This window comes from Boleophthalmus pectinirostris, unplaced genomic scaffold (genome assembly GCF_026225935.1).
Source record: "Boleophthalmus pectinirostris isolate CB_2022bp ecotype Guang Dong unplaced genomic scaffold, ASM2622593v1 HiC_scaffold_23, whole genome shotgun sequence".
Classification (NCBI taxonomy): Eukaryota; Metazoa; Chordata; class Actinopteri; order Gobiiformes; family Gobiidae; genus Boleophthalmus; species Boleophthalmus pectinirostris.
This window is the reverse complement of record NW_026571207.1, coordinates 21,171,016-21,315,194: the sequence shown is the minus strand read 5'-3', so window position 1 is coordinate 21,315,194 and position 144,179 is coordinate 21,171,016. Positions and strand designations below refer to the sequence as shown.

At 39.3% G+C, this 144,179-nt stretch overlaps 1 protein-coding gene across 2 annotated transcripts; it reads left to right on the top strand.

Annotated features, from left to right (window-relative positions):
- Positions 1-29,259: 29,259 nt before the first annotated feature.
- On the top strand, positions 29,260-128,603 carry gria3b (glutamate receptor, ionotropic, AMPA 3b). 2 transcript variants are annotated; one of them, XM_055159368.1, is made up of 16 exons: positions 29,260-29,385; positions 29,790-29,948; positions 62,360-62,599; positions 86,106-86,293; positions 99,499-99,552; positions 100,322-100,483; positions 101,578-101,745; positions 102,110-102,214; positions 104,679-104,783; positions 106,375-106,581; positions 109,009-109,382; positions 109,989-110,187; positions 120,365-120,612; positions 121,308-121,422; positions 125,953-126,200; positions 127,176-128,603. In XM_055159368.1, the coding sequence occupies exons 1-15, from the start codon at positions 29,307-29,309 to the stop codon at positions 126,196-126,198; spliced, it is 2,649 nt and encodes an 882-aa protein (XP_055015343.1). In that variant the 5' UTR covers positions 29,260-29,306; the 3' UTR covers positions 126,199-126,200; positions 127,176-128,603. The 2 variants fall into 2 exon arrangements, with proteins under 2 accessions (XP_055015343.1, XP_055015344.1); XM_055159369.1 differs by lacking the exons at positions 125,953-126,200; positions 127,176-128,603 and adding an exon at positions 124,606-124,724.
- The last annotated feature ends 15,576 nt before the right edge of the window (positions 128,604-144,179 follow it).

Genomic DNA, 144,179 nt, shown 5'->3' with positions numbered 1-144,179 from the left:
GCCTGCACCATCAAAAACTCCGTAATGACAGGGCCTTCATTAAAGCTTTGCAAAAAAGTTACAGCATTTTTCAAATCTGTGTATACTTTCATTTTCTAATTTGGCATTAGAGAAAACATGACATGCTATTTATTACCTGCGGTCAAAACACAAAATGAGTGGAATTTGAAATAACCCAAGCTTAAAACAATCTCCGCCTCAAGCCAGATGCCCTAACATACCCTTCGCCATGGGAGTAAAGAGTTTATATTTTGGGAAGCAAGAATCCACAACAGTGTTCACACTACCCCTGTCTAATCATTCAGAATGTTATGTTAATAGTTGTCTTTCCACAGAATAAAAAAAATTAAACTGGATGAAGAGGGGTGTAACGATATTCAAGTCTCTCAATACAATATCGTCACGGTATGAACCTCACAGTACAATATTTATTGTGATATCTTGGGAAAGCTCATGATACGGTGGGGAGGCTCACGATTAGGGATGCAACAATATCCAAATATCTCTGTATGATATTTTCACGATATACATCTCACAGTTTGATATTTATTGCGATATCTTGTGGAGGCGAACAAAACTGTTAATATGCTACTTTTTCCTCTTAAAATGCCTTGACAAGACTTAATCCAAAGAACTAATACTTAAAAGTGCTTAGAACTGTTATTTCTTCATGTAGTCTGCACTGAAATGGAGCAAAGGATCATGGTCTATGTAGTTCCCTCTGTCTTGTTTTAGCTATTGCTGCATCATAACTCTTAATTTAAGCAAAGAAACTTGTGATTCAACATATTGTGATGGTATCGATATTACTGTGAGAACTTAGACAACATGATATCAAGATATTTTAGTTACTGTTACATCCCTATGAATAAAATAAAATATTAAACCAAAAAGATTCTTCTTTTAAGCCAGTTACTAACACACACACTTTTATTATGCTGCCATACTTTGTGGGTTGGCATTACATTTGTATTCATTGTATTCATTTCCAGGAGACAAATTCTAACCATAGCTAATTACTGCTTGCCTATTCTTAACCTAAACCCTAACCTTAAAATAAATTAACCCATATCTTAAACCATGGGGCTGATTTAATATTGAAGCATTACCTCGAGTGACAGATGTCAAGCCCCACAATTATGAATATTTGCGCACATATGCTTTGTAGATAAAAGAAATTAATTTGTTCTTAATAATGTTGATCCTATTTAAATACACTGTGTCACATTTTTCCCTGCCCATATTGCATTATTTTCGGATCTACATTGTTTCCTCGTCAAAATCATCCCTGGAATCTCACAATTTTGTGTAAAACAGGACCTTTAAATACTGTATGTCTATATAGTAATCTATAATAGTCTAGTCCAGTCTAAATTATTTGCGTTGATCAACATAAAATATGTAAATGGAAAGGTGATGTGCTATGTGTAAATCGGGTCAGTATGTCATTTTGTCTAGTGTTCTTACCTATCAAAAGCAGAAATATAAAAAGGTACATATTGGGTTTGCCATTCAGAATTTGATGAAAGACTGCAAATCTAAAAATCATCTCTGGCGCACAGACCGCCGCGTTCATTTGTTACCAGACTAAGACCCGAAAAATCACCATTAATTCCAATAACAGCTCAAAATGATCTTTCACCTGCGCAACAATACCAACGTTATCTCCTCAGAAAGCTCCGAGTCCCCAAGTCTTAATGGTTCTACCTCCAAAGAGCGACCGAGGTGTTGGGGTGTCAGGTGGTGCGCCCTCAGACACCTGTATCTGACGATGAGAGCGGGTTCACGCGGTGCACACGGTGGCAAGGCACAGGCTCTGATGAGGGAAGCAGCAGGGCCCACACACGCTCTGCCCCGTCACCATGGAGCGCCGTATTAAAGTCTCATTTAGCACAAAAGACATTCAGGTGCGCTGTTAGTCACACTGCAGCGCCGGAGAACGGTGTCACACGAGATGAGCGGCTCTGTCTTCGCTTTAATCAGTGTTCAGCTTTCAGAATATGACTGGAGATTTGAGCAGAATAGAGCTTTTTGTGTTGTTTTATTTGGGTGTTTTAGCTATTATGTAAAGTGAGACATTGCAGGTGAGTAACAAAAAAACATGTAGTGTAAAAAATGTTACATATTAGATAAAAACATATCTGGAATTGTGTTTTGTATCATTTGTGTCATTCACACATGTTTATCACACAAACCCTGCTTATTTTGTTCTTCTTTTAAACGGAAAACACTGTTCTACGTTATGAAGGTGGTTTTGAGCTTTGGAGATGCAGACAGACTAATAATAAAGGATTATTCAAACGTGTGTATAAAACAAAACACAACTCCAGGTATGTTTTGATGAGCTAACAATATTATAGAATACATTTTGTGTACTAATAAAGCATTAATGCAAAATCTTGTTGGGCAGAAAATTGAAAAGTGTTGTGTATGAAGGTGCTACTTCTTCTCAAAATGAATTTTGAGATGATGGCATGGCATTTGCAAGTTACAACGTTCTATGGGGTAGATTTACTAAAATAATGAAACATCCTTGGCTCAATTTTGCTTTTTCCACATGAAAGCTTATATGTTGAGAGAGCAAACCATCTCACCTTAAATTGTTTTTTTGTTTTCAGCACAAATAGTAAAAGCAGAAGCAGCCATTGACTCTAGCGGACTTGTTTTCTCTGACACGCAAAGACATATTGAATACAATTATGTTAAAACGTCTAGACTTTGAACAATTGTATGTGCAGCTACGTTCATAATTCACAAGCATCGTGGCGTGTCTTAACTGCAATACCATTTGAATTCCCTGGAGATCACAGACGTGCTCCTCTTCTTTAAACATGTGCCTTCAAACTGATGCTAACCTCATTCTTGTTCCTCTGGAGTCCTATAGTGTATGTTTCTGTGCTCATTGTTTGTACATGCTCGGGGCTTTTTAACACCATAAACAACTACTAATGATGTCTAGATACCATGTTCTCTGTTTGCAGCATGAACCAACCAAAGACAAATTAATAAAAGAATGAAAACTTATAGGCAACTTTGGAGTGTACTTTTTGGCTGTTATCTTTCTGTGCAGGCTCAAGGCTGCTAGTACTTTTTTGTGTTGAATATTAAACTACTGATAATTACAAAGAAAGTTTTAGTGGTCCTGTTTTATTATGGAAGGAATGAAACTTCACAAAACATTTGGTTGTGCAAGATAAACAAGAACAATAGTCACTGAACAATCCCAAATGAAACTAGGCCTAAGCAGGAAAACTCCACAAGGTTTCAGGCATTATTATTGGTGGAACATACTGCTTGGAAGCCATGATGTGCTGTTTCCTCCTAGGCCTACACACATCTTAAAGGTGCATTGTGTAACTTTTCCGGTGGAGGGTCTGTCAAATGCTTTTCTCCATGGAGACGTCATTCCTTTATCTGGAATGTTTCACACTATGATATTGTAGCAGTGCGGATTATACACCCCATGTGCGTCGCCTATAAAAGGGACACTGCCTTGGTTGTTCAGCCCCTCCACCTACCGCTTACCCCTGACGTCAAACGGCGTTGAGGTGTCAGGCATGGTGTGGCCGAGAGACAAGGCTCACATGGGAGACGATAAGGCACACTCAGCCCCCGTTTAATTAGGTGTTATGCCCCGGCGGCTATGTAGGAGTGCTGTGGGCATCGTATTGGGTGACTGATCGGCCGCCTGTCTGTCCATCTTAACTGCATTGTGCTAGGGTTAATATGGGTGTTGTTTTCAGTGAACTCAGCATGGGATTCTGGCTCATGTGTGTGATGAGCAGCATGAGATGGTGGACCTGTGAAACGCCAGGTTCTGCGCAACCATCGGTTTTGTCTGTAGCCCCGTGGTATATATGGGTTAGTGGACTAGTCTAACCAAAATTATGCAAATTATGCTGGCACTTCTAGGGCTTTGACAGTGACAAGCCTCCCCCTTTTTAATAATAAATTAAGATATTTTGTAATGTATGTCTCTGTCATTGTAAGCTAGATGAACCTGTGCTTGCCTTGTATTGCGGGATAAATCTTGTCTTGTTTTATCCACGTGGCATTGTTGTTAAATTCTAAAATACACTAATAATCATCCAGCGTTATAGTGCCCTCTCTCATCCAGACACAGTATTAAACCTTTCTATCTTCACGGAGACCAAACCAGACCAAGTTACAAGACAGATCTGTGAAGAGGCAACCTCACTCAGAGTCAGAATACTTGTTTTTCTATGTATTTTTGAACTAGAAAAAACACATGTAATTAAATAAATATAAGGTGGAACTATTTAATGTCATACTGTGGAACATGCCAAGCAGAGCAATGACAAATCTGTAAGAACAAGCAGGTAAGCACCCTCATTCAAAAAGTGAATATATATATATATATATATATATATATATATATATATATATATATATATATATATATATATATATAGTGCACCTTTCGATCCATGAGTAACTTCAACATATCTGAAGAATGTGCATTATGTGGGAGATGCTATTTTCAGAAAAATAAAATATATACTGTTCTTGATACTGAATGTTGCCAGTGAGCTGCCCTTTTAAGATTTATATCATTTCTTTCATCAATGGAAACGACCAGGTTTTAAAACAAAACATCTGACAATGTTCACACAGAGATTATGTACAAATGCCCAGCTGCTTGTCATAATAAAACTGGAAGTACTTGGTGTAATAATTTTGATTGCTTCAAATGTACCAACAAATTGCAAATGTTCTTTTGGGGAAATGTAAACTTGCTGCGAATCCCTGTGCAGCTGTTTGTGGTCTATGAGCAAAGCCCTTTTTATAGAGTATGAAACCTTCTTGGAGATGTCGTTTCGTCTAAAATGTTCCACAGAATGCCATATAACTTAACAGTCTCCATGGAGACAAGCAAGTGACAGCACCAAACCAATTATTCAGCAACAAGCTTTTAATCACACTGTGGAACATTCCAGGCAAAGCAATAACATTTTCATGAGACATCCAGATGACAGATCCTCCATCAGAATACTACATAGTGAAACTTTAAGACAGAAAATAAATCATTGACATGGATGTTTGTTCTTTGCAGCTCCAAACAGCAAATATTGGACACAATATCTTTGTAGCACACGCAAAGCTAACAGGCATGGCAGGTGAAGAGAATGGTTCCACAAACTTGTATTTTTGAAGTGTAAATGACAAGACAAGATTTTGAAGAGCACTGTATTGCTGGAGGGTGAGGTACTGTGAAGGTGGCACTTCTGCAGAAACTCTCTCCTTCATGTTCATGCAAAACAAATGCACTTTCATGGAGATGGAAAAAACAAAGTGCAAATTCTTTGTTCTGAACTGAACCTTTTGTTTGGTTTCCCAAAGTGATGTTTCACTGTTTACATGCCTCCAACTTCTGCATTTAATTATAAGAAGGATGTTCTGTTGCTGCTACAAAATAATCAACTTTATTTGAAAAGAGGTTGGAACATTATGTCTAATCTTTCTAACACTCACAAGACATCATCTTGTTAAAAGTGCACTCTGTTACCTTTCTAATGTACTGTCTCTCACCTGCCTGTTTCCATGGAGATATTATTGCTTATTTCATATAGAGGTGTTTTTATTGCACCAAAATACCTTCACCTCTCCACAGATCTGACTTGACCTGGTGGCATCATCTGTTTAATATGTGGAGCACTCCAGGTTATGCAACAACATCTCCATGGAAACAAGCTGGTGGCAGACCCATCACCAGAAAATTTACATAGTACTTACTCTTACCTTAAAAATGTTTTTCAATAAGAAGTAAAAGTACTCTGCAGTCTTGTTCCACAAAGTCTTGTTTATCTATACATTCTACATTGAAAAATTGGTCAGATGGATCTGATGAAGTTGTTTTAGGGCTAACGTAGGAAAACTTTTGCAACTGTTGGGCATGGTTCATATAAGTCCAAATCTAATCCACTACAGCTTAAATCCATTCACAAATCGATGGTTCAGACACTTTTGACAATTTCACAGCACAGTCAATGTTTACTTGAGAATGTTTACTTCAATTATGCAAATGCAGATACTCCAGTCTTTTTGCAACACTAGTACATTCACAGCGCGTGACTTCTCATTGATTAAAATGACTGTATCAAAGTCTCATTGATGCGTACTACAAACAAAATAGGATATTGTTGTCATAAAAATGGGTTTAGTTGCTTTGAATGAAATATAAGATGAAAGGCAATCTTATTATTTAGTGGTTGCGCTGCTGATGATTAAATGCAGTCACAAAAGAAAAAGCTATAACATGAAATGCATGAGGATCTTATTTCTTCACAGCCTTAGGAACTGACCTATGACCTCTGCAGGTGAACCTATGGGTAAAAATATTACCAGTGGGTTTGGCCAGAGCTATTGATTTTAGAATAATGCTAATTATAGTCCTAAATTTTTGGGACAAATCTTCATATCCAAAGCCATCAGCGCTCTGTGGAACTTCTATTTGTGCAAAAGAGGGGGATGGATGGGTCTGCGTCACTGGGGAAGTGCTACTTTGATGCATACAGCTGCTCCATACGGTCGGTAGGCTTTGGGCAGTTTTTCAAAAGCTCTTGTGCGGGTTGGGTCACTGAAGCCTGGCAACCCTGTAATGTGCAGAACTCATTTGCACTGATATCTCTGTATTTAACTGTTGAAAAGGGTGAATGACGTAAAAACTGTTCTGGAAATTACAGAAGCTGTAAGAATGGACAAGTCAACTGAAATGTCTCCAAAAAAAATAAAAAAATAATAATGTTTTTTCATCAAATTTTCAATATTTTTTTAAATACAATGTTTATATTTTAGTTTTCTGCAAATATATTTAAGTTTAATGTGTGTACTTCAAACTGGGGTGGAGCAAAAATAATATGTAGTAATAGACTTGGTGTCAGAACAAAAAATCCCTGGTATCCCTTTCCTACTCAGGAATTCTGGAATAAATGCATGTTATTAAATACATGTCACATCATCTCCTTATTCTATTATTCTAAAAGAACTGTTATAGTATTAAAGCATTTTTGGTGTTGATTTTCATTGAGTTATGTTAATACATGGTGTCATTATTCTGGGACGTGACTTTTCAAATAACGATAGAAAGTTGAAAATCTGTTTCAGTTCTTTCCCCGCTACTTTTCTCACTTCTCACCTGACACTCGAACAGGAAAGATGCATTTCAAGAGCTCAGAGCAACTTTACGGAAAACCTCTACAGACCAATGCTGTATAAACACTGCACTCTCAGAGCAGATACACAGCTAAATACTCCAATTTACCTGAAGAAGGCTGCTATGCAAAACTACTGCATGTCTACAGCCAGTGGCATCTCCAGCAATGCCCTGACTCAGGTTTGACAAACGATTTATGTAAAACTAATTATGCAAACAGTGATAAGACTTGTGTAACTATTTTTCATGGTTTGTAAGTGAAATAATCAGCAATGAAGCAAATGTATGTACAAAGCAACCATTATTTAGCATTTGGATTGCAGAAAAAATGACCTCAACTGCTTAGCATATTCAGCACAGTTAGTTAGTGATCATTTAAACTAAATAAGTGTAGATGCTCGTGCAAATTGTTTTTCTGAATCAAACATGAGTATTAAATCATGCTAGTTCAAAGTTTTATGGTTTTTAAAAAATACATACACAGTAAAGCCAGGATTTCACTTTTCAAAGTAGCTTCGTTCAGCTTTTCCAAACAGTGAGGCTATTCAATCAAATCACTTTTACCAGTCAAAAATGTTGATGAAAATAACAGAAACAGTAAGAAAACTTATTTAAGTCAGTTATTATCAGTAAGACATTTACATGTACGTACACACATCCAACTGCAGTTTATTGTTAGCTTCATCTGCTCCTAAAAATACATTAACCAAACAAAATTTTAATGCATTCTGTATTATATTTTGTGTCACTAATGAGCAAATGTGATTTTTGAGGGGGAATAGTGATACAGTGAATATAGATTTCTGTAACTGATCCATCATTTGTGTTACAGGTGAATGATATGACAACAAAGCACCACTTGCCCTTTGGTTTCTGGTCAGGAGTATGGCCCTGTCCACAAGAGGATCTTTTCTATCACCATAAAAGTGGATGAACTATTTCTGTGTGGGTTAGGCCCACACCAAAAAACTGGCTAAAGTCACAGCAGCAGCCAACATCCTAGAGCTTCTGAAGGAAATGTGCCTGGGTCTTCAAAACAATCAGGCCAATGCAGAAAATAAGAGAAGCAAGAAACAGCCGGACCTTAAACTTAATGAGTACCTGTCTGAAGTGAAGTGGTGCAGGCCAATGGATGGAGTTGGTCGGAGTATGTGCTGCTGGACTCCAGGCTCCCCTTTGTGTTATTTGTTAAATATTTTGATTTCATTTATATTTCAGGTGAACCATGTTTATGAGGAGCAGGTGGAGGAAGAGGACCTGATACAGAACCAGACTTTGAGTTCAGATCCTGAAACATGTCTGGATCAGGATCAGGACATGTGCAGATCTCCAGATGTCCTCATAGAGAAGATTGTCAAATACCTTGATTAGGCCTCAGTCCTGGGCAAGGCAGATCCTGTCCTGAACTCGATCAGTTTGTCTGAGATCCTCCTCCAGACTGGATCAGAGGAGCATTGTCTTTGTGAGACGCCAAAGCAGACAGTGGTCCAAAGACCAAAGTCAAACAACTGAGATGGATAAAACAACCTCAAGGTAAAATCAGCACAATACTTGTCATTACCTTAGAAACATAACTAATAATGGGTTAATTAATTCATTACTCATGCAAAAAAAAATTCTCAGAGTAAGTTCAATGAGCCAGCATTCACTTTTGGTTCAGTTGTCACACTTTCCCTGAACCAGAATCTAAAAAAGAGGTTATTTCTGAAAACAGCCCTGTTGAGGCCTGTGTCCCTGATGGTCCACCTGAAGTCCTCAAAGAGACTGAGGTGTTACATCTGAGTGAGGACATGATGACCCCAGGATCTGTCCAGGACCACATCTCTGAACAGGACCAGGACATCTGCAAAACCGTTACAGAGTGCAAAACTGCACCCTCTACTCATCAGCTCAACACCACTGAACACTCCACTGGACCAGAGCTCTCAGTCCAGTATGAGGTGGATGCTGTCTCAGACCTGCTCAGTCAGTCTGAGATCCTTCTCAAGAGCCAGACTGGATCAGAGGAGCAGGGTCTGTTTGAGTCCCAAGACCAAGAAACTGATCAAAAGACAGAGATCCACCAAATCACTGACATGAGTGCTGACATTGCCAGGTAAAAAGACTTAATCTTTGTTTTCATTCAGATTTGTGTGTGACTTTCATCACCAGTGCTATCTGAATATAAATGGTATTGCAGTAATAATAAAGTGATGTATTTATGCCTTACAGGCAAAAAGAGTCCACCAGTCCTCCTCAGATCCTGGATGCACTTCCTGTAGCCTGCTTTCTCATCAGAGCTCTGGTCTGAAAACTAGTTCAATAGTCCGTCTTCAAACTAGAAGACCAGGAAGAGGTGGTCAGGTTGCTGCTGGAGAAGACCAAAAAGAAGATTGTCAACCAGGACATCCCAATGTCTATCAAAAACATGAGTGTTGTGGGTAAAGCTGCAGCCAAACACCTCCTGAAGGACTGTAAACTCCAAGGAGCAAGGGCACAGCTGAGCGCAGAGGACAAGGATTTCTAGGAGGCCATGGTGAAACATCTGAACAATCATCTGACCAACTTCCTGTTTGGTTCAAAGAAGAAGCAACTCTCTTGGCTCTTTGCGGTTGTGGGCAAATTTCTTCTGTGCCCAATGAACTTATCCATTGTATTGCAAATAAAGCATAAAAAAACATTATAGTTTTTGTTTTCATTTACGTAGGACAGATGCAAATAATGAGTCTGTTGAGTCTTCTGTAACAAGATTAATTGTTATGATATTGGAGAGTTCACCAACTCATGCCAATCTACTTTGACAGGCTCACAGATCTTTTGGATTGCTCCGCTGTTGGCACACTTTGACCAGTGGCTGCAGGTGCTGGGGTTTAGGTATTGAGGATTCAGATCAGAGAGAGTCCTTTTAGGTTTAGTGGCTTACTTCCAACTTGTTTTAGTCGTAGGATCTGGCAACCCAACGACTGAGGCTCCTGCTGCTTTTTTACACGATATGACAGCATAAACAACATAGCCATCATGTGTTAACAATAATTTGTTTGCTATTATAAGAATACTATCAGTAAAATAAACATTTGATTTAATTGTGAAGGACACAGATACATGTGTGTCTCCATGTTTATTAAATTTTAAACAAACAAAAAAATATATACTTTCTCTTTAACATGCTGTACCAAATGTGTCAATTTTAAAGGAAAATACTAAAAACAACTTAATGTTTTTTGATCTTATCACTGATTTTAATCATAATTACAAGAAAATTGGACTTTAATGAAATGTAACTGATTACACGGAGATAATATGAGTGTGATTTTAAAAGAACAAGTCTAGTCTTGACCAATTACTCCAGATGTCTGATCCTGTGCTCAATTGTGACTGTTGAGTTCAGCTATTTCCTCCACTTAACTGTGAGGGCCCAGAGTTCTCCTCGGGGCAGTTGTGGTACTCCTCCTGCCTCCATGATTCTCTGTGTGCTGCTGTTGTTTGTGCTGTCCCTGACACCAGCACTTTTCCAGGAAATGAACCCAAACAAGGACACATAAGTCCAGCCCTGTGCTCGGAATTCTCAACCAGTTCACAGCGCTTGTTCGATGTCACATAAACAGAGGAAAAACTTGCCCCAAAACCCTTTATTGTACTTTTATTACCAGAATGTGGCATATTGGGCATGTCACAATGAAATTTCAAAGTGTAATTTATTGCAACAAAAACAGATAAATGTTAATATTGAAGACCATTTCACGCTACAACAACAAGCCTAACGTCTGATAATCCCACTAAAACTGCTGCTAAGTGAAACATGATATATCGTAAAGAAAATAGGATCTGTAATAAATAAATAACATACTTGTTATCATAAATGCAACTGAATACCAAGTCTCATTTAATATCGAATGCTAAACTGATTTGGGCCTGGTTGGTACTTGAATGTAAGGCTGTTAGGAATGTCACAGTGAGGTTGCCATTGCTCTAATGGAAAATATTGCTGTGTCCTTAGGCAAGACATTTCACTCACATTGCCTAGAATATGTGTGTGTGAGTGATTGGTCACATTCAGATGGGTCTATGGCACAGGTGTAATGTAAAGTGCTTTGGGTGTTTTGAAAGGCATTATATGCACTGATCCTCATTATATGAGTCATACATATGTAAATTATTTGTTCCGCTACAGCTCAGATGTTACCGTAGTACAAGAAACAGTCCCACTAGTGCAAATAAAAGGTATATATATATATATATATATATATATATATATATATATATATATATATATATATATATATATATTTTTTTTTTTCAAATTTCTCATTTATTCAATGAAACGTAAATAGTAATGATTATAACAGGTCTCTATAGTTTCTCTTTCTTTAGAGTAATCCTTAAAGGTTGTATAGAGGATTTTCCAAGGAACGAGAAATCCAGCGACTGTTTGTCCTTTTTCAAATGTTGCGCATGCGTGAAACCACCCCCCTCCCCTACAGCTCCCTACGTAGAAACGCCTCCTCCCGCCTCCTCCTTACGCCAGAAACAGGTTTGTTTACAGCCGGTGCGCTGCACATGACTTGTAAACAACTAACTACAGTGTTGGTTAGGCAAGGCGGAGAAGTGAGGAGCGGGGGAGTGGGTGTGCGGACATTTCGTGCGCGGACGAGAAGTGAGGAGCAGGGAGAAGAGCGGAGCAGGGAGAGAGGAGAGAGAGGGGAGCGGTGCGCGGAGATTCCGTGCCCGGAGAAGTGAGGAGCAGGGGGAAGAGCGGAACGGGCAGCGGGGACAGGAGCAGGAAAGGGGTGCAGAGAAGGTTGCGCGAAGATTCAGTGCGAATGAACTAGCTACAACACGCAGCAGCAATCGGACTCTTTCTTTGCCTTGAAAATTACGTAGGATATCCCTTTCGTGTCCTGAAAAACGTTTGTCTAGCTCTTGGAAATAAAGTACGTTTTCATAATAAGCAGAAGTGACCTGTCCAGGAGTAATTTGGCGACCAATGCGTCAGTCTTTAGACCCTGCGTCTGCTTCAGTCGCGCCATCGCTGGAATGAATCTCCAAGAATCACCTTAGTTTGGCTTCGCTGCTTTTCCCCTTGTCTTCTTCTTTCAGCGACCTCAAAAACGGACTTTCTTTTGCGGCTAACTGCTCCTGGATTCTTGTCTGCCATTGCAACAAACTTTGTGCTAACTGCGAGGAAGATATAGGTAAAAAAAAGCCGCTAAGAACTGTTGCGTTGGTGGAGTAAACAGCGTCTGTGCGGCTTGCGTCTGTGGACTGCGTGACAGGCGTACGTAAACCACGTAACGGCAGCGCGCAGGCAAGTCAGTTACGCTAGAAACGTAGGGAGATTGATTGACAGCCTGTCAGCTAACAGATAATGAGGCAGTGTCGTTATCTATTGGCAAATGTTTAGCTGGCCCCACCACGTCCAGAGTTGATGCCTTTTTATTCTCTTTTTTTTGGTCATCATAATTACAAGGCTACTGCACCTCTATAATGCTATCATTGACAATTTGAAACAAAAAAAAATCCTCCATACAACCTTTAAAAGGACCTGAGTGACGGATGATTCTTAAATCTGTGCTATACAAACAATAATAGAGTCAATTTGCTGGTAGACTGACCTTTGACCCCGTGCCCTTCATGCCGGTCAGTTTTGCGTGAGTCGTTCTGGGCGTCACTGGGTTGACAGTGTCACTCTGTATAAGCGCTGGGCTGTGCTTTGCCTCTCCTGAAAGCTACACATCTTAACCTACAGTGTAACAGCTCCTATCAAAAGGGACCTAGATACTGATCCATCCACACATTTCTCTTTTGTCAGGGTGAGAAAAGCAGCTCTGTGGTTATGAGAGATGTGTAAAGAAGCAATTCATAGGTTTCAGCGTGTGCTTAGAGGTGATAAACACACTTTTTTACCTTGGCTTTTAATTCAGTGTAGACCAGATCATCTCATGTTGTATGTATTAGCCTTAGTTTCTATTTGTATTATACACATGGTACAGCACTTTGGTCACCACCTGAGGTTGTTTTAATTGTACCTTTTAACTGTAAGTTTTAGCTATAGACAAGATATTTTGTTTGCACCATTTCAATCAAAATGCTTCACAATTTGTGCCTGTTCCAAACACGAATAAATAAAAAGAGTTGCCATAGTGAGACCATCTGCTATAAAATAAATATGCAGAAAGAAAGGATGCCATGGTTAATATTTTAACTGCATTTCTATGTATTTTCTGTATTTATCTTTTACTAAAGAAATAGGACTCAGAGCTCATGATTTATTTGGTATTGTGTGAGCCATGTAAGCGGATAAATAGGGGTTAGGAATTGAATGTAATGTTATTTTTTCCATAGAACATGCCTCTTGAACTCCTCAGTGTGGGAGTATTTGAAAGCGAGGTTATGTAAGCACTGTGACATACTGAGGTAATAAAGAAAAGAATGTTCAAATCGGCCGATGTTAAAAAGAACCATATAACTGCAATTATTACGTCTGTTTGTGTTGCCACTGACTTGCTGGTAAGTGTTATAGAAGGCATAAAAATAATACAGAGTGCATTTAATAAATATGCACACATCTTTGTTGATTGAGCAGCAATGCCTTGTGAATGTGAATAGCAAGGATACCAGTATACAAGGTGAGGGATGCATTGTCTCATGGAAATGATATTGCTTTGTCTGGAATGTTCCACAGTATTGCATTAAATGTATCATGTGCATGTATTCTATTTATAGGCTATATATAAATGGACATAGCTAATGCCTTAGCCGCCACATTCCAAATAGGAAGCGAGCATGGGCGCGCTTCTGCCTCCAAATCATGTTCTCTCTCCATAAATGCTGCTCCTCATTTTGATCTTAAAATGTTCATATTAACCCGCTCTACATGATCCTGGTGTTTTGTTTTCTCTATTTTAACGTGGAACTCGGCTCCAGATTTGCCTCTATAACTGCTGGCTTTGGTCTTTAGACAGTCTTGATTGTGATGATTCTACTGCAGAAGTTTACATTGTCTACAGAGAACACAGAAAAACTGAGGGCAAATTCTTGTTGTGCGTGGGGTTGCATCTCCATAAATCTGACCTGTAACGTCATGCTTCATGCAGATAGATACATGGAACATATAGCTATAGAATTAACATCTCCATGGAGACAAGGAAGAGGCAGATCCTTCAACCATAAAATTATAGAGTAGATCATTAAGAAATATCAAAAGGGGAGTTTGGAACACCATGGTTACTTATCATACTTATGTATTCTACATATTCATTTAAGTCATTTATGTATTGTGATTTTTCCCATATGTTTCAGCCAACTATTACTAACAAATTGAAAATTAGTTTCTTGTACTCTTTCTCTGATGTAGTTCATAATATTTGAATGCATATTATTTTAGATGATTACCTGAAGCATGTTTTATTAATGCAGTTTTCCTCCACTTTGCCTTCTTATCCAAACAATTGTGAGATACATCTTCTTTGTGATTAGCTGATTTTCTCCCCTTACCCTCTTCTTCTAAAAGGAAATTATTTAATTAGCTTGCCCTTTCCACAGTGCTTAACCTTTGGAAATGTCAGGTGAAGGTTTTTAAAATAAGTGTGTGCCGTATTTTTGGAACGTTTCTTCTCTTAAACTGCTTATGATGACCTATAGAAGTGTTAAAGGGAGAGCTGGCAGTGATGGATCTAACACTCAGTACAATCTGTCATATTTTACAGTCACATCTTTTAAACTTCCAATCGGTCCGTGCAATGTAAGATATTGTGTAAAGGGCCCATATTACTCTGCTTTTTTGTTTGTTTTGAATCTATGTTATAACGCTGCTTCTTCATTGAAGCATATCTGGAGTTGTGTTTTGTTTCATTCACACATGTTTAACACACAAACCCTGCATATTTAGGGTGAGTTTTGGGTTCATCTCTCAAACTGAAAATGTCATGTTGTAATACAGGAAATGCTCCACTGTGTTTTTAAACTCTATACACCTTCACTACTAGAAGGATATTTGGGATAATTTCAGCACTAGAATTGAAATCTCTACTGAACAGTGGGCAAAAGGTTAACTGTGGAACAGTGAAATAGAGCATTTTGAGCTTTGGAGATGTAGACAGAGTAATAATTACGGGTTACTTAAACATGTTTGAATGAAACAAAACACAACTCCAGCTACGTTTTCATCATAACATGGCTAAAAGCTCATAAGACTCAATTTTGAATAATATTGGACCTTTAATTTTTATAGGATTTTAATTTTTGGAAGAAATGTGAATTTGAGCCTTAAGTTGCTGGACCTAAGCTTGACTATTCCCGCAAGTGACAGGCTGTTTGTTCCCTAGGCCAGATCAATCCCAGTCCATCTCCTTTAGATTTCCTCCACCTCTGTTGTCAACACTGGAGCTGTCTTTAGTAATCATCAGCTTTCATGTCACATAAATGAGCAGGTTTATTGCGGGTGTTGCAGCGGCACCACCACTGGTCAATATAGATTGAAATAAATAAGAGCCATTTTGTGAGGACAAATGTACATGCAGAGTGAATGTGGCTTCTGTCGCTGGAGATTGGATCAGGCTGTTGACACATCTGGTGCACTTCACCTCTTTAGAAGAAAAAAACAGACAAATGTGAAAGTTTAATGACTCTAAGAGGAATATGGTGTTCAGGAAAAGTAATGGCTGAAAGTGAATGCTTGTCAGAGGAAATGCCACAAGCAAATGAGTTGAATTTAGCTAAACTGATAAATGCTTTCAAATTTAAGATGAACCAAACGAACTGGCCGTATGGAGTAGGGCTGTGCAAAAATATTGAAATATCGATATATCATGATACTAAATTTGGTGATAGAGTAGATAGAGTAGAATATAGTGGGAGGCTGTATCGATATATCATCAAGATCATCAATATGGTATCTTTTAGCATTTTTTGTGACCGAACGGCATTGGTGTTGCTTATTATGTAGTAATACACTTGGCATATTTACGGTTTTAATGATTAAAATAGATGTATTTCATATTAACTTTGCACAGATAGTGGTTTAACAAAGAAATGCTGTTGCTAAAATGTGTTTGGTTCTTAAAAAATAACATATCACAGAATATCATGTGCAATATATCCGGTATTACATATAAAGCCATATTGTGATAATATCGTATAACTGAATTGTGAGGAACCCTGTCTTCCCCACCCCTACTATGAAGGGGCTTGTGGGTAAAATGGTTACGGTGGACTTTAGGGCCATATATAAGGAAAGTCTGAATAGTTGTCAGGTGTATTCTCTAGGTTCCACATACAGCAGCATTGGTAAATAATGCACTGTGCATCTGCAGCATGACTTTATGTATAATTCACTGCAGTGAGACAGCCTGGTGCCATTCACTGGAAATGGGATCAGCATCTACAACTTACTGTCACTTCTATTCATATTTTAAAATTACTGTCAACATTTCTTATTGTGTACGCTCATAAGTAATAAGCAGAGGAGGTCTTTAAAATGATCTAGTATTTTAAGATCTTGAAAAATAACTGGAAAAACTCTATGCTATCATTAATAGTTGAGTGGCTTCGACCAGGAAGTTATATTTTTGTTTTTTAGTTTTGTTTTTATAGCTATTGCACTACAGTGGATTGCGTTTCAAATGGGAAAAATGTAAAGAGTAAATAAGTCTGTGCACATTTTTAAACACCGTTTTTAAATTAACTTTTCAATTGATCACTTGGACAGTAGCAATGACCAAAATATTGGATGTTTTTAATGTTTTGACATGGGAAGGCAGAGTATGTTTTTTGATAATAATGCATTTTTCCACAGGCCTTTCTGTATTGTACAGTTTGGACATTTTCTAATATAATTATAGCTGTGACTGCTGGAGCCCCCTGAGCTCCATGCACCTCAGCCTGCCGTGGCTGACAGCTCTCTCCGTGACAATATGGAAATCTGCCTCAGAAGCAGCACATTTACATTACACTCCATATTCCAAGGTGATGTTCCTGGGTGATTTGTATTATAAAAATGCTTGGATCTCATTGTCTTGCAGGTGCGCCTCCCGGTCCTGGCCTTGTCAAGATCTTGTCAGTATCCTATGAGAAAGACTGCAGTGGGAGAATGAGCTCCGACTGTAAGCAAAACACTCTTTATTTCAGCATGCACAGCTAAAGCACACTATTAGGCATTCTACTAAGTATTGCATTATCTTAATTGGGGTTTTATTTGTCAAATGAATGCACAGAAAAAGCTGACGTGACATAATGCTGCAAATCCCATTCTGTATTGATTGACAGGGAGAGATTCAGCCTCTCCGTGTGATGGCTTCCTGCACTATTAGAGCACATTGGCATCCTATTTGCATTGGAAAGTGAGGCCATTTTACTGGGAGTAATTAGTTAAGCTCCCCTGACTTTGGAAATTTAATTGCAGGTAGAGCAGAACTGGCTAACAATGGACCAGCTCAAGCACTGCACACAGAGAGGGGCAACAAACAGCAAGAGACACATCGTACCAACTGGTGACATTCACCAGCTAAAACACAAGCGGACCTGGTGATTCTTTGATCCATTTTAGACATACAATATTCATACAGCGAGCTACTAAATGTTTTATTCTAACCGCAGAGATGTGCGGTGCATTATTGAGCATGCTACAATGTTTATCATTAATCATGTGCTGTTGACTTAAAGCCGTATCTTTGGGGTTTCTGACCTTGGAGGCTGTCACACTGCACTGTACGTCACCAGTCAAATTGAAAGACATTAGCTTAATGGCATGCAGCTAAATATCCATTACACTGATGTAGGCTCCAAGGTAAATATTTGTCTTGATAGCAGTGTTTGAAAAGGACATGTAAAAGGAAATGTTCCATATCGTTTCATGTAAATTTGATCTCAATTTTAAAGATGCACTGTGTAACTTTTCTGATGGAGGGCAGCCACCTGCTTGTCTCCATAGACATGTTTGCGCTTTGCATCGAATGTTCCACAGTATGGCATTAAACTTTAAAGGTGCACTTTATAACTTCTAAGCTGGAGGGTTTGCTTTTTTCTTGTCTCCATGGAGATGTTATTTCTTTGCTTGGAATGTTCCAGGGAATTAAACATGTTTCCCTTGCACCTTACAACATGAATTCTTACCATGTGCAGGCTTGCTTCTCCATAGATCTGACCATTAACTTGTCTCCACGGTGATTACCAAGTTTATTTCCATACTTTGGAATAATCAAGGAAAAACAGTAATATTTCCATGGAGACAAGCAGGTAGGAGACCCTCCACCTGAAAAGTTCCACAGTGCACCTTTAAAATTAAGCACTAAAACTGTGGAGAAGCGTCCTCAGCTCATGATAACAATCCATGTTTTCAGGTTTGTTTGTTTGTTGCAATAAAGACACCTGTAATGGGATAGATGCAAGGATCAGTTTATGGTTCATCCAAAACCGTGGAATATTCCAACAAAACAATAACACCACCATGAAAACAAGCAGGAGAACCACAAGAAAAGTGACATACTGAATCTTCCCAGAAAAATTTAGCAGATAAAAACTCTAGGAGCCAAAACAAGCATAAACTAGGACTATAATTAGAAGTAATCCAAACCAGGATCAAGCAGACAAATCCAGGTATATTTCAGTATGATGGGCACAAGATGTCATTAAGCAACACATGAAGATCTAGTCTCTGTATTGGTTTGGTTGGTTTGGCTTTGGTTGATGGAGAAAACAAAACTACTTAATGTGACAGTCCACAATGGTGTCTTTTTGCAGTGAGGTCAACCGCTATTAATTACAATACATGTTTTTCCTTTACAATGCCTCTATCTCTTCAAACACACTAATAAGCAAGGAATCAATCAACGACACACGATCCATACAGGACATAGGCAATTATTTCAGAGGATCACTGACTGCTGATGCTGTTTTGCCTCACCTTCCCATTAGCCACCAGTTTGTTTTCCTCTCAATTAGGCACGCAGGCTGAGCAGAGAGCAGCTCCTGTTACTGGGTACATGGGCAGCAGATCCATGGGGGAGGGAGGAGACAGGAGCTGGTATAGTGTTGATGTTCTGCTACTGATAGTGTGGACATTTGCTTTGGTGAGATTCTGTCTTATTTATTTATCCACCAAAAACTCCAGCCTTTGTCAGTCATTTTCAAATAGTCAGTTATGTACGAATTCAAGAGCCTAGGGTGAAGCCCGAAGCCTGAAGATCTTTCCTTCACCACTTGAGAAAATATTACTTTTGCCAAACCAAAGCCATGAAAGATATTTCTTACACAGGATCACCAAAATAAAGCCCAAACAGGCCAACCCAGTCCAAAGCCAGTTAAACCACAACAAGTAGGTACATAGACTAGGTCTTAAAGGTGCAATGTATTATTGGTGGAGGGTCTGACTTCTGCTTGTTTACTTGAAAGTGTTTTTGGTTTGTCTGGAATATTCCAAAGTATGGCATTAAACACATGGGAAATGGTCACATGGATATAGCACTTTTCTACTCCTAAGGGACTCTAAGCGAACACTCACCCAGTCACATGCACATTCACACACCAGTGTACACAGACACTGAGGCCGAGGGGGTTAAGTGTCTTGCCCAAGGACACAATGGCAGTATTCATCCGTGGACGACCCATTAACCTTTGGGTCAGTGAATCTGACCGCTCTACTATCAACAATGTTATATGTCAGAAGCGGGATTCGAACCACTGACCTTCGAAACAGAGGATGAACACTCAACACAACTGAGCTCATCTATCCGTATGGAGACTTTACAGGTCAGAGTCGTGAGGAAGCAATACCACTCCACACCACTAAGAAGTCATGTTTTTGAAGGTATTTTTGAGCAATATAAATGCTATAAACTATAATGAATAAATTGATCCTGATCCTGTAGAAAAGCTACATTAGTGCACCTTAAATAGGGGTTTGATGAGATGAGTTTAGATAAAGGGTCCATTAACTTACATTTATTCATCATAAGATCACATTTTTGAACATCTAATTATGAGTTTTAACCAGGAGATTGAACCCACAACCTGCATTTTGAGAGAGTATGTATCCTATTTTATCACCAATGCTATGCTCTACATTAAAGTCCTATTTGTACTTTTCATATATTGAAATGCTGTTTATTGTATTTTTTGTTATTTCAAGCGAGGTTGGCAGCATCTGATAATTGTCACTAAATCAATAGCTCTTTTTCTGTCAGCTTCTCCATTCCATGACCTCTGCCCCCTGTACTGTGCAGTGACAGACAGGTTTCACAGCTCAGTGCTCTTCACCATTTACAAAGTGTTTGGGACCACCAGAAAGAGTATAGGGGCCTGTCAGTCCCTGTGGCTACAAATTTACTCCATACTTGTGTTTGCAGAGTTGATTTAAGCATTTCTGTTTTAGCATATCCACAATTATGCATATTCTTGGCATATTTCGCCCCCTGTTGAGCCTTATATTGGTCCAGCAGATATTTGCGTGTGCTTTTGGGTGCAGTGGGGCAGTGGGAGTGGGGAGGTGGGTGGGGGGGGGGGGGGGGCACATGTGGTGAAGATGTCCTCCTGTCTTCTTCGCTGCTCTGATGCTGCTGTGCTGTGTGGAGCCTGGAGCCATAGACTGAAGTGTGTCAGCCCTGCACAGCTGATAACACTGCCTCTGTCACACTTGGGCCAAAGAGCATTTGTGTAGCATCGCATTGAGGGCTTCTGATGCTACACACACACACATGCAAGCACACACGCATTTAAATAAAGGAAGTGCCCAATGTACGCTTTTCTCCATGTGTGTCAACTGTCAGGACATTTATCCAACCTTGTGATGTATTCCATTCTTCTGCTAATGCTGTAGGCCTTCACTTCATCCTTCTATATGCAGTGAAGGAACAAAGAACCATACAGCATGGTTCAATAAATAAAAAGCCCACATTATTTTTACATTAAAACGCACAAAAGATGCAGGCGTGTCAGAATCGGATGTGGATTATCTTAATGAGGCCCATATTATGCTATTTTCTGATCCTATAATGTCATTTCCTCAGCAAAAACATACCTGGAGTTGTGTTTTGTTTCATTCACACAAGGTTCACACACAAACCCTGCATATTTAGGCTGTGTTCTCAAACAGAAAACACTCTGTTCCACCTTTGTGATGTCATGTGGTAGTACAGGAAGTGGTCCACTGTGTTTTTAAACTCCATACATCTTCACTAGGCTCATTTGGATAATTTCAGCCTGGAAACTGACAATCTCTACTTAACTAAAGGTAAAAGGGGCTGTTAACATCAAACTACCACTTCGTGACATCACAAGGTGGAACAGAGCATTTTGAGCATTGGAGATGTAGACAGAGAATAAAACAAAACATAATTCCAGGTGTGTTTTGGTTGAGGTAACAACATTCTAACATGGCTTAAAGTTCACAAAAATGTATTTTCTTTAATACAGGACCTTTCAAACTGACAAAAACATACATTTTAATCAAATAAAATAACTGACTCTTAAAGATGCACAATAAGACTTTTATAACATAAACTACTACACTTATACTAACTAATCTGGAATTTCCACAATATGGCTTTACAGTCCATGGAGACCAGCAGCTGATGCCACCAGGCCAAGATACAGGCCAGATCTGTGAGAGATGTGGCTATGTATTTTCTCACCAGAAAAGTTACACAGTCTACTTTTTCAAAGTAGAAATTTATTTTGACCTTAGTCTGTCTTTCTTCTTTTTTTCTTCAACAATTTTTAACTTGAATTCACAGCACTCGGCACAAAACTATGTTATTAGCAATGCTGACACAGAAACTTGCAGAAAATGGGTGTGTTTTGACTGAGCACTGGCTAACTGTTTTTATTTTGCAGCTTTTGGGGTCTTTGAATAAAAAATAGAGAAGTGTCTATGGTTGTACACGCTGTAATGTGTTATATTTCGATTCTAAAATGACTTTTTTTTCTCAGCCTTATTTTTTTCCTCACCCTTAGTTTATCTAATCCCGACATTGCATTTCCCTTTCTTACATCCCTCCTCTCCACTTGACACATGGGCCATCCTGCACCCCTTTATTCTGGTGCTGTTAACTAAAGCTGGTGGTGACAATGCTCCGTGCACTGTGTTTACTGGGCTTATTTTGTTGTTTCTTTTACATGTGAGCTCCGCTGTGGTACAATGGTGAGTGCTCCTGCGTATCCTCAGGCCATTGCCTTCCCACAGTTCCCTTTCATGGCGAGAGGCGCTGGCAGAATAAAGAAGACCTCCTCGAGTGTGCAGTCTCTTATCAGAGTCCAACATCTGGCCAAGACTGACAGGCCTTGAAAAGCTCTCCAAATATCATTGAGTTTGAGCGGCATAATGCTTGTTTAACCGCAGCTTTTGTACAATACTAATTCACCCCCCACTTCATTATATGTTTTTCACTGCGGACGCCATTTCTGTGATTACACAATTTTGTCCCTCAGCAGGAAGGAGACATGATGGCACTTAAACAGAAAAAGAAAAAAGGCTCGGTACAACTGTAGCATCGGTAAACAAAAGTTCAGGTTTGCAAATATTTTTTTAAATATAATAGAACGTAGTGGTTGGTTTCCTTTTTCATCCACTAAAATCTCCACGCACTGTGTCTGGTTCTGAAGAAAAGGTTTCTGGCAAAAGATTTAGTGTGGCAACCCCATGTAAGTAGTTAAATGTTCAACAACAAGGACAAAGCACAAATTAGCATTTCAAGTCTAAAATGTCATGATTTTGACATAGTTGTTTACTTTATGTCAACTACAAAATTACCACATGTCAAGGCTAGAAGAAGTGATTTTCTTTAGTAAATAATACAATATGGGATTTGAAAAACATCAAATTTTTTGATTTTTATTATTCATTCCTTACTCTCAACAACTTTTTTTATAATTACGGATGGGGAAGGAGAATAAACAAAATTTCTGTGAAGAATTATGATAAAAATGGCTGTTTTAGGCAGAAAAACGAAATAGCCTTTAATCCACATTTGCTAAAGCATAGTGTTAGCCAAATGGGAGCCATCATTGTAGCTTGAACACGTATTAGCCTTGATGCATTGCAGCGCGTTAAATTGAAGCTCGAGGGTAATCTGCCTCAGATTTAAGAAATGATGGAAACACCTGGATGAGAAGAAGTGAATCGCCGCATACCAAATCACCCACAGCAGATGTGTCATTTCCAGCCACGTCCTTGTTTCATTGTGACACAAGCACAACGGGCAAATCAATTCTATTTAGTTGTCTTCAGAATTATAGCATCATTTCCGTATGAGTGTGCTTTTCCCCTGGTCTCAAACTTATTATTTCATAACCTAAAGCCAAAATCTGCTGCTGTGTCATTGGGAGTTTGTAATGAGCTGCTGATTGAGTGGCTATACATTTCTGGCTAAATCACACCGCTTCAGATGCCAACGTACGTGCCTATACTATAGTTCAGTTATTTGTGTTTATTTATTTATTTAGCCATGTTATGAGGTCACAGTATTTCACTATCCATGAGCTTTAACCAGTCTTGTCACCTTGAAGTCATGTTTTATAATAAATACATTATCAGCAGACAAGGTAAAAATGAGTCTAAAACGAGCATTTCCATTGGTGGAAATTACATCATGTTGATCTATAAAATGGGTATTGGGTATTCATGTGAAATCTCCGGTGCTATGCAGATGCTGTTGTTGTATTGATTGCGTGCAGCTTAGAGCTGTTTCCCTGTCTCTTCATAAAGGCCAAATCCCCCTGTACAGCTGTGATGAGTCCCACTGTTCACCTTCAGGAGGATGCGCACTGCTGTGTCCATCCCTTACCACACACTTGGAGACAGCATCTGCTTCCTTTCACCTGACAAAGAGTGGCATCACAGGAGTCTGCAGCACGCCAAGGTCCAAAGCCAACTGCAAAAACCTCCAATGATTACTATAAAATAATGGGCTACATGCTAGCTAAGATTTCAATCTTTATTCTCCATGACTTATTCCCGCCGAACAGAGAAACGTTTCTTTCAAAGTTTTTTTGTTTTGTTTTTGTTTGTTTGTTTTGTTTGTTGTTGTTGTTGTTTTTTTTTACCTCATTCCACTGCAGTGCAAACAAAATTCCATCAATAATCAGTTTAATTTAGCATTGCTTATCTGCACATATTCTTGATCCTGACAGTCTACCCTTAACCCTGTTAGGCACATTATCATACAGCTACTTTATTGGGTGCACAGTCTGTTTCCAAACTGAGATGCCATCAAGCCCATACTACAGCATATGTTTCTGATTCTCATTCAAAAGAACATGAATAAATCCAAAACATGTGTACCTAACAGTGGATCTCAGTGGCTGTTTGCAGAAGAGGGCAGGGGCAGATGAATAATTTGTGCTGGTGAGTGTTGCACTGCTCTGAGGTATAAGGCAGTGAATCATCACAAGATAAAACGGCAACATCTTTTCATCTCCTTTGCGCCGCTTCATATTACGAACAAGAGCTACACTCGCACAAATAGTTTCAATCTAAAAGCCATATCATAGAGGACTATTTGTTTTCATATAGATCATATCTTGGATTTTGTACACTGGTGCGTAAATTGAATTCGTGCAAAAGGTGGCGGAGAGATAATGCAGCACTAGAATGTTCCAATTACAAATTCATTTAGCATCACACCAGTTAATATCAATTATATCAAGGTCTTATCTTAACAGCAGCTCTGCTTGTGGCTACTCAGTGATTTCTTCCACTCGAAATCTGATTTAAAATTATGCACAATTAACACAGTTTACACAGAGCTCTGTAAATCGCCTCTATGCTGGCACAAGCTTCCGAATGTGAATTAAAAACAGGATGCAACAGTTTCCAAATCTCGTAAACGCGGGTTTATTTCACAATCTGGTGGAGAATTTTGCCAGTTTATGTAAAAGAATAAGCCATGTTGAATAAAAAGGCAGCAATGCATAACACAAGACTATTACAGGACGCAAATACTGGACATGAGAGCATTTTGGATGGGCTTTGGTCCATAGCACTTGACAAAGTTACAGCTAAACCATATATCTGCAATTAGTGTAGTTACTGAGCATTAACGTTGAGACAAAAATCTGTACACACAATTCACAGGGGACCTTCCTCTCTTAAGATGAAACCTTTATTATTAGATCAACAACATGATTTAAAGTTTTGATATGGTTTCAATATATCAGAACTTTAAATCCTGTCCTATATTAAACAAAGCTGACAGATTTTAGCCATGTTAGAATGTTGTTACCTATTAGTCTCCAAAACTCAAAATGCTTTGATAAAAACTTGAGTCATGAAGCAGTGATTTTCAAGTTAACAGCAACCTTTAACCTTTTGTTCAGTAATAACTGACAAATCTTAGGCTGAAATTATCCAAATGATTCTAGTGAAGTTGCATGGAGTTAAAAACACAGTGGAAGACTTCCTGTGTTACCACATGACATCACAAAGTGGAACAGCAACTGTTCACTAGCGATCTTCCTCAGAGTGGTCACGTGATGTTGCTGTGACGTGTCCGGTCAGCTGATTTGCACAGGTTTTGGCGCTGTCTTCCTATCAGTGGAGGAAGGATGACAGCGCCATCTGCAGTCCCACTTCCTCAGGACAGTATCCCAGGTGTGTGAGAGTAAAAAAGCCCTCTTGTCCCAGTTTATAGTCCCGTGAGCATGTTTCCATATTTCGAATTGCCTCCAGCGATGGTGTTTATTGTCCTCTGTTCCAGTGATGTTTGCTCCATCTCAGTCCATAATGTGGTTCTCTCTTTTACAGTGGTCAGAGATGGTAGATTGGGGCTGTTCCTGTTCTACTTTGTGTTTTGTTACTTGTGTGCATGCCTTCGCTGTTTACTTCTCGCATTCAGTCCTATGTTCCTTTTTTCATGCACTGAACACCCTCCTTCTTTCTCCAGTGTATGTTTTATTGCAAGACATGCAGGGTATTTCGTATATGAAATTACATTTATGCTCCGGTCCTATTTTGTCTTTTGGGTGGACGAGTAATTGTCTGTGTTCTCTGTACGGTTTCACTGGTGTGTTGATATTGTCTTTCCTCATTGCCCTCTGCACTTTTTCTGTCTTCACCGGTAGGAGGACAGCGCCCAAACCTGTATAAATCAGCTGACCGGACACATCACAGCAACATCACGTGACGACTCTGAGGAAGACCGCTAGTGAGCAGTTGAAATGATCAGGTATGAAAAAAAAATTCTTAGTGTGAAAAAAGAACCTAATAACATAAAATTATCGGCAGACCAAATGAACCTCATTGGTCTATGCAGGATGTATGTTTAAACATGTGTGAATGAAACAAAACACAACTTCAGGTACGTTTTTAATGAGGAAACAACATTATAGATCAAAAAATTGTGTAATATGGGCACTTTAAAGTTAGCAACTGAACTGAAATTAATGTAAGACAGTGTTCCCAATAACCATGGAAATTCAACAAACTGCAGCGTGGAATGTTATGTATATGTGGTGGCGAGAACGCTTAAGCTGCACACAGACTTCCTCAGGTCATAGTTTAACACTGGTTATGATCACTTGAGCCACCGAGGGTCACACAAATGATGTCAGGTTATTCCCGAACAGAAGCTATGGTGGGCTGAAAAATCAATGTGATGTCATCCCACAGGCCTCCCTCGGGACTCTGTGAACGGCGATATGGGAATCCACTCTGACCCTTTTGGAAAGAAACACCCAGCTCCGAATCAGGTCATACCACACATTTAATCGACATGGGCTATCTGCAGTCTCAAACAAGCCTACAAACCTTTGAACGATTTGGGAAAAATATCTAGTAGCGATTTTTCTGATGAGAACTATAATCACGATCAGATTTTCGACTGATAGTTTAATAGTTGGATTCTGTTCAAAGTTCACATCTTAAAGGTAATGCACAAAATATGACTAGTGAGCTTTAGGTAATGTTTCATGTTGTTACCTCATCAAAAACATACCTGGAGTTCACACATGTTTGAGTAATCCTGCATTATAATTCTGTCTATATCTCCACAGCTCAAAATGTTCTGTTCCACCTGGTGATGTCATGAAGTGGTATTTTTCAAGTTAATCTTTACAGTTGTCTTGAAGAGATTGGCGATTCCCAATGACACATGAAGGCGTATGGACTTTAAAAACATAGTGAAGCATTTCCAGTATTACCACATGCAGGGTTTGTGTGTTAAACATGTGTGAATGAAACAAAACACAACTCCAGTTATATTTATGATGAGGAAACAGCATTATTATAAGAACTGACTAAAAGACTGAAATATGAAAATACTAATACACTATAATATTACAAGAATCACATTTCAGAACATGCTCATTCACAGATCTAAAGTACAGGGTTAGGAGTTTTATGCAAAATAAGACAGGATATTTTGTTGTTTGTGGAGAAAATTATGGTACTTCTAAAACTGCAGTGATTAATCTTGCAGCCCTACTCTCACGGCGTTGCCAGTGGACATTTAAAAGGCTGGAAACATGCAATAAAATGACCACAGGGCACAATCTTCATCTCCACAGCAAAGACAATCCGTGTGCAATGTAGTATCAATAGCCGAAGCCTTAGCCATTTGCAGCGCAATTAAAAACTCAATTTTCAAAGAGCTTTGCCGAGGGTGATAAATGGGCCAGTAATCCCTTAATTGTTCAGTGTGAGTCAGAATCACAGTATAGACGACAGATCCGCGCTACAGCAGAAACAAATAAAGTAAATACAACAGCATGAGGTCTTTATCAACTCTCTCTGATTGTCTGGCCAGGACATGCTGAGGTTTAAGTGGTGCTCATGGCTATGTCCAATTTTATGACCAGCTTGATAATATTGTTCATAATGTGCATAGCGCAGATTTTATCAGTAGGTCTAACCAAGTGACAAGGCAGTTTCAAAAGAGGAGACAAATACAAAAGGTTTGTCTGTATTTGTTTGTGTCAAAAATAAAATGGTAGGCCAGGCTATCGGCAGAATCATTTTTTATTCAATTTAAACTACACAACAGTAGTTCAGTTACCAAGTGTTTATATACTGATTCGAAGGTTCACGGTTCAAATCCAGCTCTCGACATAAACATCACTGGGAGAGCGGTCAGATCCACTGACCCATAGGTTTGCAATGCAATTCCAGCTCCCACAGATGAATGCTGTTGTTATGTCCTTGAGCAAGACACTTAACCCACCTCGCATCCAGTGTTTGTGTACAGTGGTGTATGAATGTGAACTTGATGTAAAGTGCTTTGAGAGCCTTGGAGGTGGAAATGTGACCATTTACCAAACATTTATAATAACTGCAGCAGATTGGGATTTTGATTACAATCATAACCATTTTATACCCTTGGACAAGACTTATGCATTAAATTTGGGACTGCACCATAGTACTGATGCACTGCAATATTCCACCAAATAAATGCTTTACGTACGCTTTGATTTCACTGTCTAGTTTCTTTATAACCTAATAGAATAACTGAACATTAATTGATGCTTTCGAATTATCCCAAACTGGTTTTGCTTGTACAATAACAGGGGAAAGCACCATTGTAGCTGCACCAGTGACAATGATGCAGAGATTTTCGGAGTTCGGTCAATTATCAAACTTTGTGGACCGTGCTGCGAGATGAGCGAGCTCACTTCTCACTGTCTGCCCCCGACATACGCAGCAGCAGCAGCAGATGCCGCAGCTGTTAGTGTCCGGGCCATTCACAATCATTGGCCACCTGAGATTGCAGTGCTTCCTATCGATCCCTTCCCCACATAGGCTAATATTGACAGGCGGGGCGTGCACGGTCGTCTACGCTTTCAGTAAAACGTAACATGTAACGCAGCGGAGTGTGTGGCTTTTTAATTTAACGTCAGATCAAGTTTGACCAACGCTGTCTTGGCGCGACGGGTCCAATCGGAGTTCAGATCGGCTTTCTCCCCTCCACCCTCTACCCCTCGCTCCCTCTCTCTCTCGCCCCACTCTCTCGCTGGATCTTTAGTTGCACAAGAAGAAGAAAAAAAAAAAACGCTTTGCAGCTGGTCGCCTCTTGAATGAACGTAATTGGTGCGCGGTGAGTCTCTGTGTTAGGACCATCATCTTCCTCTTGTATCCGCTGGACTGCCACGGCGCTCTCCATCCCCTCTACAGAACATATGAATGTGCACACACGGACCGCTTTGAGGAGTTGAACAGGCAGCTCGGACGAAAATGGCACAGCGCGCGGTTTTGTTTCTACTGTGGCTCGTGGACGGATCCCTCGCCGGCTTCCCCAATCAGATTAATATCGGTAAGTGTTCATGTGTGCTTCAGTGGTGAGTGCGTATGATGTTTTCAAAGTGGTGCATATCAGGAGACACTCTGGATTCTGTGTTGTGAATGTGCGTAAAAATGAACTTTAGGGGAAAAAATGAATTGCATGATTTCTGCAGTTCTGTTTCAACGGGTAAGTCATATTCCATTAGTGATTTAGGTGTTTTTATGTCTAGTTTCTTGTATCAGTAGAAGACGGGCAGCTCGACAAGAGTTAAGACAGAGACAGGCGCGCTATCCAACTGCTCTCCAACTGATGCAACGCCGCGCATGCAGTGGCCTCAACACACTTAAACCTATTCCTCGATCAGGCATCAGAGTGCAGTCCTTACGACAGACTAGACTCCTAATCTAATCTCTAACCTGTGTCTCTTTTCAAAGGGGGACTCTTTATGCGCACCACGGTCCAGGAGCACAGCGCGTTCAGGTTCGCTGTCCAACTCTACAACACAAACCAAAACACCACTGAAAAGCCTTTCCACCTCAACTACAACGTTGACAACCTCGAGTCGTCCAACAGCTTTTCGGTCACCCATGCGTGTAAGTCTGCCTTCTATTTCAGCCCTGTCCACTCTCCTCCTCCTCCTGCTGCTGCTTCTGTCCAGGCAGAATTATTTATGTTCAACTTAAATGGACCTTATTTGTCAGCCGAACATCTCAATTCACTCACAGTATTACATCATTGCTTTTACTTGGCCACCTCTTATAATTACGTATTCTGTATATTCAATAATTAATATGCAATTGTCAGTGTGTTGTTCCATTTTAACTATTTATTTGGCATAGCTGATGTAGTGCAGTTGTTAAATGGTGAGATTTTGCTGATTTGAGCAGCTGAAAACACGGACTGGAGAGAATGGTACATGGGTTCACACTTGCTTTGCCTGGTTTGGTCCTGGTTTGATGAGTCCTGCTACAGACTTGGGTTGGTCGTTTTTTAGTTCTGATTTAGTTCTGATCCAATGGTCCAATTCTGGTTTAGTCACAGTCACACGTGAACGCAGTGATACAATAGAAATGATCACAGCATGAAATCATATGAACACTGTTTGTAATCACTGTTAGCGCCACGTATACAATACTAATATGTACCATCGAGCCAGTCATTATAGCTTTTACATCAGCATAATTATTTGATATAGGTTCATTTAAAATGGAGAATTGGATGGATACAATGTCTCATTCAAAGTTTCCTTGGTAACATGATGTGTACATACATGGCTTGCAAAGAAAATACAGCCAATTAACATTGTGTCAAGGACTCACTGTGTTCTGCACTATAGAAGGAATTTGAATGGAAGCAGTGGAAAGGAACTTCCCTTAATTTGAATTGAGAGAATGGACCAAGAAGATACTAATTGCTATGCTTTCCTCTTGAGTACATATTCTTATGCAGATGAAGTAGTACTATTAATAAATATAAAGAGCAAATCCAGTAATGTCCAAGATAAGGTGTATCATTGGGCCAGTCCCCAGTTTGGATAAATGTAGAGGATTGTGCCAAGGATGCCCAATATGAAACCAGTGTGATCAGATCTGCTGCAATCAAGTCAATTAAGTATTAGTTAAGTGAATATTATCAGGGCGATAGTGACTCAGTGGATTAAGTGTTCATCAAATCTTGTGGACGGCTGGATGGTTCTGTGACGGAGAAAAAACTGTCAAGTAGGTCCAACGTTTAACTGGTGTAACAGGAGAGAATGTGCTCTGAAAGTCTACTGAAAAAAAGTCATTTGTGGGCTGCTCCAAAAAAGAAGAGCATAAAGTAGTTATTTCTGTTGTAGCTGATGCATGTACTTGAAGTATTGGTTTAAAGAAGGCCAAAGAGAGAGAAAAAAAAAAAATCATGAATTATTATTATACTTGATGTTACAACATTTAAATGCTTACTGCATTTCAGATTCACAATTTTGGGAAAAATATGGGAAAAATATCAAAATTTTCTGACAAGTTTTGCAAGATTTGCTACACATGTTTGAAAATGGGATTCAGTGAGTGCACACTGAACTCCAAATAGAAACATGAAGTGAACTAATACAAGAAACTCATGCATTTCAGAACATGTTTGTAGTGGTCGAGCTCACAAGAGTCCTCTGTAAAATTAATATTTAGTTGTTTACAGTGGACCTTGTATTACTTAAATAATTGTAGCCAAAACTCAAATGGTGGTTTCAATTTGATTGCGATATATGGTGCAGTTCTGGTAATACTCTATCCTAAGGTATTACCATAGATCTACTCAGGCATGTTGTGTGCCCCAAAGCAGAAAAATAAGTTGTGAATTTTTTCATTTATTGTACCCTTTTATTTGTCTCCACAGTGGACTTGGGAGACACATATTATGTCTTTAGTGCCTTGTCTGTTAACCCCGTGTGTGGTGCTCGTAATGACCCCGATGACGCGCCGTGCCCTAGCATCCTTTCTCCTCTTTTCTCCCTGGTTGCCGAGCGTCTCCCCAGCATTGCAGAGTCAGCTCATTAGCACCCAGCCCTCATAGCACCTCACCAGGGCTGTCATTGGGTGAAAGGGGAGAGAGGGAGAGAGAGAAAAAAAATCTATAACTCCCCGGCCGACGCCAGCAAATGAGTGGAGCCCCGGACCTGCAGAAAAAGAGGGGAGGGAGGTGGAGCTTCATATCTCCGTCAACAGACTAAAGCATCCGCAAGAAACAATAAGCAAATGAGAGAATAAATAATAGATAGCACGGTGCAATTTCACGCATGTTGAAGAGTTAGGGAAGCATATAGGGAGCAAAAAGCTAGATATCAAAATCTAATTAATTTCTGGAGCAGGTTTAAAGAGAGAGGATAAGGGGGTCCTGTGGGAGCCGTGGCCCTGTTAGGTAGGTCATGTCTTTTTTATACTGTACTTGTCATTTGCTTTGAAGAATATTTGTGAATATAAATTAAAACTGGCAACACATATATATGGGTTTCAGAGTAATTCAAATGAGCTCTGTTGTCATAGCAATTAACAATCCAAATTCATTAGTACTGAAAAGTAGTACTGAAACTAGGTCCTCATTTGAGTATTGATACAAAAGCAACATTCACAGGACAGAAATGAACCTTTCCTGAATAGTTTCAGAATGATCTTTAGCTGTATCAGAACAAGTATAAGAGCACACAGACTAGTACACACCCATGGACCTCTATGAAACATACCTGGATGACTGGGATTACACAGATATAAGGCCACATGGTAATATAAAAGAATGCACTATTTAATGTTAAAAATGTTATTTAATTGCTTAAAGGGTCTATATTGTACAATTTTCTGATCCGTGTTATAATGTTTCATCATCAAAAACATAGTTGGAGTTCTGTTTTGATTCATTCACATGTGTTTAACACACAAACCCTGGATATTTAGGCTGAGTTCTTCTCTAAAACTGAAAACACTGTTCAACCTTGTGATGTCATGTGATAATACAGAAAGTGCTCAACAGTGTTTTGAAACTCCATACACCATCACTGGAATAATTTTGATCATTTCAGCCCTGAAATTGACAATCTCTACTAAACAAAAGGTAAAATGTAGCTGCAAACTTCAAAACTACTACTACATGACATCACAAGGTGCAACATTTTGAGCTCTGGAGATGTAGACTGACTAAAGACTAAAGAGTTACTCAAACATGTGTGAATGAAATAAGGCACAACTGTGGGCATGTTTTTGAGGAGGTAACAGCTTTCTAACATGCTTTAAAGCTCAAAGAGTCAATTTTGTGTAATATAGGGCTTTAAATATACTGAGTACTGAGTCAGTTCCTTAGTAGCTAAATCAAGTTTGAAATTTTATTATCATGACAACACTACTTTCTGCAACAACTAGTCTTAGTGTTCTCCCTGAGCTCCAGCTGCTAATCTCAGCATCTCTGTGTTTGCTTGGAGGAAACTAAAGAGCACAATAATAATATTGTTGGGAGGATGAATCATATTTTATTTTGCCACTGCCTATTTATAAACAGCAGTTCTCGTGCAGTTGGCATCTTGGTTTGTTTTGAGGTGATTGTGTCAAGGCCAGACGCTGCATACTGCTCTCAACAGTCGACGTGCAGCTCACTTAGTTCATACTGAGGAGATGCCTATTAAGGAAGACTGGCGGACAAATGGCCTTGCAGGTTGGGGCCAATGATGTATTATTAGAATTCAGGATGCTTTCTAGTCCAAGCAGTAGGCACAAAAGTTTCTTTGTTTGATAATCCAAATCAAACTGGGGCTAAATTGATAAAAATAGAATTCATTGGACCTTATATAACGTGCCAGGTGCTGAATACAATATTTGACTGTTTCATGAATCTCATTTCAATTTGAAGCCAAGAACATGTCTCAAGATAGTACAGACAAGATGACTCTAAGCCAGAAAAGTTTGACTGTTGTTTCATTGTTCATTATTTGGCAACATTTCAGTAGGTTCAGAAGAGAAGAAAAGGCATATTAGATGGAATTCGTATTGTTTAGAAATGTAAATAAAGGTTTTATATTCTTTTAACCAACATTAACATAGCCTATGGCCCTGAGTTGACCAGAGGTGTTTTTGGTTTCCATTAGCAATCGACTAATATGTTTTTTTTCATGGCCACTATCGATACCGATTGTTTGGAATCCAGAGAAACTGATGGCCAACACACTTGACGTATTTTTTCAGTATTTTTGGGCTGATATGTATGGCCAATTTGGATTTTCTCCCCCAAATTATATCATTTTCACCACAAACCCATAACAGAGCTGTAGTTATGTTTTCAGCAGTTATATATTTGCATTAACATGATCAAATAAAGGTTTATGGGTAGCTTTAGGCAGAAGGTCACCTAAAACAAAATATTGCCCTGTGCTGGAGATTTAAGGCCGATAGCTGATACGTTATCCAAATATGAAGTCCAATATCAGCCCGATATATCAGTCTATCTCTAGTTTCCATGTAGTCTTCCTTTTCACACCTGATTTATTGTTTAGCCCCTATTTTGAAGACTCAATCTCATTTAATATTTCACATATTTTCTAAGACCTTCTATGTAATTGGTTTTGGATGTGCCACAAGCTTATTTGGCTGATCAAGATTAACTCGCTGGCCTCAAAAAGTAATTAAGACATTTCCTCCCTAACTTTTTCCTTATAAACTAATATTCACTCACATTTCGCTGCCAAAGTCCTCAGTGTGACTCACCAGGATCACTCCTCCTCATTCTCTGTGCATCCTTTACAGCGCAGGGCTATGCATACAGCCAGCTAGACAATTTTCTCTCAAGGTTATTTACTTAGACAGTATGAAGAACGTGTAGCTAAAATGAATGGGGCAACTATTTCTTTTCAAGTCAGGATTAAAAAGCATTTTATGATTAATTGAATTAGTGACCGGCAGCCAAACAATGCCCAGCTCCACCTCGCGGCTTCGACTTTGCAGCGCGCCTTGGCGGTCTCAGCGCTTTGAAGTGACATCAGAAATAGAGAAAAGGCTAATTACAGGCGCTAGGTCCGTAATAGCTGTGGGAGCTTGAAGTCAGGTACACTGAGAGAGAGGAGGGCACAACATGGTTCAAAGCAACTCCTGGCAGTTTGAAGAAAGCACAGAAAGCCAAGCAGACAGTGTTAATGTTCGTGATGGTTCCACTCGGCCAACTTAATGACACCTCCATCCCCTTTCCTTTGACTTTACCTCTCGTCTGATTTTCCCTTCAGCTGCGGCAAGAGAGAAATCAAGCGCTCCCATTTTGTCACAGTACTTATTAGATTACTCGCCATGATACCAGTTAGAGGCAAAGTTTGGGTCTTCTAGAATAAATAATATACTAGATTACAGTTTGAGGAAATGGATTATGCAAATAAGTACAATTACAGTGATACATTCCAGTGAGGTCGTCAAAAGTATTGAAAATCAGATATTATTAGATACTAAATAACATAACATAAATAACTAAATAGCAGGACAAAATGTGAAGGGAAAGGAAACGGTACATATTACACCCTTTTCTGATCTGTGTTATAATGTTGTTTCCTCACCAAAAACATACCTGGAGTTTTGTTGTTTTTTTTTCACATGCTTTTAACACACAAACCCTGCATATTAGAGTTTTTTTCTAACTGAAAACACTCACTTTGGTAATACAAGAGGTGCTTCACTGTGTTTTTAATCTCCACAGACCTTTACTAGAATCATTTGGTTAATTTCAGATCTGGAATTGCCAGTATCTGCTGAACTAAAGGTAAAAGGTCACTTTTAATTTGAAAACTACTGCTTCATGACATCACAAGGTGGAACAGAGCATTTTGAGTTTTGGAGATGTAGACAGACTAGTAATAAAGGGTTAGTCAAACATGTGTGAATTTTTTAAATACAATATAGGACTTTATTAAGGTAACACAAAAAAATATATATTTTCTGTTTATTTTTTGAATTCATGTATTGAAATAGGTACTGAGTATTGAGCCTAGTCCTTTTTGTTACTATTGTGATAACTAAATTACATTATAATTTCACTACCTGATGGGGCATTCAGGGTATTGGAGGACTTTCATATTATTTCATTTGGTTTCACTGACATTCAGATGGCACCTTTTTATTCTCCTTTTACCTGCAGCAAAGGGAAAAATATCAAGTATCTCATTTTGGCTAAGCTCACCGTCCTATTTATTAGATCACTTGCCTTGATACCAGTTAAAGGAGAATTTTGCAATGCTTGGCTTTTGAATCTGCTCTCAGTAGTCGTCATCCCTCATTCTGTCATTAAGCTAATGGCGTGTGTCCCCGCTGCCAGGCTTTTTTACATGTGCCTGCCCCTCTTTTATTGAATTCTCCAGGTCCTTTTAAAAGCTTTGGCACTACTTCCTTGCTGGATCTGGCCTCCACTGCTGTAGCCACTGAACAGGAAACTCTTCATTTGAGAGCAAAGGGAAGCAGGATAAAACAGAAGACGCTGTGATTGCATTTGTCATTTTAGATGCAGGACAGGGAGGACAGGCCAGCAGAGGGGAGAATAATCAGGGGTGACGGTGAGCTGCAGTCAGCGGACACGGAGAGGAGCCTGTTAACTGTGTTTTATGGAAAAGCCAGTCAACCCATAGGAAGCAGTTATGGAGGCCGTCCCTGTAAGCCCATCGCATTTGTAATGGAGAGCACAGATCTTTATTTGTGTGCACTGTTTTATTTATAGAATCAAGTCTTGCTTGAGTATAATTTTTAGTGATGTGTAACTCGATACCAAAGCATAGACCTGTCATGTTAATTATTGACTTATCCTTCATCATATGTTAGCTGGAACAATAGATTTTGGGTGTCAGTATTTATTGTGTGCACATTTTCTTTTCACTACTGGGATATTTTTGGTTACTTTTTGACTCTATGATGAGATTTGAGCTGTGGAAGGTAGAATTCTATGACACATAACAGATGCAAAATAAGTACTAAAATGTTTCATTCTGCTGTTTATTTATTGCCGTTTGTGTGCGTGTGTTTTTTTTTTTAAAACAATATTATATATTTAGAATCATTTTTGTGATATACATCTTGGATTATTGTATATATCATGCCTCAAAATGTGTTTTTGTGACAGGTCTACCAAAGCATCTATACTGGATACTCTATCTGGAAGCCTAATGTCAGCATAATTTTACCTCTATCTGGTGAAAAATGTATTTTTTAAAATTTCAGTATACAGAAATAATGTATAGAAATCATTGACTAATCAAACAAAAAAAAATCCCTGACTAGTTTCCAATGTGGTTAGAGCTTGAATAATGTAAATATAATACTTTTTATTGAATAGATATGCTGGGTATTTCTGGTATTTTACTTTTCAGAATGAGATCATAGTTAGCTTTCTTTCACGGAGTTGTAACCCAAGCGCTATAGTCCAGACTCCAAAGTCGTTCTGACTGAGGGCCCTTTCTCACACGACAGGCTGAAGTGCCAATGACATATTCACAGGGCAGATGGCGTCTCCAGATCCCTGCATATTGTGTTGCTGCTTTTGGCTGTTGTTCTGAGCCGAATGTTGTGGAATAGAGTGGTTTGTATTTGAATCACAGAGACAAACAGAGCAGATGCTACGGTCAAGGGGCTCCTCAGGTGATTGTAGTATCACCACTTCTCTTCTTCTGTCCTGCAGCCTGTAACTCGGCCTGAAAGGTGTGACCACAAGGACGCAGCAGTGGAAAATGGACAACGAAAAACATAGATCTAAAAATAAGAATGCAATGAGTGTGAAAAATGGTCTGCAGATTGTGTTATAAACCTTTGTAATGGTTGTTATCACTTTTGCCATGGCTGCACAATATGTTGAAATCAAATCAAAATCATTACTTGTTTTGGCACAGTTAGGCCTGTCACGATGTTTACTATCTTACTATCTTATTTACTTATTATCCAATACTGTTCAGTAAAATGGAACAATATATTTTTGAGCTTTAACTGTATTTGCCCAATGGCGAGAGTTTGCGTATGTTTGTATAATATAAGGTTTGACTATTTGCTTCATTCTGCTATTTATTTGTTGCAGCTCATGCCACGTGATCATTTAAAAATGGTTTACAATGATTATTTTGCATTGTATTGTTATTGTATCAGTGACATAAAGCTCTTTCAATATTATCATTTATTGCAGTATATTTCTGTAACAATATATCGTGATTCAAATTTTGTTATAGTCTAGGTTATAATTTGTTTTGTGTAATAGAAAGTCCACTATAAACAACAAAATTTTCTCTCTTGGGAAAAAAAGGTTTACCCTGATGTTTAAACCTTTACAATGTGTTGTGAAATGCGGAGTTCATATTTCGGTATTCTTTCACAAATTATTGCTCACGGACATGTCATAATTGCAATACTTGTCAGAATAATCACTTCTTTTTTGTTTTTTTCAAACTGAAGCAGCCCTAATTCATGCCTTAATAGATTTTCCATTGTTGTTGTGTTTAATAGTGTATAATTAGCGTTATCTAACCTGAATTAACCGCTGTAAGAGTTGTAAAGTTTGTATTTAGTGAGTGTAGCACGGTGAAAGTGCTATTCGTTAGAGTGGAGATTGATGGCGTCATGGATGGTGGGTTTGTTCTGGGGCAGTCTCTCAGTCCAGATGTTGAGAAGCACAGATGGAGGGTGTTTATGGCTGCACTGCCTTATATACATATACATATGAGTGTGTGCACACAGTGGAAGCACGCAGACACTGCCATCTGACTGAGGGATTACTGACATATGCCTTCACATATAGACAGCTCTCTGCAGTATGTGTATGTGTGCAGGCTTGTGATAGAGAGGGTTTGAAACTGTAAATGTTACTATAAATTAAATAATTACTCATTGCTTCCACAGGAAATTCAGAATGGTCAAAATAGATAGTAATGCAGTTGTATTTCAGGATTTTCAAAAGCATGACTAGGTCTTTCACTATAATTACGACTTATTGTTCAGTACATGACAGATGGAACAGTAATTTTGGGGCATCAATATTTATCAGGAGTGCTTTTTTCTTTGCACTAGTGGGAATTTTTGCCCATTTTGTCAGAAATATCACACAATTTTAGCGGTAGAAGGTTGAATCATGAAGTAAAACTATACAATCTACTACAATTACTAAATTGTTGCATTCTGCTGTTTATGTATTGCAGCTCATTTTTTTGTTAACAAATTTGTACAATTAGAACAACAACAATAGTTGTTTGTGACTAATTCTGCTTTATGGCTTTCTTTCAGTATTATCGTTTACCGGTAATATTTTCTTCAGCAATATATTGTCCTTCAAAATGTATTATTGTGACAGGCCTATGTATTAATTTTATATTCATTGTAATCACTGTTTAATATGTATGTAACAATGTAAGAATAACCGAAATATCTTAATATCATATCATCAAAAGTCCCACAATAATATCGTGGGCTGTCACAATAGATAGAATCGCAAGTTCCTTTGCTTAAATGCATGGTTTTATAGTAGCAACAGCTTATGAACATCAGGAACTACATATCCCATGATTCATTTCAGAGCAGACAACATGTAGAGATATGTTTTTTACTTGAATTCTTGGGATTATAACGGTAATAATTCACACCAAAATCGTGTCAAGGTATTTTAAAAGTAAAAAAAAATGTCTGATCTACAGTTATATTAGCCTCTTTATAATATCGCAATAAATATCGTACCGTGAGATGCATATCACGATAATATCGTACCGTGAGATTTGGATCCCTACTGTTTAATATTTATTTCTACTACCCAATAAACACAAATGCTTTTAGAGGTGTGTCTTTTAAAACTCAAAGCAGGGGCAAACGGTCGCAATATTGACATCATTTTTTCAACCTTATAAAAATCTGCACTCAAAAAATGTACTGAATGGGATAAATGCTGATCCCGCAGGATGTATGGTCTCTAAGTAAGAGGAACATCACGCTGGAGCTGGAGGTCCACTGTAGTGTGAAATGATTGCCTTGAAGGTCAGGTGCATGGGGAATAAGTTGATCTGTAAACCACAGCAAACAAGAACACTGTAAAACTGGACATGGATGCTGCTTAGTTAGCTGCTATTATGCTCACATTATGCAAAGCTTTTCATCCTACAAAAATATAAAAGGCTGAGAGACTGCAAAGGGCTAATCTCTGAAGGGTAACTGTTTTTGACCTAATTTGCTGTCCATCCTCTGGACATGTTCCTGTTCCAAAAACCCTGCAGGAAAACCATAATAATATTCATACTGGCCCTAAAAATTCATTCCAGATTCAACACAATTAATTTTTAATCAGAATATTCTCAGAGCGGCGCAGACCTGATAAGAAGTGCTGCTGTTTAAGCCTTGATTTTTTTCTTTCTCCCAGGAATCAATGACGCTGGCAGATGTTGTTTGATAGAAGAACAGCTTTCTGCCCACATTGCCTTCAAAATCTCCCTATATCTTTCACATACACTGGGCACTTGGCCATTGCAGCCACATGGAGCATAAGTATAGCGCACAGCCCGGAGCCATATTTTTAACTATAAGAAACGTAAATCTTCACTCGCATCGTAAATCCAAGCCTCAACATTTTTCTATTTTTTTTCTCGCGCTTGACAGTTATCAATCTGCGCTCTGTGTCAGACCTGCAGAGGCGATTGTTAGTTGAATTTCCTATTGATTTCCGTTATCTTCCATCTCTTTTTCAAGGCGTGTGATGAATTGTGGGGTTGAACTGACAATGATTATAGATGGTTTATCAAGATGCTATGAGGATATTGCTCTTTTGCCCATAGCTGTATTTCATTCAAACTCAACTTTATTTGGTCTTATGTAACATTTTTTGGCCAGAAAAGACACTGGCTCTATTTCACAGTGGAGTAATAGTGCCCAAATATGGACTCAAGCGGTAAAGTATTTCCTACTTCACTTCTATCACCTGTCTGTTGCTGTCAGCCAATCACCGCCAGCTACCTTTGTTTCTCAACCGATCGCCTCTCAAGTATTCACACAATATAGTGCATTATTTTCCGTTATCCTGGTGTTTCAGGCAACCTTATTACCACCACAGCGGCAGAAGCATCTCTCCCCACCTCGTCTAGTCACAGTGACACATTTTGAAGGTATATTTCTACAGAGAAATATTGTGATAAACGATAATGCTGAAACTAATTTATGGCACAATAACCCCAAAACAGGATTATCCCCAAAAGACTGTAACTGCAGTAAAATGAATAGCAGAATGAAACACTTTAGCAGTTATTTTGTATTTGTTATGAGTCATAGAAGTTATTTATTCAACCCTGTACAGCTCACATCTTATTGTAGAACAGAAAAATAACAAAAAATACCCCACCAGCCCCACTAGTACAAAAAAAAGGACCCAAAAGGACCCTTAAAAAAGATTGTTCCATCTATCATACTGTATATTGAACAACAAGCTGATAGAGTATAATATTTATTTAATATTTATCATGACAGGCCTAGCTTCAGCCTCGCCATCTTCACTACTTCATTGGCATTAGAAAGGCTTTGGATAGGTATTTTCCAAAAAACAAAATAATTCTACCATATTCCTACACATATGTAACAAAACTCAGTAAGGTACACTTTGTACCTCATCTCATTTTCTGTACCAGTTCCAAAAAAAATAAATACTACCTCAATAGTGCAGTAAATCAAGCTGCTTAGAAAAAATATATATACAAAAATCCCAGAATCTCTTTCATTCTTCAGTACTGACCCATAGACTCATTGATGTAAGGCGAAGATACTGGTCCCTTCATGGACAGACATGATCCAACATGACAAGCTATCAGCACGCCACACATCTGGTCACCACTGTTCAAATAATAGGGTTTCCGAACTATACGTCAACAGTGACAGGGCAAGTCTGCGCCCTCTTATTGAAGATGATATCTGCCGTGCGTTGTGATGGAGGAGAGACTGACTGGCCTTATAAAAGTCAGAGCTATAGGAGATAGAGAGGGAGATGCATTAAACATGTGCTCTGTGCATTTGGGTTTATGATAAGAACATACCTAGTTCTATGGAGGAGAAATAAGACAGATATAATATTGTATATCCTTATTTGGAAGATTACCTAGCAAGTTTCATTTATTTTGAGTGTTAATAAGCCTTTTGCTACCATTTAATTGTTTTTATCAAAGAGAAAATTGCATTATTCTAATTTTTCATGTTTCCAATTTTTATATATATCCTACCTATAGTATTAGTGACTGACTATAATGTCTTGTTATTTGTAAATTACTGCCTGTTTCTTTAGTCCAAACGAATACTGAATACCGACAGATGAGGCTATAATGTGCTATAAGGAATGAAAGGCAACATGATAAGAAAAACACAGCCCAGTCAGAGGAATAGGGGCCATGTCCTATTGTAAACTATTCATCTCAGGTGGATCAGGGAGGCATGCTCTGGCTGACGGCTGATTTCCATTTTGTTTTCTGAATGAGCAAAACCCTTCAAGCAGAGTGGGCTTCAGGAGATTATTTTTTCATATCAAAATGTCATTTACCCTTATGCTCCTTTCCAAAAAAGGAATAAACATGCAAGCTAAAGAGAAGAGAAGAAGAGATATACCTCTTTTTTAACACTGGGTAAAAATGTCAAACATCGCAGTCAGCATTTTTGAGCCCCGCTCTGTCTTTCTCATGTCTATCTCTCTGGTTCTTTATTAAATTTAATCTGCTGCACAAGCCCATTACAGCGCTGTCCCTGCAGCCATTGCAGTCACACTCAGCCTTTGGCCATTCGCTCGACTGGCCTACAATAGCCACAATCAGTGGATCAGTAATCCCCCACTTGAATCGTCACGGCTCAGCCTGGTCTGAAGCTGCTGCCATCATCTGGCTCCACTGGACACCTGGCTGCAATGTGCTAAGCAAAGTTTGGCATGGAAAAGAATATACAAATTCTGACCATATTTATTCCTCCGTTTTTTATTACAATTAAACTCTGTTAAGTTGATTATACAACTGTAAACTTTTAGTCATTGGTGTCTTAGTTGACTAAATTAGAATTATGTGACTAATTGTTATTATTATTGGGATTATAAATAGAAATGCATGATTTGGCTTTTTCAGTTCCGATACCGATACCGAATTTAAGTATCTGATTAGATCAACGATATCAATGATACCAGCGCAGGGACTAAAAATATCATTTTCAATTAAACAAAAATAAAATGTGACAAAACTGGTCCAAATTTGTTTTGTAGCTGTTATTTACCCATTAAGTAACTGCAGAACAACTACAACCAGTAATTATTACATCAATTTATATGTCCAACCAGGAGATCGGCTGAACCGATATTGGGAAGCCAATATCCCATCTAGCAAATTTTTCAGTGTCACCGCTGATATTAGATGGGATTGGTGCATTCCTGATTATAAGGATTTATAAGTACAACAGCAGAAGGCAGGGAGAGTTAGCAAATTATTTTCCCATTTTACATCTGAAGATGCCCTTTGCTAGTGCTACTATTTCTGTTTATGTATAGTTGTTTTTGCAGAAACTCTGTGAGCTTGTGGTCTGTGTGCACTTTGGGGCAGATCATAAAGAAACTTAATAGATTTGAAAACTTGCCAGCTCCTCACTACCCGCACTAATGCACAGGACATGTCTTTAGTCCACCAAGAATTACTTAAGTCCAGAGAAGCCCTAGAATTATGTCAGATACATTACTGTTGGCAAACTTTCCCAGCATATTCAGAAATGGGACAACTTAGACTGCCTTGAACCCTTTGTGGCTGTATTTTCATTTTGGCTGTTTGGCTGGCTACTATTCTGGCTTCTCAGATGTTTCATGGTGTTGCATTATGTCTTAACAGTTTGAAGAAAATCTTGAGACTGTGTCAGGGATCACCATGTCCCCAAATATTGTCTGACAGAGCTGTGGTCCTTTGAGCTGGTCGTCCTGTGGACTGGAGCAGATTGATGTGAGCGTTTTTGTGTCTGGAGCGGAGCTGTGTCAAGAATTGTGTGTGTTTGTGTGTATATGTGTGTATGTGTGTGTGTGTGTGTACCAAACAGGCCTCCATCACAACTGATCTCTTCTGACAGTTCACAGTCGCCGGGCCACTGGAGCATCATAACCTTGTAAAACTAGTGTATGGCCACTGTAGCATGTGCAAGATGAAGGAGGAGAAGAAAAACTGATTAACACATACTCTTCATGTAAATAAAACAGATGATGTCATTAACTGTGCTGTTACTAGTATGCTCAGCTTATGTGGAGACCGGTCATATTTATTGACTGTTAATAAAGCTGTCAAAACGTGTGATTAAAATATACTGAATAACCAAACAACTCACAAACTGTCAGTCAATGTGTGATGCTAAATGAGCATGGAAGACTGTAGTGTTGAGTTAACACGCTAGAAGATTTCTTGAGGATGCAGTTGGATTTATGAGTCAGTAATTCACCAAAACCTAGCTTACTCCTCTGTTTTAGTTTTATTAAAAGTCATCTCCCTCACAAAATACTGACAAGATTACACCATTAGAGCTGACCTTCAAATTTAGGTGTAGTTTAATAATGTGCTGTGTGTTTGCCACTTTTATGAGCAGTGCCCATGTACTTTTTCTGAACAGAACATTTCTGCTGTTGCATTAGTCCTTCATAAGAGCTTCTCTCAAAACCTTTAGCAGCGCCTCCACTCTTCACACCCAGAGAAGATCCTTGTCGTTTGTAATCGTGTGCTTGGCTCATTTGCCTCATTTATGTTATTGATTTTATGTACATTTAAATGCATGCGGGGGTCTGGAGAAGATAGACTTATACCCAAAGGTTTAGAGTCTAGACAAAGCAGTCCTATGTAGGGCTGGGCAATACGGTGATAAACATCGAATCGTGATCTCATTCCTGCGTGATGATATGCATTCATTAATTTTCTTTTAAATGCAGCTCTGGGCTCAAACAAAGACACTTTTCTCCACCCATTCCTCCTATTGATCAGACTCTGCAATGCTCTGAGTGAGTAACAGATGTATTTAACCAATGGCAATAAAGCATGAACTGTCAGAAGAAGCAGATGACTTCAGTTACCTCTTTAGCAATATGGAGATACTTAATGGATGACATGAATTCTGATCAAATCGAAATTGTGGTCTTTCTCCAAGGAAATCATGATATTAGTTGTTTATGTAGTATATCTTCCACCCCTACTCCTATGTATGCACTGTAGAGCACACACTTACTTGATACAAATCTATTGAGCGATGGTTGGTGATCATCAGTGTAAACTCTGAGCTGTTCTCTGTAAATGTCCAAATGGCACAGTTCGATGTTAATATCAGTTCAGTGCTCTTCCACAACATACATCTCGGAAACTTGGTGCTCCCTGTGCCCATGAGTGAGAATTAAGTGAACATGATGTGCTCACTCAGCCATGGGTCTCCTCTGTTTTTTCCCTTCAACGGTTAATTCGTTGTTGTGCTAATGCCGCCGTCGTGCGCCTCTTGCCATTTCACACATGGCTACGTCAGAAACCTTGTGGGCGGCTGCTCCGAGGCGGTGGTCCGTTCCTCTGTGTGTGTCCATGCATGACCGTGATGATGAAATATTGAAGAGTTCTATTATCAACCGATGGCTAACCCCCCACTGCTGCTCCTGTCCCTTAATTTTGTTTTATTTTTTTAATCTTTCTGGTGTGGTTTTCCTTTTGAGGCAGCGTGCCGAGCAGATCAGGGAACCTCATCTGGAGCCATGACAGAGCAAATCCATCGCAGCTGCAGAATGAAAAGGCGTTTTTTGGAGAGAATCCACAGAAAAAGGCCTCAATGGGAAGCAGACTCTCAGTTGCCAGTGCCCTTTCGCAGTTTTGACAGTGCTGCAATTTGTTAAAAGAGGAGTTCACTGGCTTAGCGCTTGTAAGTGAGAGGAGAATCTAAAGATGGAGAGATGCAGTGACCACAGGCTATGTTTGGTGATTAACGGGAAGTGGTTTGGAGGTGGCAGAAGCAGTTTTTCTTATTCATGTTTTTCACCTTGGTTTTGAAATGAAAAATATTTAAGAAATGCGGAATGATGAGAGAAACAAAATGGTTGAGATACAGAAATTTAAGTATCTGCCCATACCCAATATTGAATAGTGCAGATAACAAAATTTATGTCTTTTAAACTAAAATAAAATAAGACAAAACTGATCTAACTGTGTTATGCAGATGTAATTTATCCCTCAAGTAACCACAGACGTGTTTGTGGAAATAAAAACTCAAACATTATGAGACTTTCTGGGAAGAGTATACGGCCAGTAAATAGTCTTATTACTTTATCAATTTATATGTCCAACCAAGATGTCAGCTGAACCAATATTTGGAAGCCAGTATCTGATTTATTTAATTTTTCAGTATTGGAACACCGGTATCGAACCGGTGCATCCCTAACATAGACGTTAAACAAATAGTAATAGCAGATCTAACCCTTATTTTTGAAGGCCAAGTAGAAGTCCTATCAAAGTCAATGCCAATGTCGTTGTATTTCTTTCTTTGCGGGAGACATTTTGTTCCAGTCCATTGTGGTGCTGACTGCTGCAGTCGCCTCTGTTTAAGTCCCATCCCTAAGCTCTAAGTGGATAGACTCAAGGCCCTTTATGCATAAAGAAGCTTAAGTTCTAAAACTGCTCTCAAATGGACAAAGTTTGTGCAAAAGTCAGTGCAAATTCCACCCTCAATTTCAGGCAGTTTGTCTCAAGAAGAAAAATGTCTAGAATAAACCACAAGAATTAATAAATGGGATTTTGGTTAAAAGCTGATTTTCACGGTAAAAGTGTTGCTGTTACATTGAAGAATTGGGAAAAGTCAAATGCAGCCTTTAAAGAAAGAAGGTGGTTCAAAATGATTATAGTATGAAAAAAATATGACCTCAAATCTTTGTTACTGATAGTTGATCCACTGTTGGAAAGGCATAAAATGTGTCCCTTTATTTACGAAAGAAAGTCCCATATCTCAAGGCTAAAATAATGTTAGAAATAGCAATTGCTGCCTCAAGATCTTAGAATGTTCTGGTCTGTGTTGCTGTGGGTTACCAGCGTCTGAAAATATTGTGTGAAGATGTATAACGTGCAAGATTAAATTTTCTATTAAAAACTAACAGCAAGGCAAAAGATACCCACAGGACACTTAAGAAAAATAAATGACCACCAGGTATCGCGATCTGGTGAACAGCATGTGACAGAGGCCTGCAAACATAAGGGAGAGAGGAACAGGTGACAGTGGAATAAAGTGAAGCATATGCCCATCGCCAGAGGATCACAAAAACAACAGTGCTTGCTGTTTAACGTTTTAACTTTTTAAGTAAGAGTTAACAATATCTATTTCTTATTTATTTATTTTTTTTGTGTTTTACTTTATTCCGATTAACATATCCAGTATTTTAACAGTGCAACAAAAATGTGTTAAAATTCTTGGTTGAGGTTCAAGTCCTGCACAAAACTGAATTGATCAAGACATTAACCACAAATGGGAAGAAATATCATTTTCTACCCTTATTTAGAAGATTACACTAAACCTTTATGCATTTTAAATTAGCTCTTTATTTTGTCCCATTTAATAGTTTAATTATAGAAAAGATACTCAATATTCAAATATTTAAAATACATTTATAGACAAATTTTAAAAACACTTGTAGATTACTGTATTTACCTTATTTTGTTCCAATTCTGCTATTCTCAAACTTTGCATTGCAACACTGAAATTTCCACATTGTGGGACAAATCAAGGTCCTCGTCTCTGCTTTTGAAGGGCAACTATTGGGTTTATTGAAGAGTATATACGATTACAGCCAGCAGCTCACGCCTCATGTGTCCCTCCATCTCCACTGCATTATTATTCAGTGCCTTCTCCACAAGGCCGCTAATAAGATGAAAAGTGCCGCTAGAGCCTACATATTTAACCATAACCCCGATCACAGCTGAGGAGGAGGAGGAGGAGAGGAAAATCCAGAAGTGATGTATTCAAGGTTAAAGAGCCAGAGCCATCTCCTGTCCTCATTGACTTATTCTTTCTATTATTCTTCCTCCCAAAGTCAAAGCTGTTTGTACAGAAATGTTATCACTGTAATCAAGAATTGTAATCCCCTTTCTCGACTGGGAGGAGATTCTGCAGTTTGGCCATATGATATGAAATGTGACGTGTAATTTGATGAGCGTCCCTCGGGGAGCACTGGGTTTAGTTTGAGGAAATGGGTTGGCGATGGTGAAGAGTCATCCCTGTTGGTCGTATAAGGGGAGATACAGAAGAGGTTCCAAAATAAGCCTAAAGCACATAAACAGCCAGTCATGCAATATTATGGTGAGTAGTGGCAACCAGACTAACTTGTCATCTTAAGTTATGTCAACAACAAGTAGAAATAAGATTATAGCATATTTTAAAACTGATTTAATCTTGGTTTTGAGTCAGTGTCAAAACCACCAAAACAGCATATTTGGTTGATAACAGAATTTAGAACTTTTTTCTGCTTTTGTAAGAAAAATAAAGACGGAAACAAAGGATGACCTGAGCAGTTGTGAAAAATTTTATACAAAACAAGTCCATTGTAGAAAGTATTACCTGTTATGCCATCACACATCCAGTAAGTCGAAAGCAATCGGTTTAGATACATCTTTCTAAAGAGTTCTTTAATCTTTTTGATGGGTAAAGTCTCGCTTTCCTTTGAGGCGTCTATCATAAAGTGCTCCAGGAGTTTCCCTGTGATTTGGTGAGGTGCGTGTGCGATGTGGAGCAGTTGGAGATGAAGGCAGTGTCTGTGAGCTTTTCTGACAGGAGCCGTCTCTCAGTCTGTGCTGTGACACACTGAACTCTGCTCTGGCCCTTTAGCTGCTGTCCATACACCCCTGTCCCCTTGCCCCTCCAATACTCAAGCATTCAGGCCCAAGCTTGTGTTTAAGGAGATGTGTCAGAGAGGGCATCAGGTATAAAACATAGTAGAAATGTTTGGCGTATCTGCTATTGGCCTTAAATCTCGATATTTTCTTTTAGTCAATCTGCTGCCTCGAAAATACACCCAAAGCTTCACAGCTCTAATATGAAGAGATAGTTGCACAAAATGTGACTACACAGCTCTCTTAGAGGTTTGTGGTTAAAAGGGGCTTGGGGGGAGTTTGAAGTCAGTTTAAATGACAATTTCAGCAAAATCACCCTAATCACCATCATCATAATTTTTAAATACTGGCAGAGCTTATCAGCCATCAGTTGCTTATTCTATACAATCAGTATCAGCAACCCATATTGGTCAATGTATAAAACATAGGTCGATCAAACATAAACCTCACTGCATATTGACCTTATTCTCCCATATATCACCCATTTTTCCCTCTAAATGCTGCTAAACCAGACTTCTTTGTGGCGGCACTTCCAGTTAAGTGGGAATCCTGTTTATTTCAGTAGAGAACTTAAGAAAAGTAGCTTGATTTTTGTGAAATGTTCAGAGTTCATGTGCACAAACAAGTCAATAGTTCACTGTTTCTTTGGGAGGCTTTAAAATGGCTTTGTAGTCTGTATAAAACTTATCTGCTGTCAAGATTGACAGCCCCATGCAAAATAACACAACCCGAATGATGATGGTGGCGCCCACGGCAACTTCTAGAGTAAGGTGAATAGGGTACTGGATGACTTGTGGAGTGACAGTGAAGGGAACTGACTTAATTTTTTATATTACAGACCCTGCCTATTACAGACATGTCTTGCAAAAGCAGCTGTTAATGTCAAAACTATGGCTTGTCTGCATCTAATTGTTAAGTTTTTTTAACATATGATTTTATCAAATGCAAACCTAGACATAGTGCTGATGTGCAATGCAGTGATACAGAAAATCCACTTTGCCCCATAATTGTTCGGAAGACAAGGGTTGTAATATTTTAAAAATGTAGAAATTGATTTGGACCACAACATTTTAGAATTAACAAAAGTAGAAGACATGTATCAGTGTTGTCTGATTGCAGCCATAAAGTACTTTCCATTTTTTTTAAATATTCTTACATGTATATTTGAGGTGACTTGAATTGAGCAGTATGAACAGCAGTACCTTTGAGGTGTCTATCAGTGAGAGGCAAACCTTGTCCAAATGATGTATTCCTTTAAACTTCTCTTGCAAAGCTTTCATTCAGTTGCAGTAGTTGCTCCCTGGTTGCAGCATATTGGCGTTCCCTCTCTGGTCCATTGTCCTTCTACGTTTCAGTGTCTCCACAGTCCACACCCGTCTTTATCGGCCATGTTCCTCTCTCTCTCTCTCTCTCTCTCTCTCTCTCTCTCTCTCTCTCTCTCTCTCTCTCTCTCTCTCTCTCTCTCTCTCTCTCTTTTGCTCTCTTTCTTTTTCTCTCAGCCTATCTCCCTCTCTCTCCATATTCACTGCAGAGACGAGCTCAGGCCTTGCACTGCTGATTGGGAGGATTAGTGGCGTGTGAGGGACTTTGTCACCAGCTTTCTGGGAAATCCAATTACAGAATATCATAAGCCTTACATGTTTCATACTCGGATGAATCCCCCTTAAAATGCACACAGCCATAGTGGAAGGGTCAATGTGTTTAGGAGATTTTCCTTCGGAGCTGGTCACACGCTGTCAAGGTGAGGACAGGGGATTTTGGTTTGACGGATAACACACGGACAATAATTGGTCAAGGTTTTGGGGACTGTTGAAAAGCTTTGGAGAATACATGGGAAGAAGCAGGAGTACTTCATGGACGCTGTTTGACCAAACTACAATATCAAATAGGCCTGTCACGATAGTTACTATATAGTTCAATATATAATAGATGGAGCAATTATTTTGCTAATAAAATGTATTCTTTCTTTCTTTGTACTAATGGATAAATTTTTCTTATTTTCTGTGATAAAATTTGAGACATAAAGGGTTGAATAAATATTCATTGAGTCATTATAGATGCAAATGAAATATTAATGTGTTTAATTGTTCTATTTATTTATTACAGTCAGTGATTTTTTTTTTTTTTATATTTATTATACATATATAATATTTTTGGGGGATAATCCTGCTATTGTGCTATTGTTAAGCGCCATTCTTTAGTTTCAGTATTATCATTTAGGTTTACAAGTTTAGAGTAGGGCTTTTTGGGCAGAGGTAAAATAACTATACATCAAGTTACTTTTACAAAAATGAATAGGGTCTTGTTTTAAATCCATGTATTTCTTTTTGTACAGTAAATACACACTTTTTAACCCTCTTAAAAACATGCCTTAGACTTTATATTAGCTCTCCTCTGGTCTCCACTTGCACCTCACATTGGACATGAGTTTGTCGCAGATGGGCTGGTTATGCATGACATATTTTTCTCAACAGTGTTCTCGAGGTGAACTGGGGTTTCTGTCCCTTATCAGCTTCCATACTTTAATTGTATCTGTCTCAGAGAAAAGCAGTAGGGAAATTTCTACACTGGATACTATCACAGTGATTTCCCCACAGCGCAGGGTCCAATATCACAACTTCGTTATCAAAAATTCTGATATCTTCATGGTGAGATTTGAACAGCATTCTCGTTCAAGGCCACTTCTGGTCTGGCTCTGTATGGTGATTTTCAGCGGGCAAACATCAGGGCACTTCCATAATAATGAAGTAGCATACGCTCAGGTCCTGGGGGGCATAGTCTGACCCCACCTCTGTTCAGTGTTCAAACACACAGTGATGGCTGGGGACCTTGAAGGTGACACATAAGTCAGAGAGGAGTGGAGAGTGGAGCAGGGCCTGTGGGGATTGCAGCCTCTGTCACGGGTACAGGGCTGTATCACTGAGATGTGCTGAAGACAGAAAACATGATCAGAAAAAAAAATCAAACAGAATGGATAATGAAGAGAGAGAGAGCATGTGGCCGCTGTGGTCTACGGGTCACTTTCTCATCTGTTCTCTTCTATACATAGCAATTTGTTACAGCTAAAGTATGGTCGTGACAGGCATTCATAACTCAAGAACAAAGGGAGCCTATGGAAAGAACATTTTCCACAGATATGTAAATGTATACAGTGTCAAGTCGCTTCATATTTATCCACTAGAAAATAAATGTGACACAGACCTCAAGACAATGTGTGAGTTTACTGAGGTAAACTGTGTACAGTATTGTCTTCCATTGTCAGTTTGCCCAGAATTTTACTGCTCAGAGAAAATGAATACCAGGAGTTTTTTGTATATCCCAGTGAGAAAAATTATTCAAGAACTGCAGAGTCTCGGTTCGATTCCAGTCATGGCTGTGCTAGGGAAACACTTGCCTGCTTACAACATTAGTAAGATATCAATAAGTTCAGTAACAATATCTCTAAAGGTCAGTATTTCCTGTTACTGTAATGTGGCTCACTGCTCTTAAAAAAGAGGATTTGGGGCTATTGATGGATAGGTAAATTTCAATGGTGTACTCTTGTTAACTTACTAAATCACAAAAATAGATTGTTTACATTTTGTCACCACAATATTTATATAAAACGACATGTAAAATTAACAGATCCATTGACTATATTTATTCTCTGCCCTATTTTTTCATAGCAAGCTTTCATTTTACGTGAACCTTCTTCTTTTTTTTTTTTTAATAAAAGTTTCAGATTGAGTGGAAAAGTCTAACTCACTATTCCTCTAGTAGGGATGGGGCATATTCTGCACACTTGTCAGCAGAGCACTCACAGATGCATACTAAAGAGTACAGTTCTGGAGTACTGGACAGTGCAGTTAATCTCCTCTGAGGGAACTCCACAGCACCCAGCCTCAATGATGGAGGGTCCCGCGGCCACACTGCTTATTCCCATCATCCATCACACACACACACACACAAGCAGAGCACTACGCACAACTCACTCACCAGTGCTCAAACTATTCACTCACATATGTGCAAAGTCTTCTCCACCAAGTCTACAGGCTACAGTCAAGTCTACACTACTCGTCAAAATGCATAGTACAAATAATCAAAACTAAAACACTAATTTTAACAAGTTTCAATACAGAAACAATACATAAATATGACAACACTGAACCTGAATAGTTGTAGAATGGTCTTGATCAATATAAGAGCTACAAGAGCGTATTGTAATATTTAAGAAACTGAAATTATTTTCAAGTATCAAAATCAGTATCGACCCTTTAAATATTATAATTATGACATTTCTAATCTTGATCCTATAATTGCCCATAGTGAATTCAAGTGCTTGCCTTTCTTTATATGACATCAACATCCAGTGGCCATGGTTGTTAATGACATACTGCATAAAGATTTTTAAATTACACAATAATTGGAAGACACGATCAATTATTCAGCATACATCTTTTGATTGCAACCATCCACTGACCAAACACCCAAACAATAAACAGCCAAACAAAATATTTTAAGAGGAGCTCTTGTGTAAATGTTTTATGAGACCACTCTATGCCAGTTAAACACGGTTTTGCCATCCGCATTAACAGTTCTGAAGCCCTTCACGTCTCAATATGACAGGAGCTGATGCAATCCCTGTGGGGCACTTAGGAGCTATCTGGTAGTGACAGTCTCTCCCCTCTCAGGAGCGGGACAGGCCGGATGTGGGACTGGTGTGTGGGAGTGTGAGAGGAGGGGGGAGAACCAGCGGGGAGCAGGGACCAGGACTGAAGAGGGACAGGGGGACATGTGGAGATGGTTTGGTACAGTAAGGGTGTAAGGGGGAGATGGAAAAACGATATGGAAGCTCTGAAGAGATCACATCGTCATTGCCTTTTACTGTGTAAGACCTTGGGCTGCCAGAGACTTTAAATCACTTTTTTCACCCTTAATATATACTTACACAAATAACATTTTCTCGACTGTTTAAGCTGCATTAACCAACTCTTTTTCTCATGAGTAAATGCTGCTTTAGCTACATGGTTAAAAAACAAAAAACCTTTGTGCTATACACTGTTTTCATCTGATTCTAAAACAGTTTATCTATTGCAAAAAAGAGCCATTGCATTAGAGTTGGATTTTTTAATATCGTCATACCGTCCCCTAATAATACCGTGATAGACGGTATTAACGCCTGTCCACATATCTGCGTTAAATTTTCTGCATTGAAATTGAATTCAGACGATTTTAATTGGCCAACAAGCTTCATGTCTTTCTCCCTCCTCTCTCTCCCCTCCGCTCACACACACCTGTCTGCATTTCACTCTGCTTTTTTTTCCTTTTCACCTATTTTAATTTGAATAGAATTAAAACAATATTCACAGTAGAATAACATTTTGCAACCTATAGCCTTAGAAGAAGTAAGATATATCCCCTTCAAACATGAAAAGTCATTTTATTCAATCATTCTCCAAAAAAACAATACATTTCTAATATTAAAAATTATGACACAGATCAGAAAATAAAAACAAGACCCACTCTGTACAGGATGGTGCTTTCTGTTTTGTATTATGGAACCATTGAAAACACTGTTATGATTTATATATAAAATGAAGTGGTGGTCAATGGTGCAAATTCATCTTTAAAAGTAAAAGCATTTTTTTCAGCTGCACATTTTCCTGTAGTGTAGAGGTACTGGATCTCCTCATGTGCATTAATCTGGTCTTGCAGTTGCATGTCTTTCTTCTGGAGTGAATAATTGAGTTTTTTCAACTCCAAGTCTTTTTCTCGGTCGATTCTCTCCTGAGGCCTAAGCTTGAGTTCCAAAGAATTGCTTATTTAGACCTGATCTGCAAGTTTGGCCCTTGTCCACTCCAACAGTTAGTACCCTGACCAGAGCGTTCTCCTCCAGAGGTGGAAGTATGTAGACCAGGGGTGGAAGTACCTGGTCAAAAATGAGTACTTATCCATGACACACAAGTTCTAATAGTTAGAATCTATCCACGACCTGAGTCCAGCTCCACGTGGTCCACATTGCTCCATACGTCCTGTACAGTGCTCCAAGTCCCATTGTTAAAAAGTCATATTCTTTTTTTTTTTTTTTGCAAACAGCACTGTTTGTGTCCCAACAGTTGTTTTAACAGGCAGAAAAAGCCATACACTCTACCACCGTGATTATGATTTCAGGTGTGCTCCATAACTCCTCAAAATAAAAGAAAGCTATTTTAACAGCAATATAGAGGTTTAATATCTATCAAATGGCTAAAGTAAATTATTGGTTGCAGTATTAAATTTAAACTTTTTACATTTCAGAGGGGATTTTTATTTTTTTTTATAGACCATATTGAAGGTGACACAGTCACACTTTTATACCACATTATCATGTTATGGGATGAGAGCTGTTTGGCTGTTTAAGGGCAGCCTACTCTCCTTCAGACCTCATCATTATTTTAGGGAATACAGAAAAAATATGATATTATAAAAATAACTACAACTTCATTCACATTTGAACAACCCATGATAATCTGATCATTGCCATCTAAGAGGTTATATCTGTCAGTCAGTCTGTTAGTGAAAAATGGTGGAATTTTGGTGACAGTTTCTTGAAAGACTTTAGTTAAATTGCAAATGTACTGTGACAGAGAGCTCAAATACCTCAAGTGCATAACGGTGTTTTTCCTTTAATACATATTTGATTATTATTAGCCCACCATGCCCGCAGGCTGATCCACGCTCTGAACTAGCATTCCAGGCCAGCCATCTCAAGTGATGCATCAGAAATGTAACATCCCCGTAGCAGCGCTGAGTGTCCTGATTATAGGAGGGAATGAGGGCGGCGAGGCTGTGTGTTTGACCAGTGAAGTGCAGAACGATGCATGGTTCCCTGCAGCAGCCAGAAGAAGAGAGGAGAGAGAGGGAGGGGAAGGGGGGCGAGCTGCGGCAGAGGAGAGAGGAAAAAAAAAAAATCGAAGAGAAAATGAGATTGGGGGAAGACGCAGAGAAAGAGTAAAGCAGCATTATCTTATGGTTGGATAAAGCTAAGTTACGCCAAATGACAAGTGGAAAAGCTTGTGTATGGGGACATATTAGCTTAAATGAAAGACACTGTTTAAGTAACTGGCTTAAATCAAAGTAGAAAATAATACTGCAGTCATTGATAAATAATATCTCAGTATTTAGATCTTTCAAGAGTAAAGGATGAACATTTATATAAAAATATCATGACTGAAAATCTTGTTAGCAAAGAAATGATTTAATCCAGATTTATGTACTAGCATTTTAAAAGATATTAAAGACAACATGTAATAAAATTAAGTGAAAATGCAGGGACAGGGCTGACATGAACACATGTAGTGTTGTCAAGATAATTGAAATTCAAACTTGTTTTAAAGGCTTGATATTGAAACCTATTTTGATGCCACACTGATGATTAAAACACTACTATTTTTAGACAGCAGAATGTAATTTTCAACACATATTAATTGTATTATTATTATTATTATTATTATTATTATTATATGTATTTTTATCCCAAAATCTTATTACGTTCAGATATAGATAAAGAGACTAAACCTATTTAAAAATGCAAAATGGTCAAATTTTTATTGAACATTTTTCCACGTTCAAGGCACGCAAAACGTTAAGGAACCACTCGCCCGTTCACACACACATTCATACATCAGTGTACACAGACACTCGGGGCGAGGTGTCTTGCCCAAGGACACAATAATAACATTTATCTGTGGGAGTTGTAATCGCTCCACCAACCTCTGTAGGTAGGTGGATCTGACGGCTCAACCAATGATGTTTATGTTGAGAAGGAGATTCGACCTGTCAGCCTTTGGATCAGTGGACAAACGCTTTACCAACTGAATTACTATCGCCTATATTTATTCATTTTTATTTCAGTACCAACACTTCAAAAGAGTATCCAGGTTTGATAATTATTAGTTTTATTTTGTTTCTTTGGGGGGTTTGCAACCCTTTACAAATACAAAAACTAAATATAAATACTAAATAAAAGGAATATTAAATCTCAGAAGTGTGAAACTATTTCACAAAAAAAAAAAAAAAAAAGTACAAATCTTACAGAATTTACCCTTATGCTCTCAATACTTCAACTTAACTTCATCTGCAATTTTAGAAGGTGAACCCCATTGGGAAAGTGCCCCCGCCGTTCCACTTGTAAGAAATACCCTTTAAACCACTAGAAGACAGAAATGAGAGAATTTCGTGGCATTATGTCCTGACTTTCTTCTTGGGGCCGATATTTTCTGAGACGTTAACATTCTCCTGGACTGGGGTGTTATTTAATTACACTGAGGCCAAGGCAGGGTCACTTTATCCTCGCCTATTCTCTCCCTCGACTCTCCTGGTGCACTTTCGACCAAGTCCAAGCTACAATCTTCACTTCACTGATGGAGCGGACCGATATTATGGGGAAACAGTTTGAGAGGGGAGGAGAGAGGCACTCAGGTGGAGAGAGGGAGAGGGGGAAGAGAGAGAGGATGAGAGAGAGATGGAAAGAGAGTGGTGCCTGCGTGCTTGGAGAGGGTGCATGCTTTAGGGGATGACCAGATGGCCGAGGCAAAAGACAAGCAACAAAAGGAGAGGTCAAATAAAGTGGTGAGGACAGAAGTGAGGAGGGGGAGAGGAAGTACCATGGATCTCAGCAGGACAAAAGTACTATTACAGCATTGGATAGAACAATATTCTCAGTATCAGATAAGGATAAATATAATTAGTATTTTCTCATTAAAGGTTCTATATTATGCAAAATTGACTCTTGTGAGCTTTTAGCCAACTTATAATGCTTTTACCTCCTCAAAAACATCCCGAGAGTTGTGTTTTGTTTCATTCGCGAATGTTTTAGTAATCATGCATTATTAGGCTGTTCCACCTTGTGATGTCATGCAGTGGTAGTTTTCAAATTAACAGCTGCCTTTTAAATTTAGAGTTATGCAATTCCAGGGCTGAAGTCATCCAAATGATTATAATGAAGATGTATGGAGATTAAAAACACAGTGGAATACTTCCTGTATAACCACATGACATCACAAGAAGAAGTCAGCCTAAATATGCAGGATTCGTGCGTTAAACATGTGTATAAGTATATTTTTAATGAAGAAACAGTATAACATAGATCAGAAAATAGTATGAATAAATTAAAAATGAAAATTTTGGTTGATATAAAATGAGCTCCCACTGAACATCAAACTGGCTGACTCACTTCTGTTTTTCATTCTCCTCTTAAAACTCAAATTTACAACTTGAATTTGTGTACAGCAATTTGGTGGACTGTGTGGTTTCAAAGTGCTCTATAAATAAAGTTGGATTGGAGTAATTGGAATATGAGGAGGAAATATTTTTTTCTAAATCTATATTTTATGCCCACCCCTAAAACAAATAAGATATGTAGAGATTTGTGAAAGATAAGGGGTTAGGAAGCAGCATAAGTATCTCATGTAATCTATTTTTATGACACTGTTGCTAGATTATATTGTTGCTATGCTATGCTTTTGTCACTTTAACAACTTGGTTTGTTTAATGGGGTTCTCAGCCAAATAGCTGATTATTGGTTCATTGCAGGGTGAGCACCTGAGGCCTCCTAAAGTTCAAATGACATGAGTGGAGAAGATTGTGTATAGGGAAATATTAGCTCAAATAGAAGATGCTGCTATAACTGGTTTACAAAGAGGAATACTGCAGTCATTGTTAAATAATATCTCAGTATTTAGATTTAGGATATAAGGATGAACCCTTTTTATAAAAATGTAATGAGTGAAAATCTCATTCAAAGAAATGATTCAATTCAGTTTTATGTATGTGCATTTTATAAGATATTAAAAAGAAAACATAATAAAATGAATTCAATTTAGAAAGGGGTTCCAACAGCCAAACAGCTGATCCCGGTTCATTGCAGGGTGAGCACCTGAGGCCTCCTAAAGTTCAAAATGTGCTATTGCATCTAAATGTACCAGAGTAAACAGCCGGAGAAGCAGAGCTGGCTCATATCATGTGGCTGCACTGTTGCTGCTGTGATATTGCTGACCAGGGGAAAGTGGTCATGGTAATTAGGTGTGTGAAAACAGTGGCGTTCTGCATGCTACGGCTTATGGCACTCACATTGAAAATCAATAAGACGGCTTCAAAAGTCTCACACTGAGCTCTCTGGAGGAGTATTCATGATGCTTTAACACATAGGACTGGATACAGCAGGCCTATTTACGAAAACATGCCGAGAGGGAGCGTAAAAATCACAGGGCGTAGAGGTCACAACAAAGATTTATCAGTTATCACACTTGACAAAACAATTACAGCAGAACAATAAAGCACACTACATTAAGCACAAGTTAGTTATAAACACATCTATCTTGTTTTCTTGCTGACTGGAACACAATGATTTAAGAAACTTCAAGTCTGTCTATAAAACATTATATGGAAATTCGGATCAGCAAGAATGAAAAGCATCAAATAAAGAAATTTGGTACAGTGCTGTATTTCCCACTTGGACATTTCAAACTTGATCTTGATATGTAGAATGTATAAAAATACTTTATGTTTGAATACCGATTTTGATTTCACTATAGTAAAAAATATTTCTGTCACAATAACAAATTTTGAACTATGATACATTGGTGACGATAAATGATAATCTAATAAAACTGATTTATGCCACTCACAGAATAAACCTAAAGCAATGATTTCCCTCAAAAGAACTATTCTATTTGTACAGTATTGTTAATGAACTGTTAATAAGTGAAACAATTAGTGAGTCATAATCAAGTTTTGTATTCAACCTCAAAGCTCAATCACAGAACAGAAAAATGACACATAAAAGCAATAGTACAATGAAAAAGTACCGACAATAAATATTAACTCCCATAAATAATTGTTTCATCTATCACTTAATGAACAATAAGTCGATATATTAATTATTGCTACAGGCCTAGTATATTAAAAAATACATAAATTTAGGCATGGATAAAGACCATAGTAAAACCACATTCAGGAAAATGTTGTGTTCTGTTTGTTTCTTTATACAGTATTGATACTTATTCAAAGGAGTATCTAGTTTTGATACTAGTTTTTAGCATGTATTAGTAACTGAGTATCTGAATATTACAGCTCTCCCTATCATTATGCAAACTCACAATAAAAGTCTCTAATTTCATTTCTCAAAGGGTCAGTCTGGGATAACTTCAGTCCCGGGTCAAAGTTCACAGTACCGACACATCTGCTGCTCATAGAGGGTCTTATCTCTGAACCTCCCTGGAGTTTTCCTTACAGCCTTGAAGCCACCCACTCATCTCGCGTCCCTCTCCTCGCAGTTACTGCAGTGACACTGGACCGGGGCAGAAACTGATGACAGAAGAGGGCCAGTCTCTTTCTGCAGTTCAAAGAAGCACAAGGCAGCCGAGCACAGACAAAGAAGGTGCCAGTTGGGGTGACCTTACGGATAGGTTTTGTGTCAGCAGTAGTGGCCCAAATTAAGAGTGGATAGAAAAAAATGTCTCCTTGTGCCACTAGGAGTCCTACAGCTCGGGTTGTATTCAGTGCTGAAGATTGCAGCTCTCACCCTGCAGTAGCGGAGCACAATAGCACTGTCTACTTGTTGATTCACTTATCTGAGTTCCATAAGTGCATTTGTGTGTGTGTGTGTTTGTGCGTGTGGATGTGAACTCAGAAAGGAGGTGTATCCCAGGGTAAAAGTGGCCTGTATGGGAGCAGATAGGGCAGGCATACTGTTAAATAACAGAGCTAATCCCACAGTACAGGTGGGTCTCTAATTCACCGGCTTCAGGAGACATTTCCGAGACTTGTATATTATATTACTTTTAATATAATATTCTGAAAATTAAAGGTGCACAATGTCTACCAACCTGTCGCTTGTCTCTATTAAGATGGTACTGTCTTGATTATATGTTTGTTTGCCTGATCAGCTTGTCCCTCTACAAACTGTTTGAATCCAGAAGGGTCTAGAATCAACCATAGAGCATGAAAAACCTCTGTCCTAACTTGAGACAGTCCAACCACAGCCGCTAATTTGTAGCACGGGGCTCTCAAATGCTGGAGATACCTCCTCTTGAAAATTCTTGTAACCTTCAGGACAAAGAGATAAATAATCTGCACTGTTTCTCAGTCCTTTATGTTGCTTTTTCTGCTTTTTTATGTGCAAGCAACCATGTTTGTTTTTGATGTGAATGGAGTCTCTCTGGTTAATTGGTTAATCCTCTTGTGAACCATGTCCTCTGAAATCAGGGAGCATACAGCTTGTATCACAAACTTTACTTGTGTTTGTAAAGTTTTTTCTAAACGTGTGGCTTTGTCTGGTAATGTGTTTGGAACAATAAAAATGTCTTTGATTGTTATGAGTCAGGTCAGGTTAATGCATACTGTGCAACATTCTGAAATTGCCCTATTATGGAAAAAATAGGTTCTTATTCTAGGTAAATCAATCACATGGAGACAAGCAGGCAACCTTAATAATAATAATAGTAATAATATTAATAATGCATCAGTTTTATATAGTGCTTTTGTGGACGCTTTACACAGCATTATTGATTCACGCCGTACCCAGAGGTTAAAAGCTGCTACTGTAGCCACAGCTGCCCTGGGGCAGATGGACGGAAGCAATGCCATCAATCTGCGCCATCGCCCCCTCCGAATCACATCTCCATGGAGACAAGCAGGCAGGCTCTTCACCAGAAAAGTTACATAGTGCACCTTCAAAGTCAGTACAGAGTCCATCTGTTCAATACACAGATGTGGAAAAGATGAGCTTTGGGGCATATGTAATAGTAAAAGGTTTATCGCAGCAGTGGTAGTGGGTATAACAAGGGAGACAGAGTCTTCATGTTAAAGGTAGCGGGCCAAGTCTGTGTAGCTCTTATACTCAATCAGGCCCTAATACAAGTATCACACAGTGTTTACAGGTGCTTGATTAAACCAGAGGAGCCCCGAGAGTCACTCAGGGAAAGAGTGGGGACCAAACCACAGCTGTTATACAGAGCACCATTTATACTGTTTTATTTGGGGGCACAAGGCAAACGTGTCCTCAGATGCAGAATTGCTGTTTTACTAAATTGTAATAATTCTTGATAATTGTGAAGTTTGTATGATCAAAATGTAGTTGTGGCTTCTCTTTAATGATTGCATCTCTATTGAATGTAGTTCATTACAATTAGACAGCATTTGTTGAAAGATAATGAGACATCGATAACAACTGACAATTTGAGTCACGCTGTGGTGAGAGTACTCATCTGCAACATTATTCTTAAAATCCAGCATCGGATTTCTCAATTTTTGTCTAAATTTTAACTTAATTTGATGAATCAGTTGATGAACAAGCTTTTATGAGTTGGTAGTGAAATGTGTATTTCTGCACTGTAGAAAGATGCAATGATAGATCCGAATAACAAATCTAAATGTGAAGTTTGTCAAGTCTCCCACTTAACTCCAAGCACTAAATATAAAATCATTGGCTTTAACTTCATTGTCATCTTACAACCTGTGCGGATCACTGGAGCATTTGCTCACATTATTCCCATCCATTAGAAGCCACCTTAGTGTATAATTGCCCATTATGAGTGGGTCAAACGCCTTCATCGATTGGCTGCTCTCCAAAGGCAGGGGCCTTCATATAGGTACATGTATCTGCTGACCGTTATCCCCTCACTCATATCTCCTCTTGTCTTTGTGCTGTCTGTGCAGTTTGCTCCCAGTTCTCACGTGGAGTCTACGCCATCTTCGGATTTTACGATAAGAAGTCCATGAACACACTGACGTCGTTCTGTGGAGCTCTGCACACCTCCTTCGTCACACCCAGTTACCCCACAGACAACGAGGTGCAGTTTGTCATCCAGATGAGACCTGCTCTGCGCGGGGCCGTGCTCAGCCTGCTGTCCCACTACAAGTGGCAGAAGTTTGTCTACCTCTATGACACGGACAGAGGTGGGTGCACCAAGAGACTCTGTAGTCTGTAGGAACAGTGATGGTAGTAGGAAACTTTTATTGAGCTATTTTGTTTTATTGGCTGCTTGGCAGTCTGTGGCAAAGTGCAATGCAGTTTTCAAAGGCAAAATCTCCTGACTCCTGTATTCATGAAAAAGTAAACAGTTGTTTCTAAATGGCATCATTCAAGACCCAATAAAATGATCAACTTGAGTTAATATGTTTCTCCAAGTCAAAGATTTTGTCTGTGTAAAGAGATGTGCTGTGTACATGGTAAAATGATAATCCAGTGGCTCATGACACTGGTAATAACATGTAAAGAAAAAGCATGTTTTCTGATCACTAGCACTTCGTCACCTCTCAGTGCTGTGTGTCTGCTCGTCTCGTGGTAATGGCGGTGTTGATGCGCTCATCTGTCATCTGTAATGAGCTGTGCCACAACTGTTTCCTACACAAATACCAGACTCCATCTCCACTACTAGACTGCATATTACAGGCCACGGCATCAAAGAAATCACGCTCCCACATTACTGCGCCAATTTGACTATGCAGCAGGTTTAATGCAGCTCACCACATGTAATACAACCTGTCACCATTCTCAAGTGCTCATTTTATGGGATTTGTAACGTCAAAAAGGAAAATTAGCTCATTATCTTTCAATGGAATAATGATGGCCTCCTCCTCCTCCCACCCAAACTTCAATTTATTCAAACAGCATGTGGACAGGAGATGAGGTAGGCTATTGTGTGGCAGACAAAATCATATGGTTTATTTGCATGTATTTTTTTATTTTCTATGATATTAGCAAAGACAACAAGTGTAAAAAAAAAAAGTTAAGTAAAAGTCTATTTCCCAACAGGGACAATAAAGTATAATAAGTGTACCTTAACCTTAAATGTCTGCTCCTTAACCAACAATTAGACTAGAATAAAAGCATATATTTTCATTATGGATGTTTTTACTGCACCTACAGCTTGAAGAACAAAGCATCCTTCCTGTGAGTGAGCTTGCATCTCCACAAACCTGCTTGTTGTTATGGAAATGGTATTGCTTTAAATAAAATGTTCCAACATATAGCATAAAACAGATCTCTCTATGGAGAATGTTTTGAACTTGCCATTTCCAGGTACACAAGTTACATGCTGCCACCAGAATCATTATCCTTATCCCAATCGATGATAATAATGATAATAGATCCGAGTTGGGCGCATATTATCAATCAAAACAGGCAACAAGCAATAGATGAATGTACTGTACCGTGTTGTGTATTGGCTACAATTCCCAACCAGAGTGACAGTGCCACACAGGGGTGTCTTGAGCGCTTCTATTTGCGGTGTTTATTTGCTCATTATAGAAAGGTCCTGACCCACTACACAGGCTTTAGGCTACATGTCTCCCCCCCTCCCCCAGAGCTCCTCTTTTCGCAGGCACAGTGTGGAGAGTGCTTTTAGCCCTGTGTCTTGGGGACTTGAGGAGCCTGCAGGGTCCAGAGCCCAGGGCCCTAATCCTCGCTACAGCCTCAAGATAATGTGTGGTTAATTAGGGTCACTCTGGCTGGAACACTCATTGCATCTTCCCCTGTGGATGCTAGCAACCCACTCGTCCTTCAGCACAAGCTAGCACAGCACTAGCCCGGTGTCTTTCTGTTTCCTCTTGTGTCTGGCAAGTGTCTGGAGCAGAGGTGGATGTAACAGCGGGGGCGATGCTAAAGTGCTAGAAATATCCAAACAGAATAGGCGTTTGTGAAGTAAACATCTACTGCTCTGGGAGACAATAAGAAAGGATTTATTCTCACATCCGTATCTCTTGTCTGGTAAAATTTAAAGGTCCTGCATTACACAAAATGGATTTTTGTGATCTTTAAGCCATGATAGAATGTTACTATCCTCTCAAAAACATACCCAGACTTATGTAATGATTCATTCACAGTTGTTTGAGTAATCCTTTATTATTCATCAGTCTACATCTCCAAAGCTCAAAATGCTCTCTTCCACCTTGTGATGTCATGCCGTGATAGTTTTCAAGTTAACAGTTACGTTTAACATTTAGTACAGTAGAGACTGTCATTTTTAGAGCTGAAATCATCCAAATGATTCTAGTGAAGGTGTCTGGAATTTAAAAACACAGTGGAGCACTTCCTGTATTATCACAAGACATCACAAGGTGGAACAGAGTGTTATCTGTTTGAGAGAGAAACTCATCCTAAATATGCAGGGTTTGTGTGTTAAACATGTGTGAATGAAACAAACATTATAACAGGAAACAACATTGTAACATAGTTCAAAAACTAGAATAATATAGGCCCTTTAAGCAAACCGCAGAAGAGTATCAAGTGTGGCCATGGCTGTCCTCTACATGTCCTTTGTTTATCCATGCTTGGGACTGAAGCCATTGTTCATTCTTTTATGCCAAATGTTTTAAATTGTTGATATTACAGCAGAGACTTGTGAAAAAAGTGGTGTTAAATTAAAGTAAAAAAGTGGAAGTAGTATACTCTTTAGTGACATGGGGTTACATCAGGAAGGCAGAGAATGTGAGCACGTTTGCCAAATCCCAAACGCAGAGAACGGAAAGTTACCCATGTTAAAATTGTTGGAAAAAAGATTTGCTACTTTATTTCCTACAAATAAATTTTTTCTCCAAACATTGCAACTGCATTTTTCATCCATAAGTAATCTATGTCCTTAAGTAAACTGTGCCACTTTTTTTTTTTTTTTTTTTTATGACAAACACTGCCACAAGGTTAATAAAATGTATCGTGCATCTTTAAGGTGTAAAACCTGGCAGACACATTTATTGTCTGTGGTCACTGGTCATTTACATTTTGAAATAAAAAAGCACATACTTTGTAGAGGTCATAAGAAGGGTTGAGAAAGAGGAAACTTTACTTCAATGAAGCAATTAAGACACCAGCCGGTGCGTAGTGATTTACAGCCTGTTACCTGTGTACGACAATTCCCCATGTTAGCTCTATCCCAGAGCAGGGGCCCATGCCAAGTCCCCTTTAGCTCGGTGCTTACTGCCAGTGCTGTAAGACGATCCCTTATTAGAGGCAGGACATTGGTCCCAGGAGGGGATTAAAGGCGTTTATTGATGCACTCCATCCAGCACTTTGGGCGGCGGTGACACTTGGCTCATCAGGTGGACAGATGTGTCAGAGGAGCGCACCTCTGCTTATCAGGTAGAGCCATTCCCCTGGCGATACGGCAGCCTACTCCTCACAACTGACAGTCACTTTAATAAGGATGTGTGTCCTTTAGTCTGAAAGAGTCAAAAGGAAGTTTGGTAAACAGCTGCTTTGTGTTCGGCTAAATTGCCTCTTAGTTTTGTCTAAAAAGAAGGTCTCAGGAAGTTACTGAGTTTCTGGTGAATTTGAAGAGCTCATAAGCCAGAATGACATAGATGTAGTGGTACTGTTTCAATTGTCCAGGAATCACAGGATATTTCTGAGGATTTTCTGAACTGAAAGGAACATTATTTTCTTTGAATTAAAAATTTAACCTCTGGAGGTAGTCTATGTTATGGAAACTGACCCCTTGAACAATATAACAAATATTAATATTAATATTTGTTATATTGTTCAAGGGGTCAGTTTTTCCATGATTGCAATGTATGTCAACATCTTAAAAGTTACAGACCCCGATGTGATAACGTATGACACCTGGTATGGTATGTATGTAATGTAAGTAATGCTGAGTATAATTTCCTATGGTGACCTTGAAAAACAAGCTTAAAGGAATTCTATGTTTTTCATTTTTGGATGCGCAATGGTGAAGATCTACTTCAGTTTCTATAAAACTGTCATGACTATGATAGATTGTTTTTCTATTGACTTTATGATTTGATACAAATAAATGACTATAAAGCCTTAACCTTAACAGTCCATAACATCGTGCGTGACATGAGCAAATTTTAAGCTTTTAGAGAAACGTGTTACTGCATCACAAAGACAAATGACCTCTCCGACACAAAGCACCTGTCGCACCCTATTATTTTCTTGAGTAGCATTTTGCATTTAATTCCAGACTGATAAAAGCATTGATCATTTGCTATAGCAGAGGCAACTTTGCAATTATTCTCCCAACCTCTCCTATTACTGGGGGAAAACATTGCAGCACTAGAGAAAAAGGCATTCACTCAGCAACATCCAAAGGTTTTATTCGGTCAATAGACGAGATAAATTACAAGTACAATACTCATTTGTGGTGTTATTAGACCAGGGCAGAAAAATGCTTTTAGCCCCGACACGGTGCTTTCAGATGGAGAGTGATGGTCCATATGCTTAGGGCTCAGATGTATTGGAGGGAAATGGAGAGAAATTGGTAGCCTAAATGCCAGTATGAGACAGCTGTTTGAGAGCCGACGTTATGATGAAGGAGATGCACAGAAAGCAAATGGAGGCTCCTTAGGTCCAGTTGTACCACTCTAATGAGTAGCTATGGCTTTTATCTAAGGTAATATATCGTGGGAGTACCTTATGTGAGCCAGTGCAGTGGATGAGGGACATGAAAGCCACTATCACAGATATATTCATTTTCTTTTGGAGAGAGGCTAAACACACAACCTCCGCAATGCAAACTTATCCAGACTGTATACTGTACTGCTGTCATGTTATGTAATGTCATTATGTAAAAAATAGCACTCCTCCAGACAGTACTAAAATTACTTAAAATGTTCTTATATTTATTTATTAGAGACTGGCCGATATGAGTTTTTTCATGCCCAATGCCAATACAATTGTTTAGAATCCAGAGGAGCCGATGATCTCTGCCAATATTTTGAGGTTGATATGTAGGGGTGATTTTGGTCATTTTGCCCAGATTAGCTAATTAGAATTGAGTACAAACTCATCCACAACCATTACCACTTTAGACTAAAGTGCTCAAATAAAGTTTTATGCATTTATTTTTCATGAACATTTGGGCAGCTGGTTGGGACAACCAAAATATCAGCCTGTGCTGGAAATTTAAAGCTGATAGCTGATACACAATTTATATTCAATTAACTACATGATTTTTTTTTTCTTACTTAACTAACTCTCATTTTGCACTCTCCTCTCTGCGGTCATCTCCCTGGTCTACCTTGTGTCCCCCTCCCTCCTCACTCGTTCCTGTGTAAAAGTCCAGGCTGAGCTATAGATGGATGCGGCCCTGTGCTGTGGCTCTGGTCAGGTATGGCTAGATAATTGCCAGGTCTGTGCAGCAGAGACTGATGATTACAGGCTTTATTGTCTCTCCCAGGCACAATCAAGCCTGATTCAGCAATCTGAGCCTGACTTGATTCATGAGCCACATGCTGCCTTCCCCCATTTCTTCTTTCTTTTAGGCTCTTATTTGCTCTTATGTGCTCTTATAAGCTCTTAACAGCGTCCTTGTCCTTTTGGCTGCGATTTTCCCACACTGTTTGCACTGCCCTGGATCCTTTTAAGGCAATATATTTTAACTCCTAAATTTTGTGTCAACTTCGGAATTGCTCCAATATTTTTGCTTCAAACCTCTATGTTTAATGTTTAAGAGGACAATTCAGTTATCTTAATACAGGTTACATATAGTGCTGAATCTAGCAAGCATTTTAATAATCGTCCAGTCAGCAATTTGATTTTTTGATTAGTCAACAGGTCAAACCATTTTTCTATTGTGCAATTTTAAATCAATTTTTAAGCAAATAAAAGTTGTTTATACTTATTTGACTTTTAAAGGTCCTATATTATGCAAAATTTACTCTTTATTTTGAATTTTAAGCCATGTTGGGATGATGTTACTTCCATCAAACATACCTGGAGATCTGTTTGAGTAACCCTTTTCATGTATGAGTAACCCTTTATTATTAGTCTGTCTATATCTCCAAAGCTCAAAATATGTTGTTCTATCTTGCTGCTGTCATGTAGTGGTAGCTTTCATGCTAACAGCGACCATTTACCTTTAGTTCTGTAGATTGGATCATTTCAGCTCTGGAGTTTCCAAACAATTCTAGTGAACACATATGGAGTTTAAAAGCATAGTAGAGCACTTCCTGTGTTACTACATGGCATCACAAGATGTAACAGAGTGTTTGTTGTTTGAGAGAAGAACTCAGCCTAAATATTCAGGGAAATATTCAAATGTGGAAATGAAATACTGAAAATGATGTTAATGTTTTAGTTGGTGATTTGCTGTGGAAAAAACTGAACTGCAAAAATGATAGCACTTCCTAATAACAGGTTTCTCATTTCCAAACTGCTGATCACAGGAGGACAACACAAAGTCAGAAGACCTCCCCATAACTGACCTGGTGACCTCCTCGAAAACAATCAGAATGTTTGATGATGGAGTCTTGTAGGCGTGTCTTTCCTTCCTTCTGTCTCCAAATCATTGATGATACATTATAAACAATAGCTCCCTTTCTTCTCTAGTCCATCATTCTCTTAGCCGATCAATACGGTGAATTATACAGTCAGGGGGAACTGGGCTCACTGTAAGGAGACACTGTGATGGGGTACCTGCTGACAGATCAAACTGCAGCTCTGCCTCATTACTGCCATAGCATCAGGACGTCAAACGCTTTGGAACAAAAGTCGGCCACATGGGAGTTCAGTTACAGCTTTTAGGACCAAAAATGTCTCCCGGGATTTCCTTTGATTGTCTCCGTCAATATTTTCAATGGCCCCAATGCAGTCAATTCAGCAAACGGACTGGGAACAATGAGGTACATGTACTCCATTGATTGTGAGAGTATTTTACCATGAGGTGAAACATGTAAGCTGTGCAAATGCTACTGTGTGTATCAAAGGATTAAGGAGGGAAGCAGGTTTAACAAAGACAAATAGACTGTAGATAAAAGCCTACATGTTTAAAGGTGCACTGTGTCACCAGCTTGTCTCCATGGAGATGCTGTTGCTGCGAATGTTCTGTAGTATGCCATTCAACTTATCCATGGAGACGAGCAGTTGGTGACACCAGGCCAAGTTACAGGTCAGATCTATGGAGAGGCAACCCCGCTCAGAATAAGAATGCATTTATAAAGGTGTTTCTGAGCAATAAGAACACACTAAATTGATAGAAATATACAGTGCACCATTCAGTATATAACTTGAATGCCATACTCTGGAACTTTCCAGGCACAGCAGTAACATCTCCATGGAGACAAGCAGGTAGAGGTGCCCCTACCAGAAAAGTTACATACTGCACCTTTAAAATGAATGTATAAATGTTGAAATTGCCTTTTATGGCTACTAGTGCTTCTGGTGTCAGTACTGCTATAGCTGATATTGATATTACTAAAATTGTAATTGTAATTGATAAGTATGCTGATTAATATTACTTTCACGACTATATCATTACTACAATTGAAAGTCTACAGCTGCATTCTCTTATAATATTCTCTTTAAGTTACTTCAGTAAATAGTTCGTTTTTCACTGCTGACTTAAAATCAAAGCATGTTACTAATAGCAAAGTAAATCCATTATTCCATTCCACTGGAGGACAAGTGGTTGTTGTGAGCAAAGTCAATAAGCAAAGCAGCATTTGTGTGAAACTGTAACAGTCGAGTGCACCCTGAACGCCTCAGCCCGCTCTCTTCTGAGACTGAGCCCAGATTGGACACAGTTAAAACAGTGCGGCTCCAACACACACTCTCTGTAGGTGAGTGCATTAAACAGAATAATGTAGACTCTAATTGCCTCTGCGCAAAGAAGCCATTAAATGTAAAGTCTATTTGAATAGAAAGCAATTATATCAAAAGTTTTTTAATGAGCTAGTAACCTGCTCTGGAAAATAATTTGCCTATTTAGTTAAGCATTAAGATAAACAGAAGAGAAAACTGCATCTAACCAACCGACAAATAGAAAAAGCTGCATTGTGGCAGAGTGGTTAGTGTGTTAGCATCAAACATTACAAATACATTATTGTTGTTTTTACGTATTAGAATCAACCCTGTTTATTTCACAAGAGCAGATTATCTAATAGTGTCACGATCTGATAATTTCACCTCAATTTTGATACTAAGGAAAAAGCTCAATACTATGGATGTAGCAATAACTGAAATATCGTGATACTGTATCGTCAAAGTTTTCACAATAATATCGTGGACCATCACAATATATCGAATTACAAGTCTCTTTGCTTAAATTAAGAATTATGGTGCAGTAATAGTAAAAAAAAAAAAAAAAAAAAAAAAGACAAAGGGAACTACATAGACCATGATCCTTTGTTTCATTTCAGACAACATGAAGAAATAACAGCTCTAAGCACTTTTAAGTCTTAGTTCTTTGGATTAAGTCTTGTCAAGGCATTTTAAGAGGAAAAATTTGCATACTAAGTTTTCTTTGCCTCCACAAAATATCACAATAAATATCAAACCGCAAGGTTCATACTGTGATGAAATCGTGAGACTTGGATATGATTACATCCCTACTCAATACTCATTACAATTTCAATATCAGCATTTCAATATTGTAAAATGCTTTTTGACAACAGAATAACACTAAATAATTGTTTCTTTAATATTATCACATGGAGCTAGTTTTGATATACCCATATCCCATTCTCATCTTCAAAAGGGTAGTTGCAGTGTGAAATGGGGAGAGAGAGGGTAGAGACATTCAGCAGTCATAGCTATAAGGATAAGTCTAAATTTGTTCTTTTGTCAGTATTGATATTATAGTTTTGATATTAGTTTTGGTGTCGAATAGTATCTGAGTTACAGTACCAGTAGGCAAATCACAATAACAAATAACAATAACAGAGAGCTATACTGCGATAAACGATAATATTGAAACTACTTTATTCCACTGACACAATAACAATAAAGCAAGATAATTCCAGTACACCATTATTTAAATTGACAATATCAATAAAAAGCCTGAGCTACAACAAATAAATAACAGAATGAGCCAATAATTATGCATATAAGTTATTTATTCAACCTTTTACAGCCCAATCTTATCGTATCACAACTAAAATAACAAAAATCTCAACACTAATGCAAAGATAATACAGACAATAAATATTAAGCTTGAGGTGGCAACATTGAAGCTAATAGTAGCAGTGCCACTATTTATCCCACTTTTTAAAATAACCTATTTTTATTGAGAATGCCTGGAGCCACTGTGCTTGTTATTATGCGTCATGTTTTTGGTGGACCTGTTTTTGAAAAGTGAACCAGAAGTGTTTTTTTTAAAGTGAAGTGTCATAGCGACGTTGACTTGGGGGGATGATGCTAACCGCTTGTGACAACGGTGAGTGAGTGGGAGCGCCGTGACCGTGACAGAGGACACGCACACGCCGCTGACACTGCTACTGTCGGCCTGGAGAGCACCGCGATCTGTGTCACACGCTACAACTCATGAGGAGGCTAACAATAGATACATCCAGTACAGAGACAGGGCTATTGTTGTACACTGACAGATGTGGGTTTGTTTCATTAATATAAACGGCTCTTACACATGTGAACAAGTCCTTCATTCATGTGTTCATATCTGCATTGTTTGGGCTATTAAGTTGTTTTTGTTATTGTTTTGTTTTTTTATAACTGATGTGTGATAGGGCTCTAAAATTAGCTAATTATAGTTTATGTTAATGTGGCAAATAATTTTGAGTAATTTTTTTGTAAATTTAACTAAATGTGCTTGTGTTATTATTGATAATGATTAGCAAGAAATTTTATTTAAGGCCAATTGTCCAAAGTCTCGTATGTCCTTTAGCTTTGTGAAAAAATCTGTTGAAGAAAAAAATTATTTGTAGTGACAGCAGAAATTGGTAAGTGGCTAAATTAGAACAGGAATACAGTCAGAAGCTGGAGTTTTACCTTTTAGCTGTAACACTATGGCAGAAGTGGAAGATGTAACAAATATTACACTCATCAAATCCTCTAATATGAATTACTGTTATCTGAATGAGCGAATCTCGGCCTGAACAGCCCATCTACATCTGCAGGCCTGTTATGACTCTGCCCATGATCAGTTACTCACCCTGACAACAGGTATCCTGTAGCTGGCACAGTTGGATTTGTGAGTGTGCCAGGAAACAAGCAGTTCTGAACCAGAGGGCTGGATGACCACATGTAGTTAGCCTCATTTTTCTGTTGTTGCTACTAAAAGCCAGACAGAGAGCCCAAGTATCCCAGTGCGTGTGAGGGGCGCGCCTCAGCCTTTGTTGTAACTAAGGGGAACCTTGCACTTGAGCGCTCGCTCTAATTGGCCATCCAGAGACGGACGCTTTTGTTCATGGACGAGTCAAACAATAAATGCTTCCCGCTCCTCTCCAGGATGCCTTTGATGCCCAGCCAAACACGGCCTGTCCTTTTAATTTAATTGTACTCTCTTTTGCATTTCTCTTACAGTTGTAAACAAAATAACAAATCAAGGGATGGGATAGAGTAGCAAAAGCAGATCCAGGCATCGATTGTACACACATACACATGCTAATGTCTTTGCAATAAAATAACCACCTAAGTGCGCGAGGGCTTTAAGTGCATTTAAACAGCCAACATAATCTCTATGAGTGCAGGGCCGCCCTGTCACAGTGTTCTCTTCAACTTCCTCTCAGTATTTAAAGACCTGCAGGAGAACTCTTTTTTACATGCTCTGTGAAACTCACTCTATAGTCTATAGATCCTACTAATGAAGTGAAATAAAATACTTGCTGAAATAGAATCTGGCTTACTAAATTTTCTGCAATAACTTACTGTGATGAAATTTTATGATTGGAGGCTAATCTAGTTAGTTAATAAGTTCACTTAGCCAAATGGAAAAGCAATGGAGATTTTAAGATGCTAAACACAAAATTTAGCTTTAATTCAAAAGTATTCTGACATTATAGAGACATTTACTATTGGTGACCAAGCATCTTATCGGGTTGTTCCACAGCCCTTTGTTTACATTGGTTTAGCTAATGCATCTCTAAGGACATTTTGCATTGCTGCTTTAAGGATGGCAGATTTGCATGGTAACGGCTCTATAAAACCCCTCAATTCTAGCTCCAAACTTATACCATGATTTTATTATTTATTTTACCACACAAGTCTGGTCTATTTGACACATTTCACACTCCAATTACATGCCCAGTTCCAACTTGTCATAATTTTATAGCTACAACATGAGATCTGTGTAGCTTGTTTCTTTAGCCTGGTGGTTCCTGCCGTAGCACAGAATATTCACATTTGAGTGTGAACCAAGTACGACAAAGCACCCCTGGCGTACATCTCCTGTGCTTTAGTGTCTCTCTCCTTCACGCATGCTTCATAACAACTAAATTATGCATGCATCAGGACGATAAATCAGCTTGGACATGCTGACAAGAAAGGGCACATCACAGAAAAATATGGATTTAACTTAGCATCTTTGGTATTGCTTTCTCCTCTCTCATTTAGAGCATATAAACAGATATCATTGTCAATATACAGGTAGTCACACTTGCGCCTTTAGTAATTTAGTGGCCCTTGAAAAAGAGTGGAGCACCTGCAGCTCTGAAGCAATACAAGAGCCTTTTTCTGTCACAATAGGTGCACAATAACCCACTCTGCCCCATTTAAACTAAACCTGGAATACAGCCCTTTCACCACCTACCCAGCGCTATCTTCAGCAACCATGAAATTACTGCTTTTTTCATTATACCACGACGCCCTGGCCTTTGCTCGGAGCCGCACAAGTCAAGGTTGATTGCTTTGATGTTATGCTGTGTCATGGGGCCAATTTGTTTGTCGAAGCAACAAATACAATAGAAAAGTAGTTCTCCGGAGTGAAGTCAAAAGTGCCGGCATAATCTGGCTTTTGTTTCTTTAAAGGTTATGAGCACAAACAGTACGGATAGTAAGCAGAATTACTCACTTTCATCTCATTCATTGTTTGGAAACTCATAAATGCATTATTATTATTAAAATAAGATGTATTTTGCTACAAGTTTAAAATGTGCTATCAAGGTTTCTAAAGCAAGTATTCAAGAACAACATGATTCTCATTGAGTGTTTTATGTTGCGCCTTTCAAAAACTCACTTTCTCAAACTTCAACTAAAGTGACCCTGCTGTTGTATTTTTTGTGCTGATACTGAATAATCACTACGTTGATCTTTGGCCCCAACATACTTTCAGAAACACCATGTACGGATAATTATCTTGACCGAATCTTGAGGTCAGGAAAATGCTAATAATTATGAATAAATAATGTTTTGGAACCAAATCTTAATCCCATCCGCAGCAAGATTTCAAAACACTGTATAATTGGATGATGGGGCTAAGATTAGTATTTCGAACCACTGGACTATTATTACTATTATTACTATTTTTCAATATGAACTGTTGTAGTATTCAGAAATAGAGCTTCTTCTAGACTATCACGTGTTCATCTGTGATTGTGATTTATGGTCAGTGTCTGGTGCAAGTCTGTAAGTTTGGCAGGCTTTCCAGCAGGCTAATAGCCAGGCTGGCGCTACCTTGTACTTCCACTCAATTTCTCTCCAGTGACTAGGTCAGGAATCCGAATACACTAGACGGTTTGCAAGAACCCTGGAAGTTGTAGACCGTGCACCAGCCAATCAGCGAAGAGCTGTGAAGCCATGACTCAAACTCAAGCGCCTGTCTGGGTCCCTTTTGTGGTACAGTTATTTTAATTGATCCATGGGTACAGCACAACAGTAAACAAAAAGATGGATGTAGACAAAGCCATACATTCTGCGTTGGCAACGATTCCCGAGATCAAGGATTTAAAGCTGGAACAAAGAAAATGTTTGGTGAATTTTATCAAGAAAGAAAGAAAGACATTATTGCCCTTCTTCCTACGGGATTTGGGAAAAGCCCCATTAGCGGCGCATTACATACGTCACAAACAAATAGCAGCGATTGGTTAAATAAAAAAAGTACCCGCCTACCATCAAGCGAACAAATCCTAATGCTGCGAGGTCAGACAGTTTCCAAGGAAGTGAAACTGGCTGATGAATCAGGCTAGTAGGCTAAGGCAACAATCGAAACATAGAAGGCTAAATAAACTTATACGTTACTAACGGAATTATACCAGACTCTTAACTTTCACTTTTGTCACAAATTGCCACCAAATTGTGATCCACTATCCATAAAGTTTTAAAGCAGCACTATAACTTAGGATCTGCCACTCTGCCTGCTCGTCTCCATGGAGATGCTATTACATTACCTGGAACTGACTTTCTGATGGATTTATTGCAAACATACATTCTTACCATGAGCCTCTCCACAGAACTGACCTGTGAATTATCCTGGTAGCCTAACCATGTCTCCATGGAGATAGATAAGTTTACTGCTCTACTGTGGGACAATCCAGACAACATCCCCATAGGGACAGATAGGGGGCCAATCCTCCACCAGCTGTCATAACTCCAGCAGTGTCAGTGATCATCTGCAGTTTTGTGTTGTTTTGTTTGAATCATTCCCTTTAGCATTAGCACAACAACACTGACTTTGCCCTTTTTCTCAGTTCATTCTACATTGGCACCATTAGTCAACCTTCAGACACTAGCAGCTGCTGGGTGTTCATTGTGACTGCATTCTGTCTATGCAGTCTCTCCCGTCTTCATAAAAGCCCCATCTTCTCTTATCCACATATATGGGCCCCAGCGCTACAGCCTGGTGTGTGAAGCGAGCAAACAAAGCCATGCCCAGAGAGATGGAGGAGCGTGGGCGCGTAGTGACAGCAGAGGAGAACCACTCGTCTGCAGAGCTCCCTCCTGAACGCGGGTGCACTTGTGAAGATACAGGCACCACGCGGTTTTGTTTGATTTGACATACGCCGTCTTTATCACTTAGGACAACTGTGTTTTGGTTATAGGACTACTGTAAACAAGACTTCAAAGACTTGGACACTACTAGGTTTTGCAGCTGAGAATTTACTTCACAGAGAAAGCTTTTTATAGCGCTTAAGGGTACTTTTTTATTTTTAGCAGAAATTGGATTGAATTATGATTTTATATGTTTAAAGCTACATTACCAGATTGCCAAACTGCAAAAGAAACTGGTATTTAAAATCTACCTAAACAGGCTAGAATTCAGTATGCATAAAATTCAGATGCATGCACAGTCTTAGAATACATTTTTTACGGTAATCAGCTGTAGATTGCCAATAGAAAACCAATTTTAGCAACGCTCACAACTCTTTCTTTGGATTTGCGATTGATAAAATGTGTAATTATTAGATTTGGATGCAATGATGATATTGACACAAACTGCTACTTGTACAATATAGTCTATGGGGGAAATAATCAAATGAACCAATTAACAAGAATCAGCTACCTCACCTTTAAATGATATTGTTTTTGACATTTGTATGTAACGATGGAGGTCTGTCACCTGCTTGTCTCCTGAGATGTGCCTAGAATGTTCCACAGTATGGCCATAAACTTGCAAGCCAAATTACAGGTTAGATTTGTGGAGAGGCAATCCCACTCACAGTAAGAATTCATGTTTTTTAAGATATTTCTGATCAATAAATAACACCTGTAGCTGAATAAATGTAAGACAGATTAGTTCAATAAAATACTGTGGACACCAAAGTATTAACAGGTTGCAGACCCTCTCCAGAAAAGTTACACAGTGCACCTTTAAGCAACATTTAGAAAACAAAATGGATATTCCCTGTCAGTTAGAATTGCACAATGCATGCTATACTAGAGTTTTATAGGCCCTGTTCCTGCCTGCTGAATTTGGGTGGACCGACTCAAAAATGCATAGGTGTACGAAGAAAACACCAAAAATATAAATCAGTTTGAAATATATACAGCAATGTTCCCACAAAACTCCATAATACTTTCTAGAATCAATATTTTCTTCCATTGCTTCCTAATGTTGTTTGTGGCTTAGCTGGAGACGTGAGTTTATTCTACAGACCTGCAGCTCGGACTTATGCCACACGCTTAATGAGGAGAGCTGTAAAGCCTTTTTCCTTTTCTGTGGTGGAATTTGATGTTCAGTGCACGCCGCGGGGATGCTACCAGCCCTGTGAGGATACAGAACCCAGGCGCAAACATTCAACAGCTCCTAAATACTGAGACTATTTATTTAGGATTTTCTCTGAAGACAATAGAGCAAAGAAACTGGGGGAATATGCGTGGAGTGGTACGCAGTATTGAGGGGGCGCGCTTAATTGAGACAAGACCAGACTGGGAGAGTTTACATAGATATTTGCAGTTAGCTCATGACAGTCTAAACAACATTATAATTAAACTTCACTTGTTTTTGAGCTAAAAAATATTTGGAAATTAAAAGCAATATAATTTTTTTCAATATATTTTTCTATTAGGAAACAGTGGCTGTGTTTAAATCCTCAACTTAATTAGTGCATTGTTGCCTTTTAATGTGGCAGTAAGAATTGATAGACATATACTACCACAATTCATTGCACAATTTTAACACAATATGTTTGGGTGGAAAACAAAGAGCAAATTAGTTTAGCCTCTCCCCTAAAACAAAGAAGTAAACCATTATACACAAAGCAACCTCAACATTGCACAATTTATTATTGCGGAAAATAATTGGAAAGTGTTTTGACTGTTTAACTAATGCTATAACTTAACAGCTTTAAAAACATGTTACATAAATGCCACATTTAATTGATACTTGGATTTCATTGCACTCAAAACTACAAAACAACATCCAGTCCATAGTTTTACCCAATTAGGTTGAAACAGTTCTTTGAGGGAAAATGTCAGCCTAGCGTCCACATTAGCTCCTCCCTAGAGTGGCATCTGCTCTATTCGACTTCTGTCATACTCTGCTAAAGCTCTGCAGCAAACCTGGCATCCCACCAAAAGCACAATTACAAGTCAAAGCCATTATCTGGCTGCTTTCAATTCAGAGGCTCCAAACTGCGCTCAGAAAAGCATTTCGGACTGGAGACCCTAATTTAACATGGGGATTGGGAAGTTAGGAAGGGAGAGCGGACCACATTTTCAGCTGGCTCAAGGGCCATTGCATCATTTCCACGTACACTTTTGGATTTCATTCCCTGAAAATGAGTTCAGAGTTAGTTGTTTGTGCTGCTACCCTTCACTGGATACATGTGGTTATAAAGGCTTTTTACTTTAAGTACCGATACAGATAAACATTAATATTAGGTCAAGTTGTATCTTTATTGGACAGGAATTTACCTCAATTAGGACAAGCCAGAGTCAGAACTAATAAAATATATTACTGAAGACAGACTCAGACCTAAACCAGGATTAAATTAAAACTAGCCCAAAGATATCAGAAATCAAGAGGACATTGATCAAATAGGATAAAATCACCAAGATAGACTTAGACGTTGACTTAGACAGACTTAATTGATGCACAAGGGGAATTACTTAGACACAGTACCTCACACATCACGTTATAAGAGAGAATGGTAATAATAAATTCTAAATAAGTAGCAAAAATAGCAAGAAACTGTTTTTAAGAAGGTGTAATTATATAAATGCATATGTGCAAGTAAAAATAAAATAAAATATAGAAATAAAGTAATAAAAATATATCACAGCTATATACAAGAGGTCAAACTAAACTAAACAAGGATTAAACTAGGTCTGAAACCAAGAATATTACATTTATTAAAAGGCAATGCAAAGAATGTACATATCTCTAGAGTAAGACATAACATAGCAGTGCACTTCCTTTATAAACTTTATGAAGTTTATTTAATCGCTGTTTTAAAATGTATTGAAACTTTACCTCTGCTACACCTCAGGCTGAACTGATCTGAAATGTTTCATTCTACTTTTCGGTACCTCAGTCAGTAACAATATCAATATCTGGTATCAATCTGCCCATCACTACAGGAACATCTCAAAGTTTTTCAGAAAGTCAAACTCATATATTATAGAGACGCACTTTCAAGCCTTTGTTTCTTTAAATTTTGATGATTATGTGACAAACAATATTGATCTTTTTCATGATCTTCTAATGTTTTGAGATGTACCTGTAGTTGCTCCTAAAGAAGGCCAAGTACTATCAGAGACCCCCACACCACACTTTGAGAATCTCTGGTCTCACTCCATCTTCACTATAATAACTCTGCAGTGTCCCTGAGCAGCATTCCCACAGCTGTCTCGACACTGGCGTCTAATTTTGAGGTGCAGGCGAATAGGAAATCTGTAGCGATGTTTGTGTGATTTGCCTAGTTAGCCCGGATTAGCTGAGTGATATGAGTTGGAGATGAGGTTGGGGAAAGAGGGGAGCGATAGCATGCTAGTTTTTGACACTCTTGCACTGGGCTCTAATGAGGAGGCGAGGAACCAAAGGAGGCTTGGGCAATGAGATTAGATGCAACTCAATTCAATTACTGCTGAGGCGCCACGGGTGACGCTTGAAAACTCATCCTGTTAAGATGCGCTTCAGAAGAGCGTGGAGCGGGCTGGGTCGGGCTGTACGCCGCACTGCCACATCACATGGAAAGAGCTCTGATTTAGCGGCGTGCAGAGTGTCATTATGTTCCACTGAGATTTGATAGCACACTCCGCAATGCTCAGATACAGATTTGGAAGAAATGCAGAAATAATTGAGTTTTCAGCCGGAGCAGGCCTTTATACACTGTTGGCCAAATGATGGAGTACAGTGTGAGTGGATGGAGTGACTTACACAGTGGAGTGAGGGGCTCAGTTTTGTATTCAACTGTATGGATGAGACAAGTGTGTAACTTTGACAACAATTTATAGACAAATTGTTCAGAAGCAACTGTGAAGCTTTAACTTTGCCATCTGTGCCCACCCCAGCTATTACCACTGGCCTTCGTTCAAGACACAAGCTGCAAAGTTGGAACTATAAAGGCAGTTATAAACTTTAGAGGGCAAGCAACAAAAGACAAGCCTGGCATCTTATATAATGGTCCAGATAAAACAGTAGGAGATCACAATGAGCAGTACTGGTGATTTCTGATTCTGATTCTGAAGTAATGCTTGGCCAAGAATCACAATATGGATCCGATACAATACTAACAAAGTTTAGTATAAAATGCATTGTAACTCCTCATAAAGATTATTTTACAGTGGAGTGGAAAGCATATATTTGTATTTGTGCTTTTTCCCTGCTGGAAATAGGCATTCAGTATACGCACTGAAATATAAATAATGCAACTGAAATATAAATAATGCAATCCACAAACATATAAATATTTGATTCTAATGAAAACATTTTAAATTGCTTGAGAATTTAATACCTATACCTATATATTTTGTCAGTATCAAATACTTTCTATGGATCCACCTTTCACTAGTAATTCACACAAATACGAGTTTGCACTTACTGACCTTATGGTCATTTGGTCATAATTTAAGATAGATGATACAAAAAGCCAGTGCACTACTTCAAAGAGATTCATTTTGGTCAAGATTATTATCATGAAATCATTTTAATACAAAAGACTAGAAGAAGGATGTAGAAAGCCTAGTTTAAGTGAGGATTTATTTGAGTTACTGCACTTTTGTGCTGCTCCAAAGTACATATAAATAAAATGGAAAACACTATAAGATCATGTGATTTGGTGGGTGAGAGAGTGAGAAAAAAGGAAAGAACAGCATTGTCATCATTGTTGTTATTGCTAAGACCTGCTGTGCATCCTATAATACAATCCCCCACAATGTAAGGCCTATTGTCTTGTATAATATTACTAGAGCAAACATAGAGCACTGTGCATTCATAAAGGACGTAGCAGCGGCTGCAGACGCCTGTAAAATGGTGCAGTACAATGTGTACACTGTGTCTCTTTGGTATGATTAGCACTGAGCACTATCATCATAGAAGCTGCTCCACGCTGCTGCATCTCCACACTGGGGATTTATAGGTGCTGATAAGAAAATCTTGTTGTTGTCTTTCATAATTTATGGAGTTGACAGTGTTCACATTTTCAGAGGCGGCATGGCTATAGGGCTAGGGCTTGTGCAGAGTTGAAGGTAGATAGGATTTATCATTCCTCTTCATATTGGCAGTAAATATAAGCAGCCAAAGCGTTTATGAGAACTGTAAAGCTGGTTAAGAAGTTGGACCAATTGATCCGCTAAAGCCACCAGAGGACAGTGCTCCACACATCTGTAAATCTAAGCAGGAAAGGATGGAAAAGCCATGTCAAAAATACCCATTATCTAATATTTATACAGGAAGACAGGGCTGTCAGATTAAGCATTGCCTGGAGGATTTGGTTAATTTTAGATTGTAAAAAAGTCTAAATCAAGGAACAAACTTTAGTGCTGACTTGATAGAAAAAAACTGCGCAGAGCAAAACTAATCCATTTCTGGACAGACTATTTACCACTAGCCGATTTCATCTCTTAATTTCCATACAAATGTAAAACTAGGCAGGCATGGAATCTCGTGTGAATCTTAAATGAATTCAATTGTTCCCCCTCACACACAGTCCAGGGTTGGCCCAGGGCTACAAGATGAGTGCTGCACAAATCCGCAATTTCAAAATAAAAGTCTACTTTGATTCAAATCAGACTGACAGGGCATTGTTTCATTTTACATTTAAGAGAATAATTCAACCATTTTTTAACAGTAAAAATGGCCAGAGCACATAGAGGAAGTTTTCATACAAGCTTTTGCATAAAGTACAGGTCAAAAAGAAGAAAAGCTTATGAACCTACAACCTCTCTAACCATCCAATTACACATGCACACCAACAGATGGCCAGATGGGTGAAGTGTCTTGTGTCCAAGGACACAACCCAACAGTAAGCTGTATATACTCTTCATAGAGCTACAAAACAGTGATTATTTTCTATCTTTTAAGATGACTGAAAACAAATTATTTGCTCTTCCAAATTCAAGTTTAATTAGTTCAAGTTGAATTAATAAAATTTTAACACAATTTTAGCCTGATTTTGCTTTTAGATTGAAATAGTATAGCACAACTGTTATAAATTGGCTTTCAATCAAGTTCTTAGAAATATTCTTACTAAAATAATCACAAATGAAATCATATTTAAATGATATGTTAAACAGTTACAGTAGGAAGCTGTAAGTAGCCCTCGCCATATGGTCTGTGTGCCCTCATTGTAATTCTCCGGTTACAAAGTTCACTGCTTTTATTTTTCACCTTTAACTGGCTTGATTCACCAGTGTCTCCACAACGACAGAGACGGTTTTGACCCAGTTAATCTGCATGACATCTTTTAATGTGAGAAGCTTTTATTGCCGGGAATGCTGCCATGCCATCCAGCTGGCGGTGGTGCTGAGGTTCTGAGCATATGCCTGAGGAAAATGAATAATGCATGCTAGGTTTTTTAAGCGAGTTTTTCTCTAGCTTTTCCTTAAGGTACTGAAGACGAAAAGGTGCAGGCGTACACTGCTCCTCTCGTGTAAAACGAGACAGCGCAGTACCTGCAGATATTCACAGTTTAATCACAATTTAGAGTTTATGACAAAGTTAACAGCCTTCACTGGGTATTTGTGCCTCACTGTATCCTGTTAAAAGTGATGTTTCAGTCTTTTGAATGTGCTCGGCGTATTCCGGAGTCTCAAAAGAGCTGTATTAGAATTGGATAGCATCCGTTTTGTAGTCATCAACTGCCTATTATTAAGAACATTCTGCTTTCATTCTAACATGTAAAAATCAGTGTGTTCACTTTAAAAAGCTCTTCACTGCTATCAAACCAGTGTAGCATAGTAGCACTACACGTATAACTTTTGAAGATACTCAAAGTTCTTTTGTTTATTTGTCTTATTGCACCATTAACGTAATTCTTTTTATGACCTCTCCTAAAGTACAACCATTTGCATTTGTCTTGCTGGAGAATGACACAGCTTGATTCAATGGTGGGCCAAACTTGTATCATGGAATTGTTAAAGGTATATATTATGCAAAATTGACTCTTGTGAGCTTTAAGCCATGTTATAATGTTGTGTTTCATTTCATTCACACATGTTTGAGTAATCCTTTATTATACCTGTCAACATCTCCAAATCTCAAAATGCGCTGTTCCACCTTGTGATGTCATGTAGTGGTAGTTCAAGTTAACAGCTACTTTTTACCTCTTTTTAGTGGAGATTGGCAATTCCATGTCTGAAGTGATCCAAATAATTCCACTGAAGGTCTATATATTACCACTTCCTATATTACCACATGGCATCACACGGAAGAAGAGTGTTTTCCATTTGAGAGAAGAACCTAAATACACAAGATCTGTGTGTTAAACATGTAAATGAAACAAAACAAAACTCCAGGTATGTTTATGATGAGGAAACATTATAATATACAGTAGATCAGAAAATAGCATAATATAGGCCCTTTAATCATTAAAAACATGGGAAATGTACAATATTACATTCAAGCTGGTGCTGCAAGACTAATTTGTCCTCTCTTTATCGTTCGACTGCACCAAAACACAATGAAAAATGAGCAGAGATTTGAGCGAGCAGTGTATTGTCCACAGAGTTAGTGCTTGCATTGTCCTAGGCTTAATGAAATAGCAGCACTCTTCTTGATTTTCATTAATAACCTTCATGTTCACTCGTAGCCTTTATTCAAGAGAAAAGGACTCAGGCAATTTTTATTACAGATTGTGCTATATGCAATCTATCCCCAGTGGAGAAGGGGCTACATTATTCATTGTGTAGTGTGTGATTTGACCACGGTGCTTCAGAGAGTGCAGTTAAATGAAAATATTTCTCTTGAATTATTAGAAAGGTTTAATTTGTCATTCTTCTGCTGACATAATGATCTCTATATGTAAATCTTTCATTGTTTTTATCTTGAAAATGAGCCGGGACAGTCATGTAAGGGCACAGTTAGCAGGGATGTGTCTGAGCTAGCATGTGGTGGAGCTAAACGGAACAATTGAATTAATGCCAAGTGCAATAACATCATTGTGCTGATATTTTAATCATGTGGATATGATTCACTTTATTATAATACTGACAGGTCAATATGCAAATGTACATTCACAAAATCTGGGTTATATTTATTCTTGCTGACTGTAGCTAAAGGTTAATGAGACAACCTATTGACCTTTGGATGTAAAATAAAAGCTGTATTGAATACATTAAGTACCTACATTCTTGCAATACCTGCTGTATTTTACGGACTATTGAGTGCACCTGAATATAAGCTGCATCAACTAAATTTTAACAACATTTTTTAATTGTACATATATAGGCCGCATCTGAATATAAGCCGCAGGTGTCCAAAATAACTGTTCAAAACACAATCAAACAATCACCCCCGTCTCTCTCTGCTCTCTACTGCGCATGTCTCCTGCAGAAAGAGTCGCTGTTCTGTCTGTATCATGTCAGTGTCTTGTAGGACTTCAGCAGATTTCAGACTCTTTCGGGGGCTAGGCTAGTTCTTTTGATCAGGTATGAGTGGGTGTCTGGCTACTGAAGTTTGAGATCATTTACGCATACGACGTATCCCCCTCACTTATGTTCATTTAGCATCATAACTTATTTTATCACAAATTATTTGAGTGTGCTGAAAATATCGCTAGCTAGTGTAGCAACTTCATGTTAATCCTAGATCCATGTGTTAACCGCACAAACACGGTGCTTTCTGCATTCAGGCTGTGCGTATCTAGCCTGATTCATCAGCCGGTTACACTTCATAGAAACCGTCTGACGTCGCAGCATTAGGATTCATTTGCTCAACGGTAGGCGAGTATTTTTTTTTTTTCATTTAACCAATCGCTGCTATTTGGTGGTGACATATGTAATGTGCCACTAAAGGGAAGGGCAATATCATCTTTCCCCTTGATAAAATTCACCAAACATTCTCTTTATTACGGCTTTTCCTCGATCTCGGGAATCGGTGCCAACACAGAATGTATGCCGCTTGGTGCCCGAACTGGCACTTCCGGGGGTTTTGCGAACCGTTTACTGTATTCCGATTCCTGGCCTAGTCACTGGAGAGAAATGAAATTGAGTGGAGGCACTAGGTGGCGCCAGCCTGGCTAGCGTGTATCCACTGTGTTGCCAAACCATAGACTGTATATATGAATGAACAAAGAATCCGTCCATATATTAATGCTGCATCATTTTATTAGCTGCAGAGTTCAAACTGTGAGAAAAAAGTAGCATCTTATAGTCTGTAATTTATGGTATTTTTGCATGTTGATTTCTTAAAGGTGCAGTGTGTAACGTTTTGCCAACTGCTTGACCCCATGTTATTGATTTGCCTGCAATGTTCCACAGTATGACAAATAGGTGTTGTAATAGTGTAAAAAATATGTATCATACAAAGGCAATATAATATATAAAACAGAAATAAAATATATGTTTCCTTTTTTTTTCTTTTTTTTTTTCTCTTTGGAAATACCACCATTTTAATTTATACCCCTGTGATCTTTCTTGGTATTTTGTTACAAAGGTCTTTTAATTTGGAGTAGCAATACCCATACTTGGATGCTGACTACTTCACTTATGCAGTGGACAGACAGAGCCCTCCTATTGCTTAACAACCTGAATCCACGCCTGACTATTTTTAATGAGACGACCTTTAACCTTTTGGATTCCAGCACCTTCTTGGAATTAATCATCACCCCTTTAGTTCCTTACATGTTTGTTATTTCTGGCCAGGCTAATTCCTAGGTGCTCGTCTTTTGTTTCCAGGTTTCTCCATCCTGCAGGCCATCATGGAGGCGGCTGTGGCTAACAACTGGCAGGTGACGGCGCGCTCGGTCAGCAGTGCCACAGACGCAGCAGAGTTCAAGCGCATTATTGAGGAGATGGACAGGAGGCAGGAGAAGCGTTATGTCATTGACTGTGAGGTGGACCGGATCAACACCATACTGGAGCAGGTAGGAGCAGTGCGCACTATTTAAACTAACACCCACACTCACACTGAGCTGCTCCACTGAGTCACGCTCGCTACAGGATAATTGCAGGACACAATTTTCTAAGCGACAAACAGTAAAGAGGCCTTGTCAACATATGTAAATCACATGGAGTTTGATAGACACAGAGCTGATGGTTGTGGCTAATTACGCATTTGTCTCTGTTGTTTTTAAGAGTGGTTTGTGTACAAAGATGTTCCACAATAAGGTTTAATTTACGGGTTGTTTTAACAGCAAAATCACTATCTTTTCTTTTCACAGTGGGCTGTTTAAATCTGTATGACACATTTGCAGGAAAACTTTGTTCCTCTATGTCTATTGAAAATGTATGACTATTAAGTTTAGTTTGTCTGTTTGGAAAAATAAAAATTAAAAAAACTTGAGGGGGAGTTACGTGTTGGCAGTGAAAAAACACAAAAGAAAGCATCATTACTTTAAAATACTTCAAAAGTACAGAGTCATGGTCCAAGATGTTTCACAGGTTATGAAATATTTCTTAAAGGGCCCATATTACACTATTTTCTGATCGATGTTATAATGTTTCCTGCACACCTGCACATTTAGGCTGAATTCTTCTCTCAAAGAGAAAATACTGTTTCACCTTATGATGTCATGTGGTAATACAGGAAGGAAGTGCTCCACTGTGTTATTAAACTCTATACACCTTCACTAAGAACCACTATGAATCATTTTACCTTTTCTTTACTGAAGAAAAGGTAAATCATAGCTGTTAACTTGAAAACTACCACTACATGACATCACAAGGTGGAGCAGAGCATTTTGAGCTTTGGAGATGTTGACAGACTAATAATCCAGGACTACACAAACATGAATAAATGACACAAAACACAACTCCAGGTCTGTTTTTGATGAGGTAACAACATTATAAATGGTCACATTTTTCTATAGCGCTTTTCCACCTTCAAGGCACTCAAAGCACTTTACAACAAGGAACCACTCACCCATTCACACACACACATTCAAACACCAGTGTACGCAGACACTGTGGGCAAGGTGGGTTAAGTGTCAGAGATGTTTTTCGAAAAGTTACTACCTACATCTGCTATCCCAATACTTCTCTAAAAGCTGTTGTCACTTTTATAGGCTTAGATTTTGGTTTGAAGGCAGATGAGATATTCTGTACTGCAGCATGTGACGATAAACACCAATATCTTCCTGAATCCCACCTGTTTGAACAAATTGTCTGATATTACTGAAACATAATGCCTGGCTGGTTTAAAACCATAGATTAGGAGACAGGCTGAGGAGCTGGAGGAGCAGAAGCCCAAGTAGCCATTTGGACGGAGCAGTGATGAGGCTGCTGTCGTTTTAATCCGCTCCTAACAACCCCCCGAAGCCCCCCAGTCCCTTGCACACGTCCACCGCCTCAGGACAAAATGAAAGGTCCACCAATCCTTGTAGTAGGGGAAACACAATTACCATGAATAGATGAGTGCTTATTATACCATGCATCTCCTCCCTGGCTCGAGACTGCAGCCTGCCGCTCCAATAGGATTCTCCACTCTGCTTAGCAATATCCCCTCAATGACCATTAGTTTCACGTGTTGTTTCATTAATCTAATAATGTGATTCAGCAGACTGTTGAAACTATTGTGCTTTTTGTAATTAGCTGTATCTAATTTTGTTTCCTGTTGTGGAATTTGCAAAAATCAGCTTACTTTTATGAAAAATGCACAAGCCTGTTTTATTAAGCCCCCATGTGAAGCTTCTAATGTTATGTCTGTCTGTCTCATTAATTGGATTTAGACCCCCAAAACAATTAGGATTTGTTAATTATTTCTTTTTGTGTCTTCAATATATTCAGCTCACACAAATCCCAAAATTCACCACACAGATTCTTAGCCAGCAGCAGTTAGTAAATGTCAATAGTTTTGAAATCAAATCAGACAGAGGCCTTAGCTTAGATTGCTAAAAACGTTAGATTACAACATCAAGGCATATGAATACAGTGTTAGTTTAAAAAAATAGGCAAAGGTCAGTACTGCAAACAGTTCGGGGTTGTCAAAAGTGTTTAAACTAGTATCAAACTAGATACTATTATACTATAACAAGTATCAATACAAAAAAATATAGTTTTACCTAACTATTATAGAAAGGTCTTGTTCTTTATCAAAACCACATGGCAATATTAAAGAAACTATACTATTATATACTATTTACATTCTATTGTCCATAATATTCTGGTATTGATCTTGTATTGAGACTTGTCCCAAATAGCAAAACTGAGTTTGAAATTTTAGTAGTATATGTAATATATTTAGGACCCTCTGTCCAAAACAGAAATCCTTTTTCACACTGTATGCCGGACAGTGGGGTGTAACATACATTACATAAACAGTAACCTGTCTCCTGTGCAGGTATTCACAGCATAAAATGACAGGTGATGGCAGGTGGTGTCAGCTGTGGGGCCCCTGTTGCTCCTGCCTGCCCCTGCCGCTCTATTAAGCGCTGATTGTGGACAGATCGAGTCTCATCTTGAGTGTGAGGAGGACAATTTGAAACTAAACCTAGTGCCGTCGTGTCACTGTGTTGAAACGTGCCTTCAGTCTGTCAAGGTCATTGGCTGTGCAGAGTGTGTCATAAGGCAGGACAGATAGTGGTGCTGATTGCTGGGGGAAATGGGAATCGGCTCCAGTGGCTTAGTTTTATGATTTCACTCCGAGCAATTCCAGAGCGCAGAATGAATGTCTTAATACCAGGCAATGAACTCCGTGGAGTGGAGAGTTATCTTGAATAGATGAGTATTCATTTGCAGACACACTTACACCGACACACAGGGAAATCATCTCTGCTGCTTCTCATGTGTCATCTCCTACCTTAAGTGAACTATGGATTTTTTTCACTGTACACACCAGAGATTGGGTTGATGAGATTCTATGATGAGAAACGTAACAAAATTACTCACTAAAAATTATTCACTATAATGCCACTAGAAGGAAGCTGGTTTACGGTTGTGATAAATGTAGTAGAAACCTGAAATATCGCTTTAGTTTTTTGAATTACAGAATTGTAGAATTGTCAAAAGGGATGCACCGATTAAGCCGATTTCATTTAAACAAAAATGATATTAGACAAAACTGATCCAAATGTAGCTGTTATTCATTCCTCAAGTAAGCACTTGTATAAATACAAATTCAAACATGTTACATCAATTTACATGTCCAACCAGGGTATCGACTAACCCCGAATTCACAAAGGGAGCTCCAGCAGCGCTTAACGTAGGCGGAGCTGCGCGTACGCGTCAATTTCAAAGTTTCAATTCACACCAGAGCGTCAGAGACGCTCCTGCTACGCAGCCTGCACATCTTCTCACTGTTTTCAGACATCACATTTTGTACTTGCTTTTTATCATTTATTTTATGTTAAAGTGTATTAAGTTAGAATGTGTATTAAGTGTATTGTGAATTAAGTGTACAACTGCAACGCATTTGCGTTTAATGAGGTTTAAATCTATTAGCACGCACATTAGACACCTCAGTTTTTTTCCCTCAATAAGGTCAAATCACGTATAATTAACATACATTATGAGTGTGATTAAAATCATACGTCCGTCCAGGTAATAAGGCCGATACGTTTATATGTTGTTACAGAGTCCTGCACCGATGGATACGGGAAAATAGTCGCTGAAACGGGCGAGTTTTAACGTTCTGGAATTTTAAGGGCGGGTCAGGACTAATTCAGGTCTAAACCAGGTCTAAACCATGACTAAACCCGGACTAAATCAGGGCTAAACCAGGTCTAATCTTGGAGAGAAAGAGAGATAGCGAACCCTGAGCCCCGCGGAGCAGGTGTCTGAAAAGCGCGACGGCTGCACGTACCTCTTCTCCAAGCTCTGCACCGGTCCTTTCGCCCGCGGACACTCGGGGCTACACGGAAGGACCTCCGAGCACATTTCAACAGTGGGTCCTGGTTTAGTCCTGGTTTAGTCCTGAGTCCTTGTAGAATTGGTGTCTGACATCGTAAATCACGTGCGCGTTGTTTACATCGCTGTCTTGACTTTGGTTAAATTATTTTGAAAGGGTATCAAAAGTTTATTTTGACACCGCGTGTTTATTTCCTGTCTTTCCCCTGCTAAAAACCTTGGCGACGCGCCGTTGACGCTGCATAATTGGAAGTCCAACCTATCTCTAGCAGCGCGTCAGCGTCAGACGCTCGTTGGACGCGCGTATGACACTGTCGGTGTTACACTGTCAGACCGGTTAAAATGGAGTTTTAAAGCAGCGCGTCTGCTGCTCGTGTGCTTACGCGCCATTGCGCTTTGGTGTGAATTGGGGGTAATCAGTATGTGGAAGCCCATATCCATATCAGCAAAATGTTCAGTATTGGTGCCAATATCCAATACCAGGATCATATCGGTACATCACTAAGTGTTAAAGACCATTGCTATTACAGTTAAGGTCAAGAGACTTTATAGGCTATCTATGGTTTTCAGAAAGGTGAAAAATTATTACCTATTGCCTTAGCGATTAACTATTTAAAACAAATGTCTTTTGCATGTAACAGGAAATGTAAACTCATATATGCAGTGTTGAACTATTTTGAAGTTTGTTTATATTTTGGGTGCTCGGTGTCGCTGCTTTGAGACAGATATTTTTAAAGTTGAGCTTCAATAAATGATGCAGATCCTGAAGGTGCCGTGTTCGGGTGATGTGCACACTCAGCTGTCACCTTTATTAGCAGCATTTATCACTCCCCATGATGCAAGCCAACACAGAGGAGAAGAATTAGCATACTGCTGTATCAGGCTGCTCTTCTGTCTGCTGGAGAGAGCACACTGAGTAGTGTCCTCACAAATTCTCTTTTGGGATGCTCTGAGTAAGCTACACTGGGACAGTATCATTTTATGCTGTAAAAACACTTGGGATTTATTGCCCATAGGACTTGCCATCAATACAGCGCACTGCAGATAAATTAACCCAGTGTCACCCCAGCCCCACCACAATACAACAGAGATATGCATAACTGTGAGTAAACAAGAAGTTACACATCTCCCTTGTAGTAATACATCAACAAGTTTTCCTTTTTTTTCTCGCCATGGCGTTGTTATAGCTTTGCCTGGAATGTTCCATCGTATGGCATTTAAATAATCTAGTTTGTGTAGTAAAAACACATGTTGAATAAATTTTACAAATAAAATCTAAAAAATCTTTACAAAAATACACAAAACAATTGCAAAATTCATATTCCACAATTATGTCCATACACACTGGCCACATCTACATGTATGGTCACGCCAGCATTATTATACAGTCACACATACACTGTTGTTTGCTTTCATGTGTGCTGGCCTCTTTTCCATTTGGGACTTGTGTGCTGGAGTCTGCTCAGAGGCACCAACCTGCTCATCACTAGTGTAAAGAAAAACGTGCAGAAAAGGAAAAAAAAAGGATCTGCTATGGGGACTGGCCCAGGGCACGCAAGCTGTTCAAAGACAGACAGGAGCTGAGCACTCTCCCAGCAACAATGTGCAATTTAATGCAGCAAGAAAAACAATAAGTTGTTAAAAGAATGCAGGGAAAATGAGAAGTGCATTGGGGGATTTGTAAGAACATTGTGTGCCGTGCCGAGGCATGAGGGGTGGCCATATTTGCTTCCCGTGGAGACTTCTGACATATAGTCCGTGCTCATGGTGAAGGGAACAAGACATGTTTTATTAAATCGGAGGAAAGGGGGAAATCTGAGCGTGACAGTATTCATGGGAGAGGTGTCTACTGTATATAAAAAGGATTTCTATCTATTCTATAAGCACTGGAGAAAGAAGCAGTAGGACTTAAGTTCATATCACTGTATATTTATGTGCATTTTGATGTATCATGTCACAGGTCTATAGAAAGAACATATTTGATACACAAAAAGTGTTTTCATTGATAATTATATATTCAAGACATATTCAACCTAACATGTATCATATTTTAATCATCACTGTGTTTAATATAATTACCGAAAAATGTAGGTACTATGGAACTTTTCTGGTGGATGGTCGGATACCTGCTTGCTTGGTCTGCCATCTGCTGGTCTCCATGGATATCTTTTTGAATTGTCTGCAATGTCCCATAGTATGGCATTAACCTTTTCTATGTCCTTGGAGACAAGCAGGGAATGCCACTAGGCAGTTACAGATCAGATCTGTGGAGATGTAAGCCCACAACAGTAAGATTTAGCAATAGTATTTTACATTACAGGTAAGATAAGCTAATAAGATAATCCTTTATTGTATCCCATGGGAAGACAATAAAACATTTACTTTTACTGTTTAACTGCGCTCTCAGAATTTAGCAGATTAATGGCTGATGGCACAAAAGAATGTTGAATCTGCTCAGTGTACAAGGTAAAGAAATACGATCTCCTTTGGGACAAGTGGGTGATAAAGCTATATTATATAACTTTTCTGATGGAGGTTTAAGACTTTACTTTTAGATGAACCCAGCTACATCTTAGACTTTCTGTATTACTGATGTAAAATCTTCAGGCATCAACATCTCTTTAATTACTTTGAGTTCATTTGCCTGTAACCCAATCTGGCATACATGTTTGTTTACGTCGCAATGGCCAGAGGAGGAGAGTGACAAGCTGCTACTGATCTGACATTAGCTTAAGGCGGACCACAGAAGATTTACTCACTCTTTGTAAAAGCTGGTGATACACGCTCTTAAAATCCTTACCACCAACCTGAGCTTTTAAGGGCCATTTGCCTCCTTTAGATTATAGAATTAAATGGATTAAGGCGTTATCTGTGAGGGGACGTGACCTGCTGCCTCTGCCACTGAGTGAAAGGCTAAAACAGTCCATAGAGGAAAAGTATTACAGACAAAACACATTATAAAGTAAGAGAAGTCTTAAGACTTAAAGCTTCAAGCCATTACACCTATTTTAGTCACAGTTGAAACATGATAAAGCAACAAGTGCACTAAAAAAGGAATAAAGTAAATGCTGCAGTCACCTGGGGTTTTCAACATTCTCAAGGACTACTTTAAACTGACATTTTTGAAGTTTTTAACAATGTTGTAATGTTTACTCATCCACAAGATAGCAGTAGTGTTATGTTTTCAAAATTGTATGGCACACTTAGACAGAATTGAAAACCTATGTCATCCAAATATAATCAGATGAAGTGAGTTGTAGTAGAAGATACTTGCATATAAATCACAAAAAACTGGAAAACTGGTTTGCCAGTTAAAGGGCCTATATTACGCATTTTTTTACATGCATGTTATGTTGTTTCAAAAACATACCTATAGTTGTGTTTTGTTTCATTCACACATGTTTAACACACAAATCCTACATATTTAGGGTGTGTTCTTCTCTCAGACAGAAAATACTCCACCTTGTGGAGCACGTTGTGATGTCATGTGGTAATACAGGAACTGCTCCACTGTGTTTTTAAACTCCATACACCTTCACTAGAATCATTTGGATAATTTCAACCTTGGAATTGCCAATCTCTACTGAACAAAAGGCAAAAGAGAGCTGTTACTTTGAATACTACCCCTTCATGACATCACAAGATACAACAGAACATTGAGTTTTGGAGATTTAGACAGACTTATAATAAAGGATTACCCAAACATCTGTGAATTGCACAAAATTAAATTTTTGGTATGTTTTTGATGAGGAAACATAATTCTAACATTAAAGCTCACAAGAATCAATTTTCCACAATATAGGACCTTTAAACTAAATAAAAACTAAATAATAATAGTAAAACATTTGTAGGTTTCAGAGTGGTGAAAATCTTGCACAGTTCCCACTGCAATTAACAATTCAAAACAAAATATTATAAAATGATTTACTGTAAAAATAAAAAATAAAAAAACAAACAAAAAGAAAGTCAACATGTTTGTTTATTACGACTTCATTGAATAGAACAAACTGAACTCCATCATAGACACACTAAAACCTGCTCAAATCGTTTGGAGAAAGGCCAACAACCGCTGTGTTTTTAGGAGCTGATCTTGGCGCGTGAGCTTCTGTTAATTAGTGAGAGCTCCTCCACACACTGCACTAGCACCGAGAGCCCTGGGCCAGAATCACTAGTCCTTCTGGATCAAAGCAGCCACTCTCATCAAGGCCTCCATCCCACACGCTGCTGCAAAGATGACAACTAGAATAACGTTATATCCTCAAAAATATACTAACTGCTTGTTGGTAAAGCGCTGTTTAATAATGGTTTGGTTTATATACATGTACAAGATATGGGAACACTTTGATTTATGTCTTATTTGCATACTTGTAAGTGATTAATTATTTGGTCCTTGTTAATGTCTTAATCGGCATAAGCTTGTTCTGCTATTAATAAGATATTTACTAACAAGACTCCCATTAATAATGTCCTTATTATGGCTTTTTAGTATTTTATATGTATAGTTTTCACTTATTAATGCTAATTCATGTGCTAAAATGCCCTCAAATCATACTAATACGCTGTAATAATGACTTTTATAATAGGAACGTGTTAGCAAATGTTTAATTAGCCGCAGAATAAGACTGAATAAATGCTAATTAACCTCAAACTAATCGCTTACATGTATGCAAATTAGCAGCTAGAAGAAGCTGTTAAAACTTAATATGTGTACAGCAAAATAAAGTGTTACCCAAAATATTATGCAAACATGGTATCAGTTACTTGAGTGTTTGCTGTAGGTTTTGTGTGTAATTTGATTAACCAAGCACAATTCACCCCAGAGAAATTGCATTGCGGCTGTCGCTTTGATAGCCACAGTGAAGATCTAATCAGTTAATTGAAACGATTATTAACAATTAATTAAGTGTAACTTATACCCTTTAGTGATTTTTCTCATAATTTCTGATATGCAACAAAGTGTCAGCCATTTTAAACAGCAACTTGTGCCAGCAGAATTATAGTCATTGATACTTTATGATAAAAAGTGATGCATGCGTAAAGGTCTTAAGCGGTAGTTTACATAGAGACACACACACACAATAAGAAATAAGACCTATATTACGCTATTTTCTGATCTATGTTATAATGTTTCCTCATCAAAACATTGTGTTTTGTTTTATTCACACATGTTTAACACAAACCTTGAAACGTGATCATGTGGTTATATAGGAAATGCTGCACTGTGTTTCTAAACTCCATACACCTTCACTAGAATCATTTGGATAATTGCCAATCTCTACTGAGCTAAAACCTAAAAGGTAGCTGTTAATCTGTAAACTAACACTACATGACATCACAAGGTGGGACTGAGCATTTTTGAGCTTTGGAGATGTAGACAGACTAATAATAAAGAGTTACTCAAACATGTGAATGGAATGAAATGAAACTCTGGATATATTTTTGAGGTAACTGCATTCTTATATGGCTTAAAGCTCTTTTGTATAATATAGGACCTTTAAATAAAACCTATATATGCCTTGTAGTATACCCAATTATGTGTATTGTTTGTCCCAATCAGAAGCTCAAAAGAGATAAAGAGTTAAAATGGATGCCTGTCAGGTAATCTAACATCTTTACTAATCTCTGGAATGCAGATGATTTGCTGTGGAAATTATTTAAACAAGTTGTGTTGTGTTTTAAGCAAGAGTTTTTGGGTTTTTTTTAAAAGCCCAACATAAATATTTTTTGTTCTCTCTGAGATTCACACGATAGTTGTAGAAAAACAGAACGGTGGAATTTTGAAACACTGGGGCAGTTATTTAAAATATGTAGACTTTGTATGGATTTTTTTTACTTTTTTTATTTTTTGGGGGCCTCTGTCTGGCAGGGTACGCATGCCCAGTCTGAGTGAGGGTGAAATCAAGGTCACCATGCTTGTCTCTCCTCATCAGCTTTTAAAGTGACTGCAAAAATATGGCAGCCCTCCTTCAACAGCAGAACAAAGGTGCTAGAATTCACAGACTGCAGGATCAATGAGCCAGACAGTACAGTCCATACAATGAGGTTCCACATTACTTAAGGGTAGACAGCTCAAACACATTTCTTCTCCTCGGTGTCATGGGAAACCAGGGTAATTGGTAAGTGGACCTGTGCTGTGTTTGTATGTGAACCATAACAATAAATTAACAGCAACATAAATCAATAAGAGGAGACTTGAGCCAGGAAAGGACAGAAAGTTCAGGAGCTAGGACCTATTGCTTTAGACTGTGCAACGTGTAGCCTCTGCTTATATGTTATTTGTGGTCAAATTTTTTATTAAAAGGAAAATAACAAAATTCATAAGTGGAAAAGGTAGAGCTGGGTTTATTCCACATAAAAAAAAAAATAAAAATAAAAAAATAAATAGTCCCTTAATGCCTGACCATGCAGAACCAAATCAGAGTGTGACTTGTGAACATTTGCATAATGCTGCCAGCTAGCACAAAAACATTTTACACAAACAAAGGTATAATATTAATTTTACCTTTTACTGTGTTTTTTCCGTGTTTATGCCAAACGACCGAGCCAATTCATTATTCTAGCCAGAATGTTAAAAAGTAGCCTTTCCTTATACAGCTGTGAGCCAAAGTCAGAGCTGATTTCCGTAAGTGAAAGAGCCTCAAAGTGTTATATTACATTTCCTATGTTTACTGACCAAGCATTACTCCTCACAATAGCATTTTATTGCTTGAAAAGTGTTGCATCTCTTTGAACACAAATGAACATTTTGTCAATACAGATTTCTATCACAAAGCGCTATAGGCCATGTATTATTTCTACTAAAGAGCAAAAATTATCTGAACATGTTCTTATCGGCTATGCTTTATTGGATGGCAGAGCTAATTAAGAGAAAATTAGTGCCAGAAAATGCTTGTCATTGCTGCCATGCTGTGTTCTGTCCTGAGGTTGTGGCTCGTAGGCGTTGCCAGGTTGGTTGGTTGTTAGTAGCACAGGGACTGGTTGCCTGGCTACAAGCAGGTGTGAGGGGCACTTTAGCCAGGTCAAGGTCCTTTCTGAAAACATTGTGGTGGAATGTAAATAAAAGTTCATATTATTACTTTAAAGGTCCAATATTACATGAAATTGACTCTTGTGAGCTTTAATTCATATTGAAATGTTGTTACTTCATCAAAAACACACCCGGAGTTGTGTTTTGTTTCATTGACACACACATTTTAGTAATCCCTTATTATTAGTTGTCTACATCTCGAAAGCTCAAAATGCTCTGTCCCAACTTGTGACGTCATGAAGTGGTAGTTTTGATGATTAACAGCTACCTTTTACCGTTTGTTCAGTAGAGATTGGAAATTTGAGGGCTGAAATTATCCAAGTGCTTCTATAGTGCAGATGTATGGAGTTTAAAAACATAGTGAAGCACTTCCTGTATTACCACATGACATCACAAGGTGGAATAGAGAGTTTCCTGTTTGAGAAAATAACTCATCCAACATGTGTAAATGAAACAAAACACAAACCCAGATATGTTTGTGATGAGGAAACAACATTATAACATAAATCAGAAAATAGTGTAATATGGATCCTTTTCATCTTTCCCTTTAATACTTTTATTATTATTATTAAGTTATAAGCCTGTTGAGTACACCTAGCATGTCAAGCCCTCACTACTGCTATAGTGCTGGAAGGATTTCTGTTTGCATGGCATTTTGTCACTTACTCATTAGTTGCTGATTGATGGCTCCTAAAAGTCAAACTCCTGCTAGTTCAGAATCATAATCAGCTCATTTTCCTTTTGTTTTCAGTTGCCTTTCTTTGGTTTCTTCCCGGCGCAGTGCCCCCCGCTGCGCTCCAAGAGTAACGCTTTAATGACGAGGAGGCTGTCAGAGAATGATGACCCTCCGAAGCGCCGTGCTAGCATGAATGAATAAGCCCTGATGTGTTTGTGCTTCCCTCATGTGCCACTACTGGAGAAGAAACAGTGTGAAGGCCTATTTACGAGGCACCCCCTAATGTCCAAAAGAGGAGACAAGTGAATATGAATCATCTGCAGCTCGTGCCAGGATAATTGTTTGCTACTATCACACAAAGTTCTCTCCGTCTTCATTAGGAACCCACAGAACAAATACAAAGCTCACACGAACTCATGACAAACTGACAGTGTTTGAGTTGGAGCCAGATCATGCACAAACATGTTGATTTTGCTGTAAACTCATGTTTGGAAAATCTCACGTGAAAAAAAATAATAATAATAAAGCAAGACAGGGCTGACACGTTTGGTATGGCAACCGTTCAAAAAGGCACCCACTGGAAAGTCATAAATAACGTTGTGAGGACAAGTTGAAGGGCATGTCCAGCGTGTAATAGACTCAAAGCCAAGCCAATTTAGACTTGACAACTGGATGAATTTGTGGACTACAACAAAGGGGAAAATCTCCAATAAAAGACAGCATATGGCGGGTATCACAATTATAGTAATGCTTAGAACGCCGGCAACTATTTTCAGACAGGCTGCGTGGGTTGAAACATGCTGTTATGCTCCGAAGGTGTGATATTTTCAAAGCTCCGCATCTCACCGTCTCACTGTAACTTTTTATGATTTCATTGTTATGCCTTCTGTCCAACAGTTGGCCCATGACTCTAGTACTTAAGAGATACAAGTGAGCTAAATATTGAAATATACTGTATAGTTAAGTATCGACCTCTCCTTAATGAAGCCAACTTTCCTTTCTTATTATTCAATGGCTGCGTTTTCTTTGTTTTGAACTTCTGAAGGCTGTTGCAAGCTAGAACAGATCTGAACGTACACTGAATATACAGTCTGTGTGGTCAGAGGTGTGTAGAATAGTCAGATATTATACTTAAATGAGAGTAAAAGTATTTGGGGAAACTGCTACTCAAGTGACCATCTGTATGTAACATCTGATTTATAATTTAAAGTTGTGGTGTAATTGTAAAACCTGGAGTTTACAAAGAATAGACCACAAAAATGAGAAATCGTATCTGAAGGATTGGTACAGGAAAAATTTAATCTGTACAAATCATTTGATATTAAGCTTTTGTCAACTGACATATTCACAGTGGGAACAGTAACCAAAATATTTGCTCAATTAAGAGTACTCTTACAGTCTAAAATACATCACTCAAGTAGGATTAAAAGTTGTTATGGTGCTAGAAAAGGACTCAAAGAAATACAAAAGTTACTCAAGGAACTAGTAAAAGAGTACTCTCCACCTTTGTGTTTGGTCCTTTAAAACCAGCATCTTTCTGTTCTCCCATGGATGGTTGACTGTATTGATGTTTTCTGCCTTAGGTTGTGGCCCTGGGGAAGAACAGCCGTGGTTACCACTACATTCTGGCCAATCTGGTGAGTAATAACCCACTCATTCCGCAGGGACACACCGGATCTGTTCCATGCTGTGTGTGATGGGACCTGCCTTGAACATTACATGCACAATAAGCAGATTAAAGACTTGAGCTTGAAAAATGATATGTTTGATATTTGCTGATCAATGCACAATTGGATGAATGACCTGCTTTTGACAGCTGTGTTTACCTTCCCTGCAGTAGAAGAAAAACAGTTTTATACTATAACAAACTAAGGCTCAATAGTGCTCAATAGAAGTACTCTTGTGTGAAAAGGCAACACGCACCCAAATATTAAAGAATGGAAATAGTATTTGAGATTTAGTATCCATTTCAAATTATAAACAAGTCCATTTTAAACACAAAATACACATAAACACATAATAGAAGAGATTAAAATGCATTGAAATCATTATACAAAAAGTCGTGCATGCCGCACTGTGCCTTCTAACCACACCTGTATTTTAAGTAATTTTTTCCAACCATCTGAGTATAAAATGAGTCCAGCTGGTGACACGCAGAAGTATTTGACAGCAAATTTTAAAGTTGTGAAATCATTTCATTAGGAGCACAAAGAGAAGCCCGGCTGGACTTTAAGTGCACACACATGTTCTACAGTGCTCTATAAATGCCGAGGACCACACGATGCCGACCTTTCTAGTATTCTGCTGAGCTTTCCCTTTCATTTTATTTAAGCAACTTCAAAGTAGAACAAGTTACTCGAGTAGTGCTTTCATAACATAACTCTTTAACTCTTTCGTCTCATCCAGGGATTTACCAATGTGAGCCTGGACAAAGTCTTCGCTGGTGGAGCCAACATCTCCGGGTTTCAGATAGTGAACCCTGAGAACCCCATTGTACAACAGTTTATGCAGCGCTGGGAGCGGCTGGATGAAAGAGAATTCCCCGAAGCCCGGAACACTCCTCTGAAGGTGCTTTGCCAGCGAGGCTTTTCATTGTGCATGCAGAATACAAGTCGTGCTCCTCTGAAGTGGGCTCTATCACTTCTCCTTCTCTCATCCTTTGTTTGCCTTTGTCACTCTCCTCCTACGACCCCTCAGCTCTCCACAGCTTTGTGTTTCATCCCGCCCAACAATCAATATATTGATAGGCACTGCGCGGCGAGGTTATATCACAGCTTCAATTTACATCTAATTAAACAATGATCAAGAAAGAAATGGATTTTGAATGGCATTTAATTAGATTTTGTCATGGTGCAGTGGTCAACAGCCGGGCGTCTGGAGGCAGGAGCGGGGAAAAGGTCAAGATAACATGAAGGGAAAGAGCGTAGGAGATAACGTATTGCATTAGGACACTCATCTTCAGCTAAAACTGCAGTAAAACTTTGAGAAAAGGTCTTGACCACTAGATTACTCCTCTGCCTCACTGCTACTCTTTATGGAGTTTATAGTGAAGTGTTTAAGATACACAACTCCTGATATGAAGGAGCCGTAATCAAGCATCCCATCCTTTTTATGCTTTCTTTTAATTCATTCAAGATGACACTGCATTTTTCTCACATCATTTAAAGATGTGCTATTAAATGGAGGCACTGTGGCATACCAGGAAAATATGCTGTAAGTGGTTTGATAATAAAGATTTTTAAATCTAATAATCTAAAGTGCTTAATCTAGTCAATTTGGTGTACTATGTTAAAACTGTACATTAGTGAAAAGTAGGCATATTAGAGAGCACCCAAGATACTAAAATATCCACGTAGATGGCCATATTATTTCTTAGCAAACTAGTTTAAAAGTACAGCAACTCCACACTTAAAATACTAAAATGTACATCCAATAAGGAATGTGTGAACAGACTATATTAAGTATGTATAGCTGACCTACATTTTACTTCTCATCTGGAATTCCTAAGAGTAGAAATATTCAGCCAACAGCCCTGAACTATAAAAAGTCATGAGCAGCGTTACATTTTGGTGAGGAGTCCTGGGGCCTCACATCCACACGTGATTCCTCACATTTTCACAGCTTGTTCTTCTGGAGCCTCACTGCTGTTTCCACTTCCGCAGTACACCTCGGCCCTTACCCACGATGCCATCCTGGTGATCGCAGAGGCGTTCCGGTACCTACGGCGCCAGCGTGTGGACGTGTCCCGGAGAGGCAGCGCCGGGGACTGTCTGGCCAATCCCGCTGTACCCTGGAGCCAAGGCATCGACATCGAGAGAGCTCTCAAAACGGTAGGACGCTGGAGGAGGGATAGGACAGACGGGAGGGAGTGGAGCAGACTGATAAGTAAAGAAAGGCTTGAAGAAGAAGTGAAGCAGAGATAGCAGAGCGCGCTGGGTGATAAAGATGGAAAGTGACAGTGGAGCCGGTCTCCTCCCTCCGCCTGCAGATATCTGTGGAAGGAGCGCTCTCAAATCCTGCCTCTCATTACCATAAAACTACATCTTTTATTAAAGTGTATCCAGTTCATCATTTGATTAACAGCTTTTGCTCACTCCAGTAGCTCCATGGACAAGAGCACCTTAATACCAGCTCTATGCACTGGGTGATTGCTCTTCTATATGTCTATATGTGTCTGTCTGTCCCACACGGCAGGTGCAAGTGCAGGGGATGACGGGAAATATCCAGTTTGACAACTACGGGCGCAGGACCAACTACACCATAGACATTTATGAGATGAAGACAGGTGGGCCGAGGAAGGTAAGTCTGAATGACAGCCCCCATCAACTGTCAACACATCAGTTATATAGGCCTTATCAAGAGCACACAACCATGGTTTAGGAAGACACATTCCCCATCCTGTATTGATCGATGAGTGAAAACTAGCAAAAAGACTACAGAAAATATTGTGTGCCATATGTAACAAGGCTGAGGGCTAACAAGTATTTCATAAAACAGCATGACATTTTCAAACAGGCCCGCACTGCCATTGATTAAAGTACAGAGCACTTACGCAGTCATTCTTTGTGCCATGGGACAAGCAAGGCTCAAAGGACAGAGCAGAGTAATGCTGATTGCCTGCTCTACCTTGGTGAGGTAGCAGCATTGATGAGCTATGCCGACTGTATTACAAGCCCTACAAATCATACGCAGCCCTGAGATCTGATAGCTCAAACTGTCCTATCAAACGAGTGATGGAGGAGCTCTTCTGTGCCACGGGGCAGCTATGAATTTTGGTCCTCTCCTGACAGTAATTACCATTCAAATAACCAATTACAGTAGAAAGGGGCTCCAAGAATTCCTCTGGCTGCTCTTCAAAACCGTAATTCCCACTGGTACATTTGCATTTTAACCAGTAACATATGATGACCTCTGGTTTTAGAGCCTCGCCAACTTCCAACAGACAGCTGCAAATTTTCTCGTTAGCTGGATCAGAGTGGGCTCGGGCTGATATGACGTGTGATTATTCCTCTGCCTCACAGGCCTGTGAGCCCACACTTCAATTAGTAGCACTCAGTCCTCACAGCCAAGAGCCAAATACAGAGAGAGTATAGAATACATAGGAAGGAGGATGCACGGGAGAGAGGAGACAAGAAAAAGGACAGTATTCCAGGAGATGTAATCTAGGTCCTGGATAAACCCTGACCATTTTATGATGTCATGGTTTATTGTTTTGTCTATGGAGCAAAATATAGCAATATTGTTGCTTTTCTATATCAAGATAAACTATGTATCTATGTCATCTTTTCATCACTGTGCCTAGAATGTTCTGTAGTGTTGCATTTAAACTGTTCCATCTTTATGGAGACAAGGAGATGATGCCATAAGGGCGACGTCCAGGTCAAATTTAATCTCACAATTGAATGGATAAATAGAAAGTGAAATGCCATACTGTTCAATATTCTAGATAAAGCAATAAATATCTCCATAGAGACAAATAGGTGGCTTGCCCTCCACCAGAAAAGTTACATAATGCACCTTTAACTTTTTTTTACTGATACTAATTCACCTAAAATGTGTTTACCATCTATCGTCATTACATAATAGAGTACAAAGATTTTTTTTACAGCCGAAATCTTTTGAAATTCTGAGGGCTGACATAAAGTGCAGATTTATGGCATCACTATAAGGTCATCCGGAACAACAACTTGAAATGTAATCTTTCTGGAATGTTAGAAAAACAGAGAAATGAGATTTTGCAGGCAGAAGTTTTGTCTCCGGAGCCCCCTCGCTGCAGTCAGAGGAAGTTTCTTAGCTGTGACTGTCATATTTGATGCTTACTTTGATAAGGGTCCAAGCAGCTCGAATTACAATCAGACTATTGCCTCTGGTGCAGCTTTCCATAGCACACCTCTTCTCCCAATATCCTTATCAGACACAGCGGCTTTTATCAGTCCGGCAAGTGAACCAACTGTGCAATCCATATTTACAACTGCTGAATGTTGATAAGTCTGCTGCTTTCTAGCGCCTCCACTTGGCAGGTTAAAATCCCTGCAATTTTGTGCACCTGTCTGGCCGAAACATTTAAAGATCTAAGGGCAAAAAAAAAGACGCAGACCAGATGTGTGTAAGGAAAATGGAGCCAGCAACAGTTATACTATTGGCAGTGAAATATGCTACACGTTTCATCATGAGCCAGAGCCATTATTTCAGATGGGCAAACAAACACTTGACATTAGTTTGACTTAAGCATCTGTAGTACAGCAGAATACAGAGAAACAGCAATGGCAAACCTGCACACAAGAAACTGCAGCCAGTGGGATTTTATGTTAAATTATTAAATGTGTATGCAGTGCACAGTCCTGCATATCAATTATTTACCATCAAACCTAAGAAACCGGGAATAGGAGGGGCTCAAGTAGTCTGCCATATGCTTGTGTTTTGCCCAAGATTAATCCACAAACTCTACACACCTTCTGATATTTTCTATAAGAGTTTGCTATAAAACAGTAGAAAAAAAAAAACAGCAGGCACTTCAGCCTGCAACACGGATGTGTGAAGTCTATAAGAGAATACCACAGTTAAGGCCTTAAATTACAAAGTGCAAACATCTAAATTGTACAATAATAAAAGGCACAACTGGTTTAACCCTAACATTGAAATGAATGGTCATGTCAACTAAAAAGTCTTTATTTCTGTTGTGATCATTTTCTATGTAACCATGTGACTTTTATAGTTCATGTTTTGAAACAGTGGGGTATCATGAAACCTTTTCTTTTTGCAGATCGGGTACTGGAACGAATACACTCGATTTGTTAATATTATGGACCCGCAGGTCTCCAACGACTCCTCAGTGGAAAATCGAACGATTGTGGTCACTACTATTATGGTACACTTTCCGTGTAGTTTTTAATGTTTGACGTATTCTGCCACTCAAGGTCATGGTGTTGATTCTGATGAGTGAGACATTCTGTCCTGGGCGGGTAGAACCACATCTTTTTTGTGTTGCTTTCCATCCACTCACTACATGTTGAAACAGTCGATCTCCGAGAGAGTGTTTCAACTGTATCAGTGTGGGTGCCAAAGCATTTTGAGTTCCCATACTTCAGTGGCCTGTCGTAGCAGTGACATCACAATAATGGTAAATTATTATGGTTGACTCCATCAATTACAAACGCATACAAACGCATACGTAAGTAGACCTGTCTTTCCTCATCAAGTAAATGTTCAATGACATCGGGATAGACTGGCCGAAGAATGAACACAGTTACAAAGAGATGGTTTGACAGACGGGCAAAGCAAAATAACTCTCCATGGAGCTGGAGGAGACAGGGATTCTTGCCTCTTTGGTCTATTTTGCATTGCCCTCTTAATTGTTCTGCGTTGAAGTATGACCTTCTCTACGTTGTATCCACATTAAACAAACAGTATATGTTTTTGTGTAACACTACATAGAATTATTTGATTGCAGGATAATGATCTGACACTGAAAACAAACACTTTAAAACAACATACTGTAGAATAATTTTTGGAGCTCACATTACATTTGCATTCAAGGGAATAAGGCTGCCACATTCAATAACACCAGGAAACATTAAGCGTCTGCATATGAGAATACAGTCAGAAGGTTAACATGTGTTAACTTGAAGGAACTGCTCAATGGATCCGAGGTGAGGGATACGTTCAGCACAGAACAAATAAAACCATTGCTCCTACATGCACTCCAATTGTGTGTGGCTGTAATGACGATACGTGCTCTCCTGAGCGCCTTATTGTTTCATAATGATTATGTGCTCAATGAAAGAACAGACAAGCTGCACCAGCCTTTTGAAAGGAAGAGCATAACTAGCACGCTCCTGCTCTCCCAGTCTAATTATTTATTTGATTTATGCAGTATTTTGCATTCCTTAACAGCAAACAATGGCTCCTTTTCTTTTATTTATTTATGTTTTTTTCTTTGGAATGGAACAGTATTTACCACGCCTTGGTCCAATGTGCTTGACTATGTTAAGATCCAATGGGCACTCTGATCCCTCTCCTGTCACTAGCATTTACTTATGAAAGCCATCCCCATTCCCATCCCACCCACTCAGCGCTGACCCACACCTTGCATACCAATGGCTTCCTGCCCAGATCCCAAATTGAGTCTGCACAGTGCTGCTCCTCTCAAAAACTTTGTACTTTTTCTTCCATAACTCAGCCGGAGTTGCACCCCTGGGCTCTGAAGGATTGAGTGCATTGGGCTTGGTGTCTGGCTGCAGCGGCTTTGATGAGAGCAGTGTGACCACTTGATTGCGTTTCTCTTATCACTGCATATTTATGCATTTGTGGGCATCATTTGTATCTGCATGACTGCATGACTCTGGGTAAAATCAGCTCTTTGAGTGAAGTGCAGGCATGTGTGCATATTACTGAGTGACTGACTGGATGTGAGTACGAGGCATGGCAGCGGAATAAACCAAGTGTGTTTGAACCTACAGGAAGCTCCTTATGTGATGTACAAGAAAAATTATATGCATCTGGAGGGGAATGACAGATATGAAGGCTACTGCGTCGATTTAGCATCTGAGATTGCCAAACATGTTGGAATTAAGTACAAACTGTCTATAGTAATGGATGGAAAGTATGGAGCCCGTGACCCCGAGACCAAGACGTGGAACGGGATGGTGGGTGAACTGGTCTATGGGGTGAGTACTGGGACCCTTGTATTCACTGATTACATGACAGTTTGCAAGGAACTTCAACATGAGAGGAGATCTCATTTTTCTGTCTCAAGCTTATCACCAACTCATTTGAACTCATCAGCTCATGTCCAGTTCAAAGTGTAACACTGTGTCAGAAAACTCTGCTGTGAGTTATTTTTGTCAAGTGCGGCCACAGGCATCAGAGAGTTGGTGATCATCTCGAGATGGAGAAAATGAAATCATTTCTCAGTGCTGTTCATTGCAATTAATTCCCCTTAGTTTCGAACGCCTCTCTCTTTTACAGCCCAAACAGAGGTAGGTACATGCAAACAATGAGTCCATATGGCAAACACACTCTAATCACTTTGATGAATGAAAGATTGTACGCCTTTGAAGTGATTATGTTTCCATGTTTGATGTGTATGATGATGGATATGCCACATTGTAAATTCACAGCTGAGAAAATCTCGCGTTCGAATCAACAGCTAAATTGTGGTCGGTGACAACAAGATCCATATGCGTTGTGCTCCATTAGAGATTGTAGCTCGTGCATTAGCGAATGGTCACGCCGTGTTTTACATCTGAGAGAGCGCAACACCTCCCGCATTCCCAAATTATACCCCCACCCACCCCCATCCAATGTCCCCCTCTCCCCTTACACTGACGCCCTGTCTTCTTGTCAAGGGCCACAATAGTTGAAGAGGGCCAAATACAAAATGCATAGGGGTTAGGATTCCTCATCTGTTCAATTTCCCAGTTATCAGCGACAGAGATTGCTTGGTTTGATGTGCGATCGCAACCAAATTACCTTTCAAATGGGAAAAGTCCACTCCCCGCAGATGCGAGGGCAGAAAATATCCCAAACACATCGCTGTCAAATCTCTCCCTGTCTTGTGATCTTACAGCAGTTGGTCCAGGAGTAATAGTTTTGTACATTTTGACCTTTTGACCAGTAAATTAATTCGATTTTAGTTGTCTTTTAAAGGTTAGGCCTGAGGCTGTTCTTTATTGCTTACTTTCGTTCGCCATTGATTGAGTGCTGCTTACGGCGGCACAAGGATTAAATGGTTATAGCCCTTCCACTGCTGTGTTGACAGGGCAAAGAAAACACTCATGTTTATTGGGCCAGTTTGTCGTTTCTCTGACCTTGTAAAACACATTTTCTTCTATTCAGTGTTTTCTCTGTTTGGACATAAAATGACAATAGAGCACAATGCCAAGAATTATCCTACACACACTAGCTGCTGCTTTAAAATACAGCGACATTTAGTTAATGACACTAGCACAAGCAGCACTAACATTGTTTAATGAGACTAATTATTTTCTGGTCTTATTACAAAGAAATCTGGTGATTTCCAAAATGCGGCCCCACCTCTATGACTATATTTTGATAGTACAATGTGATTGAAGTAGCAGAGCAAAGAAGGGAGATAAAGAGAAACAGCTTGGAGGGAACAAGGTCTATGCCAGATTTTGACGTGTTTGGGAAATCCACTCAATGCTCAAAGGCACGCGGTCAACACAACTCCTGTTTATATACAGTACAGAGAAGATACAGTACTGGGGAAAAAAGTTTGGTGAAAAGTGATAGTAACTGAATGATTACAGTCATTCATGATGACAGTATTATTTATTTTTATTTATTATTTATTTTTTTATGAAACACAGGAATTTCTGGTATAGATCCGGGAGTTCTATACTGTTGTGCATACTGTTGTTGTGTCCTTGAGCAAGACACTTGCCTATTTTTAAAAGGTGTGTGATAAATAAGGTGTAATGAAAGCTATAAAATTTGGGGCACTTTTGCTCAGTACTGTACCTCAAATCTAAACTCCAGATTCTTCTCAGTTTACTTAAGAGATGATCATATGGTTGGCTTTTGTTGCATCTGGAAGTGCAACAGCTTTTGAGCAACTGGGGACAGTTGAAATATTTTTACCCTTTCTGTAGCGTCTTGAGTTCTGATTAAGGAGCATTTGGTCAGGGATGACTCAAGATCCCATCTGCCTTAGTGGAGTATATCCAAGCTGTCTCTTTCCCTTCAAGCTAAAAACTCCAAAATACACTTCTTCACTGTTATGTAAATCTAAAAGTCTTAGCCAGTGTCACTACATAGTGCCTTTCACCACTCAGCCATAACATTATGACAACTGACATCTGAAAGAACTAAAGCTTTTTTATTTTCGACACAAGTGAACCAGCACAGCTACATCACTGAAGTGTGCAGTCTCCCTAAAAATAAGAAAATGACAGTTATTATACAGGTGGTCATTAAGCTATGCCTGAGTGGTCTACGTGTCGTGCTGCTCCTTCTGCATTCCTTCGCTTGCCTATAAGCTTTATGAATGTACAATTTGATAACCCTTTATTTTCCCATTTCACTAAACAGGTGTCATGTCTAATGCTCGCTGTGCCTGTCCCTGTTTCCAGAGAGCAGATATAGCAGTTGCGCCTCTCACCATTACACTGGTTCGAGAGGAGGTGATAGACTTTTCCAAGCCCTTTATGAGCTTGGGCATCTCCATTATGATAAAGAAGCCGCAAAAGTCCAAGCCGGGAGTGTTCTCTTTCCTGGACCCGCTGGCCTATGAGATCTGGATGTGTATAGTATTTGCCTATATCGGGGTGAGCGTGGTTCTGTTCCTGGTGAGCCGCTTCAGTCCGTACGAGTGGAACCTAGAGGAGCAGGATGAGACTAAAGACCCTCAGACTCCTCCAGACCCTCCTAATGACTTTGGCATCTTCAACTCACTTTGGTTCTCCCTGGGTGCCTTCATGCAACAAGGCTGTGACATCTCACCAAGGTACAGCAAACCCCTCGAAAATATATATGATTATTAGTATTGTTAAGAAATGTAAGTAGTATAAAAGGTCGCTTATTACACAAAATTGACTCTTCTGAGCTTTAAGCCATGGTGTCACCTCATTAAAAACTTACCAGGAGTTGTGTTTTGTTTCATTCACACATGTTTGAGAAATCCTTTATAATTAGTCTGTCTGCATTTCTTAGAGCTCAAAATGCCCCACCTTGTGATGTCATGCAGTGGCAGTTATCAAGTTAGCTAGCTTTTATCATTAGCTCAGTAGAGATGGGCAACTCCAGGGCTGAAATCATACAAATGATTCTAGTGAAGGTGTATGTGGTTTAAAAACACAGTGGAGCACTTGCTGTATTACATGACATCACAAAGTGGAACAGAGTGTTTTCTGTTTGAGAACAGAACTCACCCTAAATATGCAGGGTTTGTGTGTTAAAAATTTGTGAATGAAACAAACCACAACTCCAGGTATGTGTGTGGTGAGGATACATTATATAACATTACATTATAACATAGACCAGAAAGATAAGTGTGGTATGTATAAACAAGTGGTTAGCAGCTGATGGGAAGCACATGTCAATCTGCTCTTAGGTCTCTGTCTGGTCGCATCGTTGGCGGTGTGTGGTGGTTCTTCACCCTCATCATCATCTCCTCCTACACGGCTAACCTGGCTGCCTTCCTCACAGTGGAGAGGATGGTCTCTCCCATAGAAAGTGCAGAGGATCTGGCCAAGCAGACTGAGATAGCATATGGCACTTTAGACTCAGGGTCTACAAAAGAGTTTTTTAGGGTGAGTACTCACAACACACTACTTCATACACACAGGATATAAAAGGCAACCATTTGTCCACAAAGGTTATCTGGTAAGAGGAAAAGAATACATGTGCTGGAGTGTTTTTGTCAAGGGCCATGTGTGATGGTTAGTCAACCACAGCTCTTGTCAAATGCTTCCACAGTGAAGTGTCCAAGCTGCGACAGGTGAAGCAAATGGAGAGAAATATCGGCCTATGTAGTCAGATCTGGCAGGTGGTCCACTCTACTGCCGCTCCAAAAAGTTAGTGCTAATTTTGATATAAAGGTAACAGTAGACTCCAGATGACAATATTCAGATATATCCAAAATGTATTAAGTGAGGTTTAAGTACTGGACACATGTAAAATTACCCACATAAGTGCTGAAATACCATTTATATTAAAGTTTAATACAGGATTTTTTCCCCTTTTACATTTTTAATCTGCACTTTTTGCTGTATATATTTTTTCAATATATATCCAGTTTTCAATTTTTGCATATCCTCAAAACAACATTGACAATGTTATCCATACTTTTATTATCTGCTCACCTCTAGATGTAACCACACCCAAGCAACCGAATAAGGTTTTCCTTGCACTTTCTATACATCACTCGCATTAGCCCCTACCATGCAGAGCCAATAATCCAAAGGGCTGCACAGTTTGGCCTGGTTGTGTTAAGTCCTTGATAAACTCCTGCCTGCCATAACTCTTCACTCCACCTTTTATCACAACATTATTGACCTGCGTTAGATTGCTCCAAATGAGGGATGTTGACTGAGAGCCGTTCTTGAACTCTTTTGACATAATTGTAGAATTAATGTGCCAGTACCGCAGTCTGCAACCTTGAAGCGGCCGGGGCTGTCAGCAGAATGCGCGATAACAACGTGCTAGACTCCAGAGGTGATAGAAAAACAGGAGGCTAATCAAAGCACCCAACACCGAGCTCAAACTGAGGTCAGCTATGAAATATAATTAGGTATCTGGCCATAGTCTGATGAAAAGCAGCTCTCCAGGTCAAGCAGAGCAGGGGAAGATGGTTTAAGAAGAAATAAGCAATACAAAGTGTCCCTGGGCATGAGGGACTTGCCTAGCAATTAAGTCATAAATTAACTAAAATCCAGAGCGAGCAAGTATTAGCCCTGGAAGCCCAGCCTAAGCAGCAGCGCGTATCTTTGGGGTCATCAACCTTCTGCTGAGAATTCACCGGTGCTTGGGTTTTGGAGGAGAAATATTAACAGTCCCATCTCAGGCATTCGCTGAGCAATAAGTTGTAGAAGACTTAATGAAACAGCACTCTGCGTGTGAAGACGGAGAGACGATATGGCGCTCTTTTATCTCACTCTCCCTCATTACTCATCAGCAGGAGACAAACAATTCACATGCTCCACAGCTGCAGCCTGCTGGCACAAAGAGCTATTCATTTGTTTTAACCCCTGGGTCGAAAAGCTCACAACAACGCAATGTAGAATCCACTTCAAGTTGTTTTTAGACAAAGACGACGAGTTAAACATTTATTTAGATTTATGCACAACTTCTCAACAAAGAAATGTTGTGCAAGATGAATTCAGAATTATCAATCAAAGTCTTGCTAGTCATACAAGTCAAACTTCAAACCTTGAATGTTCAAAATTAACAAGTACCATATATTCTAAAGTAGGGTTAGGCAAAAACAATTAATCAAAGTTTTAGTTCAGATGAATTTGTAAAGAAGAAAATCTATTTTATTTTCCCTATTTTTGGATGTTGCTTTGGAAATATAAGAAAGGCTGCTCACAGAAGTTACAGGAACTAACATTTTAAAACGGCACGGTGGCTGAGTGACTAGCACTCATGCCTCTGGGTTCGATCCCTGGGTCGCCCGGGCCTTTCTGTGTGGAGTTTGCATGTTTCTCCCCGTGTCTGGATGGGTGTGCTCCGGTTTCCCCCATCAACCCAAAACATGCTGCATAGGTCTCCATAAACAGTTGATAGTCAAGGTCAGTTAAATACAATCAATTCAATCATTGTGTCCTTAGGCAAGACACTTCACCCACATTGCCTAGTATGAAAGTGGTGTGTGTGTGAGTGATGGTGGTGGTTGGAGGGACTGATGGCGCCGAGTGGCATGGCAGCCGCGCCTCTGTCAGTGTGCCCCAGGGCAGCTGTGGCTACAATAGTAGCTTACCATCACCAGGGTATAGAGTGAATGAATAATGCTGTATGAATGAATGAATAATGCTGTGTAAAGCGTCTTTGGGGACAGAAAATGTCTGTGAAAGCGCTATATAAATAAAGACTTACTTACTTACTTACTTAAAAGCTCTTCACGGAGAATAAAAAAGCAAAGTAGTTTAACACAGGGCCAGAGCTGAATGTTCTGTTAGATGTTTACAGTGATGTTTAGCTTTCATAATGAGTTTGAGCCTTATCTATTTGCAGTCCACAACAAAAATGATCTTGCTATCTATTTACTACACTAAAACTTTAATTGAAACAGTTATGTACTTTTTTGTTTTGACAATTTTCTGTATTTTGCAGAAAATTAAAAAAAAAAAAGGGAGAAAAAACTGTTCAGCCTTACTAAATTGAGAAGATTAAACAAAACTGTGCATCTAAAAAACCTGTGAGAACTAAGGCTAAATGAAAGGCCACAAAACAGCTGTCTGAATAAAAATTGTTAGATCACAAAACAATGAGAAGTACTTGCCAGAGCATACAAATGACTAATATAACCAAAATATTAGAATAGTGTTATGCCACTAAACATTTTTCCTTTAATCCAAGGGAGGAAAAAAATACAAACCTTGTGTTTAATAACATGTTTTGAAGTACAAAGAAAGAGTTGAAGCCGTTGGGTAATGTGAAGGTAATAAATCGTGGGAGCCGCTTTGTGACACATGTGACAGCACCACTTAATTCCTCACAGTGAAACACATGCCAGAGCTTTTGGATCACAGATGCTGCAGGTGTAAGCACACAACTATACATCTCTGTCACAGTATGATCTTGATGGGTGCCAATTACTCACTATATGGGTGCTGCTGGCCTACTGTATAACAATATGGAGGTCTTGGTCCAGTCAGACTTGTCTCTTTAATGAATGTCATGGCTGCATGGTTGTGTCTACAAATAGGAGACGACACCATGAACTGATTTCCCATGTGTTTTATAATTAACGCGGCACTGGAAGAAACACACTGATTAATAGGATTTCAATATTGCAGATGTATTTTGGAGTAAATACAGTCTGGCTTAATGAGAGCCATGTGGCAGGATCCAGCTGCAGATTGGAATTCAGGTCTGATGTTTCAAACAAGACATATGTCATCATCTCTGACTCTGTTCAATTTTTCATGATTTCACCTGGTTTAGTTTACAGCAGTCTGACACGAAGGGCAAAGATAGTACAAATGTACTAGTGTAACTTTTGACTAGAGATGGGCAAAATGACAAAAAACTCCATTTGATTTATTTGAATTTCCAATTTTATTTTATTTTGGCTTGTCTTAAAAACAAAGCTAAAATGCTTTCAATAATAATTTTTTGAACATGAACAATACTTTTAACTAGTGCCAATTTTCACAAATAATAGTTCAATATTCTCCTCCAAAATCTGAAATTTTCCCCAAACTGGTAGAACATTGGCTGTTGATTTCTCAATAAGAAGCCCCAGCCATAATATTAACAATTAGAAATGACTGAAGCTCAACAATTAAAATTTAATGAATTGCCCAACTTTACTTTGACTAGTTAGTATGATAACCTTAGCTGTTTAAATGACTTAAATCATTTGCTTGTAAGAAATTAAAATGTATAGAAAACAGAATTAGTATTCGAGATTCAAAGATGCAACTTGAAATATATAGTATAGTATAAAGTCATAGTAAAGAAGGAAAGTTTAGAAAAAGTTGCTAATACTACTTTCCAATCTCGTGGGGCGCAGATCCCACCAGAAAGCCCCGGTACTGCTGCTGCTGATGGGACAGCTGGCCTGGGATCTTGGACATGCCCAGTGGAAGTCTGCTTGGCTCTAGGCTCCCTGGCAGAGCAGCTCCCCCCTGCGCTCCTGGCTCCTCTTCCCCAGACTATAGCGCTTCTTCTGGGCTCCATCTCTCTGTCTGCGGGCTGTCTATTGCTTTACCTTGGGAGACTGCAGGAGAGCTGGAGGTTTGAGATGCTCTTCCTCAGCAGCTGTCACCCAAGGCTGCAGCACTGTGCTCAGTTTCATGGCCTTGGTTCCTGTCATGGATTTTATGGTGCAGTCAGAGAAGTATTTCTGTTTTGAGAAAGTTACAAAACCCATGTTTACACCATAGTGAGGTTTTCAAAAGAATCATTTTTGTAACTGTTTTGATATTCAAGGAGACTTAACAGCTGGAGTGAACAAGTCTGATAAAGTAGGCAGATGTGGTTGTTTAATTAATGCTACAGTGACAACAAATTATTCACAATGGTGCTTGGAATTATGCGGATAACAACAGCAATGTTTTTCTTGTGCATAAAATTAAGAAATAATAGCACTGAAATTACTTTAATAACTTTTTTTAGTCAAGCCCACTGAATTAAATTTTGCACAATGAAACTTTGCTGGGGGAGGATTTGGCACCTGCTTGTCTCCATGGAGATTTTATTCCTTTGAATGAAAGTTTTCATAGTATGGCATTAACTAACAAACATGCATTCTTACTGTGAGTGGGCTCGCCTCTGCACAGATTTTACATGTAACTTGGCCCTATTGCATCACCTGCTATCCCTGCAGAAATAAATAAGTGTAATGCCACACTGTGGAACATTCCAGCGACCATAGTGGCCATGCCACCTTGTCAAAGCCAAAGATCTTGTCAGATTTAACCCTCTCCAGGCAGGTGTTGCAGATTTGCAACAGCCAAATGCCAATTATCTACTTACTCCAAATCCATATTTTATGAGCTTTTTTTACTCAGGAGCCTTTTTTCCCATCCATGCTGATAAACATGGACGATGCAGACTGTGCAAGAATGGCTACACGCAAATGGCCTGCCAGAAGTGCAAAGTACTTTTGTTGTTTACAAAGGATAAAAATTCTTTCTTGGAGTACCACACGAAAAAGTGATGTTGCTCTGCCACTGTAAAGCACTGTTACACTGTGCTTTTTGTTTTCATTGTTATGAAAAGTGGTATACACATAAAGTTAGTGTTCATATCATTTTCAGTCTTCCTTGTTAATTTACCACACCGGACCAATGCTACAAATCTGCAACATCCCAGAACGCATTGGGTGTGAAGGTCTCTCTCAAAAAAAAAGTCTGGATTGTATATTACTGCCCCATATGATCATTTTCCCCAAATATCAGATTTTTTCCTGTTACTAAAATTTAATTTGAGCCTGAGAGGGTTAAGAAGCTAAGCAAGGCTGGGCCTGGGTAGTACTTGGATGGGAGACCACATGGAATTCCCATTGCCACAGTGGGGCACCAGTGGCAAAAACTGTTGTTGTGTCCTTAGGCAAGGCACTTCACCTACATTGCCTAATCAGAAAGTCATGTGTGCATGAGTATTGGTGGTGGTTGGAGGGGCCGATGGCGCAGATTGGCAGCCTCACTTTCTCCGGTCTGTCCCAGGGCAGTTGTGGCTTCAGTAATAGCTTACTACTACTGAGTGTGGAGTGAATGAACAATGAACTGTAAAGTGCTTTGGGTGTCTTGAAAGGTGCTCTATAAATGCAGCTTTTCTCCATGGAGAGCAATAACATCAGACCAACAGGTGGCGGACACTTCACCAGAAAAGTTGCATAGGACACATTTAATGAAAGTATCAAGACAGTGTGGAATGGCACGGTGCAGCCCAGGTGTTTTAATATGCGCGGACAGCAGCTAGCTCTGAAGATTAGACATGTTTGCATGAAAGGAAAAGCCGACAAAGGTGATGATAGACCAGTCTGGCACAGCCTCACCTCACAGCAGACAACGTCACTGCAGCACACACACCACTGAAGCTCCAAATCAAAGACGCCACATTTGTATTCACAACACACCATGTACCACTTCAATGACAAAGCACAACCCCAAAGCTTCAACTTTCATTTCTGCATACTTGAGATACAGGTACAGTCCTGGTGTACATACGAGATACTGCAAGGGAAAAGCTCTGAAGTCCACAAACAAAAATGGGACTGAAGTAGAGGAAGTAGAAGAAATGTAGTCTTGGTGGGCGTTTGAAGATGGCATTTAGATACTGGAGCATTGGAGCGTTATGTGAGGGAGGATGTAATGAAAGTGGTCGGCCTGAGCCAGGGAGAGAATAGAAAACAGGCGCAGTACAGAGGACAGTGTGCAGGGGGCGAGAGAAGGTTGCGCACTGACAAATTGATGAGCATTAACAGGGATTTTAAGGAGGACATGGTCATTTAGGGTGATTTTTGTATACACTTGTTTTGAATGGGGCATTTTAATCAAGAAAGGTTCATACTTGAAGCAACAGACGTGGAACTTTTGTAAAGAAATTCACAGATGATGCACTAGTTCAATTAATAAGAAAACAACATGATCAAATGGGCTTGTACAGCAAATGAGTGGTGATTAGTGGGCCTGTCATGATAATTACAATATCGACTAATTGTCAAATATATGAAAGCTGGAACAATATAATTTGGGACTCAGTATTGATTGTGGGTACTTTTTCTTTGCAATAGTGGGGAGATTTTAACCATTTCTATTTAATACCATAAGATCTGAGCTGTAGACGGTAGAAAAAAATAACTGCTATGACTAATTATTGGCTCATTCTGCCATTTATTTGTTGCAGCTCAGCCTTTTAAATGATACTGTATATTTAAAAATAGGTTTACTGGTATTATCCTGTTTTGTGTCAGTGGCATAAAGTAGTTTCAATAATATCATTTATCGCAGTGTATCTCTGTAACAATATATCGTGCTTTAAAATGTGTTATGGTGACAGGCCTAGTGATTAGTCTCTTTAGTTTCTTTTATCCCTGATGCCCTTCCTTTTAGCTATCAAGTTCCCCCTTTTGATATCGAGCTCCTGCCTCTTTCAAATCTGCCAAACACACTAAACATATCGCCTGCTTAATATAACTGATAACGAATATGGTATGCTGTTAAAATTGAATGCCATTCTGTCTGCCGTTTAAACCAGAGGATACAAACAGATCAATACTGTAACTTGCTGTGCTGTAAAGAATGATGAGGGAGCGCATAAGGGAGAATCTGAAATTCAAGCAATTCCGACCATCTGATTCTTGCAGACATTTTAAAACCAATAAAACTCCCAAACGGTGGTTTACTACAGCAAGCGTAGCAAAAAAATTATGCTGGATAGAGGCTGCACGACCTTTAATGAATTATGTGGTGTTAAAACAATATTTTACAATTGTGTGGGCTGGTTGCGTCTACTGTCTGTACTATCCACAGTCAATTACGTTTTACTATAGATAGAGTACTGTTTATGCCAATACATACTGCCTTTTTGTCCTTTTGTATAAGAGACATTACATTGTACTATATCATTTTTTTGCTAATGTAACCTGGCATATATTGTGTCCATAGACTAATCTGACCACCCCTTTAATTGTGGGGTCACTCATTCCCACCAGTGTGATGTGCATACAGAGCTGCTCTATGGTGTGAGAGAGTGTGTAAAGCTGTATTTATGGCAGTATATAATTGCTCGACAAATTGTCTTGTTCATTGATGATGGACTTTTTGTAGTCATTATACTCTAATTGAATTTTAAATGACCACCATAGAGCGAAATGTGAATAATTACATTCAGGGGAGGTGAACACCAGCTCCCAGTGCCTTACAGTGTGCTGCCTTTGTGTTTCTGTGTGCATTCAGAGCGAGGCAGTCAATGAGCAGATTTACATTGCCTGCTGGGAGTTAATCTTTGTTGCCATGTTTTATTGATAGATAATTTTGAAAAGTGTTGATACGTATGTGGATTTCAGGGCGGTGAATAAAACAGTTGACCTTCACAGTGTGGGCTTTGTTTGTGTTGGTTTGCAATGTCCATTTTCCTCCTACAAATTCACAGTTTAAGTTACTTGGCCAAAAGAACAGTGTGTACAGTCAAACATTAAATTCAGTTCAATAGGGAATTGTTGTCTTTTATACAACAAGAGCGAGAAGTATTAGCTTAAAGTTGATCTGTTGAGGGGGAATAGGGAGGTCTTTTATTCAGGGTGAATTGTTCCACTGGAGAGTATGCTTATCATAAATATTTATGCAATTCACCTTTGTTTTATGTGTTATAATGTTTTTTCCTCTTTTTCAAAATATATACTTTTCATGTTATTTGCTATGACAACTGTCCTAATTTAATCATCGGATAGCCTATGGATAGTGTGAATGTATTACATTTTTTTGCAACAGGCAAACTTGTTTTTACAGTTCATATTATATGGGTCCATACATTTTATAAAAAGACAAAAAGATGTTGTGTTACAATAGAGTTTGAAGTTCACCTGACAGAAGAGTTATAGTTTTGAATCGGGGGGTTATATATTAGTCTTGTCTATTGCAGAGAAGATTTTTTTTCAAGTTTGGTCCCCCCTGATATTACCATTTTAACTGAAGACACTGAACAAATTGTGAGCCAAAAACCTCATCTATAACCCTGACCGCACCCTTCATTTGTGCATATGCAGCCAGACGGAACGGGCCGTGTCATGACTTCAATTCCTATAAGCAGTGCACATTCATCACACGGGGTTTTAATTTGTGTTATGCAGCCGTCTCGTCCAATCAGGGCCCAGCGCCTGATTCACCGTGACACAAGAGCACAAACAAATCCTATATGATTACTTGAAGTCACTGCAGCAGATCTGTCAGGTCAAGGTTAATGCCATGGTTTATTAACACAGATCATATAAATGTAATTAATATGCCCCTGCCTATGAGGTATTGCCCCCACTGACAACAGTGTGACATTTTACCAAGAAGAAAAATATATGTTTTCAACTTAAACAGCCATCTTGGTTTGTCAACTTTGTGATTGAGGTTACGACCCCTTTACTTGCCTGCCTCTGGCCATTTCTGCAATATCAATCTGCCGAAACAACGGAGACTAATATGATGTTTTTGATGTTGTCTTCTTTCACGTTTTGTAAAGTTATTTCAATAATCCTATACTGCCATTCAAAAAAGTTGGGAATATAAAATCAAATATTGTATAAAGCAAATTTGTGACATTTCACGGTTTCATGTAACATTATAAACTGGTATTTGAATGCTGCCTGTAAAATTGAAAAATTATTTTGGGCATTTTTTTCTTAAGTTAAGGTCATATATTCTGCAACTAGTGGTTTCTACACAAATCCCACAAGTGCATCTAACAATTTTTTCCAATAGAAGGCACAAATTGCTTTTATATTTCTCGGATCCTTTCAAACTGCAAAATCATTTGTCGGATGTGAGCAGCTGGTACCCATTTTACAATTTCCAATCTTTGTAAACCTTCAACCATTTATATTAATCACTGCACTGGGTCTGACTTAAGTGCACTTTGCCACATCATGGAAACCAGCTTTGTTAGAAGTTACATTTTGTACGCAGCATGCTTTCTGTTTACACCTCCTGAGGTATTATCTCTCTCTATCATGTTTAGTGAAGACAGATGTGAGAATAAATGGCTGTAATAGGTTTTGTTAAATCATATTAGGACAATAAACCAAAGCCTAAAAGCACTAAGTGAGAAATTGAGTCAAGATATTGCTTGGTCTTGTTCATACACAATTCTTCATTACATCCAAGTTAGTGTGGCAAGGTTTAATTACTGAAATCATTTGTACATAAACAACTCTACAGATCTGCAGAAAAAGACATGTAGATGTTTTAGCATTGGTGCTGAAAATGGGAGAAGAAACTTGAATTTGGAAAACAAATACCTGAATAAATGTAACTTGAATGCCGGTGCTTTAGATTAGAAGCAGGTCATACAAAGCTATCCTTGTACAATTTAATATTGCTGGATTTTTGTACATAATGATCATGCCAAAAGTCCCCAAGTGCTTTTGTTCATTTTTCCAATTTTTCTAGGAGTATTTATAGATATCATCTTATTTTTCCAACGATGTCTATGAGTACTTCATTCTGGCATCTTTAATATGGTGATCCTTATGCACAAAAATTCAAGATGCGTTCATTGATATTTGACCATGTTTTCTAAAGTGTCCTCTCCTTGTCTTCTCTCAAACAGCGATCCAAAATAGCAGTGTATGAGAAGATGTGGTCTTACATGAAATCCGCTGAACCTTCAGTGTTTGTAAAGACCACTCCGGATGGCGTAGCCCGAGTGCGAAAGTCAAAGGGCAAGTTCGCTTTCCTCCTGGAGTCCACCATGAACGAGTACATCGAGCAGAGGAAGCCCTGTGACACCATGAAAGTAGGCGGGAACCTGGACTCCAAAGGCTACGGCATCGCCACGCCCAAAGGCTCCGCATTAAGGTGGGTGGAATAATATAACAATATCCTCCATGTTGTTATAGTATTCCACCTACCCTGATGTCCCCTGTCATTTCCTTCTCTTGTTTTGTTGTGGACGTCGAGGTAACGGTAGTATGTCTCACACAGCACTTGGGAGACAGATGATACATTTTACACATAAGAAATGCTAAATGCTAATCTAACCACCCAGTCCACATAATGAAGATAAAGCTAACAGAGCATTTCATATTTCTGTCTCTTACTGTTCCCTCTTCTCTCTCCTTGAATCTCTCCCTCTGTCTTGTGTGCTGTCTTACCTGACTGTTGTGTTGTCACTTTTAATTTAACAGTTCAATGGTTTTTCAATTTAGCCTTTAAAAGCTGCGCTGTCACTTGTGACCAATGTTAATTGCATGATGTTTGTTGTTGTTACTTTCTTCTCAATGACAAGTGTCCCCATCCCGCACACTTCAGTTTAAACAACGTGACCCTTCATGCCACCTTCTCCAAGATTTGACACTGTCTTTAACTTATACTCTTATCTCTTTATGAAATTCTCAAACAATTTGTCCTCTCCTAGACATTTTAATCATGAGCAGCCTAAGCCCCTTAACAATGACAGTGGTAGTCTATTCTACCATTAGCATTAATTATGGTGCTTACTTTGCATTAGGACCTGTTGCATTTTCTTACAAGTTATGTTTTATCGTTTCAAGAAATGCTGTTAACCTGGCAGTTTTAAAACTGAATGAGCAAGGCCTCTTGGACAAATTGAAAAACAAATGGTGGTACGACAAGGGAGAGTGCGGCAGCGGGGGAGGTGACTCCAAGGTCAGCCTCGATGTCACCACAATCGGGTACCATAGTGCAGAGTAATCGGCGAGGCTGTTGCAGCTGACCAAATCAAAGTTAACAAACTCCACAATCCAGAACACTTAAACATGTGTTATTATACTGAACAGTTTATAAAACCAGGCCATTTCACAGGTTAGATTAAACTAATGAGCTTTTGTCAAACCAAAAAGGTGCCCAAATTGTCCATATTCCAATCATCCAAATAATAATAATAAGGATGCCATCTTTGTTTAGCCCTCACTTATTTTAAGATACCTTAATTTGATTAAAAGACATAATTTCTGCTTCAGATATTTTAATGTGTAAAATGTTATTTCTAATTTTGCATATTTGTTTCTAATTTTGTGCAGCCTTGAATATATTTTTAATAAGTTGCCCCATAGATGTAGTGAGAGAGTAACTTAATGAACCATGTCCATCTGTCGGATACATCATCTATGACTCATTGGTTTCCCTGGTGTCGATAAAACACAGTGTACTCTGCAGACACTTACTATACCCTCATGAATTTGAATATGTTGTTCCAGGAAGGCTGTAACCTACCGCCTTTGTCCCATTAACGTAAACTTGGCTAATCCTCTAGAAGATAGCTTTGCAGTAATTGATTGTGCAGCTGCTCCCCATCCCTGACACTGGGCCGGACCCCAAGAGCTCTAAAGCCAATATGATAAAGTGTACTTAATGGCCAAAATACCTTAAAATGGCTGCTGAGCTGAGGCCAGCAGGGGAGTCAGAGGAACAGTGTGTCTATAGAGGACACCATGTTAATAGCGAACGCTCTAATTAATATCGTGTCATTTTTATCAGCTCCTCCGATAAGCCACTTGTGCTGTCCGCCTCCTCCATATCTGTCCAGTTATTATGGACCAGCACTGACCCCGCTATGACCTCTCCGACCATCAGATTTCTTCTTCCTCTGTGGTCAAATGATGAATGATCGTTCTACAATGGGGGCTAATGGAGTAAAGCCCTGTTCAGCCATGACAACTAACTGCAACCTTAGCGCCATTAGGGGCCAAAAGGCTATGTGCGGTTTCTGCTAAATTACACATAAGGCCTAGTATTATGGCCTTAATAACACAGGGCCAGCTGAATGATAAATGAAACTGTCATTACATGTGGTGATTTAGAGCAGGTAATTGGAGAGATTACAGGCAAACTGCAAGGACCACTGGCCTTCACATACTGTCATGGCACTCGAAAAGTCATTTGTTAACAAAAGGTTTGCACCACCAATGAAGAATGGAAATAAAAGTGAGATATTATTTCACTATTGATACTTTGCAGTGACATCATGCTGGGGGTTTTCTTAACATTCGACCATTAGAGATATATGTAGTTAGCGTTAAAGTGTTAACAGAATGGGCATGTTAGCACAACATACAATATATTTAAACAACAAATTTTCAGGAGCCTGTGTTCATGGTCCTGTTTAAGTGTTTTTAATTTTCAACAAAAAGGTGAGAGAGTGACTAACTGAAAAACTATTGGCTAATTCTAGCTAACCTTTATGTGTGTGAGACTTGTCTAACAGCACAAATGAGCTGACTTGTTGTAGTTCCAACCAAGTCAACTCTTTCTGGTTATATTATATTAAAATAAAGCTAAGATTAAGTCTAATTTCAGTAAATGAGCCTCTAACAGATTAGTGCTTTCAGTTAGCTTCACACCTCTAGGGAATGTTGATGGCATCATCTGCAAAGTATAATATGTGCCATGTCATAGTACAGTACTAATATCCTAGACAATAAAAGGATGAACAGGGAGTACAGACCCCTGCAGTGCGGTTTAGATATAGTGCTTTAGTAACAGAACAACATTTCAGGGATGGCTGTGCTTTCTATTGACCCACACTGATCTTTTAATGACAAATAATCAACTCAAATTACTGTTACCACTGTATTAATTAAGATTCATTTCTATAACAGACCTGGCATACAAGAAATACTACCGTTGCCACGGGTTGTTAAGTTGCCTCTGAGACCATACACAGCTTTTATGGAACATCTGCCACATGTTCTAGCATCCATCTTTTATTAGACAATACCTTCTGTCTTTGTACCCCACCTTGTTTTTGCTCCCAGTATATTATGGGATGGCCCCGGTTCAGATGACGTGGAGGAAATAGGCCTGGAGCGCTCATAATTTGTAGCGTCCTGCTTACATCTGCAACGCTCTCATTCACAGCTCTTTCATTCACATTTAGCCCCACCGTCGCTCCTTCTCTGGCCCCAGGCAAAAGCACAGGGCTGTTTTAGATTGAGTTTCAGACATAGAGCATGTTACGGGGTAATTGCATTGTTAATCAATGTCTGTGTGAGCCAAGACAATGGTAGGAGCTTCACACTTGGGTTGTCCGGATTGGCTATGAGGGATATACAGTGGTGTAATCTTCACCCAGAGAATTATGCGTCGCTCAGGTCCCCGCGGGGTTTTGTTCCCCAGGAGCAGCCAGGTCACTCATTTATCGACATGCTGTTTTCTTTTACTGCAAATCTGCTCTTCCATTTCAGAGGGAACATAGACCAAGAGCCAGAGCAACCAACACACTGTGCGGCCATTTTAAATCCTAACAAATATAAAGTATGTTTTTAGGCTGTTTTGCAGTTTTCTTTAGACTATGAATGATCTACAAAAATAAAATCTGAACACATAAACAAAATAATGCACACTAAGTATATAAAATAAATTGAGTTTAGCTTTATTTGCTTCTATTAATTTATTGCTCACATCCTGTAGTCTTGAGACATACAACCTTGTTATTCAAATTATCACTCAATTTCTTCTGCTTGGTAAGACAAAGCTCATGTTTGACTAAACCATGCAAATGCTGTTCAGAAATCCCCCATAATTCATTTCTGTCTCTCAAACCCAATGTGCCTTTTTGATATTCATAGACCTGCAGATATGGTTCCTGCATGTCGTCTTGCAAACAGCGTCTGCCGATTACTCAAAGCGATATGGGTAGGTCCTGGCTTTTAGACTAGGGTTTTTTCCAGGTAAAAAATGGGGTTAGCAATTTGCCTGTTCTCTCTTGTTATGTTGACGCCAGCCAGGAACCCTGCTTTATCGCTTTTGTTAAGTATGTTAGTAGTTTAAACAGTTGAATAACATAAAATAACATAATATAATGTTATTTATGTTATTTCCCACGTGAAGAACTCCTGTAAACCTTGCAGTATTGAAACTCAGTGAACAAGGCATCTTAGACAAGCTGAAAAACAAATGGTGGTACGATAAGGGTGAATGTGGAACCAAGGACTCGGGAAGTAAGGTCAGTCGCTGCAGGTCTTTTGATTCCAAATTGCATTATTATTCATATGCAAAACAAGACTTCAATTACATCTGTAGTTTACATTTTGTTTCTTTGTAACACATACTGTTTTTGTTTTTTTTCTTTTGTTTTTTCCTTTTTTTTAAATGCCACAAACTGCAACCAGTTTAATGTGGCTTTGATACAAGGCTCCATTTCCCTGAAATACAAAATTACGCCACTTTTTTACAGTAGAGAAAAGTCATTCTTGTGTAATGTTAATGTTCTGGGGAAATGACTAGCATGCCTTATAGATAAAGTTAAATTGAATCACAGCAGTTGTTGATAAATGCTCTTTTTTGTCTCATTTTCACTCTTTGACATTCATGATTCTTTGGAACCATTATGCTGCTGTTCCTATTTACCAAACTGTTAATGAAAATTTGATTTATTTGCGTTGTTACTAGTTTGCATAGTCGCAAGAGTCTATTGGATTCCTTGGGCTTCCCGTGGTGTGATAAACAGGCAGGACCCCATCTTTGGTGTAATGTGTTACTCAAATTCAACTTGTTTGTGTAACAAGAAAAAGAGAGTGCGCCCCAGGGTGCTGTCTGCCTCTTGTGGGTGCGCGCAAGTGTCGAAACTGTATTTTCACACTAGACGAAGCAAAGGAATTTAATAAACCAATAATTTAACCCTTTGAGAGATAAGTACAAACTGAACCAAAAGCCGTTAGCATTGATACTCATAGGGTTAAAAGTGCAAATAGTAAAACTCTAATGAACAAATTTTTTATGAATATGTTTGGTAGGTAAGCAGCAGCAAAATGGTCAGACCTTTTTGACTTTGAATATTTCATATTTTCATTATATTAGTATAGATTTGACTGTACTGTATGACATTGTTGTAAGAGTTATACGTACATGTCGCTATGGAGAAAAGAACAGGGACTTTTTAGGGGGTCGACCTATGCGATACTGACCAGCTTCCTAACATGGTCAAGACATGGAAACTTTTAAAACAGACTAGAACACATATCTACATTCACCTATAGACACTTAAAAGTAGAGTTAAGTTTTATAGATTTTTTGTATATGCAGTATTTCTTATAGTGTTAGAAATAAGATGATTTACTTACTCACTAATAGCATTAAACATTGTCAGGTTGAAGTTGTAAGGGTAGCCACTGTACATTATGCTGTTGTCCTCTCACCACTGTAAAACTCTAAATATTGGTGTTCACTTGCCCCCAGGACAAGACAAGCGCTCTGAGCCTAAGCAATGTGGCAGGGGTCTTCTATATTCTGGTCGGAGGGCTGGGGCTTGCCATGATGGTAGCCCTCATAGAGTTCTGTTATAAATCACGACAAGAAACCAAAAGGCTCAAACTGGCCAAGAACGCTCAGAACTTTAAGCCGACTCCCCCGACCAACACCCAGAACTTTGCCACATACAGAGAAGGCTACAACGTCTACGGAACCGAGAGTGTAAAGATATAGAGGTATGTTTATGGTCCCAAAGCACAGGGCTCCATCAATCATTTAAGTCTCTCTTTAGTACAGTGTAGATTGAATTATTCATGTGTTGTACTGGGGCTGTTTGTTAAGTCGTTTATGGTTGTCATGTTGCTAAACAGTGCGCAAGTGCAACTAGGCACAACCATCTGGCAAAATGAATTAATATTTTACACCTTAGACTTACATGTATTTACAGATACTGATTTTAACTGTCTTAAAAATCTGAAAAACTGATCCATTTTATTTTGAACTGTTTGCTGTGGTCCAAAGTTATACCTAACAGCCAGAGAAGAGTTTTGCCACTACAGTAATGCTAACAGCTGTCATGCTAACAGCGAGGCTAAAACGCATTATTTTATGAAAATAAACCGGGTACAGGCCCTTTAAGCTGAAGTCCTTTGACCTTTGACCCTTTTATTCATTTATTTTAGAGAAACCGCTATGTAAGAGTGTATATTTTTGCAGAATTGGACATTACATATTTCTATAAACAACAAACAACAACAAACAAATTACATCCTATAATTATACTTTTTAATTAATGTTGGTAAGAAAGAATACATGAACATCTCTATTCATTGCTGGAATGTAAAATGGAGTAAACAATAATTTTGGCAAATTGTGTTTCCTGGTTTCTCTGTGTCCTTGTAGATAGTTTTAAATCCGCTGTTTTCTTTATCTGCACCACTGTTGAAATAAATTAGGTTTGAGTGCCCGCAGCCGCAAAATAAATCTAAAAGCAATCACCAACAGAAAGCGTTAAGCCTTTTTGTTGGTCAATTGTAGCGATATAAAATATAACACAAGGTTATTTCAGGACATGAGAACTAGCAAAAATACCACCAAAATATAAACTTGGACCCAAAACATAAACATTTCAGTTTTAAATGGTTAAATCACGTGTGAGCTCAGATGTCGTGTGGGCCCTGTCTAAGCTGCTTCTGTGTGTTTGTCCACAGGTTGAGGACACATTTCATTGTCCCTTACTACTGTGACTTACCATGTACTGTACAAAGGACAGATCAGCGGGGACAGAGCTGCAGGCTCAGAGTCCTCTCGCTCGGACAACAGCACGATAATCTGCAGTGATGACACGACAGACTGGTCAAGGGAAGAGCCTTTTCTCCTCAGTGCCTTATGGAACTCTGAGTCCAATCAATGCAACTCATACACAACTCAAATTGCTTTTTTGCTTGAAAAAAAACACACAAAGAAACCAGAAGAAAGAAGCAGTGATTTAAAAGAGTCCAACATTGACTGAGAATGAACTAAAGCCATCATTTGCAATCCTAAGCACACTTTGAAGTGCCATAGAAGACAAATATTATATATGTGGAATCAATTTGTTGTTCTCATTATGATCTGATATTCCTCATCTTTCGGCTGTCAGATTTTCTCTGGTTCTATGTCTTTCTGTACGTTTATTAGACCTACTGCAGTGCACTGTATAACACTGGGTATTATAACGCTAGCTTTTATACTGTTATGGGTCACTTATAGTGACTGTGTTCCACTTTTAAGATGCAGACAGACCTTCAGAGAGAAACGCCCAAACTATGTTTGTATTCAAATGGTGCTGCTGCTGATGATCTCCACACAGAGCAGGACATGAGTTGTACTTCCAATACTGCCAGGAGAAAGTCTGTGACACCAGGGTGTTTATGTTTAAGTTCTATCTGTTTGTGATTTGCAGTTTGTAAAATAAGAAGGACAAAATTAAGACACTCCCTGAAGTCAATAGTCTTCTGTATATGACGGCAACCAAACCAAGGTAACTCAATTGTACATGAACTGAAGCCCATTCAAGGACAGTAGCGCTCAGAATCTCCAGTATTATGAATATCTACTATTTTCTTCAATAACTGCACATTTATAGCCAACCGTGGTTTACTTTTCATTTCACATTTTTTATGAAGCATTACCGTGTTTGGTGACTTCACTTAGTAACTAAAAAATAAACAAATATAATATATTAAGAAACAGGGAAAATCCTGAAGCTTAGCACATTTCCATATTGCTGTAATGTTTTCTTTCCAAAAGACTGTGATTTCATAGGATTTAGAAAGATTATTATAATAACCTATGAACAAATAGTTTTCTATTCAATGATAATGTGAAGCAAAAGAGCTGAAACTGTGTACATTTACATGAATTATATGAAAATGATCTATTCTTTTTCTTTTGTTGAGAAACTGCATGTGAATCAGTGATGCTTGACAAGCTTTTTACTCACAGCTGACCTTTAGGTTAAAGCTAGAATCAGGCCAGGCATTTCTTTTGTAAATCACCTCTTTTTGTAAGTCTCACCTCTGTGAATCCGACTCACCAGGTGTAAAGTAGTGGGTGAAAACAGCCAGATGCATGAGCCTCATTAGAGAGGCACTGTACAGACAAATTTTACTATATTTTGTAAATAAATTGTACAGAAATAGATCTGTGGCTGTGTTCATTTAACCACAACACCTATCAACACTTCTTTTAGGCAATGGCAAATAAGGAATTTGTGTTTTACTCTGATATGAGACCAATGGTTAAACGTGGGAATGTACTGTGTACTAGTTCTTTCAAAGATTTTTCTGGTGAATGAGATGCCTCCATGGAAATGTTTTTGCTTTACCTGAAGTGTACCATGGTATTGCATTTAATAATTTATATTCTCTTTCATTCAATCAAGTGTTTTTATTGCTCAAAAATAGATTGTGTATTGTTACTGTGAACAGGACCATCTCTTCATAAATCTGACCGTTGCCTGGTTGGGGTTACCTGCTTGTCTCGATAGATAAATACAACATAACATTATACTGTTTAACATAATACTGTGGAACATTCCAGGCAAAGTAGTAACAGCTCCACGAAGACAAGCAGGTGGCAGACCTTCCATCTGAAACATACCATATAGCACCTTTAAAAATGCCCACTTACTATCAGCGATTCAAAGTCAATGGGCCAACCTCAAAGTAAACACAGGGTATCAGTTACCAGACCCTACGGACAGTTGCACAGCAGCATTGGGTTTGTGTGGCGTCCATATTGAGCTGTTCTCTTGTAGAAGCGTGCGTTTTTGGATCAATACATCGCCATCTGCCTCATGCTCTCTGTGCTTCCTCTGATTGAAGACTGCATTGACAACTCCATCCTCCTTCTGATCTCTCTCTCTCCTTATATGATACCTTGTGAGTTGTGACACAATCAATAAAACATCATTATAACCACAATATGCTTACCAAGCACATTGCACCGAGCAGAACCACACAGTATTCTCATGGATTCCGACCAGGATTAGCGCAATTTGCAATGGTAGTGTAAATATTCGGCAAATCAAATTCCCAACAGAGGCTGGGCCAGACATTCCCGTCATTGTATTGGTTGCGGGGTCTGCTTTGTGTGGCAAAAATGAATTCTTTCCAAGGTCTCCAGCTCCACCACAGCTCAAATAACAAATCCAACAAACATGGCAGAGGACCAGTGTTTTCTCCCTTTCCCATTCATTTTTTAGACGCAGCCGCAATGATTTCGGATTAGTACACCGCACCAGACTTTGGCAACAGAAAAGACAATACGATACAGGTCCAAAAAACAACATCCATCTCTGAAAATGCATGAAACGATATTGGCTTTTTGTTGTTCCTTTTCTCCGCTGTCTAAGGAAGAGGACAGTGCTGTGTGCGACTGGTGCACTGCAGTACATTAGAGTAACTGCACTGTATTTTCAATGAGGAAACAATGTCATATTTGTAACAATGAAAGAGGGTCATTAAAATACCAGTGACACACAAGAGGTAGATTTCATTACATAAAAAGAGGGTGAACCAGAAAAATACCTGACCATTAAGACTTGACAATCTCTGCCCAAATGTTGGAATATAGAAGTGAAGACTTTTTTGTTTGTATTAAAGGGCTCATGTTTGCTGATCTATGTTGTAATGTTGTTTCCTCATCAAAATCATACCCGGAGTTGTGTTTTTGTTTCATTCACACATGTGGTAATACAGAAAGTAATCCACTGTGTTTTTAAAATCCATACACCTTCACTAGAATCATTTGAATAATTTCAGTCCTGGAACTGACCATTTCTACTAAACTAAAGGTAAAAAGGTAGCTATTAACTTTAAAAACTACTACTACATGACATCACATGGTGGAACAGCTTTGGAGATATAGACAGACTAATAATAAAGGATTGTTGAAACATGCATGAATGAAACAAAATACAACTCCAGGTATGTTTTTGAGGATATTATAGCATGATTTAAAGCTCAAAAGAGTATATTTTGTGTGATATAGGACTTTTAAAATATTAATAATTACATACATACCATTTTACACTACTAGTACCAATATGACAAAACATAAATGGAAAGTCTCAATCTCTATCTGTAAAAATCTAACCTATCTAACATAACCACACTGACAAAGTTAACAATGCCAAAACAACTCACTCACATCCCACTAGAACATTTACAAGTCTTTTACAACATCTCAGAATTTTGCATCAAATTCCTTCTGCATAACAAGACATCTACTGGTGCCAGTCTCGTGTGTATGTGTGAAAAAGACCTCCCTCCCAAAAAAAATACACAGCTCAAACTCAAATGCAGAGGGAGGACGTGTCATAGGGGTGCTTTGATTACCACAGACAAAAAAGCCTTTCTGGTTGAGTAGCTCCATCACTTCGCACTGTGCCGCTGTAGTCTTTACCCCGTCTCTCTCCAAGGGCACAATGAATAAATCAGATTGAGACTCACTCACTTGTTCCATTTGGCTGTGCTCCTCCTTACTTTACTTACTCCTCTGTTATCTCCAATTGCACCTGCACTTGACATTTAAGTCTCTCTTGACAACCATCAGCCCTCCAAACATTGGCTCTGCCTCTTGCTAAGGATAAAGAGTTAGAGGAACTCATGTGCTGACAAGTTTATGTAATTGAGTTGATCTGAGTATAACACATAGACTGAATGTATAAATGGACATAGCTAACCTGCTGGCTGCTGGGTTCCCAAGAGGAAGTGAGCATAGAGGTGCTTCCGGCTCCATCGACTGACTCTCGTTGACTTTATGTTGAAAACTCACCCCTCTCTCTGTAACTGCTGCAATGAGCCTCCGCATTTTGGTCTTAAAATGCTAATATTAACCTGCTCTTCATGATCCTAGTGTATTTATTTAGCTATCATTACAACAGCATTACAGTTTTACAAAAAAATATCAATATTCTAATGAGATAGCAATAGTTTTACAATCTGTAGGAAGGTGGAAAATGGAATTGCAGCACTCACCCTTTTCCATGAAAATATCTAAATCAACATCATTGTACATGTCATCTTTAAATGGTATATTTTTCTATATTTTTGAGTCTACCTACTGCAAAATAATATATCAGAAAATAAAGAATAACATTAAAACAGCTGGCTCTGAGATGGCACTTAAACTATTTAAGGTACTCACTAACTCACTACTAGACTAGTGATATACATAGCTAACATACAAGAACATTCAGCAGCTCCCTCTTTTTTGCATCACTCAAGGAAAAACAAAAACTAAAACACAACTCTGCCCACGCCAGTCCATCTTTCCCACAACATACCACAGAGATAAAAACTGCAGGAGGCATGTCCTAGTTGTATTAATATGAACCAGTGTGTCTCTGTGAGGTCCACATCTGGACATCACCATTTTTTTCTTACATGCTATGAAGTAAACAATTAAAGGCATTTTCTATTACATGAACAATGATTTTGCTTCGAAAGATAAATCTGTCCATTATCAGTTCTAATAAGTTACAGATTTGTCAACTCTATGTAACCTTCTCAACAAGAAATCTGTATTTAACATCTGATTGTTTCCTAACTCTTTCTTTCCAAATCTTGACTTGCACACAATTTCTTTTAATTTTCATGCTGTTCTTCTTGACAACATTAGCATCTCTACACAACACGATAGTTGGGTTCATAGTTCTGAAAGTGTAACCTGAACAAATCAACAACTCCAAAGTCCCAAGCTCAGTCCTCCTCCTCCTAACAGACGTGTGGACATAGTTCTAATAATAATAATAATACTACAATAATAATAATAATACATAAAGCTTTAAAATACCATTTCCTAACTTATATCATGCCCATCATAATAAAACACAAAAGTCATACTTTAATGGTTTATTTTATTCTACTTTTGTCAATAAAATAAATCCTAAATGTACCTTTATCCAAACTGCCACCATGCTATATGAAATAGAGCGTTCTGAATGTCAAAGTAACAGTAATGTGGCATAAACGCAAACTTTAACTTTTTGGAGTTTAGTTCAACATTTTGCTTTTAAAATGTTGATTGACATGATTATCCAAGACTTCTTACTGTTATGTTATGACATAATAAATAAGTAGCAATTTACAGACTAATCTTGACATCCTTTGATACTTACTACTGATTTCAACAGCTCTAAGACAACTGCTGTCTGGATTAAAATTCCTTTGTTTTGGATGTAAAATGAAGACTAAGAGTTTAGCTGCTCTACGTGAATAATTTTAAGAGGCTCAGTGCAACAGTATTCATATCTCCATAGATCCATAAAGCAAGTTAACAGCAGAGCACATTTTCTGGGAATACTGCGCATGTATCCCAGTTTCCCCCTTTGGTACTCACTGCACCAGGAACCAGCCGGAGCTCTATAAAATGTTTACATCCTGGTGTTTATGTATTCCCATGTCGTGCAAAAGACCAACTGGAACAAACAGAGGAGAAAATGAAGATCTAGTCATGTTTGAAAACACTGCTCCGATGCGGTCGCCAGCACAAATTGTAACCACTGGTCTGGACAATATCATTCTCATCGTCTTTGGGGGGGAAATCACAACCAAAAGGTTGCGGGGAAGCCCTATCTGAGAAGAAAATGGGTTTCCAAAATGGGGTACATTGAATTTGTGGAATATACTGTCATTTTCTCTTCTGACCAGAGCAGCGAGACTTGCTTGGCGTCTCAGCTTTTGACACCCACACTATTGGAAGTAGGCACAGTGAAAAGAAATGCCGAAGCTGCAGAAGGCCTCGTCCAATCAGGAGTCAGGAAGATACAGGACAAGTACAGAGCAGCGGGACCCATATTGTTGTTCAGAAATTGCATTACAGGAGTATGGGAGATAACAATAGGGGCCATTCTGGGCAATATATTCTCATAGACTGTTATAAACTGTCAGGAGAGCAGTTCTGATAAACCATATGCACAGTCAGTGAATGGTGAAAAGCAAGTTCTGTGAGGACGGAACTTTTTTACTTTAAGCTCAAGACATTTGATGGTTTGACCCTATATAAGTAAGTATTAGTACCAATAATAACCAAAGGTTGCAGTAGTAATACTGGTAAAGAACAAGGCTGAAAGGTACAAATACTCGTGGTATTGTAATTGAGTAGATTTTGGGGTATTTGTACTTTTTTGTAGATTTTCAAACATGTCCTTGGGCTTAGTTGATTCTGGTTATATAATTAGCTACATTTAAAATAATAAAGGTAATAGAGGTATGTGTTGGAGTTCACCCCAGTGAACGAGAGGGTCGCATCCCTGCTCTTTCGGGTCGGGGACAGGTCTCTCACTGTGGTGTTGGTCTATGGGCCGAACAGCAGTGCAGAGTACCCCGGCCTTCTTGGAGTCCTTGGGAGGGGTACTAGACAGTGCACAGACCGGGGACTCCGTTGTTCTACTGGGGGACTTCAACGCCCAGGTGGGCAACGACAGTGACACTTGGAGAGAGGTGATTGGGAGGAATGGCCTCCCTGATCTGAACCCGAGCGGTGTTCTGTTACTGGACTTCTGTGCTAGTCACAGTTTGTCCATAAAGAACACCATGTTCGAGCACAAGAGTGTCCATCAGTGCACGTGGCACCAGGACGCCCTAGGTCGGAGGTCGATTATCAACTTTGTAGTCGTGTCATCTGACCTCCAGCAGCGTGTCTTGGACACTCGGGTGAAGAGAGGGGCTGAGCTGTCAACTGATCACCACCTGGTTGTGAGTTGGGTCCTGGAAAGAACAGGCAGGCCCAAGCGTGTAGTGAGGGTCTGTTGGGAACCTCTGGCAGAGCCCTCTGTCAGAGGGACTTTCAGCTCGCACCTCCGGGAGGACTTCTCCTGGATTCCAGGGGAGGCTGGAGACATGGAGTCCGAGTGGGCTTCATTCTCAGCCTCTATTGTCAACGTGGCTGCTCGTAGCTGTCGGCGTAAGGTCTGTGGTTCCTGTCGCTGCGGTAAGCCCTGAACCTGGTGGTGTACGCCGGAAGTAAGGGATGCCTTCAAGGTGAAGAAGGAGTCCTATCGGGCCTTGTTGGCTCGTGGGACTCCTGAGGCAGCGTGCAAGCGTGCTGCAGCCCGTGCGGTCGCGGAGGCAAAAATTCGGAGCTGGGAGGAGTTCAGGGAGGCCATGGAGGAGGACTATCGGACGGCCTCAAAGAGATTCTGGCAAGCCGTCCGGCGCCTCAGGAGGGGGAAGCAGTTCTTCACCAACACTGTTTACAGTGCGGGTGGAGAGCTGTTGACCTCGACTGGAGATGTTGTCTGGTGATGGAAGGAATACTTTGAGGATGTCCTCAATCCCACCGTCACGTCTTCAGAGGAGGAAGCCAAGACTGGGATCTCGGAGGCAGACTCATCCATCACCCTGTCTGAAGTCATTGAGGTGGTTGGCATGGATGAGATCCATCCCGAGTACCTTAAGTTTCTGGATGTTGTGGAGCTGTCTTGGCTAACGCGCCTCTTCAACATCTCGTGGCGCTCCGGGACAGTACCTCTGGACGGGCAAACCGAGGTGGTGGTCCCTCTGTATAGGAAGGGGGACCGGAGGGTGTGTTCCAACTACAGGGGAATCACACTTCTCAGCCTCCCTGGTAAGGTCTATGCCAGGGTACTGGAGAGGAGAATCTGGCCGATAGTCGAACCTCGGATCCAGGAGGAGCAGTGTGGTTTTCATCCTGGCCGTGGAAAACTGGACCAGCTCTACACTCTCCATCGGGTGCATCAGGGCTTATGGGAGCTTGCCCAACCTGCAGAAGGCATTTGATCGTGTCCCTCGTGGTGTCCTGTGGGGGGTGCTCTGGGAGTATGGGGTCCGGGGCCCTTTGCTTAGGGCTGTCCGGTCCCTGTATGACTGGAGCAGGAGCTGTGTTCACATTGCCGGCAGTAAGTCAGACCTGTTCTCGGTGCATGTTGGACTCCGCCAGGGCTGCCCTTTGTCACCGGTTCTGTTCATTGTGTTTATGGACAGAATTTCTAGGTGCAGTCAGGGGCCAGAGGGGGTCCGGTTTGGGGACCACAGGATTTCATCTCTGCTGTTTGCAGATGATGTTGTCCTGTTGGCTTCATCAAACCAGGACCTGCAATGTGCACTGGGGCGGTTTGCAGCCGAGTGTGCAGCGGCTGGGATAAGGATCAGCTCTTCTAAATCCGAGGCCATGGTTCTCGACCAGAAAAACGTGGCTTGCCCTCTCCGGGTGGGTGGAGAGTCCTTGCCTCAAGTGGAGGAGTTTAAGTATCTCAGGGTCTGTTGTGATGAAGGGGGAGCTGAGCTGAAAGGCGAAGCTCTTGATTTACCAGTCAGTCTTTGTTCCTACTCTCATCTATGGTCATGAGCTCTGGGTAATGACCTAAGGACGAGATCGCAGATATAAGCGCTTGAAATGAGTTTCTTTCACAGGGTGGCTGGGCACTCCCTTAGAGATAGGGTGAGGAGCTCAGTCACACGGGAGGAGCTCGGAGTAGAGCCGCTGCTCCTCCACGTCGAGAGGAGCCAGTTGAGGTGGCTCAGGCATCAGTTCCGGATGCCTCCTGGGCGCCTCCCTTGGGAGGTGTTCCGGGCATGTCCCACAGGAAGGAGGCCCCGGGGAAGACCCAGGACACTCTGGAGGGACTATGTCTCTCGGCTGGCCTAGGAACGCCTCAGGGTTCCCCCGGAGGAGCTGTAGGACGTGTCTGGGGTGAAGGAAGTTTGGGAGTCCCTGCTTGGGGCAGCAGTACTTGTAACTGACATACGTCCCAAGTAACTTTACTTTTACTTAGTGCAAATTGTCAGTACTGTTTACACCACTAAAGAGTAGCAATGTTGCAACGTAAAATTAATACTAAAAGCATCTCTTTATTGGTAGCAGGGTAAAACTTAAAACAATTATTATAACACTACTTATGAACTCATGAGTAGTTCATGACTCAAAATTATGAGCATTACAAGTTTTAAAAAACTATCAATGGGTGAACTTGCTGTGCAATTGTAAATCTTATCGCCAACATTCATTTAATTACTGCAGAAAACCTTACACTGAGTAATGCTTTCCTTGATTAATATTTTGTCAACCATTTCTACAAGTATCATTTTGTGAAAATAGCAGCCCTTACTACAAATATCCAACTAGAGAGACAAGAGAAATGTACCTGTATCCTCCGCCATATTGTCCTTAAAAGTAAAGATTTACTGCTCATTTGTCTGTGCATAACATCCTTGTCTTATGGAGATGTATCTGAACCCCATTTCCTTCAACAATAGCTCCAAAAGAACAGCCTCCAACACTACTGAATTTTGTTACAGTTTTGTAGGACTGGCTCTTTGATAAAGAATGAGTTATTTTGTGGGAAGCTTGAAATAATAATCCTCTGTAAAACCTTTGTGGCCTCAGGCTCCAACTTTTAATAACATTATGGAAGAGTGGAGGAGAGCACTGGCCCTTTCCTATGATGACTTATTTGTGTTTGTTTCTATGGCTTTCCAAAGACATTCAGGAATTTACCCTTGGGTTTATCTCATAAGTCATGCACTTTAATACCTTGCATCATGAGTCATTGCAGTATTTGGTAAGACACTAGTTCTTTGTTGAGACAATAGGATCCTTCTAATAGCCACACCGCTCATTATTAAAAAAGCCACAGTGAACATATAGGGGTTATAGCGTCACATATTGCAAGCCAATGCAAAATGAAGCCACGGTGCATCAGGGAGACACTATAAACAGCTCCAAGTGCCTTGATCTGCCATGCGGGGCTCATAAAAAGTGAATAGTGGCTGCGCTTTGTTTGAATTATTTAAAATGATAAGGGCAGAGGCCGCACAGATGCCGCATTCTAGATGAGGAGGGCATTTACTTGACAGCTGACATCATCGACTTTTACCTGAGAAATCAACAAACAGGCAAAAACAAAGCAATGGTAAGTCAAGTACCAGGTAGTATGATTTTGTTATTTTTGATTGAGTTCATAAAGTAAGTAAAAAAAAATGTAGAATGTCAGGTGACGAAAGAAATTTTACAAATAAAACTTGAAATTTGTAATAAAAAGTACTAGCATCTAGAGAGCACTGTTTTCTATCAAAATTGGGCAATATGTTGTAAATCAAAAAGAAAATCTTTCCAGTCAACCATAGAGCCCTAAAGAAAAAGCCCACTATCAAATATTATAGCTTCTTTACTGATCCATTTGACAGATTGTAATTACAAAGATACCAGATACAAAGATACCCTAGGAAGAATAGCTACTGATATTTCAGTAGCTAATGGGGATCTTAATAAACTAAACTAAGCTAAAACCAGCCATGGTTTCAGATCCACTTAGACTCTATATAACAAAACCAATTTTAATAAAATGAAAAACCAAACATTACTTTGTTATAAGTAAGTTAAATTACAATTAGGCGTGAAAAGGTGTTCCAACACTTCCAAACTTATTAAAAGTAATAACGCAAAAAATCCATACTTCTTGCATTGCCTCCTCAGCTTGGCCTGACACCCAAGCCTTATTAGAGCAAACCTACAAATATTGAGCTAACTATGGCTGCTCATTCTGTACCGCACACTGCATATCCTCAGGTGAACATCCACTTACCCACTATGATCTGACAAAGATGTTATTATAGCCGTCGTCTCCCACGGTTACCAAAGCTTATTACCATTGATAAGTGATCACACTGCTTAATCATGTCTGGACAAAGGCCACATCCATCGCCAACAAGTCCCTGGATTGAATTAATGGTATTCATTAAGCCCCAATGAGAGTCCTGCTCTACCTGGACCTTATCCTCACTCTTCATCTGGACTCAGGATTGACTGCAGTAATGGCAAGAAAAAGGAGGAGGTAGGTAGACCCTGAGATTAGGTGGAAGTGGTACAACTAGCCTCCCGTGTGTGTAACATATGAGAGGTGTTCATTTGGCCGCGGGCAGATTGACACATTTCCACAGGGGGACAGCGCCAGGCCTGCAGTGTCCCATAGCAGATTAGCATGGCTGTGCACTGACTCCACACGGCTGCCCTAATGGCCCTCCAATGCCACATTTCATCAAAAAGAACCTCCCAGAAACATATGTGAACAACATTACACAGTGGGGGAGGAAATACTTTCTTGTCTGTTAATAGGAAGGACCCCCAGGCATAATCTCCACTCAGGGAGAGCAGACCTTGAGTTAGAGGACATCATTCAGCCGGTTTAAAGTCAGCGTGTGCATAAACGCGCCTGCTTGTACACCATGAATCATTTACATGCAGCATATCTGGCTCACTAACAAGAGCCTGTTTTCTGGACTCACAACACACTGCAGGAATGTGTTATGCTGTTGACCTGTTGTGTGTAACGGAGGTGTGGTCCACAGGTCAGGCTCCATACTTTACAAACTAAAGCACAATACACAAAACAATTGGAGCGTTTAAATATTAAATGGACGGGTTGAATTAAAGGGTCCATATTTTTTCTGATCTATGTTTTAATGTTGTTTCCTCATCACAAACATAGCATGCGTTTTGTTTCATTCACACATTTTTAACACACAAACCCTGCATATTTAGGCTGAGTTCTTCTCAAACTGAAAACTCTGTTGTAATATGGTAATGCTCCAGTCCACTCCATACACCTTCGCAAGAATTTCATTTGGATCATTTCAGTCAACTCTACTAAACTAAAGGTAAAAAGGTAGGTTTTAACTTGAACACTACCTCTACACGACATCACAAGGTTAAACAGAGCACATTGAGCTTTGGTGATGTAGTCAGATTAATAATAAATGATTACTTAAATATGTCTGAATAAAACAAAACACACCTCCAGATAATGATTTTGATGAGGTGACAACATTCTGACATGACTAAAAGTTCACAAGAGTCAATTTTGTGTTATGTAGGACCTTTAAAGACGAACCAAGGAAGAATGGTAAGGGTGTGTAATTGATGAATGCCTTATCTAAGATTGTTCCACATTACATTTGAAGCCATTTACAAAACTGATGGATGCTTTCATCAACCAGGCAGGCATACAATGAGACAGCAGGGTTCAATAAATGACACTGTTGTTGTCTGCTACCTTTACAGACTGATGGTGAGTTATGTCTTTAATCTGGTCCAGACTTCATACATGGTGGCCCAGTGCACTCGCTCAACATTTTTCCAGGTTTTGGAACAGCACATATTTTGATTGAGGCTTAGAGTACAACAGTTTTGGGAGTTTAACCCCATAGTGGCAACTACAAATGTCTTTCTGAAGTCCACATTCTTGAAAATTCGGTATTGTAAATATTACTGAGCTTACAATGTCTATTGTATGTGTGTATATATGTGTGTGTGTGTGTGTGTTCTAAGACATGACAAAAAACAAGTTATTTTAGTATATTCATGAGGAAAAGATATACAGATCAAATGCCTGTAACAGTCAGCACATGTGGCACAATTTAAACTGCTTATACACACACTCAGTTGAGACAAATACTAATAATGCTTTTTACATTCCCCCATCTTTGAGGACTTCATTTTTAATCCATTAAAGCACTCTTTGTTGTTTTTCATTTAGAGCCCCCTAGTGGCACAAATGACAGACTGTGCTTTTAAGGTAAATTACCCTCTTTACAGTGGGCCCATTAATCACTGTCACCCTCCTCGTCTGTGCGCAAACATGGCTCCCTCCAGTGAGACGCGGGCTGCACTCGGCTAATGCTCTTGTGCTAAACATGCCATTTGTTTCATTAAGTCGCAGCTACACAGAGGCAGAGCTCACCCAGCGCTCATAGGATACAGCCATAGTGGGTCAACTGCAGGGAGCAGGAGAGAGAGAGAAATGAAAGAGAAAGTAGTGTGTAAACCTTTCAACGTGTCAGATTTGTAAAAGAACCGCAGGGAGTAGGAAAAATAAAAATCTGTTTGCAATTATGGGAGGAGATGTCAAGACTGTCGCTGATAAACAAACATCCTTGGAAACCAGGATGTGTGAGTGTTATTTTGGAGACTTTTATAGGCCATTTTGGGCAATTAAGTGGCATTAACTGTAAGAGTAGTAGTAGAATGGCTACAGTAATACAAGATAAGTTGCGCAAATGGCTATAGTATCAGCTTAGATTTAAGTGATGTACTTGAATTGTACAGAAACGCTTGACATTTTGGTACAATTCAAGTGCATCACAACCAGAGACTGTATAAAGAAGAAGCAGTCTAAGGGAGTGTGACATCACCTATAGCATTTGTCTCCAATCAAATAGCTCACTGAGGCTCACCGACACTGGCAGTTTAGGGCAGATTTGGAACGCGGTGGTTAGCAAGTTAGCTATGTCCATATACAGTCTATGACCACAACATACACTGTACTACCACTCACTCAGTGCTGAGAGGTTTGGTATTGTTGCCTGAAAAACCCGAGGGCTGTGCTCAATACATTTTACAAATAATTCAAATTGAACACAAATAATTTTGATTACAGTCCCATAATAGAGCAGCATTGTGTTTATTATGTCCTGAGAAGTCAAGATGGTAAGAACCAAACAAACCCTAATTTACAACTCTGTTTTCTGGGAGGGCTTTGTCTTTGTCCCATTTAGGTCTTCAGTAAATCCACACTGAAAGAGGCACATCAAAGTTAATAGGGGAACCTACTGTTAGCTCTGTGAAGTTCATAGGTCAGGCTACTTTATTTTGCCCTTTTCTTTTTCCTCCTCTGTAACTGCAACAGACAGCTGCGGATCATGTGTGCGGCTATTAATTAGTCCAATCACTGGCAAACAGGCCCCGCGTTATCACTGCAGCATGACGGTCTCTCAGAGCTGAAATTAAACCACGCACGCTACTGTTTCTCTGCCAAGGGGAGCCGAGATTTAGCTCCACTGGCACCGCGCATGGATAAATCACCAGCATTAAGCAGCCCGTAGCACAGCCATGACTGAAAAGGAGAGGGCAAATATAATGGGGGGCTGCTGTTAAAGACAGACTGTATAAATGTGCATAAATGAGAGAAGGTAGTTTGTCTCACACTTAAAAGTGCAACTGCAGGGGAGAAACATTCAAGTCATGGTAAGCAAAGACCTAGATGTGATTTCAGATAATATAAGGATTACTGGGTCAACTGCATAAGCATATAATTATATTATACTAAGCAAGTGTCTTGCTCAAAGACACAAGGATTATGAGATGATGGCAGTGAGGACGGTAGAGGCAGCATTTTTATTGGCACCGCAATATCAGCAGTGGAATTAAAATTTGGTCAGAAAAAAGCTCAATACCTTTCCTCAGGTATTTAGTTCTCCTGGTCCTGACTTTGTATGTTTGTACCACAGACTTGGGAGCAGAACCAGGTGCTAAAACTAAACTCTTCTCAGAATGCACACTGCACAATGTAAATGAAGGAGAAAGTAGCAGCGTGGTCAGCAATTTCTTAAAGCATAGAGTGGTGCCCACCCTTACTGGCCATTGTTCCACACTTGAGTGGGAATGAACTGAAGAGAACTAATATATAGTTGAAAATGCAAACCAGCCTAAACCACCCTGTAGGCACTAAGAGCAAAAGCTGAATAAAGGAGAATGAAGTGACAAAATGACTGAGGGCTGTGTCTGCACACTCTTGGCCTTATTTTCCATGGTGTGAGTATGTGGATAAAGTGTGTTTCCCACCTTAAAGCCTGTTTAGACCCTTTAAAATGCAGATGTTGGTCATAAATCCTGAGTTCGCTCATTTATTTGGGGGGGACTACACCTTGCTTTATTAAAGCCATCTATCACTCAGGCCTCTGGAATCAATGGGATGCAGAGGAAAGCAGTGTCAGCACAGAGGCACGCCACAAGAATACAGCAACAAGGTGTACAAGACAGCAGGTGGTGTTCAAAAGAGACTTTATGTAAATGTGCAATCAGACACTCACATGACAGCAGCTAAGAGAACATGGAGTAGCCTGAGAGTTTCAAAAAGTTCAGAAATGTATAAGTCATGCCACCTTGAGAATGCCTGATCTCATCAGATCCCTGGAAGCTAAACAGGTTTTGGCCTGGTTAGTACTTAAATGGGAGACTGCTGGGAATAAGAGTTGCCACAGTGGGGCAGAAATGGCTCCAGTAAGTACTGTTGTTGTGTCCTAAGCCAAGACACCTCACCACTTTGCCTAGTAAAAATGTGGCGTGTGATGCAAAGAAAGTTGGATCAGTGGTTTCAGGTGACCTGGCACTCAACCTGCATGCATCTTATTTTTCAGTGAAGAGGCTAATGAGTCTAGCATGCGTATTTCAGGAGTCTGAAATATCAAACAGCACTCAGGGATAATTAATTACATGTGACATGTGTACTTAGTATTCAAATCTGCACTTTTATTCCATACGGGGCTGATCCAGAGAAACCAGGGGTGACCTGCTTCACACTGAGCCCATCTGGAGCCTTCCTCTCTGGGATTCACTCTCCTGTGGTAAAGAGGGCCACATCAAGCTCCTTCCACAGCTGCCACATCCACCCCAACAGTCTGCCGAGCAAGTGCTTGTTAAATATCTGTTTCGCGGTGCACCAAACCCTGCAAAAGGAATATGTAAGAGACATGGCTAAGCCGAGGGAGCTGAGGGCACGAGGGGCGAGCAGAAAGTTGAGGAAGTGAAGAGAAAGTAAGTGGGAAGAGGTGAAGGAGAATAGTGTAGCAGAGTCGAGAGTTCCCCAATGCAAACGGACATCAAAGACCTGAGGGGGGCTGTGCGTTTTAACTCGTGAAGTTGGTCCTATAATGTGGTGATGGCTCCAGTCAGCAGATAAAAGAAACATGAACCCAAGAGGTAAAGTTTTTTTAGTGAAAGTGAAAGTTTTCCACCATGAATCATTCTGAGAGAGAGGACTGCCAATTTGTGTATTCAGTCTCTAATAATGTGTCAGCAGGCACATCTGTCTACACCACTTTGGAGACTAATCCATCTTCACACAATACAGACAAAGGAGTGTTCAGTCCAACGTTCTGGAAATCAAGGCCAGCACGTTAAAATAAAATGTTCAAGTGCAATATATTTATTATGCTTGGTCAGAATAATAAATATCAGGACCCATATGCTCTTTATGAATAAATGTGTTGAAAGCACCTGCCAAATATGAAGCTCAGTCCCTCAGATACAATTTGCCACACCCACTCATATTTACACTTGCTGACAAAAAATATGTAAACCTTGTATAATTATAATCAGTAAAGAAAAACAATCACTTAGTGCATGTGTGAGTATAATTGCTGTCTAATAATATGGTTTTACTGACATATTGAATAAGCAAGAAGAAAAATGTTACATTTTTGAAAAGACATAAAATCTACTACAGTCAGATGTCTGGGCCATGTCAAGACCTTGAAAGGAAGGCAGTAAGTAGTGCATCATTATCCATCAGCGCTAACAGGAGCACCCAAGGGCCCATCGGCAGTCTGCTCTATGTGTGCAATCTGGGAGACCCCTGTGTTTACCACAGGGTCAGCGCCCACTTGAGGAGCCACCAGTGTAAGGTCAACGCACACATCAGCCCTTATAATCAATCAGTGTCTGCATTCTAAATTAATGTGACAAAGTCCAAGGCAATTAAGGTGCTGCTAATTACAGGTGATGTCAGACTGGGCCCAAAGTCAAACACACCAAAGTGAATACTCAGTGCAATCTGAAAGGAACATGACAGCTAACAACATGTCTCTTCATTGCTTTGTACAAACAAAGTGAGAGATCAAAATAAGCACAACCTTAAAGTTGAATAGATC

Excerpts from the sequence above, each read along its gene's own strand:
- gria3b (XM_055159368.1), top strand. The coding sequence starts at position 29,307 with ATGGCACAGCGCGCGGTTTTGTTTCTACTGTGGCTCGTGGACGGATCC. Across the intron at positions 104,784-106,374 it reads TTGTGGTCACTACTATTATG|GAAGCTCCTTATGTGATGTA; the intron begins GTACACTTTCCG and ends TTGAACCTACAG. Across the intron at positions 121,423-125,952 it reads GCGGGGGAGGTGACTCCAAG|GACAAGACAAGCGCTCTGAG; the intron begins GTCAGCCTCGAT and ends ACTTGCCCCCAG.